Source organism: Amphiura filiformis, unplaced genomic scaffold (genome assembly GCF_039555335.1).
Source record: "Amphiura filiformis unplaced genomic scaffold, Afil_fr2py scaffold_68, whole genome shotgun sequence".
NCBI lineage: Eukaryota > Metazoa > Echinodermata > Ophiuroidea > Amphilepidida > Amphiuridae > Amphiura > Amphiura filiformis.
Genome location: NW_027305532.1, coordinates 8,279 through 152,268, shown reverse-complemented (window position 1 = coordinate 152,268; position 143,990 = coordinate 8,279). Strand labels below are relative to the sequence as shown.

At 36.7% G+C, this 143,990-nt stretch overlaps 4 protein-coding genes across 4 annotated transcripts; 2 read left to right on the top strand and 2 right to left on the bottom strand.

Moving 5' to 3' along the window:
* Positions 1-31,832: 31,832 nt before the first annotated feature.
* Positions 31,833-60,471, top strand: LOC140144628 (DNA-binding protein SMUBP-2-like). Its single transcript, XM_072166442.1, is given in 18 exon segments — positions 31,833-31,877; positions 40,293-40,395; positions 41,087-41,256; positions 43,537-43,729; positions 45,352-45,470; positions 45,783-45,946; positions 46,396-46,596; positions 47,718-47,942; positions 48,941-49,038; positions 50,631-50,813; positions 52,084-52,202; positions 52,899-52,993; positions 55,194-55,317; positions 56,212-56,388; positions 57,333-57,697; positions 58,638-58,647; positions 58,679-59,410; positions 59,413-60,471. Coding segments are annotated over 17 exon segments (3,123 nt in total). The 5' UTR covers positions 31,833-31,877; positions 40,293-40,318; the 3' UTR covers positions 59,484-60,471.
* LOC140144631 (uncharacterized) lies at positions 36,535-37,425 on the bottom strand. Its single transcript, XM_072166444.1, has one exon. The coding sequence runs from the start codon at positions 37,423-37,425 to the stop codon at positions 36,535-36,537; it is 891 nt and encodes a 296-aa protein (XP_072022545.1).
* Positions 60,472-64,018: 3,547 nt separating the features above from the next.
* Positions 64,019-87,650, bottom strand: LOC140144638 (U1 small nuclear ribonucleoprotein C-like). The gene is made up of 6 exons (XM_072166451.1): positions 87,554-87,650; positions 70,339-70,431; positions 69,160-69,202; positions 67,924-68,032; positions 66,552-66,791; positions 64,019-65,116 (listed from the first exon to the last, which is right to left on the bottom strand). The coding sequence occupies exons 2-6, from the start codon at positions 70,341-70,343 to the stop codon at positions 65,013-65,015; spliced, it is 501 nt and encodes a 166-aa protein (XP_072022552.1). The 5' UTR covers positions 70,344-70,431; positions 87,554-87,650; the 3' UTR covers positions 64,019-65,012.
* A 238-nt stretch (positions 87,651-87,888) lies between these two features.
* LOC140144630 (nuclear pore complex protein Nup160-like) lies at positions 87,889-139,698 on the top strand. Its single transcript, XM_072166443.1, has 33 exons — positions 87,889-87,986; positions 104,677-104,788; positions 105,306-105,513; positions 106,913-107,138; positions 108,011-108,089; positions 109,184-109,298; positions 109,911-110,072; positions 111,378-111,553; positions 112,352-112,445; positions 113,581-113,649; positions 114,821-115,033; positions 115,680-115,745; positions 116,022-116,130; positions 116,541-116,703; positions 117,179-117,345; positions 118,118-118,278; positions 118,941-119,074; positions 121,152-121,394; positions 121,753-121,822; positions 124,824-125,042; positions 125,681-125,776; positions 126,355-126,449; positions 126,846-126,942; positions 127,841-127,946; positions 130,088-130,254; positions 130,778-130,844; positions 131,747-131,857; positions 132,384-132,510; positions 133,227-133,322; positions 133,785-133,929; positions 135,094-135,219; positions 136,114-136,218; positions 137,151-139,698. The coding sequence occupies exons 1-33, from the start codon at positions 87,905-87,907 to the stop codon at positions 137,259-137,261; spliced, it is 4,317 nt and encodes a 1,438-aa protein (XP_072022544.1). The 5' UTR covers positions 87,889-87,904; the 3' UTR covers positions 137,262-139,698.
* The last annotated feature ends 4,292 nt before the right edge of the window (positions 139,699-143,990 follow it).

Here is a 143,990-nt window from a genome sequence, read left to right as displayed (position 1 = left end):
CGACAGCCTCGCCTCATGTTGACATAAATTAATTGACTGTAGTATCATGAACAGATTCTATACGCTATAGCAGAACAACAAGCACATACAGGCAAGTATTTTACCAGTATCAATAAAACTATAATGAGGCTATTAATGTAGCGCAACTGTAAGTACAATCTGGCAATACCGCTAAATCTTAAAGAAATGAAAAATATATGTTGCAATTTTCGGATTTGCATAAAAGTAATTCTAGTTCATCCAAGTTGTAAAACAATTATTTCTTTTATATAAAACACATTCCTTGGTAAGACAACTTTATAGCGCTGTTTGAATATCAACATGAAGTAGTAATGACAAATTTAAATGTACACTATCGCCTCTGTAGTTTCCTGATTACATAGACAGCACGATTATTTTATTTTTATTCTGCAACGCTGTGAGGAAATAAGTAAGCCAAAACCCATCGCAATAAGGACGAAAAATGCTTCGCATTTTTCGCCCAAAAAGGCGATTGACCAAGCAAAACAGGACAAAACATCCATTGTACTTGGTCAGACCTTGTTGATGACATAGGCAAAATGTGAGAAAAATAAATCAACACAATATAGTCCAGAAGCCAAAGGCGAACAAAATACCAAAAAGGGTGTTATAGGCCAAGAGCTGGGAATAAAAGTTAGACACTGAAAATGTCAAATTTGTTGTTGAGTCCATTTGGTTGAACAGTTCCCAGTTTGAAAATGAGTTTATGTGCAGCAGCAATGCGATCTTGATTGTTGCCTCTGGTGTGAATGATTGCCCGTGGAAATATGACACTGCACGTTTTCAGGACATAATTAAGAGCATTGGCTTACATCAGTATGTTATTGGGCCTACCCATAGAAGTGACCATAGATTGGATCTGATATTAGCCCGTCCTGAGGAGAAATTGATACAAAATTGTGTTGTGGGTGCCAGACTCTCGGATCATCATTTTGTGTGTTGTGATCTCCTACAGAAGAAACCGGAGTTACTCAAGGAAGATATTGTTATAAGAAACATTAGGAAAATCAATTCTCAAGAATTTCAGAAAGATTTGAAGTTACTGTTTGACAACATTGTGGATCTGGAAAATGTTGAATATCTTACAGAAAGTTTGAACAGTCAATAATTAACACCTTAGATATTCATGCTCCTCTTTGCAAAAGATCACAGAATGTCAGAGTCGGACAACCATGGTACAATTCAGATATTCATGAGGCCCGTAGAATAAGACGTAAACATGAAAAGATGTGGCGAAAGACTGGTTTAGAGGTTTACCATAACATATAAACACAGCCAAAAAAGAAAGTCTCCAGTAGTTCCATCCCCATTTAATCAGATTCTGATGAGTTTATGGCAAAATGATTTATATAATAATTTTCTATACACTCTCCTTCGAAGATTGATACCAAATTTGATATCAAAAGTTTAATCATCGTGAGCATGGGAACCGATCTTTGGAAATTCGTGCAATTTTAAAATGACATAGGGAGTTGTATCACGCGGCGGAGCTAGCGTGTGTGCCAAGAATTACGTCGCCTGAATAGGCCGGCAGGTTAATCGATAAAGCGTGACTGTTTGTGACTGCGGGAATTTCAAATGGGGTATAACATGTCGGGTTGTATGTGCAGCTGTTACACACATTTCGGCGTTGTTGTAAAGTTCTTTACCGGGAGATTTACTGAGTTCAAGTTCTAAACAGTTTGCGCAGACTTCAAAATAAGTAATGAGACAGATTTTTTCAATATGTTTTCTTGTAAGCATCATCAACATAAAATATAAAATTATCAGCATTCATACAACATTATCTGCAATGGCTTCTTTTACGACATTATAAAAAAGTATTTTACATCTACACATCTACACGCATCTGAGAGGTCTAAATTCATTGTCATTAAAGGTTTACCCATGCATGTCAAAATGCAAATCAAATACCCCGCTCTTTTTATTGTGCGCAGGCAAGCATGGCAAGTGTATAATGATTCCTGTACGGGTTGCTTCGGGCCACATAATACGCTGATACCATGCATTGACTTTTGCGTGGTCAATTCGTAATTTGTCATTTTAAAATTGCACGAATTTCCAAACAACGGTTCCTTTGCTCATGATGATTAAACTTTTGATATCAAATTTGGTATCAATCTTCGAAGGAAAGTGTATAGAAAATTATTATATAAATTATTTTGCCATAAACTCATCAGAATCTGATTAAATGGGGATGGAACTACTGGAGACTTTCTTTTTTGGCTGTGTTTATATTGAACAGAACCAAGTTGTTAATAGTAAAATAGAAGCAGCTAAAAAATGCCATGTTAAAGAAAAGCTCCAATCAACAACTGACTATTTTTAGAGTTGTTAATGGACTCTTAAATAAGTGTAGTACAGTTTTACCAGCACATGAGTGTGCTAAGAAGTTATGTAATGACTTTACTAATTACTTTCAAGAGAAGGTTGACAAAATTTATTGTGGGCTTAAAAGTGAACAATCTTGTGTTGTTAATACTGATGTGCACAAATCTGCAATATGTAGATTATCTAAATATGATCTTGTGTCTGAAGAGGATAAGTTGTGCTTTAGACCCAGTACCAACATGGATGCTGAAAAGCAATCTTCAACCTGTTGTGCCTATAATAACAAATATCATCAACAAGTCCATTTCTACTGGTGTTTTCCCTGATACTTTGAGGCATGCTGTTTTGAATCCTCTTAAAAAGCAATCTCTTAACCCAGATGAGCTAAAGAACTATCGTCCCGTGGCTAACATCAAGTTTTTATCTAAGTTGATTGAGAAGCGTGTGGTTAATAATATCAGTACTCATATGCTCAAATTTAACCTTGGTGATGAATTTCAATCAGCATATTGCGCTTCACGAAGTACGGAGACAGCACTTCTCAAAGTGAAAGATGAAATCATGAGATTTATTCACAACCAAAGAGGTGTTTTCCTTGTAATGTTAGATTTAAGTGCCGCCTCCTTTTTAACAGATTGGAGAGCGAGATTGGACTAACAGGAATAGCATTGAAGTGGTTTAAATCTTATTTCACAGGTCGAACAACGCGTGTTTTGATAAATGGAGAATATTCTGCTGTTTGTCACATGGAATATGAGCTCCCGCAAGGCTCGATTGTTGGACCTAAATCATTCACAATATACACCATTCCCATTGGCAGAATCATCAAAACTCACAATTTATCTTATCATATATATGCTGATGACATTCAAATTTGGACCAGCTTTATTCCTTCGGATTTAACATCTATTCAGTCAGCCCTGGCGGTACTTGAACAGTGTATCAGTGAAGTTAGAACTTGGATGGCCGAAAATATGTTAAAACTGAATAGTGATAAAACTGAATTTTGTGTTGCAACTTCTCCCCCATTTTAAGAAATCTATGCCTGCAGTTCATCTTCAGATTGGTAGTGATATCATTTCTCCATCCAAGACAATCCGTAACCTTGGTATCATTTTTGATGATGTGATGTCAATGTCTGAACATGTAACATCTTTGTCATGTAGTGTGAATTAGCACTTACGTAATATCACTCGTATTCGCCGGTTCATGGACTTGGAAACATCCAGCAATATTGTTCGTTCACTTGTTTTATCTAGGTTGGACTATGGAAACGCTCTTTTGTTTGGAATACACATCTCGCAGATTAACAGAATACAAAGACTTCAAAATTGTTTTTTTGTGCTAGAAAACGCGATCATGCCACACCATATTTACAAAAACTTCACTGGCTTCCAGTAAAGGACCGTATCATTTTCAAAATATTGCTCTATGATTTCAAAAGCTTGAATGGACTGGCACCAGATTATTTATCATCTTGTCTCACATTGTACAGTCAATCTCGTTCTGGACTTCGCTCATCATCAGATATCACACGTCTCGCAGAGCCCACATTTTCACACAAATCTCTCAACTCTGCCGCCGATAAATGTTTTTCGCTCGCAGTACCAGGTTTATGGAATAAATTACCCATCAGTAACCGTACTTCCAGCTCATTACACAGTTTTAAAAAAGGTCTCAAAACACATCTCTTTCAATAGTAACTTTTTCACTCAAATTGTTGTTTATTTCTTTTGCTTGTAAATATTGTGTTGTTGTTGTTGTATTTTTATGCGCTGTGGTCTAAATGAAATGGCGCAATATAAAAGCCCAGTGTATGTATGTATGTATGTACGACGTATGTATGGCGTGAATGGCACCCGTAACTCTGATGTGATATCATTGATGGTACATGCGTTGGCTGGATTGAAGTGACGGGCCACCGGAAAACCGTCCAAATTGCACCTTATTGAACGCAAATGTCCAGTGAACCGGTCGGCCAACATCCGTAAAGTCTCACCAACGTAAAGAATATTGCAGCGGGTGCAGATAATCACATAGACAACGTTCGTAGATGTACAGGTGAATTGATCCTTGATATCAAAGTGTCCCGATGGACCATTAATACGGAGATTGGCCTCGTTGGATACGTAAGGGCAAGTATTGCAAAGTTTACGAGCACAACTGTATGTTCCAGCTTTGGCATCGTTCTCCACCGGTTCAAAAGACGATCCTGAACTTGGCCATGGCCACCTTTGGCAAAACACGCTTTGCTAGCCATATAAAATTTATCAGCAAATGTCTTCATCGTCAGATAATTCCTAATAGCTCCTAATGGATTTCGCTTAAAGTTCAACGCTAATGTAACTCATGAGTCAATGTATCTACGCCGAAGCAGCATTGCTGTTAGCCAATGATCACGTAAACTCATGCATTCCGCATTATCTACTATGACTGACAAGAAAACTCACAAATGAGAAACCTTGGATCTGAGTTAACCACACAACTGTCGGACACCAAGCATGCTCGCCATCTCAACCACCTCGCCAACAGTCAATTGTTTCAGTTTGTTTCACAGCTAGATCAAAGGCGACAAGCTTAAACGCTTGGATTCCAACAGTCTTGTAAACCAACGTAAGGCTTCAAATGCACATCACAAACTTATAGTTACCATACCACCTAATCTCGCCCTCACAGAGGATGAACGCAGTGTTTTAAGCAATTAAGGTTTCAACTTTGTTCCTTTGGATTATTCTACTAAGGAATTTGACATTCGCCAGGACGTTGATGATGTGTTTTTTTATCATAGACTCCGTCTTAAATACACTTCAAGATGAATCTCCTAATGACAACAGCGATCCTGATCCGTTTGAAAACCTACAACCCAAACGTTCCACCTGGATACCTCCCTCCGGAGAAAACAAGATCATTGACAAAGTTATTAATAGATGTCGCGATGAACTAGAACCTCTACTTGAAGTCTAAGGCTACTTACAAACCCAACATGAGCCATAATGAACTATCTGCTAACAAGGCCAAGTGCCGACAAAGGTGGGGCTATAGTTGTTTGGGACAGAAATGTATATACGGAGGAAGCTACCAGGCAACTATCTGATGTTGGCACTTACAACAAACTTAATGCAGGACGGGCTAACTTTTATATCCTACCCTGTATCTTCGCACTCTTGTCCAACAGTCCAAATTGCTACTTACCTTGACTCCGTTCTCACGCCTCTTGTCCAACAGTTCCCCACATATGTGCAAGACTCTTCCCACGCTCTCTGCCTCCTGAAATACTTCAGGTTCAACCAACCCGGCGATAAATATCTCTTCACGATGGATATTTCATCCCTCTATACCTGCCTTCCTCATAAGCTGTGCATGGAAGCCCTCTCATTCTATCTGAACCAGTGTAACGACCAATTTGTGTCCACCGACACTCTACTCAAATTGTGCGAATTGGTCCTGACCACCAACGATTTTCAGTTTAACGGCGACAGACAACGCAAAGGGATAGCCATGGATTCCCGTCTTGAATCAGGCGTTGCATGCCTCAGCATGGGTTACATTGAGAGAAGCATACTTGACCTATGTAGAGAATCCACCCCATCCTTTAAGAGATATATTGACGATATTCTAGGTATTTTTGTCGGTGACCGCCAGGACCTCGAGTCATTTATGAAATATCCAGCAGCAGTATCTCTTTCCTGGACTGGCAACTTTCTATTCAAGAGGACAGTATCCACACCACGATCCAATTTAAACAGACTGACTCCCACAATTTTCTCCGCTTTGAATCCAGCCATCCACCAGCATGCATGAAATCCATTCCTTACAGCCAACTGCTCAGAGCGAAACGCACATGTAGTCAAGAAGAAGACTTCAAAGACGTTGCTGGAGAAATGATTGGATTCTTCAATGACCGCAGCTATCCAGATAATATCACCAAGTCTGCCCTGACGCGCGTCAATAAAGTCCAACGCGATGAGGCTCTTCAACCATCCAGCCGCGATAAACCCAATCGGACTCCATAATTTTGCGCTCACCTATCACCCTCACAATGTCCCATCCGGAACATCATATTCAAGAACTATAAGACTCTTCAACATGATCCATCCACTCGGTACGTTTTCACAGACCCTCCCGTTACAGCTTTTAGAAAGGATCGAAACCTCTCCAACCACCTTGTTCGCGCATCCCATCCTCATACTTTGGACCAGAACGATGCCAAAGCTAAAACATACAGTTGTGCTCGTAAACGTTGCAATACTTGCCCTTACGTATCCAACGAGGCCAATCTCCGTATTAATGGTCCATCCGGGCACTTCACCTGAACCTCTACGAACGTTGTCTATGTGATTATCTGCACCCGCTGCAATATTCTTTACGTTGGTGAGACTTTACGGAGGTTGGCCGACCGGTTCAATGAACATTTGCGTTCAATAAGGTGCAATTTGGACGGTTTTCCAGTGGCCCGTCACTTCAATCCACCCAACGCATGTACCATCAATGACATCAGAGTTACCGGTGCCATTCACACCAGAGGCAACAATCAAGATCGCATTGCTGTTGAACATAAACTCATTTTCAAACTGGGAACTGTTCAACCAAATGGACTCAACAAATTTGACATTTTCAGTGTCTAACTTTTATTCCCAGCTCTTGGACTATAACACCCTTTTGGGTATTTTGTTCGCCTTTGGCTCCTAGACTATATTGTGTTGATTTATTTTTCTCACATTTTGCCTAAGTCATCAACAAGGTCCGACCAAGTACTTTTAATTCTTTTTTCCCTGTTTTGCTTGGTCAATGGCCTTTTTTTTATCATGTTTGTAAGTGTGTAGTTCAGAACATTTTTTTTCTTATTGTTCTGAGTTACTCACCCAACCATTTTTGTTTTTTTGTATTATGTAGGCCTAATTGCCAGTTTGTTTCATTTAGATTTGTGCATTTTGCTTGGTATCATCACACTTGTTAAAGGGTTTTACCCCGGGGGTTTTACACCCGAAACGATGTGTCTCTTAAATTGTATTCAATTTTGCACTGCGCCTATAATTTTCTCAACTTCGACCATATTTTATCCAGTGCTACGCATGTATTTAATTATACAGCAGAATTTGAAATATGTATTTATCTTTTAATATGGAATTGGAGAATCATTATACCGGTATCATGATAAAACAGTAAGAATTATTTTGTATTGCTATGTAATCGATGCATTCTTTTGATTTCAAGAAGGAAATCTTGATAAACTTGATGCTATCATTGATTTACATGAACAGCTCTCTTCCTAGTAAAAGTGGCACAATTGTGATTTTACCCTTTATCTTGAGATTAAAACAAGCAACATATCTCGAGATTAAAACAAGCAAATTGAACAGATCAAACGGCATTTGAGAGCTAAGACTGCGCCCTTGACGTTGATTTAAGCATCATGTCACAACAGTATTTTCTAATTGCCAAAGACGGCGCTTTTTACTTGCACAATTTTTTGAGACAGGCTGTATATACGAAAATTGAGTATCTGCTTTTTATGGTTAGTTTGAATTATGATTTAGTGAATCACTAAAGGTGTTGTTATTGTTGTTGTGCTATCCACGTGGCCTAAAACTAAAGCTAGCTATGTTAATGTTTTGAGTTTATATTGATTCCTTCTAAAACAGACATGTCATAAGCAACAATAATTCTCCGATTCTCCTATCTGATGTAATCTATAAACATATTATATAGTATTCACACGGGATCCGTATTGATTTGCAACCCTGAGGTCCATTTCATTTAACTTTACGAAACTTCGGAAGTCTCAAAATCGTTCGTAACTTGCAAAATCCGATGAGAGTTACAACGAAGCTTAATTCGTAAACTTGAGCTAAGTGAAATGAACCCCTCCCTGATAGCAAGTGTCAGCTAGTGTCTGCGCGGCACTTGGATCCGCATCTGGGAAATGAACAACATATTCGTTTGACGAAGAGCGCATAACCGTCACGAAAGTTCTGATTAGTAGCTGCATACAGCACACTGTTAATGGAACTATTAGTGTGTGCCGAGGTATTGGCGAGAAGCCAAAATAATTTTGGCCAACTATCAGAAACGTCAAAGAAAATCGCAACTCCATAAAACGTCCACATCAGTAAAAATGTCACAAATATAGTCGCCACGGACTTCAGCAATCGCATATCACTGCGTTTAATAGGAGTTGCACATTGGTTTTGTAATCGTCTTTTACTTTCTCGAGCAAACCAGAATATGCGAAAGTAGCAGAAGCCGGTTACGCCTATAGGAAGAAACAATCCGAGTAATATTATAGATCTATTATATATAGTTCGTCGTCTGATCGTATGTGCAAAAATACGCCTTTTCGTTATATATATGCCTTCCAGGCCCCAAAATCATCGGCAGATCCATTATGAAACAACAAAGCCACATTGAAGCAAGCATAAAGGGAACTGTTTTCTTGTTATATATCTTGTGGTAGTGGATATGGTGACATATTGCCACATACCTGTTTAGTGAAAGCGCTGACAGGCTCAATATCGAACACGTACAACTCATGAAGCAAATAGCAGCTAACGTTTCACATACTTCTGGATAATTTTTGTAAAGTGATACATTAAAAACCGCCATTAGGGAGAAAGGGTTGGTTATCGCAGAAATGGATAAATCAGCTACTGCCAAATTGCCAACAAACATATTACCTAATATTCGGAGTTTCTCATGCGTAAAAAGAGCACAGACGACAAGAACATTGCCAAGAGTGCCCAAAATGGACGTAGTCACTGTCACAAATAAAAAGAATATTATCACGAAGTCAAGTTCAGATGTCATAGTTGCTTCAGTCACGGCTTCAGTAGACATGTTACTTTCCATCATGTCAAGCACTTTGAGCCTAGTTAAAGAATTGAGTTCTATGACGAAAGAGAGAATGATGTTTAGACATACCATAAGGTTTTGCGGCTATACGAATACGATGTAGTGCTAGTCGTTCAATGTGCCTCACTACTAATGTCATCATTTATATCAGAGGTCGGTTTTGGTAGGGAGATTTGATTGACGCAAAATGTTTGACAGACAATGAAACATTAATTCATTCATCCAGGTAAAATAAATATTTAATTGGAATATAATCTAATCATCAGACGGCCTGAAGATGCACCTAGAATAAGGTGTGATACCGTAGCCTCTCAAAATTAAAGTGAGGCCAGTTGATTAGATTATATTCCAATTTAATATACAATGAAACAGTTATTTCGTCATAAAATCACGGACATATGAGTGATTTTTTTGTTATTAGATGTACTTGCAACTGTAATGCTGAACAGGTAATTCAATTGATCTGCACAAATTTAATAATTATTTTTGTCCAAGTGCAATTTTATGCGTCATAGAAGGCATTATTAAATAAACAAAACCATAATAATGCACAATTGCACATCCTTTCTTGTGCAAAATGTTTTGTATTAAATGTTGATTTCTAAAGGAACAACATGAACAATGCAAGACTTCAGATCTGTAAATCGATTGACCTGAGCTCCTAAGGATATGATTTTGTAAAGTTGTAAAATAAATATTAAAGCAGTTCATCTAATTTGTTCGAACAAAAAATTTAAAGAGATAATCATAGAACCCCTTATTCAAAAAAGCAATTTATCACGCACGTTATTGTTTAACGAAATACGCATTTCCCAGCAAACACTAACCATTTTATAGAAAAATGACGGGTTATATATGAAGAGCATTAAATACCATTCAGAAAACATTTTGAAAACTTGATGTATATAAACAGATTAAAAGGTTTTCGTAGTAAAAATTCAAAACAACAACAACAAACAAAACTCACTTGTTTTTCACACAGTGTCGGCAATCCAATATGTTGCCTTTCTCAATGGTGAATGCCAATCGATCCTTTGTTGGATTGTATGGAAAACAAGCGAGGTTTTCTTGGAATATTTGATATGAAAACTTTAAATCTGACTTCTGAATTCCTGTTGAATCGCTTCAATAATTGATGTTAACAGTCTAACATGTTATTCAGCTAGAATTGACAGACCTCTTCCCTAGTAAAAGTGGCACAATTGTGAATTTACTCTTTCGTTGTTAACTAAACATATCTCGAGATTAAAACAAGCAAATTGAACAGAACAAATACGGCATTTGAGAGCTAAGACTGCGCCCTTGACGTTGATGTAAGTATTCAAAGAGGGCGCTTTTCACTTGCACAATTTTTTAGACAGGCTGTATACTGTATATATATGACCTGCTACAAGGAAATGAGTATAAAGTCGCAAGTTGATAGTTAATTCGAGACATCCTGGCTGACTGAGTTGATGTTCTTTGTTTGCCACGCACCTGTACAAGCCAGTAGTGTCTGGTTTGCCTTTTTGGTTATGGTGTTGATAGGTCAGAGCTGATGGTTACTCCCAGATATTTGGAATTGGTTGTTAAGGCTAGATGTTGGCCTTATAGTGAATAAGTGGTGTGAATTGGAGATCGCTTGTTGCTAATACGCAGAACTTCACATTCAGGATTGAATGACATACCCCACTACTTTTCCTATGTCTGGAGACAGTTTAAATATTCTTGCAACAATCTTCGAGCAGTCAATAGGTATTATTATAGCTCCTATGGAAAATGGTGCGAAAGTTTTATTTCATTTCGTAGGCATGGTAGGTTAGCCATGTAAGCCAAATTTTTAGAGCCGCGGCGGGTCAATTCAAGGCTTTTTTTCAGGCTTTCTCATTGAATCTGGTACTTTCTGACTCCAGACCTGTTCGGAAACAAAACTTAATGTGATGATCTCGAAATAACGACAGTGGATAAAACCGGTCCGTATGAATAATTGTAAATAATGTCGTTCCGGCAGTTAACAGTCGCCAAGTATAAGAAGAAAAGTTTAAGATTTTTAAACAATTAATGTTCAAAGGCGTGATTTTGCGCTTAATCTGCAAAGTTTAACGTATGTTAAAAGACTGTTAAACTCGAGCGTATAAAGGTGGTTATTTTTTGTTACGTTAAAAGGCGTTAAACTGTGTAATGTTTAGTGGAATTGTACTTTACCTGTTTAACGATACATCTCGAGCCACGGAATTTTAACCAATTATTGTTTAAAATGACAAAAGCAAATGGCGGCCACGAGTGAATGCTGGTCGTGCTGCTTATGGTATCCTGAAACTTCGTTCAAATAGGTAGGTTTGAGTCAATCAGGTTGCACCAAACTCGAGATTCGTTTGATAAGCTATGCATAGACATCATTGAGGATGGATATTGATGCGTTCATTTGCTAGATTTAACAACGTCATTGGGAATGACATTTTAGCGATACTGTAATGTACTGTTCTACGTGCACGGTTCATGTATATCACCAATGTGTGTACCGCGATGTTCAGTTTTGGGCATACGCACAATAGCTTACAATGTAGACGAGATGCATTGAAGTATCGGTATGCTGGATACCGTATCGAGTGTGTGAATTTATTAGCGTTGATGTATTGTATTTTAGCATTGTATCGTAATGCATGCGAGAGAGAAAGGCTTACTAGATTTTAATTTTTACTCGGATACATTGCCCGGATACATAGCGGGTTGAACTGATAAAAAAAAAAACTTTATGCATGAAATTGTATTTTTGAACGAATCTCACAGTTGACCAAGATCTGATGACTTCAAATCTATCATGAATTATGTTTCAGTATAAAATTTTTAAAAAAAGAAAGAAAGAAAGTCCCAATCATAATTAAATCCAATACAACCATTGATTAAGCAGTTGTATTTCTTAAACAATCCTTTGATAAAATAGAACATATAAATCATTATCTGTTTAGAGTTATTAAGCAAATATTGATTAAAAGACCTTAAACAACCTAGTTGGTTAAGCACTTAAACTTGAAGCTGGTTAAAGTGCTATATGCATTTATTTGTTAAAAGTTTTAACCAACTATTGATTTGAGCCTTAAACAACAAGAAAATTAAGGGCCCTTAACCAATATTTCGACGAGAGGACCACGTAACTAACACGAGTTTAAGATTGATTAAGATTGTTTAAGACTTTTTTAATTGGCGAAATAAGAGTGCATGCAATCCATACATGATAAATGATAAACATAATAATAATATATCCGCCAAATTATACATTTTGTTGATGTTCACTATAAGGTTGGACGTGTTAAAAGCATTCCCTTGCTCAAAGTAATAATTGGCTGACAAGTAAAAACCACATTTGTTGTCATCGTAGATGTATTTTGTCCTCTCATCAAATTTCGTTCCAGAAAGTATGCTGTAGACTGATGAAGCTAAATCCATAAAATTAAGATGTGACACGATGTTCTTTGGAACTGCCAGATGATGAATCAATTGCAGTTCTCAATGTATCTTTTGGGGCCCTATTATGCAGGCAACAACATATTCGTTTGATGAAGAGCGCATAACCGTCACGAAAGTTCTGATTGGTAGCCGCATACAGTACACTGTTAATTGAACTATTAGTGTGAGCCGAGGCAATGGCGAGAAGCCAATATAATTTTGGCCAACTTCCAGAAACGTCAAAGAGAATCGCAAGTCCATAAGACGTCCACATCAGTAAAAATGTCACAAATATAGTCGCCACGGACTTGAGCAATCGCATGTCACTGCGTTTAATAGGAGTTGCACATTGGTTTTGTAATCGTCGTTTACTTTCTCGAGCAAACCAGAATATGCGAAAATAGCAGAAGCCGGTTACACTCATAGGAATAAACAATCCGAGTGATATGATAAATCTATTATATATATAGTTCGTCGTCTGATCGAGTGAGCAAAAATACGCCTTTTCGTTATATACGTGTCTTCCCAGCCCCAAAATCATCGGCAGATCCAGTATGAAACAATAAAGCCACATTGAAGCAAGTATAAAGGGAACTGTTTTCTTGTTATATATCTTGTGGTAGTGGATATGGTGACATATTGCCACATACCTGTCCAGTGAAATCGCTGACATACTCAATATCGAGCACATACAACTCATTGTGCAAATAACAGCTAACGTTTCACATACTTCTGGATAATTTTTGTAAAGTGATACATTAAAAACCGCCATTACCGAAAAGGGGTTGGTTAGAGCAGAAATGCATAAGTCAGCTACTGCTAAATTGCCGACAAACACATTACCTAATACTCGGAGTTTCTTATGCGTAAAAAGAGCACCGATGACAAGAACATTGCCAAGTGTACCCAAAAAGGATGTAGTCACTGTCACAAATAAAAAGAATATTATCTTGAAATCAAGTTCAAATTTCATAGTTGCTTCAGTCACAGCTTCAGTAGACATGTTACTTTCCATCGTTTCATATATAGAATTGAGTTCCATGATGACTTATATGAACAACTGAGAGGATGATGTTTTTAACACCATACGGTTTTACGGCCCCAAATACGATGTAGATGTAGTCGTTCAATGTTGCATACTTATAATGTCATCATTTAAATATCAGATGCGTTTAAAACTGTACGAAAACGTTGAATATGCGAAGTGTTAATTCAATTGATCTATAAAAATTTAGTGTCTGTACGAGTATAATTGTATGCGCCATATAAAGGCATTATTAAATAAACAAAGCTATAATAATGCACATTATTGCACGTCCTTTCTTATACTAAGTGTCAGTTGTAAAGGAACAACATGGAAAATGTAAGACTACAGATCTGTGAATCAATTGATATATGTAAAAATGAGATGAGTTGTAAAAGTAATAAAATGAACATTAAAGAAGTTCATCAAATTTGTTCGAACAAAATTGAAAAAGATAATCATATAACCCCTTATTCAAAAATGCAATTTATCACGTACGTTATTATTTAAGAAAATGCACATTTCCCATCAAACACAAAACATTTAACAGAAAAATGACGGGTAAAGGGTATAAAATGTTTGAACTGTAACAGCAGTTGTTTATCAATCAACCTCAATGTACGGTTACTTCGTGCAGTCTTCTCATTTGCTACATACGGGTGCGAATCCTGGGCAATGACAAAGAATGACAGGAAGAGGATAGTTGTATTTGAGATGTTGTGGTATAGGATGCTGTTGGGAGTATCTTGGAAAGACAAGAAGACAAACATCTGGGTCCTTAATAAGATTATTGGCACATACTTAAACATCAGAAAATCCATCATTGAGAGGAATTACGCTATTTTAGCCACATTGTAAGAAGGATGATGGAGTTGAGAAGCAGATTCTTTAGGGAGCCGCGGAAGGCCATCGTGGAAGGGGGCGTCCATCAACATCTTGGACAAATTATGTGAAGAATGAATCATTGCACGGAATGTATGGTGCAACATGTTTGGCTTTTGATAGAAGTAAATGGCGTACTCTTGTGAAGACGTTTTTTAAAATACCATCCATTTTTGAAAACTTGATGTAAACGTTCTTACGTCTTTGCAAAAACTATTTTGCAATAATATTTTAATAACATTTTTGAAGTGTTTTCCTAACCTTTATACAATCCGACATTAAAAATTTGATCAAAACGTTTTGACCAAAACGCGTTTATGACGTTTTAACAACATTTTTGCTGGGTTGTGAGTATACAAATATTAACTGTCTATGAGTGTGTTGGTCGAAATATAATCACGAGGTGAAAGATGAATTGTTCCATTCCACGAGCCGGAACGGCGAGTGGAAAGGAACAATATATACATTACAATACATCTTTCACCGAGTGATTATATTTCGACCATTACACGAATTTAAGACAGTTAATATTTGTTTTATATCACTCATGCATAAATTCTATTACTAAAATACTATTTCAGGTAGGAAATACATTTTTTCATCAACATAACACCACGGCCGGCGCAGGCGCACTACGGCAGAGCACATGATGCAAAGACTATCACACGGAGAGGGTGATAGTAAAAATGATAAATGGTAATCAACCAATGAACTGTCTAGAATTTATGTATGAGTGATATAATATTGAATCTGATAGGGTTCTTTTGTGTGAGCATGGTGAGAGAGTGTAGGAACGGGTGGAGTGGGAGGATGTGGGGTGGTCGTGTATACATGGTATATGTGTGAGAAACAAGTAATGTAACAGGCTATAACGATTCTTAAAGCCATATTATAACATTTGCTGAGGAGAACGCCCTCCAAAAAAAATTAAATTCTGGTTTTTACACGATTGTCATGTACTTTAGTCAATAAAGATACTCTGCAAAAATCAAGACTTTATGTGCTCTAGTTTTGTCCAAATCCGAGATTTTGAATAAAACGATGGAACCGGCGTTTTATTATTACGATGGAAATATTAGTCGAACTCGTATGCACAGTACGTACACTTCGTTCCAGAAAGTGTGCTGACGAAGCTAAGTCCATAAAATTGTTAGCTGTCAGTTTGCCATTTCAAAGATTATATTATTCTTGATCTCTGTCAAAGTCACAGAATTAAAATTTTAATTCTGTTGACAAAGTTTAATTCTACTCACATATTTGATAATAGATTAGTTGCCATGGTTACCGTTCGTAAATAAAGGATGGTACAGAAAAAGAATGACTGTGTTTCAGTGTTGACTTCCCGGCGTACTTCGATATTTCCATCCAGGCCCACGCACTTAGCATGCTTCATGATGCAGTCATGTCTACAGTACAATTCACCACGTCCTTTGTAGGACTTAAACCCCATTAAAAGCTATTAAACCAAGATAACACTCATTGAAAACAGCTCAACTGATTAAATCAGATCTTCTCATTATGCAGTTACTGTCCGTTTTTCCTATTCAGTGCACACACAGCGCTCCAATTGAAGATTGACCTCTAGCTCACTCACTGTATTGTAGGTATATGCACTAAACTAGTTAGTGAGCTGGTGGGAAAACCCTTCACCCAATATTAGCCATAGAGGCTCACATGTGAATTATAATATTCATCCATAACATACTACAATTTGAAGTAAAAAATGTCACGGGAAAGCTGTTGTCGAGCTATTTTTCCGAAGATAGAATTTCAAAATTTCATAGCAGTCGGGCGTGTAATTTCAATGGCAAATTGTGCTCAACAGCTGACTTGTGATAGCTCCAACTTCGAAGGGCTGTAAAACTGTAAAACAAGAATTCCTGAAAACAATTGGTGTCAGTTCCAATTTACAATGTAACTATTATTTTAATGTAATGTTAAAGAGAAGTTTTGCACTGCCGGCAGCACTGACAAGAACATTTAGTGGTAGTTCATTTTATCATTAAATAGGCCTAATTATATATACACTTACATAGGCCTGCGTGTTTTGGCGCAACGTCAGCCTTCTATTCTTCAAACTTTTTCACAGGAGGGAGATGGCGAATTTCATCATTCGATATCAGCAAAGTATCAGGCCCTTACAACTCCTATACCAGCGCAATACAAAGAGATTTTTGTTTAATTAACACTGGATGTTTTTATAAAAATATTGTATGTGATGAATAAGGGGGCTGGTGGTTTATTTGTGTAAAGGTTAAAATAGGATTCGGATTGGGGATTGGGTCAGGACTCTGTTTTGTCATCTTCCTTCTGTGGGTCTTTGAACCTGCTCATTGTCTGGTGTGTTTTTTTGGGGGTGTTTTTTTTTTGGTTTTTTTTTTTTTTTTTTTTTTTTTTTTTTCAATTTTGATTTTGAAATGGGAGCCTTCATCTTTGGTTCGAGTTGTATTTTTTCCTGAATGTATTTTAATGCTTTCTCTCCCCCACCAGCTCCAAGTACTGATAAAATACAAAAAACTAAAAAAGAAAAAAAAAAAAAAAGAAAAAAAGAAAAAAAAAAAAGATGTGGACACCGTCGGTTCCCCCCGTGTATTATCCGCCGGTGCCATTATCACCAGGGTCTGATTATCACGTGACTGTAGAAAAATGCTGCTGCCACCAGATATAGGCTAAGTAAAACAGCGTATTACTATCAAGACTTATGTTTGAAAGCTGTCCTCAGATCGATGCGTCAACAAGTTTCCAGTCCATCACACTACGTGCTCTATAGATGAGGTGACATGTGTTTACATTTGATACGCCCTCTGTTGGTCTGTGATCAAAACTGTCAGGCAAAAAACACTATAGTTTACATGGAAGAAGTTGATTTTTATTCATTACACAGCCGTGACGTTAGTCACGGCTGTGTCTTTTTTCTTACAGGTTCTTTAGTCCAGCCGAGCAACGGCTGGACTCTTGCATCCCAGCGGTTTCTGCTTCTTCTTTCTTTAGTCCAGCCGAGCAACGGCTGGACTCTTGCATCCCAGCGGTTTCTGCTTCTTCTTTCTTTCTTTCTTTCTTTCTGTCAACATTTGATATAATTGGCTCTAGCTCCCTAATTATTTGACCGATTATAACCAAACTTGGGCAAAGGCTCCACTACCCCAGCCTTTACATTTGACATGACCCATTTGGGGTCAAATGTCACGCATGAGTAATTTTGGCTAAAAATGCGAATTTTACCAAAAATGCTTCTTCTTTTACAGATTACATGGTAGCGCAATGAAACTTGGTCATCGGCATCGACTATAGTTGGAGTCTATGGGGTAAACACAGATTTGGGGGCAAAAGGTCATTAAGGGGATTTTTTCTGCACATAACCAAATACTTTCAAAATGCTTCCTTTCCTACAGATTACATAGTACAGAGATGAGATTGACACATATGCACTGACATTAGCTGGTGTCTATAGGGTAAACACGGATTTTGAGTTCAAGGTCATGAAGGGGTAAAATAGGGTTGATTACTGAAAATCACCTTAAAGTTCACTTTTTCCTGCATATTAAGTGCTGTGATCATCAGAATAATGCCAAAATGACTATAGCATTGGGTGCATATAGGGTTATAATCAGATTTGGCTTGGACATGGGGAGGGTCTCTTTTGGGGTCAAAAGGGTAAAATTTTGAAATTTGCCCAATTCAATTGAAAATTAGTATATGTAATCACGGTAGGATTCAAAATATGATGGAGGTCATTTCAAGGTCACCAGAGGTCAACCAAAGGTCAAAAGGGGTAAAATTTAACATTTTATCCAATTTAAATGATTTTAAAATGAAAATTGCAATTTCGCAAACCAAACACTTTCTAACGGTGATTGTAAAACAATTTGCCTAACTTAACAGCCAATATAACAGAGTTAGGCACTAATGCAGGCTACTCTACACACCGTTAAAAATCATAAGATGTATATAAGATGTATAGTTAGGCAAAAATTTGAGAGCATACCGCACTAAACTACAGACTAGATCACAAGTTATTGATACAGTTACATAATCATCTTATAGACAGCTATTCACAGAAGATAATCTATGAATGTAGATTGTCCCGCTTTGGTACACAGATAATAGTCCTTTCTATTCAGAGGTTCTATTTACTCTTGGTCAGTCATGCATGTTAATAATACTAAAGAAATTGACTTGAGGTGTTTCATTCACATTTTTAATTCCCATATAAAGTGCTTACACGGAAGGTCATTAGTTCAAATCATCCTACAGACACGCTCCAACAGATATGCAAATGCATGGAGTACAAAATATTTACTTTGATCAATACCAGTTAAACAGGTGATTGGTATTGTACTGCGTGCATTTGTATGTCTTCTGGAGCGTGTCTGGAGGATGATTTGAACTAATGACCTTCCGTACAAAAACCCTATGGCACTTATCGATTACCATCACTTTAATAATTTTCTAAAGTCGGACGCCATATCACATTTTTTTTATTGCAACACATTGCTATATGCTATGAGCTCTCGTATAAGGTATGTACATTTTTGCTGTGTTCTTTTTATACCGTCTTTCAAGGAAAACAACAAGACGATTACGCCTTATATTAATGTTGGAGATATGTACGTTATAAAAATCACAATAATAAACTTCATATGACTAAAATTAGCGTATATGGGATCGAAGGCACCATTTTCAAACACTGTCAGATAACTGTGAAGTCACTTAAAGGTCACGGCTGGACTTCGCAGCCTTACAGGGATGCAATATATCTAGTTCTTTCTTTCTTTCTTTCTTCTTTACACAGCCGTGACGTTAGTCACGGCTGTGTCTTTTTTCTTACAGGTTCTTCTTCTTCTTCTTCTTCTGTCAACCATTACATTTGCTCTAGCACTCACATGCTTACATCGATTTTGACCTAACTTGGTCACAATGATCATTGACCATGCCCCTACATGTCACATGAAACTCGCGGGGTCAAAGGTCACGCAGGGGTCAAAAACGTGGTTTCAACTAAAATGCATCTTCTCCCACAACTTACGTAGGACAGCGACGCCACTTGCACACATGCATTGTCATTACCCAGTGTCTATGGGGTGTACACAGATTTGAGGTCAAAGGTCATTAAGGGGTCACTTCCGGTATAAAACGAAATACCTTCAAAATTTTTTATTAGCTAAGTAAAACATGGGACAGTAACTGTATGTTCACACATGATCTGCAGTCACCCAATGTATATGTGGGGTTTTTTTTATTTGGGGTCAAATCTCATTAAGGGGTCACTTCCGGTATAAAACGAAATACATTTAAAATGCATCTTCTTCCACAGATTATGTAGGACAGTGACGAAACTTGCACACATGCATTGTTATTACCCAGTGTCTATGGGGTGTACACAGATTTGGGGTCAAAGGTCATTAAGGGTCACTTCCGGTATAAAACGGAAAACCTTCAAAAAATTTTATTTGCTAAGAAAAACATAGGACAGTAACGGTATGTTCACATATGAGTTGCAGTTACCCAATGTATATGTGGTATTGTTTTATTTGGGGTCAAAGGTCATTAAGGGGTCACTTCCGGAATAAAACGAAATACCTTTAAAATGCATCTTCTCCCACAAATTACGCAGGACAGTGATGTCACTTACACACATGCATTGTTATTACCCAGTGTCTATGGGGTGTACACAGATTTGGGGTCAAAGGTCATTAAGGGGCCACTTCCGGTATAAATCGAAATATTTTCAAAAAATTGTATTAGCTAAGAAAAACATAGGAGAGTGATGGTATGATCACTATTGAATTGTGTTTAACCAATGTATATGTGGTATTTTTCATTTGGGGTCAAAGGTCATTAAGGGGTCATTTCCGGTATAAAACGAAATACCTTTAAAATGCATCTTCTCCCACAAATTACGCAGGACAGTGATGCCACTTACACACATGCATTGTTATTACCCAGTGTCTATGGGGTGTACACAGATTTGGGGTCAAAGGTCATTAAGCGGTCACTTCCGGTCTAAGACGAAAAACTTTCAAAATGCCCCATCTGCCACAAATAACATGACAAAGTAATGCCACGTGCACGCATACATTGACATTAGCCAATGTCTATGGGGTTTTCATATATTTTGGGATCAAAGGTCATTAAAGGGTCACAAAACGGCTGTGTTCGTGGTCTTAGACCACAGCTAAGTCTAGTTCTTTCTTCTGTCAACCATTACATTTGCTCTAGCACTCACACGCTTACATCGATTTTGACCTAACTTGGTCACAATGATCATTGACCGTGCCCCTACATGTCACATGAAACTTGTGGGGTCAAAGGTCACGCAGGGGTCATAGGGGTCAAAAACGTGATTTCAACTCAAAATGCATCTTCTCCTACAAATTACGTAGGACAGTGACGCCACTTGCACATATGCATTGTTATTACCCAGTGTCTATATGGTGTACACAGATTTGGGATCAAAGGTCATTAAGGGGTCACTTCCGGTATAAAACGAAAAACCTTCACAAATTTTTATTAGCTAAGTAAAACATAGCACAGTAACGGTATGTTCACATATGATCTGCAGTCATCCAATGTATATGTGGTATTTTTTTTAATTGGGGTCATAGCTCATTAAGGGGTCACTTCCGGTATAAAAAGAAATACCTTTAAAATGCATCTTCTTTCACAAATTATGTGGGACAGAGACGCCACTTGCACACATGCTTTGTTATTACCCAGTGTCTATGGGGTGTACACAGATTTGGGTTCAAAGGTCATTAAGGGGTCACTTCCGGTATAAAACGAAAAACCTTCAATTTTTTTTATTAGCTAAGTAAAACATAGCACAATAACGGTATGTTCACATATGATCTGCAGTCACCCAATGTATATGTGGTATTTTTTTTATTTGGGGTCAAAGCTCATTAAGGGGTCACTTCCGGTATAAAAAGAAATACCTTTAAAATGCATCTTCTTCCACAAATTGTGTGGGACAGAGACGCCACTTGCACACATGCATTGTTATTAGCCAGTGTCTATGGGGTGTACACAGATTTGGGGTCAAAGGTCATTAAGGGGTCACTTCCGGTATAAAACGAAATACCTTCAAAATACCCCTTCTGCCACAAAAAGCATAGCAAAGTGATGCCACGTGGACACGTGCATTGACATTAGCCAATGTCTATGGAGTTTTCATATATTTTGGGGTCAAAGGTGATTAAGGGGTCACAAAACGGCTGTGTTCGTGGTCTTAGACCACAGCTAAGTCTAGTTAACTTTGGTTTCAAAGCAAATAATACAAAAAATGGTATCAATCTTGTTTATAAATGCATCAAGCTATATACATAATATCACACAAAACTTCAAAGGTTTTTAAAAGTTGAGTTTTAAAGAGATTTATGTGGTCTGTCATAGACACTTCTGTGTTATTTTGCCTGCTTTGAAACAACAGAGGGCGGTCTGAATGTAAACATGTGACATCATAGGTCACCTCATCTATAGTTCATGCAGTTAGGACGCTGGACAACCGATTGTTATTGTTCTGCAAGGCTCACTCAGTCATTTAATAAGGCAATACAAACGATCGAATTTGGTATTCAAATGAACAAAATTTTGAGTTACACCTTTTCAGTGTAAAATTTTTTTCTCGGCCAAATGAAAAGCAATAATTTTCATTTTTTCAGTAAATGTCAGGAAAAACTATAATGCTTGATACTGTATTTTTTTTTTTTTTTTAGTGTTAAACTTAGTCGTGAAATTCAGTCATTTAGTGTAAGATTTTCGATTTTGATAGGCTTCAACTCTGCCCGCGAGCCTGTTTTTGGATCAACCTTTTAGCTTTTCAAAGTAATATAGTTCGCTAAAGAAGGATTTTTCCCAACTTTCTAACGCACATCACCGTGAGCGATATATCATAGTTTTGTCAGAATTTCCGTTTTGATTCCATAATTTTTGACTACCAGCTGAAAAAATGTCAAATCCACGCGTGAAATACTAGCATTGTGGATCGATATCTCTGGGTGCCCGGCCTGGATACAGTGTTGCCAGAACTTCAATATAGCAAAGAAATTACCTAGTGTTTCAATTGTCATGAAGGTGACTGGGTATAGTGCCTTTTGTTTGTGATTGCTGGCCACCGAAAGTCATAATGAAGCAGCCAAAACAATACAAGGTTAAACATGGAAGTTTATAACAACCTATTATAATGACCTAAAGGAAAAATCATTTATGGCAACAATGAGCCTTGCATTGTAAGTCATGGTTCAAATGTGTTGAGTACCCACCCCACCCCCATAGGCCTACATGATATTACATACCGGTACCTTATAATATTTATATAGCACGGCTATAGCTATACATTTAGAAAGTAGGTCCTATAGCGCTAAATTATGACAAATAGGCCTACACAAACCCGAACGCAAGTCTGAAGGGTGTAATGAAAATGCCACCCCGCGATGGGGGGGGGGGGGGGTCATTCAAAATTCACCTGGAGATAGGAGGGACATAAAATTAAAATCCCCTCTAATAACACGCGAATTTTTCTAGGTTTGGATTTTCCCATGGACCTCATCCTAGGTAAATAAACAAATAAACAAACAGACAAAATGGTTTTCATAATCATGGAATCCATAGCCCCTATAAATTGAAATTGCAGGCTATCACGGGAGCAAATTTCCAAAATTCACCTCATTTACCAGAATTGGGGATTTGGGCTACCAAATCGCTGGTCAGGCAATCCTGGTTTTCAATGGAAAAGGGACCTGGTTGACAACAATTGAAATATCGATTATTTCTGCTGGTTGCTCTCGAAATAGAGTACTGAGTTTGACATTTTCGGAGCATGAAGGAAAAAGGGTAAAATAAAACGGAAATTCTGACAAAACTATAATATCTAGACCCACACGATGTGCTTTACAGAGGTGGGAAATATCTTTCTTTAGCAAACTATATTAGTTTGAGACGCTAAAAAATGAATTCTGTAAAAATATCACACTAAAAGACACAATTTGATGCTTAATTTTAACACCAGGATTTTTAAAAAAAATGTTCATCCAAGCACTATGTTTTTATTTGACATTACTGAAGAAAAAAATTTGCTTTATATTTGACCGAGAAAATAAATTTCATAGCAAAAAGGTGTATCTCGGAATTGTGCTGATTTTAACATGTATCGATCGACTTTTAGCGCGACTAAGCAGAACAAAAGAACGGTTGTCCTGCGTTTAGACTGCATGTCGATATTATCAAGACAGAGATTGTGTCTGACGTCATCTGTCAAAGTCGTTGATGATGACTTGCTAAACCCGGCGGTAAATTATTTTAAGCTTATTGTTAATTTTTCACCTTCAAACATACAAACCATCTCAAAAGTTAGGTCTTTATAGTAGGAAACTTTCTTGGGCGAAGGCACCATGTCAACAATGCCTAGAAAAGTTGCTTTTTGCCTTGTAAAAGTACGTAATTTTTCGCCACTTCCTGCTATCAGCATGGAAGCAGGTTGATTCGGCCAAACCAATTCGTCCACAGTTGACTTGGCCATATGCCAATTCATGCATTTGGCCCCAAGCTAAGTCAGCCACAAACCAATTCGATATTGACCAAAAGGGATAAACGATTTAATATGTTAATGAATATATGTGACCGTTCATCACGAAACAGCTGTAAAGTCGGCTCGCGGTAAATTTTGTTTTATTCCGTGTTTAGAAAATATATCATAAGCTTTAAAATGAAAAATCATTTGACTCCAAACGATATCCAGAAGTAAACAAAAGAGGGTTAAGTGCACAACGTACAAAAAGTGACTATATCTCATTAACCGATGATCCTACAGATATGCGACCACTGACTTTTCTGTTCCCTATGACCAGAGGAAAAATTTGACATATGGCACGACTCTCTAGGATATTTGGTTAAAAAGTGACTATATCTTATTAACCAATGATCCTACAGATATGCGACCACTGACTTTTTTTTTGTTCCTTATGACCAAGGGAAAAGTTTGACATATCTCACGACTCTGTAGGAAATGATGTACATCATCATCATCATACATCATCATTTTATTTTCATTCAAATCAACATACAAAAAATATATATAAAAGACACAACGTTTGAATGAGGAGATGCTCAAAAGGCCCAAAGGCCTGAAGCGAGCACCCCCTTACACTGCCTTAAGTTACAACATACAATTACACAAAGTTAACAAATAAAAGAAAAAAGAAAGAGGAGAAGAACATGCAAAGAAAGAACCAATATAAATATTTATAAAATTTCATATAGACATTCCACAGTTCACACAAGAAATTGATAGTTGGAGTGGAGATGGGGGGGGATGGGTGAGGTCATTAAATAATGCCTAAATATTAGATGTAATTTTTATTTTTCTTTTCTTTATTTGTAACTTAAACTGGTTTACTGATTTTGCCATCTTTATATATTTATCAGTAATATTCCATTTCCTAGGACCGGCAGCTCACCGGAAGCCCGTGTTGTGAGGGCCACAAACTGCGGCTACGTACAGATACGCGAACGAACGCTGACTTGTTTTGTTCTTTATGACCAGAAAAGTTTGACATATCACACGACTCTTTAGGTTATTTGGTTCAAAAGATAGAGGGTTATTGCACAAAGTACAACGAATTGGTTTGTGACTGAATGCAAGACATCAATTCATATTATACAGATTTGGTGTAAAAACAACGGTTATGGAGAAAATCACGAAATAGTTAAATTTGGCCAACTTTTTTTGTACATCAATATACAGGGTTCGAATTGGCATGTGGGCGATTTGGTTTGGGGCTGAATTGACGAATAGTATCGATATCGATATTGATATTTTTACAGAGCACGTGATATTTCGATATGATGATTCGAATTGTCACGTGATCGTCAAACCTGTACTAGAAGGTGTCAGTTCTGCAGTCAGTTCTGCAGGAACTGACAGTTCCTGTGTCAGTTCTGCAGGAACTGACACAAAAATTTCAATTCTTTCCCTCTATGGTCATCTAAATATTATTAAAATGCGATTTTGGGAAGATTGTTGTCGAGCCCTCCCAAATATGGAGTTCTGACTGCCCGATAGGGAACTAAAAATGAAAAACTTATTTCCAAACCGTGTTAAGTCTAAAACCACATGTTTCTCATTTACTTGTATGATACATTCACAATTACTCTGACAAGTTTGACATGAGTTGTACCATCAACAAGCCTGGTTAACAATACGCAAACTATTGTTCTCATTTGGGAAACAAAGGCCGTGCACAGTATTGTTCTGTGCGTTTGCTTTGTAATGGTGCATCCAACTGAAATCATGATACCTATATTCATCACAGCCCATTGCAATATAAGACAGGTAAATCAGAAACATGTATTTGTGGCTTTAACCATGGATATGAGACACATCACTGATTTAACATAGTTGAGCTGTTTTAATGGGGTTTAAGTCCTCCAAAGGTCGTGGTGAATTCTGCTGTAGACATGACTGCATAATGTCTGGTTGTGCACATGTGTCTGTTTTACATGTGCGGTATCGCAATGAGCTGGTATTATAGTTTCAGTTGGGTAACCGATTATAAAGGAAACGCAAGGTAACAATGGTATGTGGACCTTTGTTCACGAAATGAGACAATGGTCTGCTTATTGTTAACCAGCATTCTTGAAAATGAGCAACATAATGATTGTTGACTTAACACGGTTTGGAGATAATTTTTTCATATTTTTTGGTGTTATCTGTCGTTTACATATCCTTCCTAAAACACAAAAGTGCGAATACTTCCAAACACCTAAATTAGCTAAAAATTTAGGACATGTTACAAAACTATATTTTCTAGAATTTCAGAAGAGTACTTTTAATATTGGCCGGTTATTTTTCACACAGCGACGTTAACTAGGCAATTACCCATACTTCTATCATACACTATTTGTAGAGGTTACGCGTAAATGGTAAGAGCACTGTGTATTGTGTATAGGAAAACGGACAGTAACTGCAGTATGTAAAGTACTCCATTGTTTCCCAATAATTCTTTGTCATCCATTCTGTTGCGTATGTCATTACCTTCAGGGTCAGCGTTTCTCTTTTAGCAGCATCATTGTCCAGGGCTTTTTCTCCAGAGGACACCACGCCTCAGGCTCTTTCATGCACCGCATAAGCAGGCAGGAAATGGATAAATTGTAGAACGCAACACCGCTATCACCGCACGACGTTTCTTTACAAAACGCGTTGTAATATTCAAGCGGACGATTATACACCACATTTGAGCAAAAGTGCTTCCAGACCTATTCCAACCACATTACAGTAGTTGATGTAGCTAGTTTCGTAAAAATTGCATTTCTTCTGTATCATCTATGACAACAGCAGTTACGAAATCAAGGTAATACATAAGTCGCGCCAAAGGATCGTCAGGTACTGGTGGTTTGGAGTTCCCCAAAACTTTCCTTCTGTCTTCTCCACTTGTAACGCATCCCCGGAACGCATACGTTCTACCAGTTTTTCCATGATGAAAGTTTGTAAGTGTGTAGTTTTGTTGCAAATTCGCATTAATTGAAGCGTATTGTTCGAGCAGCTCCTATGTTGCGAAAGTTTTATTTCATTTCGTAGGTTAGCCAAAGTTTTAGAGTCGTGGTTTAAAAGGCTTTTCCTCGTTGAATTCAGTCCTTTCTTACGTTGACTCATGTTCTGAAACATAGCTTGATGACATGTTGCCAGAGCGGATAAAACTGGTCACGACAGAACTAATACTACTCAATTTGCTGTTCACTGATCTGCAGGTCTGTGATAAAACTATTACAGTCTAAACGCAGGACAACCGATTGTTATTGTTCTGCAAGGCTCACTCAGTCATTTAATAAGGCAATACAAACGATCGAATTTGGTATTCAAATGAACAAAATTTTGAGTTACACCTTTTCAGTGTAAATTTTTTTTTCAGTAAATGTCAGGAAAAACTGTAATGCTTGATACTGTATTTTTTTTCAAATCTTAGTGTTAAACTTAGTCGTGAAATTCAGTCATTTAGTGTAAGATTTTCGATTTTGATAGGCTTCAACTCTGCCCGCGAGCCTGTTTTTGGATCAACCTTTTAGCTTTTCAAAGTAATATAGTTCGCTAAAGAAGGATTTTTCCCAACTTTCTAACGCACATCACCGTGAGCGATATATCATAGTTTTGTCAGAATTTCCGTTTTGATTCCATAATTTTTGACTACCAGCTGAAAAAATTTCAAATCCACGCGTGAAATACTAGCATTGTGGATCGATATCTCTGGGTGCCCGGCCTGGATACAGTTTTGCCAGAACTTCAATACAGCAAAGAAATTACCTAGTGTTTCGGTATAGTGCCTTTTGTTTGTGTTTGTTTGAAATTGCTTAAACCCACCGAAAGTCATAATGAAGCAGCCAAAACAATACAAGGTTAAACACGGAAGTTTATAACAACCTATTATAATGACCTAAAGGAAAAATCATTTATGGTAACAATGAGCCTTGCATTGTAAGTCATGGTTAAAATGTGTTGAGTACCCACCCCACCCCCATAGGCCTACATAATATTACATACCGGTACCTTATAATATTTATATAGCACGGCTATAGCTATACATTTAGAAAGTAGGTCCTATAGCGCTCAATTATGACAAATAGGCCTACACAAACCCGAACGCAAGTCTGAAGGGTGTAATGAAAATGCCAACCCGCGATGGGGGGTCATTCAAAATTCACCTGGAGATAAGAGGGACAGAAAATTAAAATCCCCTAAAATAACACGCAAATTTTTCTAGGTTTGGACAGTGGATTTTCCCATGGACCTCATCCTAGGTAAATAAATAAACAAACAAACAGACAAAATGGTTTTCATAATCATGGAATCCATAGCCCCTATAAATTGAAATTGCAGGCTATCACGGGAGCAAATTTCCAAAATCCACCTCATTTACCAGAATTGGGGATTTGGGCTACCAAATCGCTGGTCAGGCAATCCTGGTTTTCAATGGAAAAGGGACCTGGGTTGACAACAATTGAAATATCGATTATTTCTGCTGGTTGCTCTCGAGGTAAAGTACTAAGTTTGACATTTTCGGAGCATGAAGGGAAAAGGGTAAAATAAAAACGGAAATTCTGACAAAACTATAATATATAGACCCACACGATGTGCTTTACAGAGGTGGGAAATATCTTTCTTTAGCAAACTATATTAGTTTGAGACGCTAAAAATGAATTCTGTAAAAAGCTCACGGGCGAACTAAAGGCCTATAAAAATCAAAAATATCACACTAAAAGACACAATTTGATGCTTAATTTTAACAGCAGGATTTTAAAAAAAATGTTCATCCAAGCACTATGTTTTTATTTGACATTACTGAAGAAAAAAAAATGTTGCATTATATTTGACCGAGAAAATAAATTTCATAGCAAAAGGTGTATCTCGGAATTGTGTTGATTTTAACATGTATCGATCGACTTTTAGCGCGACTAAGCAGAACAGAAAGCTACAAAAGATCGGTTGTCCTGCGTTTAGACTGATTAGTGAATAACTTGAAAGATGTTGTTATTATCGAATATCTACTATCGATGTAACAATGAGCTACAATGTGTGGACTAGCTACGACTCACCGTTCAATTTTAGACAAACAGTTTTGAGTTACTTTCTACTAATACTTCTCCTTCGCCTATCCTCTATTTTTCTCTGTCCTCGATAAAAAGCTAAAACAAGTAGGGTGTCAGCAGTAGATATAATAGCTTAGATGTATTTACTCAATAGTTCTTCAACACCGATATCAGTTTAGCTGATGAAATCCACTTCATCAATGTTTATATCAGCAGTAGGCATATCATAACTTAGTATGTTCAATCAATAGTTCTTCGTCTTCAATAACAGCTTAGCTGATTTATTAAAATAAAAACTACTTCATCAACGCCGATATCAGCAGAAGATCGCTAACTTATAATCAATCAAATAGTTCTTCATCTTCAATAACAGCTTAGCTGATTTATTAAAATAAAAACTACTTCATCAAGATCCCTAACTTACAATTAATCAAATAGTTCTTTAGCTTCAATAACAGCTTAGCTGATTTATTAAAATAAAAACTACTTCATCAACGCCGATATCAGCAGAAGATCGCTAACTTATAATCAATCAAATAGTTCTTTAACACCGTTTATTAATTCAGTTTTACAAGGCGCAGTAAAAGTAAAACTCATTTTACCCATGCTGAGAAAAGGGATGATTCCATTGTTCCAGGTCGGTCATTGTTGGGCAATTGTTGTTATTGTTGGCAGGGACCATGAACCAATGGGAGTCTCCGTCTCGTGATAACGTTGGGGCGCTATCATGTTTTGATTATCATTGTTGATTAGCAATCAAACAAGCAACATCGGGAAAAATTTCCCACCCACCACTCCCTTTATATATAAGGGTATGTTGTTGGTGAAAAATATTTAATATTATATCAATAGAGTTATGGTAAACCCGTGCAAGGAAGAAAAAGTCTTGAAGGTAATAGTTAAATGAAAAGATATATGTAACTTTATGGAAAAGTTAGTAAGATTGCATACAAAAGAGTTATAGAAAGAGAAAACAAAATTAATAGAGTGATGAATTATCAATTATGTTTTATTAGCATGATATCGTTAAAATGTTCCTCAACATTTTCGAAGCATAGGAGCACATGTGAGAAGGAAATCGTTTACATTAAAAGTTATTTGCAAGATACTAGTTAAATAGGTTATCTCCAATAACAGTACCTTAGAGGGAGAAACTTCCACAGATCTACAAGCAAAATGGAAATATAGTTGGGTTTATATCTTAACTAATTAGCTTATTTAATTGTAATTTAATTATCTCAGGTGCCATAGGTATTTCAGAGAAAGCTTTCATAGATCTTCAAAGATAATGATATCTTCAAAGATAAAAGGTGTCGCAATATAATAAGGTTATAATTGTGCAAATGTATGTTGCCTTTTTTCTTTACTATCTCCATAGTTAATTGGAGACTTGGATTTTGAGATATTCTTTTCTTGAATTACAATGATATGTATGCACATTATACGAGTATTTCACAGTAATCCTTTATCCATTGTAACTTCCAGGTCACATATACGCCTGGTAGGAATCCAGGGATATTCACCCTCTGAGCTCTTGAATTGTATGCACCAGTAGTTTATATACCTTTTGTGGGTCTCAGCCAGGATATTATATGTTAGGGGTGGTGCAATAATTATGTGTTCCCCGGGGGGTGAATTATAGGGGAAAAGATTTTTGGCAGGCCAAAAGGGGGGCAAGCATTTTTGGCAGGTCGAAAGGGGGGGTCAAGCGATTTTGGCAGGTCGAAAGGGGGGCAAGCAATTTTTGGCACAGATATTTTGGGCACCGTTTCTATATTACGCCCTAAAAAGGCGTAGGAAAACGTTACGAACACGTTCAAATATGCAAAATTTCCTTAACTGGTGTTGATTCGGAAACAAATTCCAAGTGCATAATAAATGGTGACTTGTTTGATTGCCATCATGATTAGCAAAACAATCGTGTCATTGTCCTTTTTGGTTTTCTCTGTCTAAGGGTAATTGAAATTTGCTTCTTTTCAACTCCAATATCAGCAGTAGGCGCAAAACATCAGCTTATTCATATAATTTGTCAAATAGTTCTTCATCGTCGATATCAGGTCAGCTGATTTATACTACTTCATCAATACCGCTATCAGCAGCAGTGGCGCCACCAGGATTTTTTTTTCGGGGGGCATGGGGGGGCAAAGTGAATTTCAGGTGGGGAAAATCAACAAATTTTGCGTACAATTGAAAAAAAAAAGTAGAAATTAACATAAGTTTTGGGGTTTTGTCTTAAAAGTATGGGGAAAACTGGGGGAATGAAAATATTGGGGATTCCCTTGCCCCCTGTAGCGCCGCCACGGATTTGCGGTCAATACAATCACTGTTTTATCAAATATTTTTTCGTCTTCGATATATGAAATCTACTATCAACGCCAATATATCAATAGTAAGCATATACTTATAATCTTTTAAATAGTTTTTCATTATTAATTTAATTTAATTTAATTTAATTTAATTTAATTTAATTTAATTTAATTTAATTTAATTTAATTTAATTTAATTTAATTATTAACGCACCTATACCTCGGTTACAATATGTCATTATTTTTGGTGTAAGAATTATGACCCCTGTTGGTATACAAAATTCTATTACCGTACATTCATGCCCCCCAAAATGGCAGCCCTTTGATATGACAGTAGATTTTAGAGCGATTTACTAGTTTTAGTGTGATGCACCCGTAAGGCAGAACTTGGGTGACGAGCTTTCATTACCGAGATACAGCGAACGAATTGCACGGAACTGGACAAAAACTCTAATTTTCAGGTAGAAAAACAACACCATTTAGGGATTTTCTAGCTAGGTAAATGTTCTGGAAACAAACGTAAGAGTAAGCTGTAATATCCTGATTAGTTACAATTGATCTTTGTTTTCGGCAAGTGTGAGTAAAAAAAAAAAATGGAGGAATTGGTTTGGACATGTTCATGTTAATGAAGTTGGATTGATTTTTACCAAATTGGACAGGTCATGACTAGTCACGATTATCGCACTTTCAGTTTCCCACGCGTTTGAACGGGAATTGGATTGCCTACTTTTTCGATGTCTAGTGAGCAAATTTTTCAATATTTTGAGAAAATGATGTCAAATTTTCTATTCTGTATTGTTTGGTAATAATGTCTTTTGCCAATAGTATGTTTAAAGTTGTAATTTTGTGTTTTTGATCGCAAAGATCGGATATTTTCGCTTCGATTCGAATTCTGAACCCCTTCGCAAGGGTGCCGATTTCGGCAGAACTTTGACGATAATTTTGCCTTTTTGGACACTTAAATGCTTTCGATCCTTAATTTTGTTTCAACCGAGTCTTAAATTAGCAAGCACAATACGGTTGGTACCACTTTTATATACATTGATAAAATTTTAAAGATTTTTTTTTTTTTTTTTAACTGGCGCAAAGCGTTAAGTGTGTATTTCCATTGACATCCAAAATGGGAAATACGAGTCTGATGGACATAGGAACGGCGTCCATGAGACTCAGCGAGTCTAGTCATGACATGAATGTATCAAAATATTTTAACGCGAAACGACAGTTTGACTGTCCTATAAATTTTTATTCAAAATGTCTCTATATTATGTCTGGTTCCGGACAGCAAATAAGGCGAAAATAATCTAGATTGTTTCGGCAAATAGCCTGGGCTGTGCGGCGAGGGCGTGCGAGATGGCCGAGAGGTTAAGCCTAGTACGGTCATGACGGTACAGGGATCTATAGTATAGACATGTACGGTGATTTTTTTATTTGGGTGGATCACCGTATAGGCATTTTACATTGAAAATACACGTCACCCATGCACCATGCAATAATTGCAATTGTATAGTAGCCCGGTACTGTACAGGTTCGCTGTTTACCAGTTGCTCTCGTCAGCTCGTCTATTGTAATCGGCAATCGCAGAGCTTAAAAAACGTGGCGCATATTGTGTTTACTATGAACACATATCAGGATGGATTACGCAGAACACAAAGATCTAATATTCTTATTAGATAACGCTGGTTTATTTACTACTGGAGGTCGCCATCTTGTGCTACTCAGATTATGGGCGCACATCACTATATGATTATGATGATATCAATACACCTTCCCTCCTTTAAAAGATAGGAAGTTACTATATAACTTGACATCTGATATTTTAGTATCTCAAAAGTCCAATGTGACATAAATTATCCAATTCAAAAAAAAAAAAAAATGCTTATCGAGCATAACCAAGCATTTCGGTTGATTAAGTTAACATGTCACAACATGTGAAAACTTTTAAATTATTGAAAACTTTCAACTTCAATTAACTCACAAAATTTAGAAATGATACCAAATTTTGACTGAATAAAGTGATTTAGAAAAACAATCAGTTCTTGTCTTCACTTTTATGTAATTAAAGTGTGATTATATATCAGACATGTGTACCAAAACTTTGAAACAAGTTTTAAAGTTCTTCAGTTCAGAGTTCACAGACTCGTGGTACACAAAATTAATGTTCAAGAGTTCTATGTGCAATCATACACATCACTGCTGTACTTGGATTAGGCTTCCGGACTCTTGTACTTCTGCGGATCTCAGGTGGATGGTTCACATCTGGTTGCGCAGCTGGTTGGTTGTTGTTCCCTTCTGGTACTGGTTGTGCAGGTGCTTGCGGATCAACTACTGGTTGGTCGCTCTGCGTCGTACTCATTCATCTTCCTCCTCTGGTTCAGTCGTTGCCAACAGATGACGTCTGTTTCTTCTGAGGACTTCACCGGATTCAGTTCTCACCTTGTAGGAACGGTTTGGGAGAACTTCCACAACTACTCCTTTGAGTGACCATTGTGGTTTGTTCATGGTTGGTTTATCCATGTTTTGTAGTCTAACTGTAGCTCCTTTTTTCAATGTTTGAAAAGGCACAGCTTTTGCATTTTTGTCATAGTTAGTCTTTTGTCTCTTTTTCAGCTCTTTTTTCTTTTCAACCACATTAGAGCTGGGCGACTGGTTCTCAAGTAACTTTTTAGCTACTGGAAGATTTGATCTGATACGTCTGTTGAACAGTAACTCTGCTGGGGATTTACCATGTTCCAGAGGTGTACTTCTGTATACTTGAAGAGCTTGATAAATATCTTCACTAGCACTAGTTACTTTCATTATCATGTTTTTCATAATCTTCACAGCATTTTCTGCTTGTCCATTAGCGATGGAAAGTGAGGACTTGATGTAGTGTGATCAAGTCCCACTCCTTTGCAAACTCTCTAAATTCTTGACTTGAGAATTGAGGACCATTATCACTTATGACTTGAACAGGTGTTCCATGTCTGGAAAATATAGATTTCACTATATTTATTACAGCTCTGCTAGTAGTACTGGTAAGTGTGGAGATCTCAATATACTGAGAATGATAGTCTACCACTGCTAAGTAGTCTTTTTCTGTTTACAGTGAAGAGATCCATTCCAACTTTTTCCCATGGAACTTGTGGTATTTCATGTGATTTCAGTGGTTCTGCCTGTTGCTTCTTTCTGTTACTCATGCATGTTGAACATGTTTGTATCATGTCATCTATGTCAGCATTCAAACAAGGCCAAAAAATAACTTCTCTAGCACGGCGCTTACATTTTTCCATGCCCAAATGACCCTTGTGAATTTGTTGCAACAGCTCTCTTTGCAGACTTGTAGGTATTACTAATCTATTACCCTTTAAGATAAGATTTTCTACCACTGACAATTCATCTCTGTAGTTCCAGAAATCTCTGATTTCTACTGGACACTGTTGTCTCTGTACTGGCCATCCTTCCATTATGGCTTTAGTTAGCTTTTGCAGCACAGGATCTATCAAAGTTTCTTCTTTGATTTTCTTAGTTGAGCTTGTGGTTGCTGGAAGTGATGTCATGATCATATCAACATAAACATCTATGTCATCTTCCATACTTTCATCAGGATGCGATGATGCATTAATATCTACAGCTCGAGAGAGAGCGTCAGCTGTAAATAACAGTTTACCTGGTGTGTACTCTAACTCAAGATCATATCTTTGCAATCTAATGCGCATCAACTGTAATCTTAGCGGACTTTCAGAAAGTGGCTTCTTAAATATGGCTACCAACGGTTTGTGGTCTGTTTCAGCTTGCACTTTCTGACCATACAGGAACTGATGAAATCTCTCGCATGCGAATGTTAATGCTAGACATTCTTTCTCGATTTGCGCGTATCGCGTTTCAGCACTTGTCATTGCTCGAGATGCATAGGCTATTGGTGCCCATTGCTCATCATTATGTTGTTGGAGTAAGACTGCTCCAAGACCATCTTTAGATGCATCAGCAGATACTTTGCATTGTTTGTCTGGATTATAAAACTTAAGCACAGGGGCTGAAGAAAGCACTTTCTTCACTTGCTGCCAAGACTTTTTTCTTTGCATCACCCCAAATCCACTCATTCTGCTGATCAAGCAGTTCTCTCATAGGTGCTGTCATTGATGACAGTTCTGGCACAAATTTGGCTAAGTAATTTGTCATGCCCAAAAATCTTTGAAGATCAGCTTTCTGCTGAGGGCGCGGCATGTTGGTTATGGCACTAATCTTACTTGGATCTGCCATAATGCCTTGATCAGTGATAAGATCTCCCATGAAGATCAGTTTGGTTACTCCAAACTCACACTTGCTTCTATTTAGCTTCATGTTATTTTTAGAAGCGGTTTCTAGTACTTTGCGTGGTAGTATCGTGCTCTTCACGAGTAGCTCCCCATACAATAATGTCATCCATCATTGTATTTACCCCATCTATTGATTCAAACAGTCTATGAATCTTCTGGTGGTAGGCTTCAGGTGCCATATTTAACCCAAATGGTAATCTCAAATATCGGTATCTACCGAAGGGTGTGATAAAGCATGTAAGTTTACTGCTTTCTGCATCGAGCTTTATTTGCCAAAACCCTGATGAGGCATCTAATTTACTGAAATACTTTGCTCCAGCAAATTCAGCCATTATCTCCTCGCGTGATGGTAGCTTGAAATGCTCACGCTTTATAGCCTTATTCAAGTTACGAGGATCGAGACATACCCGAATATCACCATTTTTCTTTTTGACTGTTACTAGGCTACTGACCCAGTCAGTAGGTTCTTCTTGCTTGACTATAACACCAATACTCTCCATTCTTTGCAATTCAGCTTTGACTTTGTCACACAATTTGAATGGAATTTTTCTACAAGCATGTTGTACTGGTGGTACTGAGGGATCAACATGTATTGTATGTGTATCTGGTAAGCATCCAAGCCCTTTAAAGACATGGCTAAATTCTTCCATAACAGTATCTGTCAGTTCATCTTCAACTGAGTCTACCTCCACATTCCAAACTAACTTAATGAGACCCAATGACTCACACGCCTTTAACCCAAGCACTGGTCTAAATTTGACGCCTTGTCTTGTTTGGTTAGGTATGACTATGAACGATAGTTCTTGTGTTTTGCCTTTGTGTTTTATTTCTGCTTTACATCTACCAAGAACTGGAATGACTGTACCAGAATATCCCTAAGTTTCACAAAACTTTTCTGCAGTTTTGGTCTGGGTTTCAGTTTTTTATACACTGAGTGAGGTAATATGTTGACCTGAGCACCGGTATCTAGTTTCAATGATACATTGTGCTTATTTACTGGTAGCTTAACAACCCACTCATCACGTTTCCGTGTTGTGAGCTCATGAGTGATCGCATGAATGTCAACAAAGTATTCTTGATCTGAATCGCTTTCATCATTTATTTCATCTACTTTGCTTCTGTTTTGAGACTTTTTAGAAAGACAGAAGGTTGCGAAATGCCCCTTTTTGCCACATTTGAAGCATTCTATTTTTAGCGCTTTGCACTCATCTTTGTTTTTGTGGTGCTTTCCACATCTTCCACATTTTGAACTTGAACTTTCAGTTTTCTGATGTGGGTTTGACTTTTGATGTGATTGTTGTCTAGCTTGTGACTGTTGTTGTCTAGGTCTAGTACCGGTAGGTCTTTTATTTCTATTGACCGTGTCAACATGTGATGATGTACCTGATTTGACTAATTCTTTAGCCTGCTTTCGAGATTGCTCTTTTGCTCTGCACTTTTTTAATGCAGTATCCAATGTTAGCTCAGCATCTTGAAGTAAACTTTCTCTCAGCTTATTGTCTTTGACACCTATAACTATCATGTCTCTGATCAGTCCATCCTTGAGCGTATCAAACTCACAGGATTGGCTACGAGTACGGAGCTCTGTCACATACTGATCAATGTTTTCATTTGCATCTTGATGACGAGAAAAGAACAAGTACCTTTCGTACGTTATGTTTTTCTTTGGTGCACAGTACTGCTCGTACTTCAGCATTACTGGCTCAAGTTTCATTTTGTCATCCTCATTTGTGAATTCAAATGTGTTATATAGGCTGAGAGCCTCATCACTTACTCACGTGGAGAAATGTTGATGTTTGTTGTGCATCGGTACTTGCCGTTAAACCTGATGCCACCTAAACAATTCAAACCTTTGTTTGAATTTTTCCAATTCTCAGAGAGATTCCCTCTAAAACCAATGGTTCTGGTTGTGAGAGTGTTATTCGACTAGCTACTACTGCCTGATCGGCCATGGCTGTACTATTTGTGTTTTTAACTGTGTACGTATTCACCGAATTTCTAAATCGCTGTATCGAAGCGCACTTGATTTTAACCCGAAAATCAAGAAAGGCGCCGAAGCGCTCCTGAAAACTCAGGAATCTTGGTTTTGACCACCAACCAAGAAAGGCCGTTGTATGTCATGCGTGTGTATTTGACTCGCTCGAAGCGCATCCGGCTTGATCTTAAGCTGAGATCAAGAAAGCCGCGGAGCGCACATGACTAATGTGTGTAATTGAACGTGTATTTGTTCGCCTAAGGGACGCGCCACCGGCTTGATTTTTAGCTGAAATCAAGAAAGCCGCTCGAAGCGCTCCTGTCAAAATCAGTCACATGACTTGATTTTTAAATCACAGACAGGTTTACTTTTAATTACTAGTACTAGCCTGCTCAGTTTTACTTATAAGCTTACAGCTTCTTGCTACTTTTTAAGAAGCTTACAACTTCTTGCAAGGCTATTTATTAAGCTTTTCTAGCTTAAATTTGACGCTTACTATATACCCTTATTACTACTTGCATGACTTGCGATACGTTGACATGTCGTGCATGCCTTCAAAATTCTGCACCTTTCACTCGTGCGAATTTTACTGGGATTATTTCTCCCACTTACAAGCGGTTAAAACAGCTGTGACTTCTTCTCCAGTCACTTCTGATCACCATATTGTGTTTACTATGAACACATATCAGGATGGATTACGCAGAACACAAAGATCTAATATTCTTATTAGATAACGCTGGTTTATTTACTACTGGAGGTCGCCATCTTGTGCTACTCAGATTATGGGCGCACATCACTATATGATTATGATGATATCAATACAGCGCACATATCATGACATCGGGAATTTACGCAAATTCACAGAAAAAGCAGTCATATCTAGAAAGGATAAAATTCAGATTAAAAAAATATTCAAGGTATGACTTGTTGTACTAGGTTAAGCCAAAGGTGTTGCGCTGTCGGCCGGGAGATTATGATCGGCGAAGGTTCGAGCCTTTGGCTTGCCTTAGCTTTTAGGTGAGAATTCTCTTCCTCTCCCAACATGTTCCCATAAGGTCGGAAATCCTACAATTGTGTTCACAGTTCAGTTACTTTACAGAATAAAATTGTAGAATGTCCTCTCGCCCCCATACACTGCTTAGCACGTGCAGATATAGGTAAGTGTACATGATTGTATGTGCGACGTCTCGTGGTTCGGAGGTCACGTAAAGCTGTTTGTCCCGTGTACAGGAAGAGTCAACCACTGTGCATGTTAAGTGTTAGAGCTATTCGAAAAGAGAAGGACCATTCCCGGTTTTGATATCTGCAATCGATCCTAGGTTCCAGGATTGTGCATAGATAACCTGTACACATAATAAGCCCGTGCAACAAAACTCAATATTGAGGTATGCACATAGGAAGAAGAAGAATGTATTGTATGGTTGCATTTTACTATGTTCAAAACGTGACATGTGTACACCAATTACAGCCCTCAAAATGGTATACTTTTTAGTTGACCTCAACTCGAAGGATTAAGTGATAGTTAAAAATGCGATCCCCACCCTCAGGCTTTGGTTAACATACCTTTGGACGAATTTGTAGAAGTCTCCGGGTCAGAAAATGCTCAGTACAAACATAGAAATTGCAGCATTGCTTCAGTCACATTAATGAATATTTCTTACATACTCCAATGGTTCCAACATGACCCCCACACATACATGTATGCGACAACCAGAGATGGTGTTTGTATGTGAAACAACAGATACAGATACAGAAAAGATAGAAAAAAAATGGGTACCACATTTTACACATAAAAGCCGATAGGACAGCGCATCTAATTTTAACACACAAGTCACAATATATTTCATGAATGAACTCGACTAATTCCATCACTCGTCTATACTGTGCATGTACTCGTATGCTTCATAGTGACAAGATGGTTGACGAATGAGGACAGCAGTCTAGAACTAGTACATTTCTGACCAATTGTATGCCTTTTTTTGCATTTTTCTCAAAAATTATAGCGCAGTTAGGACAAGTAAGATATGTATATTATTGGGGATAAGACTACAACTACTGCACTGGAAATTTTATTTCAGCACAGAACACAGTGGAGTTACAGTCAAAAATGAGAGAAAACCAGTATTTGATCAATAAATCAATAACTACTTGGTTTGTGTTGCTGAATTTTCAGTACAGTAGTTGTAGTCCTTGCCCCTATAATATACATATCTTACTTGTCAACAATGTGCTATAATTTTTGAGAAAAATGCAAAAATAGGCACACAATTGACCAGGGGTGTTACCGGTGTAGTACCCCCTTAACCCTTTTCAAGAGTTGTTTATAAGAGTTACTTTTAACTTTTATGCTGATTTCTGTTGTGCTCTAGGTGCACCATTCAATTCTCTATCACTAGAATGAACATATGGAAATGATGGACAAATGACTCTAGGTCACATTCTGAAGTCCTGAGGCTGAAATAGTTTTCAGTTCAAATGTTTGCACTTTGCACTAGCCTGGTTTTTCAACTGTTATACCGGTACAGTAAAAAAAATGTCAGATTCAGATTGTAAACCTTTCATTTCAGATCTCCAATATTATTGTTATTATTTTTATATTTTAATAGATACAGGAGTCCAGACCAATGATCCTATGGCAGTGCAAGAATTTGTCACCAAGCAAAATGAGTTGTTAGCTTTAGAGAGAGAAGCAGAAATAGAAGAGTCAAGGTGAGATTAGTGGACCACTAATAGTGGTGTACTTTGGCCACCCAAGACATGCAGAATGCAGGCCCGTAGCCAGAATATATTTGGAGGGGGGGTTAGCTGATTTTGAAAAAGTGGACCTTTTTTCAAAATTTGGACCTTTTTGGACTGGGGGTTGCCAGGATTACCTGATTCTTCCTTTTTTTTTGTGTGTCAGCAATTTCAGTCCTAATTATTTGCTTGAATGATGTCTGTCTTTGCTAGAATCACCACCAGCAGAGACCAACTCTGAATGTTGCACCCGATGTCTGGACAGAAGCATATTGTGATTGATTACAGATCTGCATAGTATGGCATATTCACTCTGATTGACAAGACATCCTCTGCTGGCAACTACATGTATAGTGAATGTGTTTATCTAACCCGTGGGCATTACTGCTTTTCTCACAGTGCTCCTGATTGGTTAATAACATGATATAATCATCTGAGTGACCAATCAAAATAGAGCTTTTAGATCTCTTAGCATAACTGGCCATTCTTACCACATCTCTGATTGGCTCAGTGCATGATATAGCCCTCTTTGTAACCAATCAAGATAGTACTTCAATAAATGCTGATAATTTTGGCAGGTAGTGCACATGCATTTGTTTTTGTCATTTAGATCCTCTTTTCCACAAACCCTGTCAAAATTACTTTCTTTAAATCCCTTCTGCAGTACTTTACTAGAAAATGTCTCCTCCAAAGAGCTTCAGCGTCGTGGTGTTTGTCTGCTGAAGCTGCATATTAGCAACCAATCAACTGGCTTGTATGGAAGAACATTGCTGACCTTTGAACTCCCCAAAGGACATGGCGATGGGAAACTGCCAACTCACACATTCAGTTCAGGTATGTACTTTAGCTTCATACATGTACATTTTGTGTAGGGGTGTGTGTGTGCATTTATGCCTAAGTATATGCATTTCCTTAGTTGTGTGTATGTTTTTGAGGGAGTTGGTGTAAGTGTTCCCACAAGTTTTCAGTGAGTGTATACATTTAATCTGTGATTTACTGATAATGGATAGGCTCCCCATGCTCTAAAGTACCACAAGTAAGATACTATACCAGTAGCACTGTAGTAAACAAAAGTCAGTAATGTGTTAGCAGGACTGTACTTTGAATTTGGCACTAGCCAGCTGGGCCACTAATCCGTATCAACGTTGGAACCCATAATACCAAAATTATCACATTTTTATATAAAATCGACATAAATGGAGCTGTATTGGAGCAGCAGTGGAGCTTCGTTTATTCAATTACATGAGGCTGTACGACTGTACGTGTCCATGTGGCAATATTAACTAACATTAGGTATATCACCTCAAAAATAAGCGCAGCAGAAAAACATTACTTAATGTTTCTACATGAATGAGCTTTATTAAAGCATCAAAAATCAAAAAACGGAATTGAAATCGGTCAATGCATTGTGATGTAGTGTCAATTTTAAGATGCTCGTAAATGGAATTAAAACCTGCCACAAATTGCTATAATGACAAAATTGGCACATTTCGAGATTTTGAAGGTTTATTTGGACGCTTGCTTGACCACAGGTTAAATGCCTATCTTTCCTAACTTCGTTAAAGAAAACAAAATTAAAAAATCTATCATTGAATAATTATAATAAATTAACCAAATATACTATTTTAGCAAATTCAGCCAATCTGCAGATAAATTAAACGTGAAAAAATGACTAAGTTCAGCTAATTAATATGCAAAATTGATGCCAATAGAAAACCGTACATGATATCAGGGTGCGGTTTTTTTGCATACATATGTATACAAAGTTATTTCAATTGATAACAAAAAAATACACAAAAAGTAATTAATTATGCAAATTAGCTAATTACAGGTAATTATGTATTCATGGTATTTTTATGTAAATTAGGCATGAGTAATTTTGGGTTTTTTCAATATTTAATGAAAGTCTATTCATTCACCATAAATATGTCAAGTATGAACATGTTATGATGTTGAATAAAGAAACTGCAGTTAATTACTTAAATATAATACAAAACATACAAAGTTTGACATTTTGACGATGTCAGGAATAGAATTTTCATTTTTTTCTGTAAACATGGTATGTGTCACCATTGCTCATGCAAATCCGAAAAGTAAAAATCATAATTCATTTGCAATGAGACTTTAAATGAACATTTTGTTGTCTGGATTAACATGGGATGACAAATGGTAAACGGAAAAGCCATTCCAACTGTACCGCGTATACAAAAATAGTATGGCCTTGGACACACACAATGGCTTAGAGCTATTGAGGTTTGGAAAATTACTCCCTAGAAATATCTTTGATATAATGTTTTGTTTCCACTAGTTTTCTTGAAGTGTTTCATTCGTTGTCGACGGAAATAATTTACATGCTAAGACAGATTAGTATTTCAGCTAAATGGTGGTAGGTCCCTTTATTTCAATAGGCCTATATTTACTGATTTATGAGCGATCTTCAAAAATCCATAAAAACAGGCAGTAGTTCTTAAACAAAACAATTTTTAATTTTGGGGGACCCGATGGTAGCCTCGGAAGGCTTCACACACCATATATTAAAAATTCAAACAATTTGGATAAATGAAGCATATGAAGAAATTCATTTATCGACATGGATGTTTTCTAAAATTGGCCAACTTTGAAGCGCGCGCTTTTCAATTCACTGTTATGCTTGCATGCACCGTGTAGCAGAATTATTGTGCAGCCACTGTGACATACCTACTAACATGTCAAATTTACTCTTTTATAGGCAAAAAAAGTTCCTGCACACATAGGTTTTAAATTTGCATTTCTTTTTGTTTTTCATGTTTTTGAGGCAAAAAAACTTAGCACTTAGGGTTTTTGCCAAAGGAAGTTAAGACAAACTTTTTTTTGCCTGATGATGGTTCCCATCACTTACATGGTATGCTAACAATTTTGTAAGGATTTTTAGATTTTTTGGGACTCACAAACTGATGTCTCAACTCACATCTGGGATTTCATGAACAAGACTTGAGTCCATTGAATCATTTTATCTTTTCTTCACATCTTTATACTTTTGACTTAAATTAATTTATTGTAGGTGATATAATTGAACTTGGTCTTGTACAAATCTTACATTTGATCACATACTTTATTCCCCATGTATTATTGTAGGTGATATCATTGGTGTTGGTCCTGTACATGGAGGTCCGTCATCTCATGTGGCTTCTGGCATAGTGTCCAGGGTTGGGACTTCATTTATAACAGTAGCCTTTGATGAGCAAACAGATGAACTCACAGTTGACAATGGACAGCTTTATCAACTCACAAAATTGGCTAATGATGTCACTTACAAAAGAATAAAAAGGTAAAAATAGATATGATTGTGTTGTGTAATAATTTGTAAATGATGGGAGATTTGACTTCAACATGGACTCTTCCATTTAAAATTCACACTACCTCTGTGGAAGATTTTGGAAATATCTTCCACAGGGAGAGTATGAATTTCAAATGGAATTAACACATTCAACTCTATTTGAATTTCATACACCCTCTGAGAAAGATTAAACCCAAATCTTCCACAGAGGGAGGCTGAGCTTCAAAAAGAGTTGGTTAATGTGCTAATTCTATTTGAAATTCATACTCCCCATGTGGAAGATATGTCCGATGTCTTCCACAGGGGTAGTGTGAATTTTAAACGGAATGGCCCAATGGTTGTGTGGTGTGATTTGACTTTAGGAATGGCTTATTTTATGAGTTTGATGATAGGAGAGGTAACCCATCATGTGTGATCTAACGCAAAGTTATTCAGGGATTCAATCATGTTTCACCGTTGTTCATCACCGATTAACAACGATGTGTCCGCGTCGTCTGCGTGGTTTACTCCGCGAGGGCCGCTTCAGCCCCCCGAGCGAAAGTAAACCACATAGACGCGCCGGACACGAGTTGTTAATCGGTGATGAACAACGGTGAAACATGATTGAATCCCTTTCAACAACGAAAAGAAGCTAAAAGATCGTATAATTCACAATTATTTTACGAGGAATGTCAGTTAATCATTGCCACTCAGCCTTACAAAAACTTCGATGATTTCTCTGTTGATATCAGCAATAAAACTATAGAATAAAACGGCAATGTTAAGCCGCTACCTGAAAAATACTTAATTCAACATGTAAGCTTGCATACGCACAAAGGTTCCGGGCATGACGAATTTTACGCGCTCTTGCGTAATGCGTAGTCTCGCTCGCGTTCACGTATACGCTACAGTAAAAGTGTGGATTCATCACGGATTAACAACGGTTGGCTCCTGTACAAAGGTATAGGAAGAGTTGTTGAATGCTTGATCACAGACTAATTTGTCTGAATTTAATGGTAAGACAACAGTTTGTGATCATGAAGAGAGTGATTAGCAAGACACCTAAAGCCAAAATATATATCAAAATTCATGAAATAGATGCATTTGAAAGATTGTAGATCAAAATTGAAAATCTATTCGATTGTATTAAAATTGTCTTCATTGTAGAACACCTGTCTTGTGGCGTAATGTGTCTGATGTGAGACTCAAATAGGAAAGTTTATTTGCCCAACATACTGCAGTGTTATGGAGTATCCTATATAACATGCTACCAGCTAGTCAAAACTAGTTCCAACTGTTCCTAACAGCAAAATATAATAGTCTCAACTGTCGGGCTGATGTGTACAGCAGTTGTATTTTCATTCCTGTAGCTGAAAATGTGCATTCTGCTGTTGGTGACTCAGTCAACATGTATTCATTGATGTCTTTGATACTATTGCTAGAGCATTTAGGAGTTAGAGTCATATTGTACCACATGTGAGATCCAGTCAATCACTATTGATTGTACATTGTACTACTTGGTATATTTGATATGTATTTTCAGAGCATTAGAGGAGTTAAGTCATACCATGAGATTCAGTCAATTACCTGCAAATATTGATGGCCATTGTACTATTTTCTATTTTTATTTCCAGAGCATTAGAGGAGTTAGAGTCATACCATGCAGGTCCAGCCAGTCATCTTATTGATGTCCTATTTGGTGATGCAGAAGTCAGTCCACCAACTATCGCTCAGCCACTGGATGATCCACTAGGTAACATAGTTTGTGTGTTTGTTATTGTTATTGTTTATTTATGTAAATGTTTATTTGTTTGAGTGTGTTGGTTTTTTCCTACTTTTGTATTTGTTTGGGATAATTTACATTTTGTTGATATCTTCAATGTCTGTATTATGTCTGTTTAAATAATGGATTCTTTAAGAGAATTGAAGGCATAGTTATTCTTGATTATGCCCAAAGGAAAACTTGAGGATGTAAAATCAATCATGCCTACACTTTCTATGTAGGACACAGGGGTATTATTTCTCTATAAATTGACTCCCCATGTCATTATTTTCACCTGTGCAGCACCAATCCATTTCTACAATGAGAGACTAGATGATTCCCAGAAAGAAGCTGTTCAATTTGCCTTAGCTCAGAGAGATGTAGCCATCATTCACGGGCCTCCAGGCACTGGCAAAACTACTACGGTGGTGGAAATTATCCTACAGGCTGTCCGTAATAAGCTCAAGGTATGTGAAGAGTATTAACATGCTTATCAGTTTGAGGCTACATGACCAGATCAGAAGTGTTGATACTATGATTTATTCCGTTTTGTGTTGATGAGCCATACAAATAAACTATGAATGGCAATGTATTCTGTCATGGCCCAAGTTCCAAACAGTAATCTATGCAGAGAGAGGAATTGAATTAATTTTGGATATTGCTGAACATATTTAGAGACCAGTTACACACAGGTTTTTCCCACAGGGCTTTAGGTGAACAATTGTGACTTGGGCAATGAACCATTTGTAACTCGCATCAATTTGTACACTGAGAAAAGCAATGAACTTTGTCTTTTTTGTCTAAAACATGAAAATATATTTCTACTTTTATATTATTTACTATTATCTGGTAATACATATCATGGCTCATAATATGAAAGAAAGGTTCATTCATATTCTTTGTTTTGCTATTGCAGGTTCTTGCCTGTGCTCCCTCCAATGTTGCAGTAGACAATCTAGTGGAACGGTTAGTCGCAGGCAAGGCTAAGGTTGTGCGATTAGGACATCCAGCTAGACTCTTACACAGCATACAGAAGTACTCACTAGATGCCTTATTAGATTCAAGCGATGGGGCAAAGATTGTGCAGGATGTACGCAGAGATATGGATCAGACTAAGGTAAACTTTGCCAAAGTTAATTGAAAAATTTACAATAATGTATTAATTTCAGTTCAGAAAAAGCTAGCTACATTTCTCAAACATGTTCAACTGTTACCTTCCTAACTTATCATTTGGGCAAGCGCTATGGCTGGATACATGGCATTTATATATATAAGATATTGGTTGTTGGAATCAGTGCCATCATAGAGCTGGACAGCTCATGAATGGAACTGTACTGGACTTGCATTGCAGAGTTTGCCAGTTCAAATTTGTTTTGGCCAACATTGTCTCCACTGTTTTGTTTTACAGAGTTATACCTTAACCTTTTTGCCACTCGCCTGCAGGGCCAATAAATCTAAAAAGAAAACAAACCAAAAGTTTGATGACATACTATAAATGAAAGTCTGTTTGTTAGGAAGCTGACCACTCCCACCCTCCCCAAACATAATTGTGAAATATGGAAAATTCCAACCCAAAAGGTCACCTTTGACTGATGTGTTGACTAGTTTCTGCAAATGTTTATCTTACAAATGTACTTGTAAACAGACTTTTTTGACCCCCTCCCTCCTAACGAAAGTATGTTTGTTTATTGGACGTTATCAAACCTTTGCTTTGTTCCCTTGCTGTTTCTACAACAAAATATGTAGCCCAGATAATTTGATAATTCACAGTGACTCAAAAACTGTAGTTTCCAGATGTGTGGATACTTCATAAACTGTAACCACTTAGTCACAGCCATGCAGGCACAGCTGCAGTCTTGCCTACACTATTCAAATCATGAACACAAAATAGTACAACATATCATACCATTGCAATTGAGCTTACTTGTTTCTTCTTAAGTACGGTATAAGTGGATTTTTTGTGAGTATTTTGTTCTTGCAAATTTCACAAATCCAGCCAAAACCTTGAAATTAAAGATGCATGAAATGATAAATACTGCATTGGAAATAATTGGACAGGGTTTAGCAACTGCGAAAATAATTTTTTTTTGCTTCAAATTGTGAAAATATATTTACGTGAAAATATTGGCTTCCACAGAAGCTGTCAATGATCCAGTGTGAGGTATATAAATAACATAGATAGATATTTTTCTGTGTTTTCAAGATTCTTATAACTTGTTATTTGATCAATTCTTGTAGGCAAAGATTCAGAAAACCAGAGACAAGAATGAGAGGCATAAACTGCGCAATGAAGCCAAGTTCCTACGGAAGGAGTTGCGTGAAAGAGAAAATCATGTGATCAGAGATGTGTTGACACATGTAGATGTGGTGTTGGCAACTAACACAGGAGCTACTTCAAGTGGACCGCTGAAACAGTTGCCTAATGATCACTTTGATCTTGTGGTTATAGATGAATGTGCACAGGTAAGATGTGTTGTTTCTTTTGTTGTTTTTGTGTGGAAAATTTGACAGTAAGTCTAAGTGAACTCAAAAATAAATTAATGTCATTGAAGAGTGATATAGAACTTCAACTGTGTTAAAAGGTTAAACCCCTCCACACTACTGGTCATCTAACAGCATTTCTGATTGGTTGATAACTTGAAATGCTCATTTCAATTACCAATTATCACTGGGCTTTAAACTTTTTATGGTCGGTCAAACTTGCATTTCCAGATTATCTTATTAATACCCTCCTTGATTGGTTCAAAATTGGACACAATGTTCATTTTGGCCAATCGGCAGGTAGTTCTCATGGGGTTAAGGTTCATGCCTGTGTGTGTGTACACAGGTTGGAATGCCCATCTCTCTTTCAAAAACAACTTTGGGGCCAGACACTCTATGGGTAATGTTGCTGTGGGGGTACACCACCAGGGTCTTAGCTAGAAATTGAGACTTGTCGGTCATTTGAATCAAACTGCCCATCCTAATTTGAGCTTTCAAACATTTACCAGACTTCTACAGCACATTGGGGTTCAAAGAGTTAACATATGTGTCGATATGGCCTTGTTTTGAAAATCTGGTCTACTAAAAAAGTCAACAGCCTTTCTCAACACCTACATTTATAATGTAGCATCTATCAAAGGCATTAATTTGGCCCGTCCCAGAAGCAAACTCCCCGTCTAACATGACAGGCAGACGGGTGACTGGCTAGCTAAGATGCTGTGCACCACTCCTCATACACAACGAGTCTTTTTACCATCCCAGCATAAACTGGTACCCAATTACACCTGGGTGAAGTGCAGCAAATAGGATTAAATGCCTTGTTCAATGACACAACATGTTGACCCCCGATGTGACTCGAACCTGTGACCCTATGACTATGGTTCCTGAATAGTAGACTAGTAGTATAAATCCCAGAATTAAACAATAAGTTTGGGACTAAATCTGACTGAAACATATTCCAATATTGTTTAATAATGCAGGCATTAGAAGCCAGTTGCTGGATATCTCTGTTGAAAGGGCCTCGCTGTGTGCTAGCTGGTGATCACCAACAGCTTCCACCAACGATCATTTCAAAGAGGTAAGTAACTTATAAGTTCCCCCTAATGCTTTTTGAAATAAATCGAAAATTATTTAACAAAATGTAAAATTGTAAAAAGTTTTGAGTAACCTTATTTGTTTTACAAATCTGGGCCAATTTGTAGTGTCACACATCATTGCGTTTGGTCACAATGGTTCATTATGTAAAAAAGAGGAAGTTGCACCTGAGTCCATGTGTTTGTAATGGATATAAAACTTAAAGTCTTTGTGTTTAGTAGTGAATGTGTCATCCTGCACTGTTGACAAGTGCATTTCAACGTCGTCGCATGCTGTTTATTAAATTCCGGACCTGTTGCTGGTCCATGTTGTTTCATACATGTGGATTGCTCGGGTTAGCTCTTGCAGTGTTGAGTTTTCATTGATAAGGTGGTCATCCTCATTTTTAACACATCCCTTCCATCTCAGCCATTTATCATTAAAAAGAAACGAATTAAACACTTGCTTTGCTTTTGAAAAAGAATAAGAAGAATACCAAAGATTATGTTTTCTTTTACAAACACATGAATATCAATGACCTACTGTATTGTTTGAGAATTAAGTCCTATGTAACTTTTAACACTGTTTAAAACGGTCTCCTTTTTTACATAATGAACCATTGTGACTGAACGCAATGACGTGTGACTTTGAAATTTGGTCCACATGTGTAAAACAAATACGGCTACCCATATCTTTTTACAGGTTTACATTTCGTCAATTATTTTTCGATTTATTTTAAAAAGTATTTAGGGGGGAACTTATAAGTTGTGGACCCTATATGTAGTCAGAATCCTAAGTGTCAATACAAAAACATTGGTCTGAAACTAGGGGTTCCCCAACACAATACTACGAGGACTTTTTATAATTCAAAAGAACCACTATAATTAGTAAACCACTTAATTACAAACCTGTATTATTGAAAAACATGTGCAAATAAATTAGTTTTTAATCGGTTTGATGCTAAAGACACTCTTGATTTTTTAATAATTTTTGTGCAGCATGTTGGTAGAGTATTGCACTTTAAAATTAAAATTGAAGTCAGTACCCCAGCAAATTTTCCACCACTGGGAACCGACCCTGCGACATCATTCATTAGAAGTGTGAATTCTAATAACCACTGAGCCACGCTCTCCTTGAGTAGTTCTGCAGAGTGATAGAAGAAACAACATGTTCAGGGAGAAGTTCCAAGCAATAGCTGTTGAGTAAAGACACTGCTAAGAATTGGACTTGGGAATGCCAGGATTAATGGAGTGCAAAGTAATTAAAGCTACAATCCTGGAAAATAAACACTTGTGCTAAACATTTGGAATGCATGCCCTATCAAAATTGGAGAGGGGAGTGAAATATGCATGCATTATCATGTGAAGCACAGACTCCCCCTTTGTCTTGCCCTTCCCCCCACTCCCAATCCTTGATGTTGGAGGATCTCACAAACCTGCCAACATCATGGCTTTGTGCAACTTTGAATGGGGGGGCAGAGGTATACCAAAAGACAGCCAAAGTGTGCCAATGCACACTAATTGGTGTTTATCATGTTTCACATTTGAATTTCTCAATTTTACATTTGCTGATCTGTAATATTTTTTATCTTTACAGAGCTGCAAAAGATGGGCTTGCCTTGTCACTTATGGAACGCCTCATTGGTAACCATGGTGATAAGATTGTGAGGATGTTGACAACTCAGTATCGTATGCATAGTGATATCATGGATTGGCCATCAGAGCAACTCTATAGCAATAAGCTTACAGCTCATGAGTCAGTATCTGGACATCTTCTGAAGTAAGTAATAGCAAAGAGAAAGAAATTTATTAAAGTAGCAGTTGGTTAAGCTATGTAAGCTGCCATATTACCATGATTTCGCATATCTTGAAACACAATAGGGTGCATTGCGCATGATAGCTACCTCTGGCCATATTGGCCTTTCAGCCATCTCATCTATGATTCTTTTGATGGTATCTTGATGTATTGATATTGTAGTGTATATTTTATTATTTTTTATGTGAATAATTTGGGAATAACATAATTGAATGAATGAATGAATGAATGAAGGAAGGAAGGAACAAACAAGAATGTTAAATTTCTGATCCAATGCACCATGTTGTGTAGACTCTGTAGCATGCAAATATAACGGCATGGAAATAAAACTATAACCCACCAATTTTTACAGAGCTCTGTTAAAAGATTCTGATAGAGCAGGAGAATGTGATGATCCAAAGGTTTTGCTTCCAGTGAATTTGTCTCAGGCTGTCTGTCACTTATTTTCCAATGTCTTTCATTAACACTGTCATGTTTATATGCTGGTTAATACATGTAAGATGAATAGCAGCTGAAGTGTTCAATGGTATACAAATATTAACTGTTTATGAGTGTGATGGTCGAAATATAATCACGAGGTGATCAACATAACACCATGTTTTGCTGTGATATACTTCACATTTTGGGGTCTACCCCATAACTAAATCGGCGAGTCAAGAGTCAGCGCACGACTTGGCGCAGGCGCCTCTGCAGAGCACATGATGGTAAAGACTATCACACGGAGAGGGTGATAGTAAAAATGATAAATGGTAATCAACCAATGAACTGTCTAGAATTTATGTATGAGTGATATAATACATGATGTGAGCTGGACTGGCCTTCTGCAATATATCATGATTAAATTGAGGGGCTGAAGGTGCCTACCGCACGGAAAGGGTTTAGGCACAGCAAGATAATCTTGTCCATTATAGCCTTCAACGATAATATTGCAATATTACTGTATATACATCATGATGGCATTATTTTACTGTCAACAATATAGCGCCTTCATATTTCTCAGCCCATACTGTCATGTGCGCCACCCGGGAAATGAATTCATTTGTCAGGGTCGCCAATCCAAAAAAGCAACTCGGGGTTAGGGGTAAGGGTAACATATTTTCCTTCATAGTTTTGTAATTGAATACTAAAATTTAATAAAATGTATGTATTCTCCCTTGCTCCTTTCCATTCAGCAGACGAGCAGGTATTAACAAATATTCAGATATGTCTTTGTTTACATTGTGATTTATTACAGAGATTTATCCAATGTGACAGAGAGTGAGAACACTAGCATTCCTATGTTATTGATTGACACAGCTGGCTGTGATTTTCATGAATTAGATCTACAGGAGGAGCTGTCCAAAGGAAATGAAGGCAAGTGGCTCAGTATTGTCAAATATCACTTAGACATACTTTGTTCAACTACTAATAGGCAGAAATGCTTGGTGCTGTTACTGCGCGCAACAATAAAGTCTCAGTTTACACGCATATAAATTCATAAAAGCATGCGCCAGTCACAGTGCCTAAATATCTGTACCAAAGGGTGCTTGCCCCCCCCCCCCCCCTCCTCATTTTGCCTGCCAAAAAGTCTTTACCCTCTCTCTTTTGGCAGTTTGCCTTCATATAACTTACCATCTGGGGTACACATGGTTATTGCACCATCCTAAACAGGGTTTTGGAAATGCATCTAATGCAGGAACTTACTTTTTGCAACTTTGCTGTGTGCGTCTGGAGCTGCCGGGCTTTGTCAGGCAACTGACCCACAGGTCAGTTGCCTGATAGAGTCTAGTGGTTCCGGATGTGGCATGGCAGGGTTGCTAGGGGTGGTTTCCAGTATTAGATTTGTTTTGAAAGCTCTGATTGTGTATTTTGTATTGTAACTTTTGTAAATGTAAATGGGTGCAACAATTGCCATGCATTTCTTTGATTTTAGCTGCACTTCCCCCATCGGTGTTTTGTTGTTGCTGTGTTTATTTGTTATTTTATTGTGTTTTTATGATGGAAAATAAACAAATTTGAATATGAATTGTCCACAGTTGGCTTTATTTTTTCACATTGCTCTTTTTACAGGTGAAGCTGACCTTGTGACATTACATGTCAAGAGCTTGATTGAAAGTGGTGTTGATCAGAGTGACATAGCTGTTATAGCACCATACAACCTACAGGTTAGTTAGTAGAGTTGGGCGACTATCACTTTTTTCCTAGTAGACAGCAAATAGTCGCGACTACGACTATTGTCGCGACTTTCTGTGGTTAAAATTGGACTGAAAAATCGGGTGAAAGATTGGTGGCAATTTAGTATTTATAATGCATGATTACAGGACCCGTGATTGCCGGCATCGCATCACAGTTTGCTACACAAACCAGCACTGTTGCGATACAAATTGCTACACTGTATCGCACGTTTGCGATGCAAATATTTGACTGTAAAATGCTGTAATATAGGCCTAACTTTTCTGTTCAATTAAATTCACTTGCCACTTTCCAGCAACAGCACAAGAAGCTTCATATAATTTCTCAAACCTTCAATATTCCAATAGCGATCTTCGTTCGTTTCCATGTTTTGCTGTGTAGTGCATGAAAATATGTAAACATGCCGGTACGGCCGGGCAGTGCATATTTTCCATGGTATGCTCATGAACGTGTTGCATCGTGCATGTACGATTAACTTTCACCTCTGACCTACGTCACCTGACCTCATCTAGACTACTGCATTTGTCGCTACAGGGGTGGCATTGCAACATTACGACTGTTTGTCAGCTAATTTGTTTATTTTCCTGTTGCTTTCTAAATATTCTGTTACCACAATAAGCATAGCTTTTTGAAATTACGTGAAAAGTACTTCTAATCTAATAATATTTTCCTAAATTTTCCCTTTTGGAAAACACTTCTCGGAAGTTCTCGCTGTTTCTTTCCAAAGTTGAAATAATCTCATACCTTCAGTAGTTGGTACAAACACCCAACCTGGGTCTGTACATGCACGCCATGACCCTGCTACACCTGTTATCGCTGCATAAATTATAATCATAATGAGATGTTCGACAGTTCTAAGTAATTTGAGTTTTTTAACGGCTTTTATCTTGTGGGAAAGTAGTTCGACAACAAGTCAATAACACCAATTTAATGATGATTTATGGACATAATTATGATTACTTGTTGGTTAGTGTTACTATTGGTAAGACAATGACTAACATTTTTCTCATTTTTCGTAGTTTATATGTTAGTATTTGGTTGGTTTTGGTGCGAATAACTGGCACTTTTAAAGTAATTTTTAACACAAAAATATACTTGCATTAGTCGACTTTTGGTTTTCAATAGTCGTAGTCGCGACTATCAGTAATAGTCGCGACTAACGACTATTGGCGACTTAGTCGCCCAACTCTATTAGTTAGAATCACAGAGATGCACAGGTTTGGTTAAGTGCAAAGGAGGTGGTCAGGGCCGGATTTACCTTTTTGGGGGCCCTTGGCCAGGCAAAAATTTGGGAGGCCCCAAATATATTGTGAGGAAGGCATGTGCACTCAATGGCCAAGTTTTGGTCCAGGTATAAGATCGACAGTGGCGGTGGGAGCATTACAATTAAGAGGGAGACGAGCATAGATTTAACAAGAATTTGCAAAAAATTTCAATTTCAGGCTGTTTTAACCCCAAATGAAGGTGAATTTTGCTATATAACAGCCCAGTGCATGCGAATCGTGCAAAATGTTGCAATTTTGCTCTATACATGGTGTTTTGGGGGGCTAAAAAAAGATGCATGTAGTTGCTATAGCACCATACAACCTGCAGGATAGTTAGAATCACAACGAAGGTTGGGAAAAGAATGAAGGATTGCAAGGGATATACTAGTACTGTATGGGATTGGGTTTAGGGATAAGAGAGTTGATCAAAGTGACATAGCACCATATCATCTGCAGGTTAGTCAGAATCACAAGGAGTGAGAAAAGAATGAATGATTTCAAGGGGTGATCATTGGGATAATATAAGGGAGTTGATTATACAAACTGCAGAATTAGTAATTGCTGTGATGAGTGGAAATAACAATGAAGCATTGCACATGGTATATGGGATTAGATAAGGGATCCATCCATTGCTTTGTGTCATCAGTTGTAGATTGCAAGGTATGTATGAGATTGGGTTTAAAGAGAAGTGAGCTGACCAGTATGGCTAACTATAGCACCATAAAATGTGCAACTAGTGGAGTGGGAATAAGACTGAAGGATTTCAAGGGATAAAAGGGAGCTGTCCAGTGTTGTTAGCTTCTTTTTTAATTGGCGAAGCCATTTTCCGGTATATTCTTTCATTTCAATTGCCATTGGTTCAAGATTTGGACCAAACCATTTAATATTTTGTTATTATTTTTTCCAGGTTGATCTGTTAAGGTTACGGCTATCCAATCAATACCCCAAGCTAGAAATCAAATCTGTAGATGGTTTCCAAGGAAGGGAAAAGGAGGCTGTGGTTATTTCTCTTGTAAGATCTAATCAAAAAGGTAGGTGTATGTGTTAGTAGGGGGTGTGTCAGGTGTGCACTGGTGGCACCCGTTTTCTGTATACAACCAGGGACATGAATGAGTCCTATTTACCTGTAGGGCACACAGTCAAACAGGGATATTCCTGGTTCCATGTAGTGCTTTTAAAGCTATGCAACTGGTGTGTGTGTGTTTAAAAAACACTCAGAAAGGGCATAGGGGATAATATCCACAGTTAATAACAATAATAAGTAATACAAGACATTTATAAAGCGCTAGTGTGCAAAAAAAGTCTCTTAGCGCTATTATACAGAGGATAAAAAACCAGTTTAAAATCACATGATTGGAGTACCCAAAGTATATAAACTACATTACAAACTTAAAACTACTATTCCCCAAACAGTTACCCTGAAACTGTTTCATTTGTGTGTGGACTTTGTGAACTATTGCCACGTTTGTCGATAAAAACATATAGGGGTGTGTGTGTGTAATTGATTTTACTTTACATGATCCAAGTAATGGACTTAAACTAGGGTATATGTCTAAGTATTGTACACCCCATACATTCAGAATGCAAGCATTCCACATATATATGTTTGATAACACATCCAGGGACATTCGCTTCAGGTTAAGTGTCCTTGGAAAGGCAGTGATACAAAGGTGTGTGATTGTTGGGGGGAGGGGTTTAGGAACATGGGTACCTGAAGTCACACCCTTAGTGGGGTATGTGTGTAGGTACAGGTGTCAGACACATAATTATAATCTATGGACCAAATGAATGGCGATTCATTTACTGTCTTTGTGCTACAAATTACCCTTCCTGTAAAAAAGGTTTTAAGTGTTGCATGCTATTTACAGCAAATCTTGAATGCCTAGACGTACTTACTTTAATCTGCAACCGTTTTAATTATACAGGAGAAGTTGGATTTCTCTCTGAAGATAGGCGCATAAATGTTGCCATCACAAGAGCAAGGCGCCACCTAGCAGTTATTTGTGATTCAGAAACGGTTAGCCATCATGAGTTCCTCAAGAGTCTGATTGAATATCTTATGGCTAAAGGAGAAGTGAGGACTGCCTTTGAATACCAACAAGGTACAGTGGACATATCATACTTACTATACTGCTTTTATCTAGTGCAGCCAGTGTCTTGGTAATTCTTACTGAGAGGCACTTGTCTAGTGTAACATGAGATCTTTAAAAGACAGAAGCGACTCCCACTGTCTAAAATTTACCCAGGGACTTGGTAGCAATGTGAGAACTGGTCATCTGCTCCCCACGACAAGGATTGAATTTCAAGGTAGAGTTAGAAACTCTCAAAGATTGTTGCAATTGCCAGCTAAAACCAAGCACTTCAAAAATAGTCCATTTCTTATTTTGTATCCATTCTTAATAAATGTGTAATTCCCCTCTCTACCATTTGTATGCAGTTTAGGGTGGGTGTGGTCAGCTTTTCATTCAGTTATGTGCTTTGTGATTTTGATATGTGCAAATGTACAATATAATATTTTTGATTTTCACACCTGCATGCAGGCCAATATATATTTTTTATTGTATTTTTGATCTTTATTAATTTTTATGTCCCTAGATTTCCATGAAATTACTTTGAAATGTCTGTGTGTAAGGCAATAGAAACAAATTAGTTTGATCTTTCGATCAACCATCGATGCTTGATCGATCCTTATTATTTATGAAATCAATTAATTTACCATTATTAATTCTTTGCCTGTATTGATATTGAAAAGTATAAATTTAGAAATAATTCTGATTAATTTATAGTCGTTAGTACATTAACAACAAGCATCGAAGCAGCATTGACGGTCGATCCAAAGATCAAACAAATTTGTTTCTGGTGCCTAAATGCACTTTTTTTTTGACTTCCTTATTATCATTTTGATTAGGCCCCCCAGTGACTGACTTAAATGCCCAAGCAGTAGTTAGGTCAAATAAGACAGTTTTACTAGTTTTAATACTAGTTCAGATTTGACACTGCCAATTACCTATTAATAAGAATAACATTTAACTTATTTCTTCATCAGATATGAACTCAGCCTTACTAGATGTGTCCCGTCCTGACTATCTTGTGTTCAAAAAACAGCATACGACTTCAACAGAGAAAAGTAACAAAGGTGCAAGACCTAAGCAACCTAAGACCAGGAAGCAAGACCATGGTCACAAGACCACACAGCATCATGACAGAAAGAAACCAGATGACAAGAGGAAATTAGAAGGCAGTATCAGTGGCAAGAAGGTTACATCAGAGGATGTCCAGGAGTCTATAGAAGATATTCCTGGCTATGTGGAACTCAAGAAACAGATTGATGAGTTTGTTGCTGATAAGGAAAGGTCACGGATGGAGTTCTCCTCTGGACTCACTTCAAGAGAAAGATATATTGTACATGAGGTATGACAAGTCAAGATTGGTCTTTTTTAAAGAATCTTAAAATATCTTGCTTTTTAAGTTAACCCTAACCCCACCAAACCTCAAAAAACTTAAATCACAGCAATGCCGCCATGGCCCGAGACACCCTCTCTGCTGCTGACTGGAGCCCAGCCAGACCCTAGTGGGGAGTTCAAGATTGGTCTTTTTAAAGAATCTTAAAATATCTTGCTTTTAAGTTAACCCTAACCCCACCAAACCTCAAAAACTTAAATCACAGCAATGCCGCCATGGCCCGAGACACCCTCTCTGCTGCTGACTGGAGCCCAGCCAGACCCTAGTGGGAATTGAGAGTTATCGTGCGCCCACAAAGACCCAAAGCCGAGGCAATGACGCGACTCGCGAGAGCAAACAAGGGGGGTGGGTCTGGGCCAAATTTTTACAAGCCATATCTCCAAAACCGCTTGAAGTTGAGCATTACTATTTTTCCATGTGTTCATTATGCCCATAGAGGTATTCTAGAAATGGAATGACCCGGTTAATAAATGTGTATCACTTGTGGAGAGAGAAATTGGACTCTATAATGTACTCGCACTAAGAATAAGATGTTGATGTGTCCAATGCACAAACCCTGCAGGGGAAGTGCATCAGATACATCAACATTCAGCACAAGTGTATATTGTGTTCAGCTCTTGAGCAACAAGTGATATGCATTTATTAACCTATTTCATACACGACAAAGAATTTTGGCAGCAACGTCTGCTATTCTTTATAACTAACTAAAATACTAAAAATGCCTTAAAATTTGACCAATACCAATGCACCCACCTTCAAGAAAAATGGATCAACCATGCAAGACGCGAACACACGTGTAGTATGCAAAACTGCACATCAATTTTTGTTTTATCCTTTAGTATTTCATAATCACTAAGATAATTGTGTCATTTTTCTTTCCATGTTCCAGCTTGCTGAGCAGACCGTGTAGCCCATCAGAGCACAGGGAAGGTTCAGAAAGGCACATCACAGTAAGCAAGATGATCACCCATGCAAGTCACAAGCAGGCAAAAACTGGCAATAAGGTTGATGAAAATAACAAGGAACACAGCAAGGTGACTGTTAAGGAGTTGAAGCGCGCAATCAAAGAAATTGAAACGGAAAACAAAATGAGTGTTCTTGCCGAGTTGCCCACGATGGAAAATGAACCAAGCAATGAGCATAGTACTGAAATAGTTGATAACAAACAAGTTTCTGGTAATCACAACAATGCTAATGCTACAAGGACGTTATACAAAGATGACGGCACATTGCCGTGTAAATACTGTGGTGTAGGACTCCTCCCAGGTAATCATCTACTTCATGAAATACACTGTGAGAAAATATACGAAGAGAAACTTCAGAAAGCTAAAAGACAACAAGCCAAACGGAAGATCGATAAAAGCAAGCAAAAACAGGCATTAGAAAACACTAAAGAAGAGGACTTTGATAAACTGATCGCAATGGCTAAGAAAGCGGATAATGTATGCAATTATCGGAAATGCAAAGAAAAGATCACAGCTTTGGGGCAATTGTGTGAATTTTGCAATAAAAGGTATTGTTTTAGTCATCATATCCCAGAAGTACATGGATGTGGGGATATGGCCAGGGCTAAAGCAAGGCAGATCACCAGGCAGCAGAAAGTGGTCACCCCAGGGAGTGGCAAGAAGGAGAAGAAAGTCGATCCAGCTCATAAGGCTCATTTGAGAGAAAATTAGATGCAAAATTGAGCGAAATGGGACAAAAAAGAGGTAGAAAATCAGGAAAAAAGAAATGATTGATATGTAGGCAATATTTTGATTTGTTGTGTTCATTGGAGGGGTCAAATTGTTTATCCCTGGAATCAAACTGGGGTGTATTTCACAAACATTTACAATGCATTCATAAATGGTATTCGTGAGGCAGTGAACCACCAGCAGCTGACCTTTGAAGTATGTTTCATGCATTGATTGTTGTCAATGCACCAATGCAAATTCACATATGTGACACGATTAAGGGAAATGAGTCGGATGTCGCTAATATTGATTTTGAGATATTGGCAAAGAAGGTGTCAAAATTCTTTTGTTTTCTACTGTTTTCAGCGATTGATAAATGGACTTAACTAAGCAAAGAAAATTCATATCAACAAGGGTTTTTCAGTTTCTGAAAGCTCTAAATGTCCTCTTTAGAATCATATTTAAAACTCATTTTCGACCAGGGTCGACATGTGACTCATTCCCCTTGATCATGTCACATATTACTACTTGACGCACATACATCTATGTAGCTTGGTCAATTCAATTATGGGTGCCCAAAACTAGGCTACAAGTGATTGACTTTTATGTTACTTTTGATTTTGGTAATTTGTATATACCTTTATAACAAAATACCTTCATAACAACGATGGTTTTATGTTTATGAATGAGTATAATGACTAATATGATCCTGTTGATGTGCAAATGACAAAAATCATTGCACTTGCCCTTTATTTTTTCCCATCACAATGCACTCACTCTTCGGGGTCAAATTTAAAGGGCATATGCATTTATTTTTGTCATGTGCACTATACTCTGATCATCTCGTAAGAGACAGGACTCATAACATCGTGGATTGATATAGAATGGCGTACACACATCTGGGCGCTGGGTGCAGCACCTGCAAAATTTTATCATACCGACCACCACCTGTAGAAATCCTAAGGACTTTTCCAACTTGCATGTGTTTTTAGTACTCTCCACATGTACTTTTTGCATGAAATTTAGTCAGAATTAAACAAATTAAAGCACTGACACAAAATGATTTGTGCATCAAGATTCAATGGCTGCAACATTTATGGGTAGCTTCAGAACTCAACCACCAGCACCCTGGCAGATGTTGCGGTTGGGCCTGGTTTATATTGTTTGGACAAATTAAAACATGTGACACTGCTGGTTCTGCAGGTAGTCTGGTTTTGAACCCTTCGCTTGTATTCCTCCTTTGAATTGTACTATTTTGCATTGAAAATGTAGTTTCACTTTCATAAAAGCGCCTTAAAATGATTTACCTCACCAAGGCGGTAATTAAGTTTGGTATGCCAAAATTGTGGAAAATTATAATGCTAGATATTTTCTTTGTTTGTTATAATTGACCTGTTTAATATTTTTATATTAAATGCCAAAAGTGTGGAAAATGATAATGCTAATGATAATATTTTCTTTGTTTGTTATAATTGGCCTGTTTAATATTTTTATATTAAATTATTTTACATTGGAAAAAAATGTGTAGCTGTGTACTTCTTTCGATTCATAGACATTGGTTACCCTATGTTGCCATAGATAGGGGAGGATATTTTATATTGCTCCTGGCAAATTGAAACCCAATAGTGTTGTAGCCTGAAAAATAGTGTGACAACTCTTGAACACGGAATAAAACAAGACATTGTCCTTAACGCAGCATCATCCTAGTGGCACAATTCATATCCCATTGAATGCATTGTCACATGATTTTGCATTCCTCAATTTCGCCAATCGCACGGTCATCTCAAAATGAGTTTCTACCCGCAAAGTGTGTGCTGTGTGTGGGTATGCCTGTCAGGCGTGTTTTATTACCACATACGCTTTGCAAAAGCCTTCTTTTGGTGTGTTGCTTCGAAAGTGAGAGAAACAAAAATTCATGTGTTGCGCATGTATTTGCAGGGAGAACCTCATTTTGGTAGCAAAGGGTGAATAGAGTGAAAATGAAAATTCATGGCGAACAATACCCTTACCTGTAAACAGTCTTTGATCACCATACTCACGTTAGCTACTCCCCATTCAGAAAAATACAGCACTAATTTTGGGGATTAACAAAATATTAAACCAGTTCTCCAAAAATGAAATAGTTCACTATTTTACTATCAGACTTGGAACAAGTCTTAAGCATTCAAAATATTGAGTATATGCCAAAATTTTGGCTCTAATTCTCACTTTTTGTGTTACTATATTTAAATGATTGGTAATAAAAATGAAACATGTCTTCCAGAATTTAGAATGCATAACCTGAAATTAGTCATAGTAATTTAGCACAAGTCTTTGGGCTTGATTGTCACAGCAAAAGAAAAACACAGTAAAATGAATGTTTTTGGACCGTATTTACAAAAATTAGCAGAATATTAAAATTTTACTTTTATTGCCAGTTGCAACTAACTAAAGGCTTAGGATTTAACTATGTTTCATATGGCAAAACAATCTTTTTTATCCCCCAAAATAGTTCTGTATTTTTCTGGAATGTTAAGTAGGCCCAAGGGACTTCCAACCAGTGGCATAACCAAGGGAAGCATCTTTTTTGTAAGCCTTTTTTTTGGGCAAATCTTAATCAGCTTCAAATGCATTTTTGATCGAGGTATATTTTGAGTATGGAACACAATGTACCGCTTGACTCGCACAAGGTGTGTTGGTCAATATTTTGTATTGATGTATAATTGGGCAATGGGGGTCTGTGCTTTCACATTATTTTATTGTGGTGTTATGTATAATACATGGTGACTTCATTCCATCAGTTATACTGTGTTTTTCTGTGGGGATGGGGGACTTGCAAACGTATCTGCAATTCACCAATGGATTGCAGAGTTTTAGGAAAGGTTCAAGGCTCTGTTACCCCAAATTGGGGGACAGCAAAACTGTATTAGGATAAACAATTTCTTCCTTACACCACGTAATGTGGTAGCATGGACCTGAGCCCTACACTGGTTAACTACTTCCATATTCAACATTATTAGCACTCCACAAGACTTTTCCAACTTGCAATTGTTTAGGAACACCCCTCTCTCAGTGTACTTTTCAGCATGATATTGAGTCAAAACTTTTTAAATCCTGTGTTGACCCTTGATTGACCCCTATGCACCCAAGGCCACTTCAGTTTTGGGAATATCTTGAATTTGTTTTGGGGATTTTGGACCATCTAGGGAACCTAAAAAAGTTCGTTTGGTTTAGTCCCAGAGGGATGCAAAGCCAGTGCCGCTAGCTCCCAATCAAATATTTTGCATGGCAAATGTCCCGTTTCACTTTCATATTACAATAAATAATCAGTGCCCTCTTAAAACCACTTGCAGTCAAACCTCTTATCCTGCCATGGTGGGACCAAGCATTGGCCAGGTAAAAATCTGTATTAGTGAATTATTTGGAATTCCGCATTGAATTTCAAAACTTGGGTCAACAGAAGAGTCCTTCATATGGAGTAATAAAAGGTGAGAAAGATGGTAAATGTATTTGAGTAGAACATGTGATTGACAACAATGCTTCAAAGCATGAAAATAACAAGAACCATATTTTAATAGGTCTGGATAAGGGAGGTTTTCGACTACATTTTATCGCCGGGGGTTCCAAGTTAGTCGAATACGGTACCTCAATATGTTTTTAATACAGCTAGCAGGCTAGGGGACAAAATCAAAACTCGGCCGGCAGTTGACCGCCGGTTCCGCCCGGTTGCTATTGTTCTAAATAATGGTAACCAGGCAGAACCGGCGGTCGAGTTTTGATTTCATCCCCAGGTCATTAATCATTCCACTATCAAGTGAAATCCAAACCAACCCTACGAAGAAGGAATTGAAAAGACTAGTTTGTGTCTGACGTCAGGGCAAAGGCAGGTGCGAATGGCTGCTGACCTGCCCATCCAGTACAGCATATTTGGTCTGATTGACAGGGCGTCATATGCAAACTAGTCTTTCTAATTCCGTTTTCAATTGAATACCTGAGTGGAAGAAGGGCCCAACTCCATCAAAACTGTTTTTGAGATATTAAGAAAAAACTTAATATTTGGAAAAGTTTTATAGACAGAATGTTTTCATCTTCAGGGGACCTTCAATACATGAACATACAATATTACATACATTCGAAATTATATATGATGTTTCCATGGCAACGGTACAGGTCTTAATACGAGTTGGAGTTGGGCCCTTCTTCCACTAATATACAAGGTACAAGATACAGTTCTGTAAGCAGATGTGTTATAAATAGCTACAGAAATTTGATAATTATACATGAATATGCTAGCAAGAAAGTTTATTGTAGTGAAAAGCAGATTTCCATGGATGAACAAAATTCCTCTTTCACCCAATATTTGTGGAAGAAGGGCCCAACTCCATGGAGTTGAGCCTTTCTTCCTTGAAAACCATGATTAAGTGTACGTGGAAGACTATTTGGAGAGTGGATTTTGGCTCATCTTTCGCTTTTACATGGAAGAACAGTCTGCTGGCAATATAATGCTGAGTCTAACTCATTTTTGTAAAAAATTGGAGTTGGGCCCTTCTTCCACTCAGGTATTCAATTATAAAATAAACTTCTTTCACATGTGACAATAATACTAATGCAATGACAATTATTGAAATTTTACTTCTTTATTGGGGATTTCTGTTAGGAAAAAACAAAACAAAAACAAAACCGTGAAGCTCTAGAAACATAATTACTAATTTCATTACAAAGTTATCCACCACTCCCTCCCTCTGATACAAACGAGACACATTTTACCATTTATATTTTCAGGAGTATACAAGACATGTAACATTTTAAACCCTGCCCTACCTTACGAAACTAGTTTTTTTCGCAGGCTCCATCAATTTTATGATTTGTTACCTTGTGTGATGATATGAACAATTGACATAATATTTATAGCAGGGGTGGCCTGCCTGCAGCCCGAAATGACATCTAATGTGGTCCGCAGAGCCTTTTTTACAAGACTATTATCATGAATACACAATAAAAAAGAAGTTTTTTAGTAACACTATGCAACTGTCTAAAATGGTTGGCCGCCCCTGAAGGGGTATTAATTTTTAATTATTAACAATTTGCAACACAATACCAGACCAATGAAATAGCTTAATGCTCTGTGCCTCTCATTTTTAACTTTTCTACAAAATGCTTTAAAAATTTAATTCTTGTCAATTTATTTGTAGCTGTACCCTAACTTTTCCAAGTTTACACCAATGATAACATTAACTCATTAAAATGAGCTAACAGGTTCCTTAGATGGTCCTTGTAGAGCATGGTTTGAGAACCCAATTTTCAAGAGACAACACAAGTAAAAAATATTTATACACATGAAAACTTTGCATTTTGTTCCTTCCAAGTAAGGTGTCTTCTTAAACAGCCAAATTCAGGCCTATGCTTGATTTCCAAAGCTGGCTCACAATATTTAAACTCAAGGAAATTCCGCATTCCACTTCTGTAGACCTGCACTTCATTACTGATGTTCTACATCATGCAGAGCATGGCCAAATGTTTGCTTGTTTTTAAAAGCTGGCAATTAAAAAAGTTTATACAACAAAGTTTGCTAAAAATCTTGTCCATCATGATTGTCATTGTTCTCCAACTCCTCATTTCTTTGCAGGTCCATTTTGTACTGTTGGAGGTCTTTGTAATAACGGTCCACCAGGTCCCATAGGAGGCATCATCATAGGAGGGCCCATTGGTCTCAGCACTACACAAATAAACACAAAGAGATTGGTATTAACACTTTGATTGATTGATATTTGAGGAATTAAAACTAATAGGTCCTCACATAATTCCCCCACAGGACTTGTTTAAATAAATCAAAAAGTTTTGTACAAGATTAAAAAAACACACATCAATGCGTTCACAATGGCACATTACATACTAAGTGATGCAGTTTTGAAACTTGCATTTTTATCCATTCCACTCGCACAATGTATGCAGAATGTAACCTACAGTAGTTCAAGCCTACTGAGAGTTGAAAGGATCAAAGTGCATCTTTTAAAACTGCACATTTTCTTACATACTGAGCCACTGTGACAGAACACAAGGATGTGTGACATTATAAATTTGGACCAATGGTGTCAAACATAATGTGCTACAAATTACCTTTTTAATTTTTTTATTTTAAACAAAACCTGCTGTTGATTTATTCTAAAAAGTCTTAGGGAGAAATTGTGGACCCTTTATATTCAAACTTCCACTTTACTTCTCAATGAAATAACTCCTTTACCTCATCAATATGATATCCCTCTAACATGCCTATGCACACACGAATGATACCCATTTGTAATACCACATATTTAAATGAAAGAATATAAATTCTGTATGTTCCGTAAATTGAACCGCTTTCATTATTATGCATATCAACAACTTAACAAGACACGTATACAGTACTTCCAGGTTGTTTGGACACTCTACAGCATAAGTCAAAATTAAATTTTAGTTTAGAAAATTGCTCTATTCTGTCGGTCAGACAACCAAGCTAACAGGCTTTTGCTCGGGTTGACACAAGTGAAAACATTTTCTCAACCAGAAATTTAGAAAATATCAAACTGAACAATATGTCAAATGTTGGAATTTTTATGAAAAGATGTGGCTGCTGTTTCAAATTCTGTTAACATTCCCCACACCAGCAATCATTCACTCCAGTGTCAGAGGGAGGTTGGGGAACATGCCTGGAATAGCCAAGTTATGACAACACTCAGACCGACAAAATATGCCCAGTACAACATGAACTTACAGTTTAGGCAAATGCCAAAAATTAGGGTTATCAAACGTACAGGTGACATTTTTGGAGGTGGGGGCATATTTTGACATTAAATACTATACTAGTTTTACAGAGTACCAAATTTCAAGCACCTGATTTGAACCACAAAATTGAATGACTGATTGTGTCTGGAGAACGTATAAAATGCAGAAGAGTGCAAGAAGTCATACATGGCTAGATTCTCATCATTATGAGAAAAAAACCCTGTTCTACGGCCGATGGCTGTTTTTAATTGCATACAGCTCAAATTTGTTAAAGTCGCAAAATCTGGATATGTCAGGACCGTAGAACAAGGTTTTTTTTTTAGTCGCATCACTGTTTTGTTTCATTGCTGTTGGTGTTTTTTTAATGAGGTAAATAAATCAGAACTTACTAGGCCCTCTTGGCCCTGGTGGCCCCATCATCATTCCTGGTGGTGGTGGGCCCATTAGAGGTGGTGGTAAACCTGGGCCTCCAGGTCCCATTGGCCTTGGTGGACCACCAGCAGGACCGTAATTTGCTGGTGGTGGTACCATGGTTCGCTGTGGGGGCCCAACTCCTGGTGGTCCCTCTTGACCTGGCTTTGCACCTGGGAATGGATTGTGTGGAATTTTGCCCTGTTGATATGCCTCAGCTGCAATGAAAAATAAAATGCAAACATAATAATAGGCGTAGGAGAAACCATGTGGTGGCGATGTCACACATCCAGTTTCTTAGGAATACAGTTGTTCACAAATTCCCCACTTTTTCGAGGTCAGTAGGGAGGAGGCTCAAATGTAACATCAAGTGAATGCTGTTTAGACTAGACAAGATTTCAATAAATCAAACTTCAAAAGGCATTTGTTAGTAAAAGTTGGTATCCTAGCTACTTTACCTAATTTGGACCTGTTGAATCCAAAATTGTGGATACCACACATCACTTGATTGTAAATGACCCCTGAAATAAACCCATGGCGTTATACAGGGGTCAAAAATAAACATGCTCTGATTTCACTCAGAAGCATTATCAAATTATTCGCCTTGCCATCAGTGGCGTAGCTGCCCGGGGCAAAAATTGCCTATTTGGGCCCCCGCCCCCTAGTGCAAGGAAAAAAGAGGAAAAAGAGAGGAGAGAGAGGGGGAGAGAGGGAGAGGTGGGGCAGAGAGATGGGGAATCCATACGATATGCAATACCATACGATTATTATCAATAAGCCTGGCAAAAATTGTCTATTTGGGCCCCTGCCCCCCCCAAGTGGAAATTTGGTGGATTTGGGCCCCCGCCCCATACAGTCTTGCCCCTCCTGGAAAAAATCCCAGCTACGCCGCTGCTTGTCATATGGATTACAAATATATATTTAGTGTGTGAACGACCTGTGGTTGCCGAGTTATGCACCAAAGTGTTAATAAACCAATTTTTAAGTTGTACAGGAGTCCAATTTTTGTAATTATTATGTTTTGATGAATCAAAGTGTATGAAAATATTGGATCCAAAAAATAATAATGATAAAATTGGATGCTTTACGCCCACTATTTATTGGTCTCGGTATGAGTTTTAAAATATTGGACTCGACTACGTCTCGCCCAATATTTTAAAACTCATAGCTCGATTTCAATAAATATGGGCTCAATCGATCAATTTTATATCAAACTTTTATATCAATTTTTGAATTAACAAACATCCAAAAACCGGGTTGATTTTTTTTACATCACAAAGCACCATGCCAAACCATTTATAATGCAATGATAGGAATAATTGTGTAGTGCACTACACAAACAAGACTTACTTGTTTTATCAATGAGACTCTGTGCCTGCTCCTCCATCCATTTCTGATAGTATATTCTCACATTCTCTTTGTGTTTTCTACCGTTACAATGTGTTTTCCTCACAGAGGGCTGCAAAAGAACAAGCCACATTAGATTATAAGCATTTATTTACAAACAACTGTGTCAGATTGAAAACCCCAGGGGTAAATGCCCTACTCTTTTTAAAACTGACTACAAATTTACAGGTACAGCTCTTTGAAGGTCTCTTTAATATTATTCACTAGCATATAGTGCACCTTAAAAAAAAAGGCACAGCGATTTATAGTGCGCTACGCACAGGCACAACGCCTAGACGTTGATCCACAAGCCTCAGCACACTTTACAGGTTGTCGCTGACCACTACAGCCCCACATCATTCTATAAACCATTTAACAACAATTCAGGGACTTTGCTGCTACAAGACCGCACACCCTAGACATTCCACAAATAACCTTCGCAACCAGAATCAGCTCCCAGAGTTTCGTACAGGTTACGACGAGACAATTAGCAGTAAGTTCCTTGTCCAAGGGAATTTCAAGCCAACTCAATTTTTCCACAAGATCGTACTTGACACCGCCAGGGTTCGAACCCCCAACCTCTCGCACCATAGTCGAAAGCCTTATCGATTAAGCTAAGGGCTCTTTTTGAAACTCCCTTACACAGGAAGGTGTGCGCCATCCTGCAGCTTTCCTGTGCTAGCCTTCTTTTGTTAAAATCCTGTGTGATTATAACACTGCAATTAGCCACTTAAATTAGGAGCGCGCTTTCCTGACCGAGCTTTCCTAAGGCGAGCGCTTAGCGAGGGGAATCCTGCCTTCTTTCTGTGTGAAAACGTGGTAGGGTATTTCGATGAGCCCTAACTTGACTGCTTGCTAGGTCAACTGGCACACACTGTCTTTGTTATAACCACTGAAATGATTACAACCCAATGCCTATTGCATATCATAATTCGGAATAGGTGTATGAGCCTAGGCTTGAACCAGTAACCAATAGATACTAATGTGCACTACATAAAGTAGTAAAATGTTGAAAATTACAACCCGAAAGGTAAAATTTGACCGATATTTTGACTAGCTTTTTACAAACGTAATCAGACTTTTTGTTTTTGACCCCATCGCTAATGAAGGGACTTTCATTTATGGGCCATCATCAAACTTTTGTTTGTTCCCTTAACACTCTTGCAGTAACTTTTTTCATGAAAGTTGTCTTGTACTTACGGAATCATGTGTTAGGTATGTGTCACAGTAGTCACAGTAGTACCTGAAAAACAAGTAGCAAAACATTATTCAAGACAATGTGTATTTGATATCGTAACTGTTTTTATGTGTTTGCGTGCTGTCATAAAGAATACCCTAAAATTCTCCTCATTCGTGTACAAAAAGTGTGAGTGTAGCATATCCTGGAGTCTGAATTTTTGTATTATGATCCGATTAGTAAACATATGGCGTTGCAATTGTAATCTGATCAAACCTTGTAGGAATGTGTAGCACAGGCAAGAGAATAATAAATAAAAATGCATAAATTTGGACAACAAAATCGCCTGAATTCATGCAAAAGCCTGAAAATTCTCATGCCTGGTAGCAGAGGCATGTTATTGGGGTCAAATTGTTGCAGAAGTTCCTCTTTGTAAGGATGCCTTAATTTAATAGTTTGTTGTCTCAAAGCCCAGGTTCCAAAGTTAAAAATGTAATGCGGAATGCAGTTTTTGTTTATTTTTTGTTTTTAAAACTGTAGGGTGATCTTTTTGACAAGAAAATACCACCTTCTATCTCTCAAGAAGGCATTAATTACTGTGGTCAAGATGAAGAATTTTATTGAGATTTATGACTCAGGCTATGAGATTTTTGTGTGATGCATTTGAGATAAAAACAGCTGAAAGAAAAATGAAATTTACTCAATCCAGGAATACCACGCAAAAAACGGGCAATGTGCACATGGGCTTTGAGAATGTTCTAAATGCCTGACTCTAAATCATTGTAGCAAAAGCAAATTTGTTCACAACTGCATGGAAAAAAGAAAACAATCATGGACATTGAAATACAACACTGTCCATCCAGCATAACTTGTCAAAATAAACCTTTCCCATTCCCAGAAAAACCAGTAATAAATTGTAAAAAATGTAAATTTGGGTATCGTCATCTGAAATTTTCATGAAATACACACAAAATGGCACCCTGATAATAAATAATTAGAAAATGACCATGATGCATTTCCAGAAAGGCCAAGTTTATATACAAACATATCAGGTCTGGCCAATAGCATCTGAGCACACATCATCATTGTCATAATGAGCGGTGCTGTTCATTTATAAATAAATAATATACATCAGGATGGTTCTATGTCACTCTTATGCTGTTACACATACAAGCTATACCTACAAACATTTACAAACTCACTTCATTTTAGTGTAGAGACAGTGGTGATGTGTAGTTTTGAGACAGTGGTGGTGTGGAAGAACGTCTGGTTGAGACTTTGGGCTCTAGTAGCTTCTGGGCAATTCCACGCAAACATGGACATGAAAAAACAAATTGAAAAATGCTTATGAACTTTCACACTATAAAAATAGTACAAGTGCTACCATGGCAAGATGAAAGAGGTCAACATAAAATTTATGCTCTTTCAATTGCGCCATATTGTACACATAAGGCCGTGTGTCTTAAGTTGGGAACCTTTTGCGTGACACCGACAAAATTCAAGAAATTTACGCCTTTTTTTTTTCAAACGTTTGCTTCACAAGAACTAAACATCTCACCCTATTAAAAGTATACATATTTTTGAAGCTTTTGCTCCAAGGAATTCAAAAATGACATTATTTTCTTGATAGGGGTAAGGGTTAAGAAGTTTCAAGTACAAATATCTGTGATTTTTCCATAAAAAAGTGTATGACTCAAAAAATTTGGTCCACTGATGAGATACATCCTAGAGTAAAATCTATGCCAGAAATGGATTATTCAAGGTAAGAGCATTCTAAATATGTATAGTTTTACAGGTATCCCTATAAAGGTAATCATGATACATGGGGATGAAAATTACCTTCATAAAATTTGTTGAAAAAATCGTCACATTGTTATTTCAGCATAACGTGTGTAGGAAAATCATGTCCAGAGTGCTTTCTGGTTATATACACATGCTCTCTAAACATCAAAAATACAAGGCATAACTATGAGCCTGTCTAACATGCTTTAATCCTCAGTTTTTACCCATCTTGTTTATCCTAGCTCATGAATCAAAGCGCAGTCACGATAATGAACACAAAATGTCTTCATGGTCTGCATTTTGAAGAACACAATAATTTGCTTTTTTCTTGCTCTGTGAAAGGTCAATACCAACATAATATTGTACAATATTTTGCTTTGGTACAATGGCTGGTCTTTCATCTACTTTCAAACACCCTTCTCTTGTAGTCACTTGATAATTATGAGTGAAATTCCATAGCCGTGGAGTTGCTGCTTCCTGGCTTGATCGTAATGATCGGTAATCAACATTTTTAATGTATGATTTTTAATATAGTCAGAATGAACAAAAGCTACTTCATTGACTGTAACAATGCCTTCTGATGCAACTTTTAAACAAGTGGTAATCATATGAATCACTTGATGGTTCAATGGCAATTACTGATCCTTGGCAATAATGTTTGCCATTTCTTCAGTTTCAATGACACTTTTTTGTTGGTGCTTTAGATGTAGAAGACTTTTGATCTTTGCTGGTGTCTGATTCTGCAACCTTACAAGCATAAACATGCCATACAATAACATGACAGCTCTCTGACATTCAGTTATGATCACATAACAATTAACAAATGCTACAGAGCGGAGCTTCCGAGTGCTTGGAACTGTGTCAACTCTGTTCCTGGATTATGATAATTAAATTATCAGTTACATTAAACAATGTTGCATTTTATTTTTAATATTATTAATTGCTTAACAATAACAGCATAAATGAGAGGGAGTATAATGTTTGACCTGTAGGACAATGTAGTTTTTCAAAGTAGTTCATACAATTTCTAATGATCAGACTCGTTTTTGATGGCAAAATTATTTTAGCCTTTACTAATTAACAACTCGTTAAGTGTCATTAATCTAATAATTTAGAACATTACAGGCCAACAATTTGTTTAATTCTTTATTAATTACTTGCTTCTAAAATGAGGGGTGGATATTTGACTTCTATCACAGTGGTTCAAACTCCCAACACAATTTCTGAATGTCAGTGCTTTTGTCGCATCATCGTTTTACTCTTAATTAGCAGCTCGTTAAGTGTCATTAATCTGTATAATTAAAGTAAAATTCATAAAATATTACAGGAGAACTATTAATAAGTCCATTCAAATACATCTATTAACCACACAATATTAAATTACTAAAAATTTCAAGTGGATCATAGTTGGTACCTATAAAAATTCATTTTTCCCATAGAGATTACATTGTACCGTGTCCGAAGATCCGTGTCCGTGATCCTCCCACTTTGCACTTTGTTAACTTATTGGTCCGTAAAATTAATTAGCAATGTCGTATTACTTATCTTTTGGTATCATGTTCAAGCAGAATAAATTAGCTTTCAAATGAATGTAAACTTGAAGGATTATGATGCTGTCTTCATAGTTTAATTAAAGAGAAAAGTTGAAATTTTCAGTCAAAGTGTCACACCTCCCACTTTTCCAGGGTCCCAAGTCAAGACACACGGCCATATGTATGTTATACCGGTACCATGAATACATATTTGAAGTATATACATGTATACTTCAAAAAAAACAACATTCTCAGTAAGTTTTTTTTTAATTGCTGAACTTGAAGAGTGAAATTTTTACATGCAAATGAATTTTTATTATGTATTTGATTATCTCTTCATCAAGTTTAGGGTGTCATGACTGTCATCATCATGTAGTTACTGAATACAATTTGTTTTGATATCAGTTTGCCTTTTTAACTCATCATTTTAAGTGACTGCAGTGGGGCAATTTTGACAAACTATATGAATTAAAATTGATTCTCTCAAATTCATCTTGCAAGAATTTAACATGGAATAGACATACACTATAGTATGCATGTTTTAGGATAATCAAGTTTGATACTTAAACTACATTTACCGTACAGGAGATTTGATGCGAGAATCTATTATTGCCTAATTTGCACCCCAGGACTGGATGTGATGGTCTAGTTTATTAAATCATGAATCCCACATAAAAATGCCTTTATGAAACAAAACGTGCCCACACAATCACACAGTTCATATCAGTTTTAAGTAGTGATGTGGTCGACATGCCTTATGTCGACATAATGTCGACGTCGGCACGTATGCCGACATGTCGACATCAAAAAAATCATGTCGACAAATAAAAAATTTTTTTTTTTTTTTTTTTTTTAGTTTTCAAAAAATATTTTTGGCCAGAAAAGCAAGTTATAGGCCCAAACTGACTTGTTATTCAAGGTTAGAAACCAGAGAAATACTGCTACTAAAAATAAAAAAATGCCAATTTTTTTTTACAAAGTTGGATGAACTTGTACATTTTGATTACCTTTGCTTCTATTGAACAGTCAGGGACACATTGAATTAGTATGCATTGATAGCTGTTCAATAGAAACAAAAGTAATTAAAATGTACAACTTTTTCCAACTTTGTAAAAAAAAATTGGCATTTTTTTTTTTTTTTGAGTAGCAGTATTTCTCTGGACATTTTACGCCTTTTTTGATTCAAACGTTTGCTTCACAAGAACTAAACATCTCACCCTATTAAAAGTATACATATTTTTGAAGCTTTTGCTCCAAGGAATTCAAAATGACATTATTTTCTTGATAGGGGTAAGGGTTAAGAAGTTTCAAGTACAAATATCTGTGATTTTTCCATAAAAAAGTGTGTGACTCAAAAAATTCGGTGCACTGATGAGATACATCCTAGAGTAAAATCTATGCCAGAATTGGATTATTCAAGGTAAGAGCATTCTAAATATGTATAGTTTTACAGGTATCCCTATAAAGGTAATCATGATACATGGGGATGAAAATTACCTTCATAAAATTTGTTGAAAAAATCGTCACATTGTTATTTCAGCATAACGTGTGTAGGAAAATCATGTCCAGAGTGCTTTCTGGTTATATACACATGCTCTCTAAACATCAAAAATACAAGGCATAACTATGAGCCTGTCTAACATGCTTTAATCCTCAGTTTTTACCCATCTTGTTTATCCTAGCTCATGAATCAAAGCGCAGTCACGATAATGAACACAAAATGTCTTCATGGTCTGCATTTTGAAGAACACAATAATTTGCTTTTTTCTTGCTCTGTGAAAGGTCAATACCAACATAATATTGTACAATATTTTGCTTTGGTACAATGGCTGGTCTTTCATCTACTTTCAAACACCCTTCTCTTGTAGTCACTTGATAATTATGAGTGAAATTCCATAGCCGTGGAGTTGCTGCTTCCTGGCTTGATCGTAATGATCGGTAATCAACATTTTTAATGTATGATTTTTAATATAGTCAGAATGAACAAAAGCTACTTCATTGACTGTAACAATGCCTTCTGATGCAACTTTTAAACAAGTGGTAATCATATGAATCACTTGATGGTTCAATGGCAATTACTGATCCTTGGCAATAATGTTTGCCATTTCTTCAGTTTCAATGACACTTTTTTGTTGGTGCTTTAGATGTAGAAGACTTTTGATCTTTGCTGGTGTCTGATTCTGCAACCTTACAAGCATAAACATGCCATACAATAACATGACAGCTCTCTGACATTCAGTTATGATCACATAACAATTAACAAATGCTACAGAGCGGATCTTCCGAGTGCTTGGAACTGTGTCAACTCTGTTCCTGGATTATGATAATTAAATTATCAGTTACATTAAACAATGTTGCATTTTATTTTTAATATTATTAATTGCTTAACAATAACAGCATAAATGAGAGGGAGTATAATGTTTGACCTGTAGGACAATGTAGTTTTTCAAAGTAGTTCATACAATTTCTAATGATCAGACTCGTTTTTGATGGCAAAATTATTTTAGCCTTTACTAATTAACAACTCGTTAAGTGTCATTAATCTAATAATTTAGAACATTACAGGCCAACAATTTGTTTAATTCTTTATTAATTACTTGCTTCTAAAATGAGGGGTGGATATTTGACTTCTATCACAGTGGTTCAAACTCCCAACACAATTTCTGAATGTCAGTGCTTTTGTCGCATCATGGTGTTACTATTACTTAGCAGCTCGTTAAGTGTCATTAATCTGTATAATTAAAGTAAAATTCATAAAATATTACAGGAGAACTATTAATAAGTCCATTCAAATACATCTATTAACCACACAATATTAAATTACTAAAAATTTCAAGTGGATCATAGTTGGTACCTATAAAAATTCATTTTTCCCATAGAGATTACATTGTACCGTGTCCGAAGATCCGTGTCCGTGATCCTCCCACTTTGCACTTTGTTAACTTATTGGTCCGTAAAATTAATTAGCAATGTCAGTATTACTTATCTTTTGGTATCATGTTCAAGCAGAATAAATTAGCTTTCAAATGAATGTAAACTTGAAGGATTATGATGCTGTCTTCATAGTTTAATTAAAGAGAAAAGTTGAAATTTTCAGTCAAAGTGTCACACCTCCCACTTTTCCAGGGTCCCAAGTCAAGACACACGGCCATATGTATGTTATACCGGTACCATGAATACATATTTGAAGTATATACATGTATACTTCAAAAAAAAACAACATTCTCAGTAAGTTTTTTTTTAATTGCTGAACTTGAAGAGTGAAATTTTTACATGCAAATGAATTTTTATTATGTATTTGATTATCTCTTCATCAAGTTTAGGGTGTCATGACTGTCATCATCATGTAGTTACTGAATACAATTTGTTTTGATATCAGTTTGCCTTTTTAACTCATCATTTTAAGTGACTGCAGTGGGGCAATTTTGACAAACTATATGAATTAAAATTGATTCTCTCAAATTCATCTTGCAAGAATTTAACATGGAATAGACATACACTATAGTATGCATGTTTTAGGATAATCAAGTTTGATACTTAAACTACATTTACCGTACAGGAGATTTGATGCGAGAATCTATTATTGCCTAATTTGCACCCCAGGACTGGATGTGATGGTCTAGTTTATTAAATCATGAATCCCACATAAAAATGCCTTTATGAAACAAAACGTGCCCACACAATCACACAGTTCATATCAGTTTTAAGTAGTGATGTGGTCGACATGCCTTATGTCGACATAATGTCGACGTCGGCACGTATGCCGACATGTCGACATCAAAAAATCATGTCGACAAATAAAAAATTTTTTTTTTTTTTTTTAGTTTTCAAAAAATATTTTTGGCCAGAAAAGCAAGTTATAGGCCCAAACTGACTTGTTATTCAAGGTTTGAAACCAGAGAAATACTGCTACTAAAAAATAAAAAAAATGCCAATTTTTTTTTACAAAGTTGGATGAACTTGTACATTTTGATTACCTTTGCTTCTATTGAACAGTCAGGGACACATTGAATTAGTATGCATTGATAGCTGTTCAATAGAAACAAAAGTAATTAAAATGTACAACTTTTTCAACTTTGTAAAAAAAATTGGCATTTTTTTTTTTTTTGAGTAGCAGTATTTCTCTGGACATTTTACGCCTTTTTTGATTCAAACGTTTGCTTCACAAGAACTAAACATCTCACCCTATTAAAAGTATACATATTTTTGAAGCTTTTGCTCCAAGGAATTCAAAAATGACATTATTTTCTTGATAGGGGTAAGGGTTAAGAAGTTTCAAGTACAAATATCTGTGATTTTTTTATAAAAAGTGTATGACTCAAAAAATTTGGTCCACTGATGAGATACATCCTAGAGTAAAATCTATGCCAGAAATGGATTATTCAAGGTAAGAGCATTCTAAATATGTATAGTTTTACAGGTATCCCTATAAAGGTAATCATGATACATGGGGATGAAAATTACCTTCATAAAATTTGTTGAAAAAATCGTCACATTGTTATTTCAGCATAACGTGTGTAGGAAAATCATGTCCAGAGTGCTTTCTGGTTATATACACATGCTCTCTAAAAAAAAAAATACAAGGCATAACTATGAGCCTGTCTAACATGCTTTAATCCTCAGTTTTTACCCATCTTGTTTATCCTAGCTCATGAATCAAAGCGCAGTCACGATAATGAACACAAAATGTCTTCATGGTCTGCATTTTGAAGAACACAATAATTTGCTTTTTTCTTGCTCTGTGAAAGGTCAATACCAACATAATATTGTACAATATTTTGCTTTGGTACAATGGCTGGTCTTTCATCTACTTTCAAACACCCTTCTCTTGTAGTCACTTGATAATTATGAGTGAAATTCCATAGCCGTGGAGTTGCTGCTTCCTGGCTTGATCGTAATGATCGGTAATCAACATTTTTAATGTATGATTTTTAATATAGTCAGAATGAACAAAAGCTACTTCATTGACTGTAACAATGCCTTCTGATGCAACTTTTAAACAAGTGGTAATCATATGAATCACTTGATGGTTCAATGGCAATTACTGATCCTTGGCAATAATGTTTGCCATTTCTTCAGTTTCAATGACACTTTTTTGTTGGTGCTTTAGATGTAGAAGACTTTTGATCTTTGCTGGTGTCTGATTCTGCAACCTTACAAGCATAAACATGCCATACAATAACATGACAGCTCTCTGACATTCAGTTATGATCACATAACAATTAACAAATGCTACAGAGCGGAGCTTCCGAGTGCTTGGAACTGTGTCAACTCTGTTCCTGGATTATGATAATTAAATTATCAGTTACATTAAACAATGTTGCATTTTATTTTTAATATTATTAATTGCTTAACAATAACAGCATAAATGAGAGGGAGTATAATGTTTGACCTGTAGGACAATGTAGTTTTTCAAAGTAGTTCATACAATTTCTAATGATCAGACTCGTTTTTGATGGCAAAATTATTTTAGCCTTTACTAATTAACAACTCGTTAAGTGTCATTAATCTAATAATTTAGAACATTACAGGCCAACAATTTGTTTAATTCTTTATTAATTACTTGCTTCTAAAATGAGGGGTGGATATTTGACTTCTATCACAGTGGTTCAAACTCCCAACACAATTTCTGAATGTCAGTGCTTTTGTCGCATCATCGTTTTACTCTTAATTAGCAGCTCGTTAAGTGTCATTAATCTGTATAATTAAAGTAAAATTCATAAAATATTACAGGAGAACTATTAATAAGTCCATTCAAATACATCTATTAACCACACAATATTAAATTACTAAAAATTTCAAGTGGATCATAGTTGGTACCTATAAAAATTCATTTTTCCCATAGAGATTACATTGTACCGTGTCCAAGATCCGTGTCCGTGATCCTCCCACTTTGCACTTTGTTAACTTATTGGTCCGTAAAATTAATTAGCAATGTCAGTATTACTTATCTTTTGGTATCATGTTCAAGCAGAATAAATTAGCTTTCAAATGAATGTAAACTTGAAGGATTATGATGCTGTCTTCATAGTTTAATTAAAGAGAAAAGTTGAAATTTTCAGTCAAAGTGTCACACCTCCCACTTTTCCAGGGTCCCAAGTCAAGACACACGGCCATATGTATGTTATACGGTACCATGAATACATATTTGAAGTATATACATGTATACTTCAAAAAAAAAAAAAACATTCTCAGTAAGTTTTTTTTTAATTGCTGAACTTGAAGAGTGAAATTTTTACATGCAAATGAATTTTTATTATGTATTTGATTATCTCTTCATCAAGTTTAGGGTGTCATGACTGTCATCATCATGTAGTTACTGAATACAATTTGTTTTGATATCAGTTTGCCTTTTTAACTCATCATTTTAAGTGACTGCAGTGGGGCAATTTTGACAAACTATATGAATTAAAATTGATTCTCTCAAATTCATCTTGCAAGAATTTAACATGGAATAGACATACACTATAGTATGCATGTTTTAGGATAATCAAGTTTGATACTTAAACTACATTTACCGTACAGGAGATTTGATGCGAGAATCTATTATTGCCTAATTTGCACCCCAGGACTGGATGTGATGGTCTAGTTTATTAAATCATGAATCCCACATAAAAATGCCTTTATGAAACAAAACGTGCCCACACAATCACACAGTTCATATCAGTTTTAAGTAGTGATGTGGTCGACATGCCTTATGTCGACATAATGTCGACGTCGGCACGTATGCCGACATGTCGACATCAAAAAATCATGTCGACAAATAAAAAAATTTTTATTTTTTTTAGTTTTCAAAAATTTTTTGGCCAGAAAAGCAAGTTATAGGCCCAAACTGACTTGTTATTCAAGGTTGAAACCAGAGAAATACTGCTACTAAAAATAAAAAAAAATGCCAATTTTTTTTTACAAAGTTGGATGAACTTGTACATTTTGATTACCTTTGCTTCTATTGAACAGTCAGGGACACATTGAATTAGTATGCATTGATAGCTGTTCAATAGAAACAAAAGTAATTAAAATGTACAACTTTTTCCAACTTTGTAAAAAAAAATTGGCATTTTTTTTTTTTTTTTTGAGTAGCAGTATTTCTCTGGTTTCCAACCTTGAATAACAAGTCAGTTTGGGCCTATAACTTGATTTTCTGGCGAAAAATATTTTTTGAAATTTGTTTTTTGTTTTTTTTTTTTAGAATTTTTTTTATGTCGACACACTGTCGACGTCGGTATACGAATTATATCGACATGTCGACAATAAAAAACGGTGCCGACCACATCACTAGTTTTAAGGTACAAATTCATGCCTTTTTACCACTCTAATTAATATTTATATTTCATTTTTAGGCATTTTTTAAAAAAAATCGATTAGAAAGTAATGAAACCGCAATTTTAGGCTATTCTCAATAATTTGCAATTTAAATATTACAACCGCACAAAAGTTACTGCTTGTAAATTGTCACCCTGTTAGATCGTGGAATTGCCCATAAGGCTGCACGGTAAAATAATTGTTTGCTTAGGACTGTGTGCCAATCAAAAGTAGGGTCAGTTGCAATGTGATTTATTTTGAGTGATAAACAATGCAAACTTCACACGGAATTGGTGACAGAGATGAATAAACAAACAATTGTATTTCCACAACCTAAATCTAGATTTTGGTATTTCATTTTTCAAAAAAATAATAGAAAGCAAAATTATACTTCGCTACTCAAATTTGGTATACTCACTGAAGCGTGCTCACCGGGTCAACCAGCATCTTCAGCAGATGTTATTGCTCTGAAGATTTGTTGTTGCTAGTGTCGTAGTGATGTTGTTGAGAAACTTCCGATGACGTAAAACAAGAAGATGTAGTGGCACCCCCGGGGGGTCAGGAGGTTGTCCCAAACAGGGTCGGTGTCTAGCGCTTTGTCACGGTTTAGTCTGGGTTTTTAGTTCTGATATGGATTACGTACAAGTCCTAAGACTCCCTCTCTAACACTTTACGTTCTCCCAGTCAATCTGGTGCCCTCTGCTCCTGTCAATATGTTCCTTGATCGCTGACTTTGAACTGGCTGCTTTGGATTTATGTTCTGTTAGCCCCCTTTTGAGCTTGCATCCAGGTTCACCAATGTATGTAGATGAAGGGGAGCCACAACATCTTCTTGTTTGACGTCGGAAGTGTCTCAACAATGCCACTAGTCAACAAGAAATCTTCAGAACAATAACATCTGCTGAAGACACCAATTGACCCTGTGAAAACGCTCTGGACTCCGGTTGGTGGTGAGTGTACCAAATTTGAGTATAATTTTGCTTTATTTAAAAATTTGTCAGTTCTGTGCACATGATGTCATGCAGTCAGTGCATGGGGCAGTGCTAGGAAATTTGCATAATTTAGACTTGGTTAGGCATGTCCACATTGCTTATTGTGTCGTAGTAATAGATCCAAAATTTATTATTATTATTTATTATTATAGAGGGCGACGTTCAACTCAATAAGTTGCGTCCACAGTAAATGGCTTAACTGTGTAATCCCCATAGGAAAATAGAAAATTTTCACCAGAAACTTGGAGAAGTAGTCTAAAAAGTGCTGGTACTTTATCCTTGATACAGCTAAGTCATCATGCAGATAGTTAGATTTCATCAAATAAAATCGCCTTTGTGTAAAACAGATCGGCGTGGTGAAAAATGATGCAGAAAAATGATGGCCGCAGAAAAATGCAGTTCTTTAAAAACAGACATTTGCCCATGAACTTTGCTATTTTTGACCTACAAACATGGTTGACCACTCATTTTTAAGTTAAGGGGGTACTACACCCCTGTGGTAAATTTGTGACTATTTTTGCATTTTTCTCAAAAAAATAATAAACACTGGTAATAAAATTTATGTATATTATAGGGGCAAGGAATCCAATTACTACACTGAAATTTCAGTGACTCAAGACATGCGGTTCAGTATATATGATAGTAAATGAGGTACATTCTAACGGTACCTTATTTCTTATCATAAATAACGAAGGGCTTGTCTTGGGTCACTAAAATTCCAGTGTAGTAATTGGATTCCTTGCCCCTATAATATACATAACTTTTGTTACCACTGTGTTATTAGTTTTTGAGAAAATGCAAATATAGACACAAATTTATCAAGGGTGTAGTACCGGGTAGTACCCCTTAAATAATCACCTTTTTATTACAAAACAATTTCCATGTGAAATATCCTACTTGAAAATTTTGTGATCATGCCTAACTAGTAACTTGGTAGAAGTTTGATTGTGCATCACATGATCAATGACATCATATAGTGCCGTACGATTACACTGACTTTCCTATTTGGCGAGGATGACAATTTTGACCTCCTCATCTGTTTACAAACAGAAATGTAGACAAAATACCGTTCTGCTTGTAACACTCAAGTATCAGAAGGATGGTCCACAATAGGGTGTTTAACGTAACATGAATAGGGATTAAAAGCTGTCAAGTAGAACCATGACCCCATGTGCTTCTTTTGTCCAATTTCCCATCAAGATTTCAAACAGAAACTGTTTATGGACTTTCAATTTCCCATGTGTTTGAATGGGAATTATTTTGCCTACTCGCCACAAGTTTGGGGAGCACATTTCTTCAATATTTTGACAAGTTGACTGACATCAAATGTTCTATTCTATATTGTTTGCCAATAATGTCTGTAGCCAACAGTACGTCCAAAGTTGTAATTTTTGATCCCAAAAAGATCGGATATTTTTATTCCCGATCCGATTCCAATTCCGCACCCTTCGCAGGGGTGCAGAATTCGGAAGATCTTTGACGATAATTTTGCCTTTTTGGACACTAAAATGCATTTGATCCTTAATTTTGTTTCAGTCTTAAATTAGCAAGCACAATAAGGCGAGTACCAATTTTATATACCGTACTGTTGATTAAATTTTGAAGAAATTTCTTGAATATCTGACCTGCGCAAACCGTCAAGTCAAGTGTGTATTTCCCAGACAAACAAAATGACGCGAGCCAGTTCGTAGGTACAGCGTATCGTAGGACTGGTGAGCGAGTCTAGTACAGACCTAGAATCACGATCATGTCACTTTATTGTCAGAAATTAATATTTTGTTCTGGGACTGATTGAGTGATTCTGTTTCTGATTTTGTTCTGGGACTGGGACTATAGCTAAAATAATAGTTCCTCGATCATGAGTGCTCAATTGGCACGCAATGACAATTGCGTCAAGCGTACAACGCCTACCACACACGCTTTGGATGGCGCTGCATTTCCTGTGCATGCACAATCGATCGCGCTATCGTGTTCTTCCACTAAACTTGCGACATTATGCAGTGCAAGCAGAGAACATTCATACTCTAGGTATGCTAGGTGAATTCAAATTTGCCATCAAACTGCATCATTTTATATATCAAATTAAAGCCCTTGAGTAAATAAAGCCAAAACTGAAAACCATTTTTTCATAGCACTTTCCGTAGCAAAGTTACATCTTGTCAAAGATTGACTTTCATCAAAAAGTTTCAGCTAGCAAAATTCCCCAAAACGGCATTTTGGGGGTGTTTCTAGATCTTAGTCTCATTATGATAGCAGCTTTTTTTAATGGAACTGCTATCAAAATCCCTCTAAAATTCCATGTGCGGGTGACTTATCACCATAAAAAAACATATATTTGGGTCAAGTGAAGTATAGAAAACATATTTATGTAGGTTTCTTTCTTCGGGCAGTTGTTTTAAATTTCTATGTAAAAATGCATTGACATTATCGGCGAATTTGGCTGACTAGCAAATGTGTTAACTAAGGTTTGCCTGGGTTACCTACATACTCTCATGATCGAGAAATTAATAATATTATTTTACTTGATAGACATCACGAGCGCCATTGAGCGCCGCACTGTTTAATGTTTATATTACAACTTGCCTCATTTGGGTAACGATCTACCATATTTGGATACGACAGATAATTTATGTTCGTTGAAATTCCCTACACAGTTTTGTATGTGCATGCATCCGTCAATGGGCATTTTGCATGCATGCATGGTTCATGGGTTTGCATGGTTTGCATTAGTCCGAGGTGCTCTGACGATAACACTCCGATCGCCAGGCAATCTACGTTATTAACGTCAGAGAAGGACTACGTCCAGATTAGTAGGGATAATTGACTGCAAACAAATTGCCCCATTTTCTTTTACTTACTTGCTATGGCTTATTCCACGGTCTCATGTAGTCTCCTCCATCATATGAATATTTAGAGCTACATTTTAAACTGTCATTGTGTCTAAATCCGCAGTATTTTAACGATAATCACAGGCACTAAATCGCTCAAATTCATCGATAAATTTTTACATGAGTGCTATTACGCATGCGCAGAAGATTGGATTTCGCTAATGGCGTAATTGGATATCCCTAGGCGATATCATATTATTTCGTTTCATTCCCACTCAGGCATGCACAGTCACGCATAGCCACTCAAGTTCTTCCTTTTAATCGTATAAATTTAAAAGTGCTTAGAATTGCTTAGAATTTTAATATTAAGACATTACCTTTTGTAATTATTATAATTATATTCTTTATAGTTGTTTATTACTGGTAGAATGTTCTATTCTTATTAATTAATTAATTATCTGGTAGAATGATTTATTCATATTAATTAATTAATTAATTAATTAATTAATTAATTAATTAATTAATTAATTAATTAATTAATTAATTAATTAATTTTTAATTAATTAATTAATTAATTTGTTCTTTTTTTTATATATAGGTTACTTAGCTACTGGTATTAGTATTTGTGACTGTGATATTTTTGTTTCTGTTTTTTATTGCTTCGAATTTTCTTAAGATATTCCTTTTGTAATTTTTCATTGGCTTATTTAAATGTTTGGTTTTTTTAACAGAAATTACGGGTTTTTTTATTGTCTTGTTTATTTGTGCATGAAGAGCCAGAAATATGCCCCTCCCCAACTCAACACAAAAGCTAGCAACCAACCATGAGAGTTACAAAATAGCGCGAAAAGGAATTATTGCACCACCCCTTAACTGATTAATAAAATATTCAATCGCGATATAGGCCTATGCACAAGTATTATTTATGAAAACAGCGTGCAGCACGACTCTTAATATTAAGTATGCCTACAACTAGTGAAACCACTGAACTATTTTGTGTAAAAAATAAAAAAAAAAAAAAACCATCCGCACAAATAGTAGCATATAAACCCACCAAAAGCGGTATAACGCTCATTAAATCGGTGTTGTTGTCGAACTAATCCTCCTAAAGCTCGTATTAAAAAGACAAGTAATAAAAAGTTAACTAAATGCTAAAAATGATGTAGGCCTAGGCCGAAAAATTGTGTATTATTTTTTTGTCCTAGACACTCAACGATAAACCACTATCAAGTATGAATAAAAGACTGTTAATTGTCCAAATAAATCAATTTATAAACGTTGAGGAAGTTGTTCATTTTGTCATTTTGTAAAACAAAAATTAAAATAACTAACCTGACAGATTTCAGGATCATATTCCAAGATTTATTTTCTCATGCAGCGCTGCCCAGGCCTGCATGTTATGCCGTCAAGAAAATCAACCCTTGGCCTACATTTTTCAACATGCAATATAATTCCAATGTCATAAATAGTGAACGTTGCATTGAAGATGAGGATGCTTGGACGATACAGATATTAAGCACATGTTAAATGGGGGTGGGGTATGGGGATGTCCCAGTTTGTTTAACAAGGGCAATTATTATTTGGCCAAACAATTTTGGTCACCTGAGGTCAAATTAGTAAAAATTATCATATGCATGGGCATCAAGTGTAGAGTCAACATTTAGAGCCAAAATTTTGAGAGGTCATTTTCGGGTCACCAAAGGTCATCCGAGGTCAAATGAGTAAAAACTGTCATATGGGCATGAGACTTGGTTAATACAGTCAACATTTAGAGCCAAATTTTTTGAAGGTCATTTCGGGGTCACCAGAGGTCATTGGAGGTCAAATTATTAAAAACTGTCATATGGGCATGAAACATGGTGGGTACAGTCAACATTTAGAGCCAAATTTTTGAAGGTCATATCGGGTCACCAGAGGTCATTGGAGGTCAAATTATTAAAAACTGTCACATGGGCATGAAACTTGGTGGATACAGTCACCATTTAGAATCATATTTTGGTAAGGTCATTTGGGGGTTACCAGGGGTCATCTGAGGTCAAATTTTTAAAATGTTGTATTGGCATAAATTCTCTGTCGAGATTTGATCAGCAACTTCAAAAATTGGTTTGATTTACACTTATGGATTTCACGTTCAAGTCATTAACTGTTTTGACCGTGATATCATCAAAATAGGGGGTATAATTTGCACTGTCCGCAAAATTTGGATAAAAGGGTACTTGGGAAAAAGCGCGATAAGTTTATGTAAATATTAAGTGTCATTGAAAAGGGGTGTTTGAAATTCTTGTCATTGAAAACCACAAAAAAGTGGTTGTTTTTGGCCAAATTTTGTCCTCGACAGTGCATGAAAAGTTGGGGTAAATTTGATGAAAAATCAATTTTTGCCAGGCTTATTGATAATAATCGTATGGTACTGCATATCATATGGATTCCCACATCTCTTTCCTCCTCTCCTCCCCCCCTCTCTCTCTCTCTCCCTCTCCTCTCTTTTTCCTCTCTCTCCTTTTTTTCTCTTTTTCCTTGCATACTAGGGGAGGGGTACCAAATAGGCAATTTTTTGCCAAGGGTTCCGGCGACCTGCCCCCCAGAACTTGAAGAGCGTCGTGTAGGTTGGAGATAGCACATTACCCATAATTTGTTTAATGTCATCTATGGTAGGCCTACATGTACTCTGTACAAAATCGCCCCCACCCCCGCCTTGGGAAAAAAATCCACTTTTTCAAAATCAGCACCCCCCCCCATGAAATCCTGCGTACGGGCCTGATGATATGAGGGAATCTAACTCTCAAAATAACAAAATAAGGGGCTGTGCAACAATTATGAGCCCTGGGGAGGTCTGAAAATTGTGGGAAAAAAAACAGTTGGGGAAGACAGTACGGAAACGCTTTAATATGCAAAGTTTCCTGCACGCTACACTCGCAACATACCTAATTCTAGACCATTTAAGGTTTGCAAATTGGTATCCCAAACATTTGGCATGTTCAAAGGGTGGGGGGAGCAAAGATTTTTTGGCGGCCCGAGGGGGGGGGGCAAGCGATTTTGGCAGGCCGAGATGGGGGATTTTTTGGCGGGCCGTTTGGAAATTTAACCGGGGGCTCATAATTATTTGTTTTTTATTTTACTTGGTCTAATTTATTTAATCCAAAATAAATTAACACATTAACATAAATCAATAACAGTTTATAAATCATAGTAATAAAAACACTGCTTCCTCATAAATAGATTTATAAAATGGGAAAACAAAATTAAGAAGAAAAGAAAATGCACAAATATTCACATAATTAAAAGTAAATACTTTAATAGTAAGCGTAAATAAAGATATGATGATGATAATAATAATAATAATAATAATAATAATAATAATAATAAAAAGAAAACAGTAAATATTTATACATGATTAAATGTGAATACCTATCCCAAGAAATAATTCATTTACATTACTACATTTGTATAACACTGCTATTTCAATTTAACCTGAAAAAACCCGAAAAAAACCCCCATAAAAACAAAAATGTACGATCTTTTTGCGATATCGCCCAACCCTAAACTCAAAACCAGGAAGTAATTTGACAAAATTGAATGTACGTGACAGTGCAAGATATAACCGAGCTAATATAACTTAATTTCTGCTTCTAAGAGGAATTACTTTCTTTAGTTTAAAGGCCATGGATGACTTATAAAAAATATATGAAATAACTACTGGAGCAAGGCAGGAGGTGAGCATGAGGTTTCGAATAAATCGGTTGCGCACGTAAAGACCCACGGCGCTGCCCCGGTTTGGGCCTATACTATATTACGTAGCGGTAAGTAGGCCAGTGGGACAACGAAACCGCTACGTGAACGAGCTAGGTTTGCATTTGGCTTGCTTTTGGTTGGGATGGATCGCTCATTTCAAAAGTCATTTGGAACATAAAAGAAGGGAGATATTCAATGCAACAATAATAACAACATAATAATAATCTTCTATACATGTATAACACTCACTTTGGCATTATAGAAAGCTTTACAGATGACAATACAGGTAAAAATCTTTCACAAATTTACCACCGCACGACGCGACGTTGTCCTTATTTTCTTCAATCAATGTTTCTAGTTTCAAGATAAATAACCACTAGTTCAAAAATATTAAAAAGCTTTTGTTTATTAAAAAAACACAGTCACAATATATTTTAATTAGTTAAAAGTAACAAAAATCATTAAAAATATACAAAGTTGTGTATATTTATATTTATATCAGATTTATAGATTAGTTTTTAATGGTTAGTATAATATAAAACGCTTAATTACTCATCTAGCGCCCTCTAACGGTTTGATCGTTGTTTTGTTTTGAACAAAATGGCGGATTACAGTAGTTATCACGAGGCTTCACTGGTTACTGCAGAAAATTACCGATGGAAGGAGCTGACAATCACTACAGGTTGGTATTAAAGCTTGTAATATGAAGTAACATATTTTCAATTATATTCCATATCGACGTGTCAAGTTTGGCTACCTGATATGCCTGAGAGAAGCCCCGGGAGAGAAGCCTAATTTTTATATTTTTATTTTTTAAAGCTTTCATCATACTACAACTACTAGTACAAGGCGGTAGACGAAAGAAAGAAAGCCAAGAAAAAACCCAAATAAATAAATAAACAAACAGACTTTTAAAATCCCTCTTATTTAGTCAGCGAGAACAGTGGGAGAGTGTGCTTCGTCTACCGCCTTGTTTTCATCATCATTTTATGATTTTGTATAAATGATGTATCGCTCATTCTACAAAATCCGGTGCCAATCCACTAAAAAAATTGAAAAAATAAAAGTTGTTCAAAAAAACCTGCTTTTTGTGTTTTTTAAAAGTAAATGTATCACTACTTTCAGATGTAAAAAATTGCCAACACCACTTGCATATTTTTCTTTCAGGATGTCATGATGTTTTTAACATTAAAACTCAATGTAATGTTAGCTACGTTACCGACTATAAAATGGGCTGTTTTTACTCAATCCAAGGTCATAAAAAGCAAATTAAAGATCACTTGAGTGAAATGTAAAACAGATTTCACCATTTCATAGAAGTTTTGAAGATGCATAAATGAGTGTGTAACGTAGCTCACAGTAACGTAGTTCACTGGTTTTTAATGTTTTTAATGTGATTTGCTAACGTTAGAACGTTATGTCGGTTAATTCTAATATAAAATGGGGTTCGACCACTGGTAGCTTTCACATATTATTAGGAAGTACGTGTAATACAAGTGCATACTATAGAATTCTGGTAACGTAGCTCACCAATCTTAACATGGTCGGTCGAAATTTCAATGTTTACAACATTTCTATGCCAAAATGCTACAGCATCACGATTTTTACTGTGATTTTTAAAACCTATGAGTGTTTCCTTTCAAAAACCGCAAATTACATTGATACCTCTGTTTTACTTCTTTCCAATAACGTGTGTTAAAAAGGGTAACGTAGCTCACAGCGTTTTGGTGGAAAGTGCAATTTATTTTAGAATTACACAAAGACATTTTAATCACTAAAAAATAATGTTGATAAACAATATGATGGTGCGTTATCTAATTAAAAAACAACAAACATGTAAAGAAATCGCATTTATTCAAAGAAAATATTTAGGGTTAGATGTGACACTTGAGCTGTGGAAACGCATTTTTAGCGATTTTTGAGCCTTTGCAAGGGTTAATCAGGCTGAAGAAAGCATTTAAAGTATGGAAAACTATATATGTCCGAGTAGATCTCGTTGAGTTCTACCAGAAAAACAACATATTTGATGCCCTAAATGCTCGACAAAGTTTTTGTGGACCAAAGAATGGAAAAAAGGCTATTGGCACCGGATTTTGTAGAATGAGCGGTATGCATGACAACTTTAGGCATAGCCTAGCACCGGAGTTTCGCGCGATCGCGCAAAAAGCGCAAAAGATCACGATTTTGGGGGTCCATCGCGATTTTGGTGGTCCATCGTGAATTTTGAGAATTTTGCCAAACACACTACTTTTCAATGTAAATTCACCAATAATAACCTTTTTACAACATAACAGGCTTCCCGTTAGTGTGCGTCACTGCTAGCATTATTCATATCGCTAATTATAGAGGGCGCTATTTTGGTGATCATTATTTACGTTACGTCTTGTGACCTCGCGCGTGCTTCACCGGCGGCCATTTTTAAATGGAAAATTCACAGGAATCGCCATAGGGGTACTACATCGTGTTTTTAATGAGGATGCATGTGCTGGAGACTAATAGATAGGCTGAATCATTGAAGATGAAATATTTACGGACCTGAATAAAGTTACCCGACTCTCGTGGGGCGATCGATGCAGAAATTACGGCTGGCTGAAGTTGAAGGACTGCGAAGGTGAGTGAATTTTTGCATACTTTCCTAACTTTAGGCCGTTTTGCGATCCAGGGGTTACATTTGCGATCCACGAGGATTTGATTTTTGAATTCTCTGATATGTTTCTAGCTAGAACGTGCCCCCGCCGTAACGTTTTAGGTTAGCCGATTTTTTTAATAAAATTTTTAAATAAAAATGCCATATCACTCGCGCCGCCATTTTGGGTCATTTTAGCCAGATACTGCGGAATTACCCGGTTGTTGGCGTGGCTTTGTACGTTCGGGAGGCTTTTACTGCCTTAATTTCAAGCATAATGGGTTACTGTAGAGCATGAATATTGGTATTTTTATATGAGTAATTGAAATATTTACTTGAAATTATAAAAAAAAATCAGGAAATGTGATATTCTTATCTTGATATTTGAGGAAGCTTATGCTCTCTGTCAGTGTGTGTATCTGTATGCACGTGTGAATTCCCCCATTGAAATGCATGTAGGCCCTGGCCCATTGAAATACACGTACATGAATTGATTGGGAATGGTCATAGAACTGAATTGAAATTAAATGGGGTGGGGTGATGGGGTGGGGTGATGGGGGGGTGAGGGGGTAGGTGAGCGGTGGGGGAGGGGGTCATTAGATTCGACGGAGCCTACTGCACTTTTTTGCGGAGCCGGCAATGATTTTGTTGCAATTTTCAACCAGATTCCAAAAAAAAAAATTTTTTGGGGGGGCTACCACAATGGGGGGAGGGGTGGTGATGGGGAGGGGGTGATGGGGGAGGTCAGTGGTGGGGAGGGGGTCATGCAATGTAGTGCGTGTCATTAGATTCGGAGCCAACTGAACTTGTTTGGCGAGCCGGCAATGATTTTGTTGCAATTTTCAACCAGTCCAGATAAATAATTTAAATAAAATGATGGGGGGACGCAATGATCATCATGCTACCCCAATGGGGGGAGTTGTCATATTGTTTACCGGTATGGCTGGTTGGCCAAGCCAGATGGAGATGTAGTGGGAACAGAGGTACGATGACCCGGTGATGGAGGATTTGGTGTGTTTATTTGGGCTCTTGAAACATTTTTTATCGAATTTTTCCATCATTATGGCTTTTGGGTGGTGTGTTATTATGGAATTGGAGTTGAATGGTTAGGGTGATAGGGTTGTTTGGGTGTTCAATTGGGGTGGCCCCTGGAAGACAGTTCTTGAGTGGGTAATCACTAATCAGGTAGCCGTTAGTGGTGTAGCATGGGTCATCATATGGGGGCACCGACCATGATTGGGGAGGGGTACAAGGCATTTTTTGGCAATTTCCCTAAATATTGGATTTTTACAAATTCTGCAATCGATTGGGGGCACCCCCCCTGCCCCTATGATGCTACGCCTCTGGTAGACGTGACTAGTGGGTACGTGGGTCCAGATTCGGAGGGGGTGGTCGAGCCATAAATTAGGTAAATCAGCACAGACAACATTAATTGACAAGACGACAGCCAAATAATCATAATATTAATTCATTTATTGTTTCTCATTGTGTTTACAACAGCATGATTGAATAGCAGCAGCAGCCTTGTTATTAACAACAGCAAACTTTGGTCAGTTCTGAACTTCTGATGAGATTTTCCCTCTTTTACAGCATAAGACTTTGCAGATTTCATTAATTTACAATTGCAATAATATAATTCGAAATCGGTTACATTTTGTATACTTTGAAATCAATATGATTTGATTTGATTGGGTACAAATAAGGCCCTTCGCACTTGATTATTATTAGTTTCCTGTTTTCTGACTGGGTCCAAAATGGAAATTAATTATTTTATTTTTATTTCTAATTTTCTCCTTGAAAATAACTTGCAACTACTTCTACTTGCCATTTTCTGACTTTAATAATAATCAACGATAATGATGAATGAACAAAGATTACAACTCCACCTTCACTTTAAAATCAAATATTGTTGTGAAATAATAAATGCTTGCTCTTGTCAAAACGAGTCAATAGTTGCTTGTAATAGTTCAAACTAAATAAAGAAAATAACAGATAATTAATATTATTAATAATTAAAGTCACCTTGTCCCTTTTAAACTGAAGTGCGAAGGGCCTAATAATATTTTGATCTTTTCTCTATTTTTTAAAATCTGTTTACAGCATTTGCACAGCAGCAACAGCAAAATTCTCTTGGAAGAACTTGGAAGAATGCAACATTTCCTAACTTGACTTACTTTTTCAAGAGCTAAAAAGAATTGAAAAGAGAGTGCAAGATAATGATTTTAAAAAACTAGAAATTTACCATTGAATAGAAAGTACAGGTACAAATAGTGTTATGAATTTTATAATAAACATAAAATAATATTCCTGTTGTGATTGCAGTTTTATTGATAGAACATATATTTTACAAATGCCAAATCTAGGCTGCTTTGTAGCCTTAGTTCAGCCTGTTAGTACAGGTCTACCAATAAAAAGCACCCAAATTAGAACCCAGATTGGTTGTTTTTCCTTAATTCCCACACTATTTGATCCTAAGCATGCAAAATAAGTAGCTGGACGAAGCTAGTTCTTAGAATAACACCCAAATTGATACGTTTGGGTGCTTTTGTTCAATTATACCAGTAAAAAGCACCCAAAGAGGCTATTTTGGGTGCTTTTTATAACTAAATAATGGCAACTGAAGTTGGAGGAGCAGATGAATGATGTACTGTTTGTTGTCTTGCAGTACTACTACTAGTAAAATCACCCAAAATCCCACATTTGGGTGCATTGGTAATGCAGAAAATCCATAAAAAACACCCAAATTACTCAATTTGGGTGCTTTTTCATGTAATTTGGGTGTTTTTCGCATGATTTGGGTGCTTTTTGGGGTGCGGTAAAATGGGCGTGGTTGGGTTAACATCGGTCTCGGCAACTTTCTGACTTCCGACCAGTTTAGAAGCTGTCCTATAAAGGCTATAAAAACAATATAACAGGGAAAAACATTATTAATGTAAACATAAATTACACACATTACACTAGTATACTTAATACATGTAATACAGTGGTATATGGTCACAAAAAGTAGATACAGAAAGAGGAACGAAACAGGTGGATTTTGGACGACCCTTTTTTCCCCATAACTTTGGTATTCCTGGTCCTACAGAGGTGGTTGACCACTCATTTTAAAGCTATTTCAATTATCTATAGTAATAATGTAAAAAGAAAAGGTTTTAATCAACTTCAAAATTTCATGAAAAATGCTATCATTGCGTCCAGATAATAAAAGCCCCAAAATTTTGACCCACCTGCTGAGAATTGAAGTAAATTCTGCAATATTTGTAAATGCAACGTCAGGAAATCGTGCACTTTTTGCATGCTTTCCGAACGATCGCTGAGCTGATGGTGGGGAAGTCCCGATTGATTTGTTTACAACCAGTCCAAGCACGTGCCGCTAACGTGCGGTTAAAGGCCCATTCAGTGATTTGCTCATCCGGACGATCGTAAAAATCATCAAAATTCAGATTTTGGTACCTTTGTAATTGGCATAGATGTGCTAACATAGCCTGCTAGTGGTTCGGTCGAAAGCCGTGTATTTTAGACAAAATAACGCATTTGCATGATTCTGGACTTTTGATACTGACAGTACAAAAAGTCCGACTCGAGATCGAAAGAAGCTTACTCTCCGCCGTACCAACACGCGTTGCGTATTGTTTCTACTACTTATTACATCAGTAGCTACTATTTTAAACAAAATACACAATTTTAACTGTTTTTCATATTTGAATTGACCGTTAGTTTGCCTCGGTGACCTTTAATTGCTTATTTTGTTTTCTACTACAAAATTAAGCGTCTGTTTTAAATCAATTTAGACTCTACTTCCCCGTGTTAGAAACACTGGACTAGGAAGTTTTTCCAGTCGATTGGTGGCGCACTGTACGAAAATCTCGATTTTCTCGAGTCGATCTGAGTTGAAGTAGAAAACCTTTCTAAAACTTCTGTTTTTTGACTAATTTGTCGATGTATCAGGGGAAAAGTGGTTTAATGAAATTCTGTAGACTTATTCTTTATTTCTAAGCAACTCTGACAAATTTCCATTTTTTTTAATGTTCCTGTGAAATCACTGAAAGGGCCTTTAATGTTATTTATCACAACCTGACAATGGCGATCCTGACTTTTAGACCACCCGCGCTATATAAGGTACAAATTGCAAATTTATCATATTAAACTTTCGCAACAAGGTTAAACATGTTTTAACTGTACAAACATACCTTTTATTCGGCGATCCTGACTTTTAGACCACCCGAACTATATAAGGTACAAATTGCAAATTTATCATATTAAACTTTCGCAACAAGGTTAAACATGTTTTCAACTGTGCAAACATACCTTTTATTCCATCGAACAAGCTTTATTTTGTTCCAAAATTCACGTTTTTTATAGCTATTTTTGACGTAAAAGAGCTGGTAACAAAACCGGTGATGCCAGCTCCGAAGTTTTCGCGTAGCACAAGCGCTTGATGTACGCTCGTTTTGACGGTAATTTACGCTAGCGTATCATTCATTTTCAAGCGTGTTGCGCGTTTGACATCGTTTTACTGCGTGACGCATTTCTGCATTTATTCAAGATGGCGAATTTCTCAAAAACGTGATGTATTTTACCTCGTAATTTCCCTCATTACTTAAACTCAAAGCCCTGCCCTCTTTTACAATATTTTAGCTTCTTGGATATCATCGGAAACATAGATTAGTAATATTAGGTAGGTCACTGTATTTCTTAAGAATTTTTAGATGATTTTTACGATGAAAAAATTGATGTTTTAAGCTTCTTTTCAAAAATTGGTTTTAGCTTGTTAAAAAACGGGTAAAAAATCGTTTTTAGCTTGTTGGATATTTTTGCTTAATAGTTTAAAGCTTGATTCCTTAGATGAAACTTTTAGTTTAAGCTTGTTAGAATATTAAACCTTGATGAAATAGTAATATTTGAGCCCTATATAGCGAGGGTGGTCTAAAAGTCAGGATCGCCGTCAATTTTTAATATTTTAAGTTTATTTTCTCATAAATAATCTCACTCACTCACTCACTCATCAGGCTGTTTCACCCACTGCTGTGTGAAGCCCTCCTCCAGCATTTTCCATCTCCTTCTGTTCCTAGCCGCTGAATGGCGCTGATGCCCAAGCTGTTGTACTCATGAAGGTGGTGATGTCATCTCTCCATCGTCTTTTTTGCCTTCCTCTTCTCCTCTTTCCAGTCCTTGGCTGCCATTCTGTAAGTCTCTTCGTCCACCTGTTATCGTCAGTTCTTGATAAGTGACCTGCCCATCTCCATTTAGTTTCTTTAATCTTTTGCAAGATGTCTTTGACTTGGGTTACTTTTCTGATGTCTGTATGTCTGACTCTATCACGCATGAGAGGTGGAGCATTTTCCTTTCCATAGCTCTCTGTGCTGTTACCAATTTCTGTTCCATTTCTTTTGTTGTGGACCAAGTCTCTGCACCATAGGTCATAGTTGTTAGCACACACTGGTCATAAACTCTTCGCCTCAGTGACAGTAGTATGTTTTTATCTGTCAACAGTTCTTTATGCATACCAAAGCATCTCCAACCTGCCTTTACACGGATTAGGATCTCTTCAGCTGTGTTGGTATCCATTCTCAAGGTCTGCCCTAGGTACTTATAGTTGTCAACTTTCTTGATCTGGTGATTTGCTATTGTGATTGTTTCTTTTGTCTCAAAGTTTGTCATAAACTGTGTTTTTCCTTTGTGCATTTGTAGTCCCACATGTATACTTTCTTTGCACAAGCTGTTCAGTTGGTCTTCCATATCCTTCACCGATGTTGTTGTTAGTGCAACGTCATCTGCAAATCTAAGATCTGTTAACATCTCCCCGTCGATGTTGATTCCTTTTCTCTCTAGGTTAGACTTTTTGAAAACCTCTTCCAGTGCTGCTGTGAAAATCTTTGGTGATAATGTATCTCCCTGTCTCACTCCTCTCTCTATTCTCACCTCCTTGGAAACATCATTTTCTATGTGTATTTTGGCGATGGCATCTGTGTATATATCTTCTAGGATGCAGATGTAGTTTTCGTTTATTCCGCTCTTCCTCAGTGCATCAAACATATCCGTATGCTCTATGGAGTCAAATGCTTTCTGGTAATCTATAAAACCAAGACATAAATCAAGCTGGTATTCATTTGATTTTTCAATCAGTTGATTTATCGCCTGTAGGTGATCTGTGGTTGAGAATCTTCCCTAAAACCGGCTTGCTCTCTGGGTTGATTTTGGTCTAATGTAGCTTTTAATCTGCTTTGGATGATTTTTGTGAATATCTTGTATACATGAGAAAGAAGGCTGATTGGGCGGTAGTTTTTGATATCTGCTTTTTAGTTTTTTTATATCATAAATAATCTAGGTTTCCTTTATTAGTATTATTGTTACGATGAATAAAAGCAATTTTAAAGACAAAATCCAAATGATAACCCCTTTTTCGTATTATTTGTGGTAGCACGTGTTTTAGTTTTTGTAGCATCAACAACACGTTAATTTTAAAAAAGAAATGCGGAAGTGAATTTACGAACGAAAATTGCTCATGTTTTTGCACCTGTTTTTGACCACGTTTCGGACCAAAACTGACACAGAAATGAGAAAAATTATCATAGCGAACGGAGATGGAATATCACGGCGAAAATGCACTTTTATTTTTTTTAACAATCAACATTTGATGAGGTGTAGACCCGGGGTACGTGTGTATCGTCATAATCGTGAATTTAAATACTGGAAAATGCATTTTCACGCTTTTTGACTTGAATTTTCGCATTTTGCCGTTTTAAATCGAGCGAAACTCCGGTGCCTAGCATAGCCTAGTCCGAATAATCTAGACTCGCTTGCCATTCCTATATACGCCGTACCTATGCCATTTTGGATGTCAATGGGAAATACACACTTAACGATTTGCGCCGGTTAGAAACTTGAAAAAAAATCTTTAAAATTTCATCAATGTATATAAAAGTGGTACCAACCTTATTGTGCTTGCTAATTTAAGACTCGGTTGAAACAAAATTAAGGATCGAATGCATTTTAGTGTCCAAAAAGGCAAAATTATCGTCAAAGTTCATGAAATCGGCACCCTTGCGAAGGGTTCAGAATTGAATCGAACGAAAATATCCGATCTTTGCGATCAAAAACACAAAATTACAACTTTAAACATACTATTGGCAAAAGACATTATTACCAAACAAGAATAGAAAATTTGACATCATTTTCTCAAAATATTGAAGAAATTTGCTCACTAGACATCGAAAAAGCACGCAATCCAATTCCCGCTCAAACGCTGTGGGAAACTGAAAGTGCATAATCCCCACTAGAATAATCAGTCCCAGAACAAAATATTAATTTCTGACATGATCGTATTCTGGGTCTGAACTGTTTCCATATGAAATCTTGATGGCAAATTTAATTGGACAAAAGAAGCACATGGTTCTACTTGACAGCTTTTTAATTAAGCGTCGGAAATACAACCAATACAAGATACAACAGAACAGGCTTTTCCATACAGTGAACAAAAACAAGAAATGGAATCCAATGTTAACATATATCTGCACAAGCGACTGATAGCCTATCTTTAGTATTGATGCTTTCAGGCTTTAAATGATAGCAAGAAATGGAAATCGCCCAAAGGAAAGATTTTAATCGTGAAATTGATTGCCACATCTTATGGATTCACATTATCCTCCGGCGGAAATGTCAAACTGTCAATTACAACGTCTACTAGTGGACTGGTTTTGAAATCCACTCTCATCAAAATAATCAAAACTGTAAACTACAATTTTATCGAAAAAATTAAAAGAAGAAATTTCAATGATGCTTACCGATCGAGTCGCCTTGATGGTGTATTTCCGATCATTTTGCAACGTGGTTGAAAAATATTTCCAAGACACGAGTATCGCCATTAGGAATGGCCCGGTAACCTGGATAAAATTTAACGCAATCGTCCAATCATAGTTCACCTGAGTGATCACATGGTTTGCCGAATGAAACCGAATGAAGCCGAATGAACGGTATCGGTGTCGGAACAAGGATTGTTACTTGTAAACAAATCGTTTCGCCGGCACGTTTCAAGAAATTAAATTTTTTGATAATTAGTTAGAGATCGTTTTATTTTAACCTCTGGCATGAGAGATTGAGAATGTGGGTTTAAAAAGATAAGCCACTCTGTGTTCTCATTTTGCAACCAAAATAGGCTTCTCATAAAGCTTAAATTTGCGGGCATACTTTTTAATTTAATCCTCATAAAGTTATTTTTTTATTACTTCCGTGGTCCGAGCTGTGCGCCAAGCGTCCACTACTCCCACAAGCGTACACACAGAAATGACTATTCGGCGCGTATTATAAGGCCATGGGAATTAAAGTAGTAGATTTGCGTCGACCGCCCGCATGCTCCAAAACCTACTGCATATTTTTTCATTATTTGCAAAAAATTTCCATTATTTACCAGAAACAAGAAAAAATGGCTTGCAAACATAAAATCAGCAAGTTTGAAGTTGGTAAAACAGTCGTAAACCCCGTGAAAATGATTCTGCAATGATGTTGTTCACCCGTGTTGGCTGTTCACCGCGAGTCCTGGGCGTGTAGTTCAGTACAACAAGCATGACAGGCCAGGCAACGCCGATAGCCAGCAGCCATCTTGAAAAACAAAACCACATGAATATGCTAATGCCTGACCCCTGTTCCTGGGCCCCTGTTAAGGTCATAATTTCATTCATAAAAACATGCCTGGTCAATCCCAACCAATCCGAGCTACCGATTAAGACCATGTGAATGTGACGTGATTGGGTTCATGAATATTTAATGAGCAGCGCGATACTGCCTCAAACGGTAAAAAAGATGACGGGGATCACTAAAATTCCGATGCTATGCACTTTGCATGCTTTGTGGTGCCTGGCGTGCTAACCGGGTCCTTTACTTCTAACTTTGTACAGCGTGAATGGGGTAGTTCGTTTGTGCCTAAATAGAATAGAAATAATGAATTTAATGAATAATGAAAAAATGCCCGTGGGATTTCATAAAGTTCTGGACGCAAATCTACTACTTCAATTCCCATGGCCTAAGCAAGTTCGATAATTCAGAACAGAGTGCAAATCAGTGCATTGTGGGTAAAAGTTTGTAGGGATATATCACAGCCAGGCCTCACACAGTAATTCAATGGTGACGAACTTTGCACTTTTTAAAAAAACCTTTTAAAAAATTTTTTGCCAGATGTTGGATCTGATTGTCCCATAGAACTTTTATATAACAAACAAAGATAGTTAGAACCTACCTTGGAAGTACCAAAGTTGTAAATGACAATGAAATCACAGGAATTTCCGATCAGTCAAAGTCCATTCCCACAGCCGTCTATGGGAGGATTGTGTTATTATATCCTCAAGAATATTACCCACAATGCACTCTGTTCTGAATTATCGAATTAGCTTATTAGGCGACCTTGTCACTTTTACGCGATCGCAATTCACCAGCGCGTACATGGACCACGGAAGTAATAAAAATTAAATTTAGTTACCGTACGTGAATCACGCTATGTGGACCATCCTTCTGTAGGTATGCCAGGCAAACCTTAATTAACACATTTGCTAGTCAGCCAAATTTGCCTAGAACACAATACATATTTACATAGAAATTTAAAAGAACAGGTAGGTCAAGGATGCCTACATAAATATGTTGTCTATGGCCATGCGTTTTAACCTCGCCGACTTTTTGTCACACACTGAGTTTTGAAATTCGCGACACTCTTTCACCTTCAAATGCCCATATTTTTCAAACCATACCCCCAGCATGTTAAAAGTATACATTTTCTGAAAGGAAATTGAACAAGGAATCCAACAAGAGACTCAGAAACACTGTCAGATGTAAGGTTCAAATGCTACATTTATGTGAATGAGACAAAACATCAACTGACAGTGGTACAGGGGTATAATGTCACTAACATTTCTGTTTTACCCCTGCATCTTATTTTATGTCATTTTCTAATAGATCAGAGTAAGGGCTTTCCTGCAATATATAAATGTATGGGGGTTATCACTTTGGTAAAATGATACAACCCTTCAAAAAGTGACCAAAATAGAATTGATTTTTCTTATTGTCTTGGATCATGGAGGACATTGGCCTATCATATACCATAAAGCAGCTAACTATTTTAACTTTGTACAAAATAAAAGTGTGGATAATAATGTCAGCTTTCTTTTGATACCAAATTTATTGATAAACACTCATTTTTAAGGAAAATAGCAACATATTTGCACACCGACTACGAGGCTCCCAAAATGAAAACTTGGCTTACAGTTTTGTGCAGAGTGCCCGCTACCTCCACCACCCCTGCCTTGGCCAATTGGATTGAGTCCCATTCTATAGATGTTCAAGATATTTTACTGACACCTTTCCACAATTAATAATGGTGTTTTAGCTGTCATTTGATACCAAATTTACTATCAAATCTATTATTATTCCAATGATACATTAAAAAACTAATGACCACAGTGAAAAATGTGATGCCACTCACCCATTTTAGATGTCAAGTTCAAAGCACATGCCCCTATCATTAGCTCAAGGCAGTTTATTGTTTCAACTATTTTACAGAATAAAAGTTCAGATAACAATGTCAGCTTTCTTTTGATACCAAATTTATTGATATACACTAGTTTTTAAAAAAATTTCAACATTTTTGCACTGCGAGGCACCCAAAATGAAATTTCCCCATTGAGTTTGTACATAGTGAGCCGCTGCCTCATGAGCCGCTGCCTCCACCACCCCTGACTTGGGTCATTGGATTGAATGACATTCTGCTTCTGTTCAAGATACCTTCATGTAACTTTCCATAGTTCATCATTAATATGTTAGCTTTCATTTGGTACCAAATTTATTGCCATAGCTTCTTTACTTTCAAAGATATGCTCAAAAAACAAAATGATCATGGCGAAAAGTGTGACACCACCACCCTTTTTGGGTGTTCAGTTCAAAACGCATGGCCCTATACTATACTTCACTTAACCCAAATATATGATTTTTTATGGTGATGAGACACTCGCACATGGAATTTTAGAGGGATTTTGATAGCAGTTCCACATAGAAAAGCTGCTATCATCATGAGACTAAGATCTAGAAACACCACCGAAATGCGAAAATTGTTAGCTGAATCTTTTTGATGAAAGTTAATCTTTGACAAGAACTTTGCTACGGAAAGTGCTATGACAAAAAGGTTTTCAGTTTTGGCTTTCTTTACTCAAGGGCTTTAATTTGATATATAAAATGATGCAGTTTGATAGCAAATTTGAATTCAGCTGGCATACCTACCTTCTGATACTTGAGTGTTTGGACAAACGGAACGGTCTTTTGTCTACCTCTCTGTTTGTAAACAGACGAGGAGGTCCCTTGCCGAATAGGAAAGACAGCGTAGGACTAGACCTGCTGTACGGTCTTAGCCTTATACCGTACCTTGGACAGATAGTAGGCATAATCGGTATTGTAAAAACCGATAAACCGTCTGTGTAAAACCGATATAATATATATATTTTTCGGTTTTTAAATTTTTTTTCATAAGTTTATTAATGTTTTTCCTACCCATAAACAAACTCTAACCCTCCCCCAAACCTTACTACATAATATACAAACCCACCCAATCCTAACTAGCCTAACACTGTTGCCCCAAACCCCAAAATGGAATAGGGGTGAAATTGATTTCACCACAAAATCGGACCTATATTTAGCATGTTTAGTAAATGCATGAATATATATTAATAAAGTTTCCATTATTTTATTTAGCATCATCTCATCAAAATGGCCATTTTTTATGGCTAATTATAGGAAGGAGAAACCTTTCACATAATTTTTGAAATTTCAAAAAAATCTAAAATTCTGAAAATACAAAGAAAATACATTAGAGTGCACAAGTTGTTTTCTTCTAGGTAAGAATTTTTATCTTACATGCACCAGTTTCTTTCTTGCAGGTTAGAAATTTGATAAATAGGCCAATGCATGAATTTTGTATATGATGACCTATTTATCAAATTTCTAACCTGCAAGAAAGAAACTGGTGCATGTAAGATAAAAATTCATACCCAGAAGAAAACAACTTGTGCACTCGAATGTATTTTTTTTGTATTTTCAGAATTTTAGAATTTTTTTTGAAATTTCAAAAATTCTTTTAAAGGTTTCTCTTTTATAATTTAGCGATAAAAATAGCAAATCGATGAAAAGAGGCAAAATAAAGTACCGGGTAATTAAAACGTTATTACCACATTCATGCATTTAAAACGTACAAATTTAAATACCTGTCCCGATTTTCAAGGTGAAATCAATTTCTCCCCTAATAAGGGGGAAAGGGTTTTGGGTTAGGTTAAAGGTTAGTTGGGCTTGGGTGGGTTTGTATAGTTATAGTAAGGTTTGGTAGAAGGGGTAGTCGTAAGGTTGGGGTGGGTTAGAGGGTTACAAGGTTAGGAAAAACATTTAAACAAAATAAAATTTGATAAAAAATATATATAGGTCCGATTTTTAGATGAAATAAATTTCATCCCTAATTCCCGATTCGGGCAAGGGTTAGGTTAGTTGGGCTTGGGTGGGTTTGTATAGTTATAGTAAGGTTTGGCAGAAGGGGTAGTCGTAAGGTTGGGGTGGGTTAGAGGGTTATAAGGTTAGGAAAAACATTTAAACAAAATAAAATTTGAAAAAAAATATATATAGGTCCGATTTTTAGGTGAAATAAATTTCATCCCTAATTCCCGATTCGGGCAAGGGTGTTAGGTTAGTTGTGCTTGGATGGGTTTGTATAGTTATAGTAAGGTTTGGCAGAAGGGGTAGTCGTAAGGTTGGGGTGGGTTAGAGGGTTATAAGGTCAGGAAAAACATTATAAAAAATTAAAAAAAAAAAAAAATCGTTTTTTTTTTTTTTTTTTTTCGTTTTTGAAAAAACGGTCGGTATCGGTTTCGGTATTGATTTCAAACCGATATAAACCGCGAAATTCGGTTTACCGAATATGCCTAACAGATAGTATCAATTTGTGAATGAGGACAATGTATAAGTTCCTTGTATGTACTGGGAGGGGGGGGGGGGCTAGCGTGCACACTAATTCTATGTGTCTCTGCCTTCTTATTCTGGTGGAATCAAGCTGTCAGGGTAGTAGTGTGCATGCAGATGAAATTTAGTTATGCTGGTTGGTTGCTTTGCCTAAACCATGTTTGGGTATGGTAATTTGATTCTCTAACTGCTGCTTTGAATTGTTTGGGTTCTGTTATTGAAACCACTGTTTCAGGCAATGTGTTCCAATCTTTAACTGTTTGAGGTATGAAAGACTGTTTATAGCAGTCTTTTGATGCAAATATTGGTGTGAAAGCTTTGGAATTGGAGTGCCATGAGGATCGCAGTGCTGAAGGAGGTTTCCAACTGGTAATTAAGGATAGGTGACCGTGATTACTGCATTTTTCTGCGGCCATCATTTTTCTGCAAATAGCGAGATGCCTTGTTTGTCTTCTTGTTGCAAGTGGCTACCAGCCAAGTTTCTCCAGCATTTCAGTGACACATCCTTTTGACTTGGTCCCCGACTTGGTCTCATAGTAATTCAGTCAAAACCGAGCTCCTCTCCTTTGGACCCCTTCCAGTTCCAGCTTGTTAAGGGTGGTCTTAACCCTGGAATTATGGAAACTTTCGGGCTTCATAACTGCTAAATTATTAGTCTAAAGAATATAAAAGTATACATTTTTAGACTGGAAATGACTTGTTGAATTCATCTGTGAGGTCCAATTTGGGCCAAAATGCTCATTTTTGGAGAAAATCCCCAAAAAACGGGTTTTTTGGCCCAAATTTTTTCGTGCAACGTAACAAAAAAATTGTTTGGCCAAAAATTTTTTTTATTAATTTTTAAGAACTAGATAAAAATATCTAGGGACCGTTTTTTAATTTTTTTTAATTTTGACCAACTTTGAGAAATTTGCACCAAAAATTGTCAAAAAATGCAAAATTTTCAAAAAAATCACAAAAAAACCTGATTTTTGCCCAAATTTCAAATATTTTTGGTGAAGTTGGTCAAAATTCAAAAAAAAAAATGAAAAAACGGTCCCTAGATATTTTTATCTAGTTTTTAAAAATTAATAAAAATTTTTTTTTGGCCAAACAATTTTTTTGTTACGTTGCACTAAAATTTGGGCCAAAAACCCGCTTTTTGGGATTTTCTCCAAAATGAGCATTTTGGCCCAAATTGACCTCACAGATGAATTCATCAAGTCATTTCCATTCTAAAATGTATACTTTTATATTCTTTAGACTAATAATTTAGCAGTTATGAGGCCCGAAAGTTTTCATAATTCCAGGGTTCAGACCAACCTTAATGAGAACTTGTGTGTAGGGATCCCATACACTTGATGAATACTCGGTGAGTGGCCATATGAGGGTTTTAAATGTTGATTCTTTGATGTGTTGTGCACATTGAGTACAAATTTCTTGAGATGATGTCCTATTGCTGTTGCAGTGATTTTATCAACATGTTTATTCCAAGTGAGGTTGTTGGTTATTTTAAACACTCCAAGGTGTGGGTGACTGTCAGTCTGCTCCTCTAGAGATTGATTCCCTAAGTTTGTATTGAAAATGCTTTACAGTTCTTGCATATATATGTGAGTCTCATCACAAAGCATTTTTTGGGATTGAAGTGCATTTGCCACTCATCTTGGACTGACTTGGAATCAAATTCGTTTGGGATTTCTCTGTATAATACGCAATCGAGTCTTTTAAATTTTCTGTCTCTGATTTAATATATCATTCATGGATGAGTTGTTTCTTCCTATCTCAATAGGTGCCACACAAGGTACATTGCAAGATGTCAATCTACCAGACAGTGCAGGTGGCTTCAGTTACAGAGATAGTGCTAAAGTTAATGCTGTCACTCGCAACAGATTCATCTATTGGTAAGTTGTAGTACTGTACAAACAGATTATATGGGATCCAAGGGCAAGGGGGACACAATCATATAATTCCAATTACTGTACAATATGTGTTCATCCCAGATGCTGCAGGAAGTTACAGGAATAAAGTAAAGTAGCACTGTCACTTGTTAGGGAACAAACCAAAAGATTGATGACGTCCTATAAACGTAACTAGTTTCGTTTCTCAGCTGACCCCCTCCCTCCCTGCCAGAAACGTAATAATGAAATGTTGAACATTTGACATAATAATAATAATGACACATTCTTCAGACCGATGTTTTTGTACAAACGTAATCGAGTATTTTTACCCCCTCCCGCTAAATGAAACTTGTTTCTTTTATAGGACGTCATCGATCTTTTGGTTTGTTCCCTTAAAGATTCATATGTTGATAAGGTGTATACAAGGTTTTATGTGATCTAAGTTCAGTACAGATGTCATTCCACGTCAAATGTCTATGATATTATGTAGTAATGATAAATATTGTTTTTGTACTTGCAGGCGATCATCACAAGACACTGTTGAGTTAGTGGAGTTATCACTGGACTACAACTTGTCTGGCAACGCAGTACGACTCAGGTTTCCGGATGCTCCCATCCTGCCCAGGGTGTCCATACACGAGACACATTCCCATGTCGTTGTGCTGGTGGCTACCATTCACAGCGTTCACAGATTGGTGGTACCCCATCCGAATAAACTGCACAGAATGGTAAGATATTCAAGTGTACAAAGTGCAGGACTTAATAAGCCATCCAGATATCTAGAATTATGCTCTCAGACATGTATACACTCTGATTTGAAAACTTGCCAATAATTTGAGCACTTACAATGCTATGGTGGTATTTATAAATTCTGACCCTACCCATCTTAATACTATTTACAGAGTGTCCGTCCGTCCGTCCGTCCGCGCGGTTCGCGTTCTCGCGGTGCCCGCGATACGCTATCGCGGAGTATCAACAGGAGTGTGCGCGGAGTACAGTGTAACTAACAGGTGCATCTCATCGGACCAATAGGCCTATTTTCAACGCATATTTCAATACCGAACACGTACGTGCATATAGGCCTATTTCAGCAGAACACAACTATTTCCGGGGTCCTCCAGAATGGTTAACATAAAAAATAATCAGTTATGGTAAGGCCTATAACCGCGTTTGCTTGCACGTTTCTCCCGATTGATTTCATTACTTTAGTAACGGCCTATATCCACGTCAAGATACCAATGTCCTCCAAAGTGGTAGCAGGACAGGGCTTGGAAGAGGCGAATGATGGGTTTCAGATTATGGGTAGGCCTACAGCGGACCGATCGAACTACCGACTGAAGAAAGCATCACAGATACAAAACAAACAGAGTTGATTAAGTTGTGTCCAGTTGGGTCATTAAGAGACGCATTTCATAGTAGTTTAAAAGGTCAGGGCAGGTAGGCTTATATGGGTAAGGGGGGGGGGTAATTAGAAATAGGCCTATCACGAGAACCGCCCGACCCGAGAACCGCGAAATCTAGTGTATTATATTTAGCAACTGTCTTAAAATATAGGTTATATTTCCTCTCTCCTCTCTCAAATCAATAATCATTTTAAAATATGATAGAGTACTCAGTAGTAAAAAAACTTTTTTCCTGTATTACTTGACTACTTCCCATCCCAAATCTGATTACGATGGCTTCTGAATGTGCCATTAAAATTAACACTAGCTCTTCTAGCTGAAGCTACTTAAAGAGAAAAAGGGACAGAGAATACCTCTCTTTTCAGACAATATGGAACTCATTTGGTAAATCAAAATAATTGCACTAAATTGGGTGTAATAATGTTGAGAAAACATCTTTGATCAGTTCATTTTAGTTGAAACAGCTTAGCAAGTTCTCCATTCAAGTGCTTACCATCATTAAAAAAAATTTGAAAAAAAAGAAGAAGAAAATGTTTCACGGATCTGGAGAAATTTTTAAAAGATTTTTTCAAAAATGTCAAAAAACGCATTTGTAGCCAAAATATGCAAATTGCGCCACAAATAATGCAATTGCGTATTCTTAGCAGCCCTAAGTAATACCAAGAAGTGTCAGTGTCTGTGATTGCTTTATTTTTAATGTAACTACTCCTTGATTGGCTTACAGGAGCCATATGGTGGTGAGTCATCTGTACCTTCAGTATTTGCAGACGTCTCGTTGGCACAGTTCCGGGAATCTACCAACTGCTACGTGATCAGCCATAGCGCATCACAGTCGTATGAGTTTCACACCAGCGCATCATGGCTAACCAATGAGGGCGAGGCACTGTTTGCTATGGCAACCAATGTGGGAAGTGTGGTTCTTATCAAGCTTGCTCCTATGGGAATTCAAGGTGAGTAAAACTGAATATATAAATATGCTACACACATTTTGTATAAAGTAGTAAGTGAGCTTCAACCTTCACACTTGGATGTTGATAGATATTGATCTTCAATTGGCAGACTGGGCAATTTGTATGACATCATAAAGAGCTCTGGAAAGTCATCAGAATCTTTGAATAGATTCATCAGGTTTATTCAGTAAATAAACATTTTAAATTTTTGTTTGCCAAAATCAAGTGAATTTGTACTACAATATATTGTCCTACACATCTAAACAGAGAGGAGGAGACACATACCTCTCAAGTCATGTTTACGATCCACTATTGAAGTCTCCAAAAGAGACTAAAGAACATCAGAAACAACTCAAACTTGTTTGCCAGGAAAGTGGTTCAGATGACCATATCAACCATACCTGATGAAGTGAATACCTGATATTGTAGTGAGTAAAAATTCACTTGGTTTTATCAAACAAAAATCCCAAATGTTCATCAGAATCTGCTGAGTACACATTCAAATTCAATCAAAATTCAAAACTGGGAGAAAACAATTCCAAATGGATCACATCATATTTCTTGATTGAGCTGTGTCTATCAAAATATGCTGGGAATTGTTCAAATCCTATGTAAGCCACTTAATAGTTTATGAACACACATAAATCAGGTGTAATTTATATTTTATGACATTCTTGTTTTATTTCACATCATTCACCTCCATGTTGTCAGGTCTCAAGCCTGGATTGCCAGCTTGATATCACATACAGGTCTTTACTAAAATTCTCAAAAGTTCCAATACTGAAATCCCATATCGTAACAGGAATGAAAGTATGTAAGGTTATTAAGGGGGATGTTGGCTCATCTCTGTGCAAACATCATTGTTATTGCAGGTATTGTAACCCAGCATGAATTGCGGCAGGCTACAGTGATGCAGAGACTATGGACAGGATTGGTACCTGCTGTCATGAGGTATGGTAGAAGAGATCGGTAGTACTAGTAATACAATATGAAATGCCGGCAATCATGTTACACAATTGGGGTAAAGATATGGCATCCTGAATTAACAAATGCTTTGCTCCTTGGTGATTAAAATAGGACAATGCACATTGTTAACTTACGGATGATGTATTTTAAATTAATATATTTGTTTTATTTAACAAATTCTTACCTTTTGTAATTAGTAGGGCTGTTGTCGACAATATTTTCGACAAAGCAAGTTTCCGGATGGTCAGCAAGCATGGAATAATTGTCAACAAAAAAACTAGTCACTAAAATGTTTTAAAAAACTTACAATATACTTAGCTTCACCATTATTTCCATGCAACAACTGCATCAGTCGTCTATTTCATTTGTAAGTGGTGCAGATTATCTTTCCATTACAATCCAAATATTCTGATGATACATATATGTGGTATATGGTAATAGTTTGGTGTAAATAAACGACGCACAATGTCTGAACTTAATATTTTGACTTTATTGTTATATTGCTTTGTCGATAACTTGCTGACGTCAGATCTTGAGATTTGATGATTGTCGACAATGTAAATTTTACTCGACATAAACCCTTATATTTATCTTTAGGCTGCAGGGATTGGTAGAAAATATTTTAATTACTTGAATGCAAAAACAAAATTAAAAATTGCGAGTGTTAACTGTTTTGATCAAGTGGACCAATGTTAAAGTTTGTTTGACTCATATAAGATGGAAAAAATAAGACTCATAACACTGTGTATTGATATAGAATGGCATGCACTCAGTTGGGGGCAATGCTTACACTAGGTGTGCGTTGCATAATGCGTGACTAGCGCATTCTTATGTGAATTTACATGAGCGTGAGATGGGACTTTGTTGACACACGCAGTAACAAAATCCGAATAATTTCCGCCTTATGTAAGCTGAACAAAGTTAACAAACTGTAATTGAACAATTCATGGAATATTTGCCCAATATGGTTTGTACCGATAATATTTAACATAGTGGAATAAATCTAAGGGATGTAAATTAGGATGATAAAGAAATGCTCTATTGACCTCCGTAAAATGCACTTTGATTTGGTACCACAGGAGAGGTCAAGAGACCATTGATACAACGTTGAGCCTGGTGATGAATCCAGTAGGACAAGATTTCTTTGTATTCTGTGTTTGCAGAGATCATAAACTGCGCATGTGGTCATGTAAGGTAGGATTGTGTTAAATGTTATGTCTATGCTGGAGTTACAATGTGTGTTGGGGTCGGGGTGTGTGTGTTTATGCATTGCGCATGATCACAACACGCTGACACCTTTTTGCATGATGAGGACCTGTTGATGTGTATGTCATCAAAAATGTTGTAAACTGGGTCCTATATCCTACTACCTCCTGTATAGCTACCATCCTTTATGCATTGGCCTTGTGAGTTTTGGTTACCAATTCTGTGAGGCATGACAGCACACAAGGCCTAAAGATGCTTTTTCTTTTATTTCAAGGGCTACTTTCAGGGTTTTAGGGGCTAAATATCCATAAACCCCATATATATTGAGTCACAAGCTTCAAAATAGTGTCCGCTCAGGGCTACCTTCTATTAAATATCGACCCCCAGTAATTAATTTTGTTAATGTTTGCCCTCATCTATATTGAGCCTTGCAACACACCGACAGAGGACTTTTGGACTTCAGGTGTTTGGAAATATTGCATAATGCAGGGATGGTGGGTGGGTGTTTGTGTGTGTAGGGGCGGGGATGTTTGTGTGTGACTGTCTACATGTTTGTCACTATTTCAGCAATACAGCATATAATTTTTTTTAAATTTTCAGAACCAGACCTGCCTAGCGAGTATTGAATTATTAGAATTCTTACCCGATGGAGCCGAGTTATCCGAGGCCCCAGCTGTAGGCCATAAAATCCGGCAAGCTGTGGGTAGCGATCCAAGGAACCTAATCATTGGTGTATATCTTGGATTCCCTGATAGAAATCAGGTAAGACATGTGAGAAATTGAAATTCATCCTTAGCCAAGTTATCTTTGATGTCCGCTATAAATGCCATGAAGGTAAGGTTTTGGTAAGGGCAGACCTGTCACTGAAACTTGCTGTTTATTGTTTGCACCGCAATATATGGAGTCTGAAAGGAAAATACAAAAAATTTGTATGCTCATGCAGCTGCCATCTGCTGGGGCCGAGTGATACTGGATATGTACAGGGTGCACCAGTAAATAGCCCCCATTGACTTTGTGTACAAATACGGTCCGGGAAAACATCATTTTCTTGACTCCAGAGCGACTCAGTTCTTCAAAACTTACCCTTTCTGCAAGTCGAAGTGCAGATGAAGACATCTATTGTAGAAATTATAAACGGAGTCCAGAATTTTTTCCCAGAAAAATGCAGACTAGATCACCCTATAGCCCATACAGCGTACGCCACCTCACGAATAGGTTGGTGTTTCTGAAATGTAACACATTTTGAAAGTTTAGCCAAATTGTCATAAAAAGTCAGATCCTGCTCATTTGTCACAGACAATCTATTTCCCAGGCCTAAATGAGGATTAAATATGAATCAGGGCTAATAGTTGGGTTTAAAGCATTTTCCCAAGCCTAAATGAGGATTAACAGCCGTAAATGTGTGTAATGTTCAAAATAACTGCTGTGATCAAGCCAAATCAGTCTGAAGTCAGACTTATAGGAATATAAACAGCATTTGCAAAGCTACATTTTGCAGAAAACCATTGAATATCGACGACCAGTTCTAAAGATATGAGCGGTTAAAAGAATTTCCAAAGCAATAGGAAACAAAAGAAAATACTTCCTTTGTTTGGCTATATCTTAAAATCAATGTTTCCGACTTACGACTGATTTTGCTTGATCATATCACATATAATCACTTGGTGACAGATGAATTGTTCATTCCACTTGCCATTCCGGCTTGTGGAGTGGAAAAATGTTTGACCATCATACTCATAAACAGTTAATATTTGTATACTAGTGTTGGATAACAGCTAATATGATACCCTAAAGATTTGATTAATGGCGCACTTGGGCTCTTTTGCTTTGAGGTACATTTCATGTACAAAAAGAGAGCTTCCTCTGAAATCCCAACAAGAATTAAGGGTACGTGCCCTTATTTGCTGGTGGAAGTTTTATGGGAGGGTACTTTTAGGTTTTGCCTAAAATTCCACTTATGTCTAGTGACCCATAGCACCATTAGGCAAATCTTTACGATATGGGAATACAGGTTTTAGATGTTGATGTATGATAATAATGTTACCTATTTGTCTCTCTTGTCATTAGTTCCTTGTGCTGCAGCCAACATTGGAAGATGGTCAGTGGCGACTATTACACATAGCCTCAATAGAGGGCGGTAAAGAGAGTACACTGATTGACTTTGGGCTCACCATGACACACCTTTGGGCTGCTTGGAGCACCTCATCTGGGGAGACAGTTGCCAAATTCAAAGCCTATGAAGGGTAAGTGTTATATGAAAATTCAATTGAGCTTTACTATGAGGCATCTTTGATTTTAATAGGAAGACCTCATCTAGGGAGACAATTGCCAAATTTAAGGTGCCGTATTCGTTCCAATAAGCGCCCATACCCAAATAAGCGCCCACCCAGGGTATTTTCAATTTGCTAAATGGTACCGTTAATGTTGAAGTGATGGATAGACATCGATAAAGTGAAATTGCTGGGGGATTAGAAGTCCTGTGTAAACTAACAATACATTTTCTGCATCAGAAAAGCTACTAGAACATCTCAGGACCCTTTTATAACTTACATAGATTCGTCTCTAATAAACGCCTGTCAGGAAAAAATTGTAAAACCATGTAAAAATAAGCGCCCACCCAAAATGACTTTGTTAAGCGCCCTGGGCGCTTATTGGAATGAATACGGTAGTTGAATTGAAGTGTAAATGTAGCATTTCAAAGAATGTTTGGGTTACATTGCCATGTTTGTTGTAGTCATTAATTTGAGAGAAAACCTGGGAAGGTGCTAATATGCTGCCTACAGAATAGTCCTATTCAGCACTATTCCTAAAGAATAGTCCAAATCTTCAAATTTTGATATCTGAGTCAATGTCACATTGCTAGTTTAAAAATGATTTTGGTTCTTTCTGATTCGGTAGCTAGAAATTACTTAACAAAATTCATGTATCATCTGCTATAGTTTTGACATGTGTGCGGTGGATTATGTTTCTGAAAAGTGAAGCCAGTTAATGGTCATTATTTGAGGTCATCCACTAATAACTTGTCCTTTTTTTCTATACAGTGGTGGCCCTGGTAGTGAAGGCTGGAGTCCTGTGTTTCTTTCAAGTTCTCACTCAAGTGATGATCTTCTTGTTCCACCATTCCTGGAACCTCGGGTGAGTCAGTAAATACAAGACCTCTCCATTTGTGAATTGGCATCAATTTGTGAATGGGTTATTTGAAATCCCACCCAACCATGTGGGCGATTACACTTACTGCCATGAGCAGCTGCACAAAATATTCAATCCTGAAAATAAATGCTCTTTTTGTGTTTAATTCCAGCTGAATTCCTGTAAAAGAGCCTGAAATGTGATCAATTTTCCCTGCATATAGGGTTCACATTTTGCACTGTTTGTGGATCAAAAGGGTTGAATCTGGAATAGTTCAAAATGTTGCCTTTTGTTGGAATTCAAAAAAAGCTTCTGCAAGAGCTGTGAATTTTTACTCTGAAGAGATGTGAATCTCAGACACTGAAATCTAAAAGCAGTACATGTTGTGACAATCATCCTGTGATCATTCCATATCCTGTGTAGGAATATTCAGAAAATTTTCAACTATAAAACTGCATTCACAAAGCATAAAATGTAGGATTGAATGACTTCAGCTAGTTGTGGACTAGTCTGCACCAACTGATAGCGACAACTCAACTAATTAAGACTATTTGGAGGTAAAAATTTCAGTAAAAACTCAAGGCAACTTTCATGCCCAAAATGCACAAATCTGCAGCATCTTGATGGTTTGAGGGATTAATCTAACTGTGACAATGCAACCAAAGATCACAAGACAAGACAAATACATCAAGTCTACCTACGAATAAACTTACACATAAAATCAAATTCCAGCAAGAGTTGTATGGATGTCAAACTATCAGTTTCCAAACTTTCTGTGTTACAGTTGTCTTACTTACTAATGTATCTCGAAGGCACAATAGAAAGTTATCAAATCATAGTTGAAAGTAGAGAATACTGTCAATAGTCATGACTAAGACTATTACTGACTAGTCATGCAACCCTAATAAAAAGTGTTGATATCATCCGATATGGTATTTTGGTCTGCTACTTTTCTTGTTGGATTTATACTCGTATTAAATTTTAACTTAAAATCAGGTGAATTTATTATTTCAGTGATATCATGCTTCAATTCTGTTAAGCTCAGTCAACAAAAGTTTGCAAGTGTGTTATTTTTTACTGATGACTATTATAGTGCTAAATATTTTAATCTATGAGTTGTGTCATGTCTTGTTTCCATCAGGAAGCATACATGGATCATATTTTCCAACCTGGCAAATTTTCTTTGCATTCCATTGGACGAGCCTTGAATGTAAGTGATGCAGTTGTATTTGATTCTACTTTGCTGTGTGTTATTGTCAAGTTTTATGTTTTGTCACTTTTACTTGTGTGACTGTTGGTCTGTGTGCATAGTTACTTGTTTTCATAAACATTCTTTAAGAGTTTTGTTTTGTTTTTCCTATTATTCTGAAGAATTAGGGACTATAATTTGATCAGCTCGTAATCGGCGGGAATTGTTAGGCTTTTATCATTACGCCGAAAAGTAGACCCACGTTAAGAGTGATATAGTTGACCTATCTGGTCTATATTGTGCGTGTTAAAGAAAATAGACAGTGTATAGGACTTGAATGAATAATTTGTGATGCTTCTGGTGAAATGTCACAAGACAATTCTCGAAATAAAATATTTAGATATTAATCCGCGATGTTATAAGGCTCGCCGATTAAGAGCTGATCAAAGTATATACTACAAATTGTGTTGCAATATGCTAAAGAGATTAGATGCAAAGAGTGCCAACTCAGAATAGCCCCATCATAAGTGAGGCTTTGGGAAATCTGGCATATTGCTTTGTCACTTATGGAGGGCAAAATAGTGTATGTCCAGCATTTATTGGCTGAAGCCCAAAATTGAATAATAATTTGCATCTTTAAGCTTCAGTGTTACAAAGGTTTTGCACATGTACATGTAGTGCCTAGCATGGGTTATTAAAGTTTGTTTGACTTATATAAGGCGGAAATTATTCGGCACACATCAATAAAGTCCCAACTCATGCTGGCGTAAATTCACATAAGCGTGCGCCAGTCACGCACTAGGCAATGCACAACTAGCATAATCATTGTGCCATTCTATATCAATACAAGGTGTTTTTTCCACCTTATATAAACCGAACAAACTTTAGTACAATGCTTCACACGCAGAACACAAATATCCACACATTTTTAATCATAGTTTGTCAAGTGCAGGGCAAAATAATCTGGAGGAATGGTGTTTTGCCCTCCATGTGCAACACTCTAAGTCATGACTCTTTGGGTCTAATCTCTTTAACTACATCCGATATAAAGGTAACTTCCTGTGATTTGTTGTGGCAAATTTTTTACCAGTCTCTTTCCGTTAGATTTATAAGTGATAAGACTAAGCCTTTTGTAATAAATTATATCTTAACACACATCACTTGTACTATGAACATATGTGTCCTATTACAGTTGTACCATGGGCAGTCAGGTGGGGAAGGAATTGGCTCTCTATCAGATATGAGTCAGATTAGTATGGATGCACTGAAGGAAGAGACCATGGCCATCATAGGTAATGATATCCAGCAGAAAGTTGGAGGAAGCGAGATGACTCAGGAAGAGTACCATAACTTACTGCAACAGAGCTGGTCTAAGTTCTATGCATGCTGTGTGCAGTATCATGAGGTAAGCATGACAGCTTGATAAGGTCTTTGCCTGTGGTGCAAAAAGTCACAGGGTCTAAATCTCTGCTGAACCAAAAAAATCAAATCTAAATTACTCTACTCATGGCTCATCTGGAATCAGGGTAACACCCAATTGTTTGTTACACTTGCCTGTCCTGTAATGCCTCACCAGCTATGATGACACCCCTTCACCAGGTGTTAGCCTGAGTGAAATTTTGTTATCTGCCTGATTTCAGCTGATATGCCTAGATATGCTTGACATTAAAAAAAGCACTTTAATTTTCCATGTTGCTGAGGTTTCATGTAGAGTATAACTGTTTAGAAATATTGTCTACTCTAAAATGTCCATGTAAAGCCTGAAATGTCAGGGTTTTTATTACTTCAATATCATCAATTTGAAGTGTCAGATATTTCTATCCAGTTGCAGTGAAATTTTACATGGAATTTCCCTCATTTGCACACTCTTAAAACACTATATCGAACATGCAGACCATACAGTGTTTGTGTTGGACAGTGGGTCAGGGAGGTACAGAAAATGCGAGTCCCTTGTGGGATTGGCACATTTTTGAAGTCATTGAATTAATCAGAATAAAAGCTACTCTTCATTACTTTGTATTCAAGTAGTACACTTTTATTTTATTTGCCAGGTTGCAAATAAAGCTGTTGGAGTAATGCTGGACCAGGCGACAGGGATGGTGGTTATTGTTAAGAAGGTGAGTTCAACCTATTATAAGCAGAACAAACTTTGGACAATTCTTATAATTGGGATTTCTGCCGTTGACGGATCAAACTTCAATATCACATTGATATCACATATGATATAAAATCATGTGATACCCTTCTTTGTAAGAATGGTCTATATGTTGTGTAATTTGCACTTAAAGCAGGGGGCCACATTATGTAGTCTGTTAGTTTTTCTATCATTACAGATTGTATATATCTTGACATCAGATTAAAAGTATTAAAATGTTAAAATATTTCTCACACAGAGTTTGTTGAGTGTGCTGCGGCCTTGTGATGCAGTAGAGCACCTGTATTTGTCACCCATCGGCAGCTGTGTAGCGGAAGATTTTGCCAATGTGCCATTTGTAACAGATGGTAAGTATTGTGTCATATATACCCACGGAATCGCTGGCCAGGCCAGCGAAACCCCTGTGGCTACCAGGCTGTGATCTTCTGCTTGGCATGAGAGGGGACTAAGTCTAATGTTCAAATCCCGGGGATACCAACTGACTTCTTTGTTCATCTTCTCTCCTTTTTCATTTCTTCTTTCCTTTCCTATAGCAAAAATCCATTGTTTCTGTCAGGGTTAACACATGATTAAAATAATTGCTAATTTGTTGGCTCTTTTGAAAACTTAAAAGTTTTCAAGGTTGTTTCTTACACACAAGTTTGGTGCACTATGGAGGTGATACATGTTGATAATCATGATAGTATGTGTAATATGAAAAATATCACTTGAAATAATAGTGATTCTAACACTATTTATTGCCCATTGACCATTTCAGAAACATCTCTGTGCAATGATCTGATAGCCCTGTCAGATTGCATCAAGATAGTGAGAGGTAAACTGAGTCCCATCATACAATTATCCTTTGAGAATGACTTATTCCAGCTGGTCAGACCAGAAGAAGTCGCTCATCAAATTGCAAGTGATCTATTGGGACTAGGGTAAGTAGAGATACATATTTTCACAAATTTTTCCCGATTTCAAAAGGACTCTTAAAAGGACTCTTAAAGATGTTTGTTTCCTGTTGGTTGTCTGAAAATTCAAATGTGAAATGTATTTTTTAATATAATTTTGTTTTGCTTCAGTTATGATTTATACATAACATATGCTACCTCAAATCACAAATATTTATTGTCAAATCAGTGCAGAGTAGGTTTGATATGAAAATCATAAGTTTTATGAAATTATAGATTGATTTTCATAGTATTTATTGCGTTCATATTGCTTGTAAACAGAAAATTTGTTTCGTCCAGGGTCGTTCCAGGCAGCACTATCGGGTCTAAAACGCAACTCTCCCTTAGATCTTGGATTCTTATATTTCTTGTTGGTAAAAGTAAAGGGCTGACAGTCATTACTCATCAGAACGTAAAAAAGACATTTAAACAGTTAATTCTATTGCTTTTCTTTCTTACCTAGAGCGGATACAGACACTCCTAGCAGAGAGGCGCAGGGTACAGTCTTCACAGCCAAATTATCTAGGCGATTACAAGCCATACAAGACATGGACAAGACCATCCAGACGATGCTAGCTGCAATAGATCTTGCAGAAGGGAACCCAGAATCATTGATGCTGGATGAAGATGGTAAGTAGCTTATACTATGATCAGCTTTTGTAATAGGTGAGAAATGTTCAGTTTTTGTTACTGCACAATGCACATGTTAAGTTACCTTTGCGTAAATTCACAAAAGCAGAAGTCATACCATTCTATATCAATACACAATGTTATGAGTCCCGCCTCTTATGAGCTGATCAGAGTATATATTTGTTTTTTAGGTGATGAAACCACCCTGTAACTCCAGCCATAGCCCTGAGCCCCCATAAAAGTTCAGTGTCGCACGAAAGCACTCAGCCACCTGGCCAAGGGGCAGATTAAATTTGAGAAAATGGGTCTGAAAGTCCTAAAGTGATGGATACCTGCAAGCCTGATGTTAACCCAATACATTTTTCATTTGAAGAATTGTTTTATTATTGTTTAGAAAAATAAGTATATTTGAGGTGACATGTGAGGTCATATCAAACAGTTGCTCAGCAGTTGTCATAATTCTTGGCCTGTCAGTATGCATGCATGTCATGTCTTATTAAGGAAAAACATACTCTTTAACAAAAATGTTTTGCCAAATTGCTTTACAAATTAAGCATACTGGGTCCTACGCACATTGCTTGACGATGGATGTCACACAAGGACTGGGGCTTGCAAAGGACTTGGGAAAATATTCTGTTGATGTAAGGGTTCCTACACCAGGCCATCTGGCCTTGTATTCCTTTCTTCACCAATCATCGCAGGCTCTTCCCAAGTGCTGATTTTGTTGTAAAGGTTTATGTTGAAATTACTTATGATTGTTTTTATTCAACAGAACCAGATGCACAACAGCATCTCAATGCAAGTGGACTTTTTACCAGTTCATCTGCTGTAGATCTGTTAGCTACCAGCTTTACACAGATGTCACATACAAGACTAAATCTACTCAGGGATCTACTCATCTTGCAGTGTGCTATGCTCAGACTTGGACAACAGGTACTATATAATGGAAAATCTTTTGTTTTGCTTTAATTTTTGTGCTTTTCAGGGTTAAATAGGCAACCCCATTAAACCCTGTGAAAATATTTTAAATCCATATGCCTATATGCTTCAGTGTGTAGCTGTATTATACAGTGAATAAAAGAAACCACAAAACTGTTCAGAATTGTTAAAATCATGAACAATAAACCCCACAAAAGTAACCTGATATACAGTAAATCAAATTCCAACAGTGTTTTTACTCTTCCGTCCACATAATGTTTTTGACTTGCCAAATTAGGACTATAGGGATTTATTGTGAACATTGGATCAGTCAAAAGTGTAAAATTAAGGCTGTAGCAGCATAAATCAGAACCCATTTGGGTGGGGAAACTTAACATGAGATACATTCCTCAGATATGACAAAAAGGATGAGTGAATTATAGAAGAAATTGTTTTTAAGAGTTGACATAAAACGATGCATGCATGCAGAGATATTGATGTGTTTCATGAATGAGCCCCACAGGGGTAGTACAGACTTCTGCACTTAGTGCAAGGACATTGATTTGTCTTGATAGACATAGTTTTTCAATTAAAAACTTGTGATAAGAACTTAATAAAGAGGAAACTACTGCAACTATTTTTGTTGTAATGTTATTGTTTTTAAATTTATTTACCAGGCATCAATCTCCCAAGACATTTCCATCAAGATCCAGTCAGAGCTGATCCCAGATACTGCCAACTTGCTGCTAGCCTACTATATGCTGTATTACATGAGTGGATGTGTAACAACATCTGTGCATACAAACTCTATGTAAGTCTCATCATAAGGTTCTCATCCTGTTCATCCAAACCCCAAATACGGTCTATCTTGATCTCAAAATTTATAGTCAAAAGTGTTTCTATTAAATAAAATAGTAACTTGGGTTTGAACAGGGTCACAAGTGGATGGACTTTCAACAATACAGATAGGAACCCCTGTCTCATTTGTACTGCACAGTTGGTCATGGGCAATGGCAAGCTAACTTGACAAGAAAGTAAAATTTTTATAGAATTGAGACACAAAGAGGCTTTCTAATTTTTATTTATTGAGCATGACACACAGTTTATAAGATGGTCCTCTAATAGAAAAAATAAATAAATAAAATTATGGACAATTGTTGGTTTTACTAATCATCTCCACAATCAAAGGTCATGGATGTCTATATAATTTTCCTGGGTCATATTAGATCCACATGTCATGTTCTGTTCTGTGTGTCAAAAAGTGGGTCCTGATGGGAATGACTCAAGTACATTGCTCAAGGAAGAGAATTGAGATCTTCTTCCGATAAGACCCTGCTTAGTCAGCCTAGGGCACATAGAGGATCTGGTTTAAATACCTTCTCTGTCTCTGGCCCGAGGGAATGGAACAAACTCCCTAAAGCCATCAGGGAGTCTCCATCAATTCCAGTTTTCAGGAAGAAACTGAAAACTCACCTTTTCAGTTAGCTTCTTTCTTGTTCCACTGTGTTTCTTTTTTCCCCATCCTTTCTCTCCTTGTTCAGCGCCTTGATAAATTTTAAAGGCGCTATATAAATACCTTTATGTATGTATGTATGTATGTATGTAAGGAAGGCATAAAACCCTATTAGGCCCTTCGCACTTGATTATTAGTTTCCTGTTAAAGATTTTGAAAAAGGGACGAGGTGACTTTTAATTATTAATTATCTTTTATTTTCTTTATTTAGTTTGAACTATTACGAGCAACTATTGACTTGTTTTGACTAGAGCGGGCATTTAATTATTTCACAACAATATTTGATTTTATAAATAAGTGAAGGTGGAGTTGTACTCTTTGTTCATTCATCATTATTGTTGATATTATTAAAGTCAGAAAATGGCAAGTAGAAGTTGTTGAAAGTTATTTTAAAGGAGAAAATTAGAAATAAAAATAAAATACTTAATTATTTTGAGATTTTCAATTTTGGACGCGGGCGGTAAACAGGAAACTAATAATCAAGTGCAAAGGGCCTTATAAGCATGCTGGTCAATGTTGAATGAAAGTACATAATGCACAGAACTGAAGTTTTAAACATCAAGAGGGTAAAGGGCCACTTTCCAACACATCAAGTGAGGAAGTTTAGACCCAGTCTTTGGATCATGAGGAAGGAAAATCACAATTCAGCAACTGTCAAAAATACATACAGTGGGCTATTCCAGTTGAAATCCATACACCCCCTATGGAAGGTGTGATTTCAATCTCCTACACAGGAAGTATGAATTTCAAATGGGAGTCAATCATTCAGGAAACCCCATTTAAAATTAACACTCCCTGTATGGGAGATAAAGGGCATGTCTTCCATCCGTAGGGGGTGTATGGATTTCAGCAGGACACGGTTGTTTGATGGGATCATTTATTAATTTTTCAAACAAAACATCATGTACAACCAAATTTTAGGCCTAAACAGCTAAAAGTGATATCATGCTAATGTATTCAGATGCGTTTGAATCATTCTCAACTTTAATTTCCCTCTTTTACAAAATTATTCACTTTTATAGTATTTTTAAAGCTTTTTTGGATATAAAATGTATCTATTAATGACAAAATTGGTGGCCCTATTTAATTACTGGAAATTACCCTTTCAAGCGTTTAATACAAATAATTCCTTTTATTGTTTGATAAAATATGTTTATAAAATGTCCTTGTTGCTTGTTTCACCTATTCCAACTGTTTTATTGGCATATTAATCACCAAACCCTTGCAAATAAAGAAATATAATTTATGATAAATAGCGCCATCTATAGTTTGTATTTAGTTAATAATGAAGCCAATTATATATACATCAAACAACCGTGAGGAATAGCCTAATTTAAAAGAACATCATTATTCTGATTCACCACCTATCTTGCAGGGAGTCCAACATGCGTCAGCTTGCAGCTCTTGAAATCACAGATGCCTCATCAGGTCTGGGACAAAGTCTTGCTGCCAGCCAGATGGGAGGAATGTCACCGACTGTGATCCATATGTTCCTCAGGGGTGTCGGTGGTACACAGGTGCGGTCTCAGATTTCAAGGGGTGGCTATTTATCACAGGACATGTGTGAAATGTGGACAGGTGTATTGCTGCCGGCTGTGTCTAAGCTGGCTCAGCTTATGTATCCTTACTGTGATGTAATATGGACAGATGAATCTTATATAATCTTAACTTTGAATAGGCTATGTTCCATTACCCAAGTTGAGATATATTTTAGGAATGAGAGTGGAAGACAAATTCTGAGTAATAGATGATCATATAATAAAATTGTTTAATATGCTACATGAGCAAAAAGCTGCTATAGTGTTGTCAAAGGAAATTTTGTTGAATTTTTCAAATCATCAGTAACAGTACACAGAGTACCAACATTTATCTTAGCTCATGAGTTCAATTATTTAACATAGCATTAAAATGTATTGTGTATTGGGTATAATTATGAAGTGTTTACACATTTATAGACCTTAACCATGTGACTTCAGTTGGCCAATCAGTGCTAACTTTCTCTTCTCAGAGTTCCTCATGTGCAGATGTCAGTACACACAGCTACAGGTAGGTCAAAGTGCCTAAAATATGAGAAAGGAAATTCTGACAGTGTTTTGAACAAGAACGTAGCAGCTTATGAATACCATTATTATGACGAAGATCACATGATCCAGGGCTGTACGTCATCTTTCTTTAGAATGAATCGCCAGTTGATCCAGTAGTAGGAAACTAGATGATAGTGAATGAAACCATTGTCAATATTTTCTTTCACTTTCCAGTGAGTGCATATGGTGAAGTGAATGTGTCAAGTAACAGAATCACCACCTAAAATAGTTTGCCCCTCAAACTCAATCTCAGTACATCATTATTGATTCTGGGGTGTGTGTAATAGTGCTGCATTTTGAATAATAGACATAAAATTAGAGGAAATGGATTTTTACGAGTAAGTTGAATCTGATTACGGATGGAAGAAATGAATTATAAAAATTGAATCTGACTTGGCTTTAGTTATAATTGGGACATTTGGTTAAGGGGTGGGGTATAAACGTTTGGACAGTATTTTTTGTGGGACATGAGAGCACATCCATATCAAATTGCATTCTGAATCTGAAGAATGTCCTTCTGATATCAAATAATTTTGATTTTTGAAATTAGCAATGTAATACACATTTTATGGCAAATGATTAAAAATTGATATTTTTGATATTTAACAGTACTCGAAGTTAACTTTATAAATCTGATGAATTATACTTAAAGTGTATGTAAGTGGGATGAAAAGCCAACGATCAATTGAAAATTTGACCTTTCGTATTGAAGATATGGATTTTTTCCCCAAAACACCAAAAATAATTAAGTCTTTTTGGGAAAAAAATCCATATCTTCAATATGAAAGGTCAAAATTTTCATTGATCATCTGCTTTTCCTCCCAGCTACATACACTTTAAGAATATATCATTAGATGTATAAAATTTACTTCGAGGACTGTTATATATCAAAAATGTGAAAAATATCAAATTTTAATAATTTGTCATAAAATTTGCATTACATCGTGAATTTCAAAAATGAAACTTTTTTGATATCAGAAGACATTCTTCGTATTCAGAATGCAATTCGATATGTCTGGTGTGCTCTCATGTCCCACAAAAAATGCTGTCGAAACGCTCAAAACGCTCATTCCAGATCCCTTAAAGGAAATCTGTACCATAAACTAATCAATGGCTATATAGTTGCAGTAATAATAAAAACAACAAACAGTAAAAGTCCCAAGCTTATATCGTCCAAATAAAGGAGAAATTCTTAATTCCTTACGACGATCAGCGGTCAGTTTGCAATCCATGGTGGCTGCCATATTGATACCCGATGTATTTTTATTACGCTGTAACGGTACCCGATTTTGAAACCAGCGAAATCCGTGCCACAAGCATCGTCTCTCGTGAACTTTGGTGACACAAAGCGAATACTACCAAAGTTCAGATTCAAGATTCGTTCAAAAGAAAACGCGACAATTTTTGTCTCGCCTGATAAGGCAGGAGACTATATAATCACTTTTCCGTGCGTGGGGGGGGTGTGTAGGGGTGTGTATGTGACAAATTTGGTTAAAGTTTTGGTTAAAGTTTGCTTTCCGCCTATTTTCTCGGAGCCTATGAGTCGCACGTTCCTCAAACTTGGTGGGTGGGTGCATCTTGACCCGAGACAGAACGGTTTGTATTGGTTAGTGGGTCAAGGTCACTGAGGTCATCTAGGGTCATCTGAGGTCAAATTAGTAAAAACTGTCGTATGGCCATGAAACTTGGTGGGTCCAGTCAACATTTAAAGCCAAATTTTTGGAAGGTCATTTCGAGGTCACCAGAGGTCATCTGAGGTCAAATTAGTAACAACTGTCGGATGGGCATGAAACTTGGTGGGTACAGTCAACATTTCAAGCCAAATTTTTGCCAAGGTCATTTCGAGGTCACCAGGGGTCATTTGAGGTCAAATTAGTAAAAACAGTCGTATGGGCATGAAACGTGGGTACCGTCAACATTTGAAGCTAAATTTTTGGAAGGTCGTTTCGGGGTCACCAGGGGTCATCTTGAGGTCAAATTAGTAAAAACTGTCGTATGGGCATGAAACTTGGTGGGTACAGTCAACATTTAGAGCCAAATTTTTGGAAGGTCATTTCAGGGTCACCAGGGGTCATCTGAGGTCAAATTAGTAAAAACTTGCATGGGCATGACTCTTGGTGGGTACAGTCACCATCAGCCAGATAATCCTGCCCAGCCGATAACCGCCAAATTCATTTACCTCTACCAAAAGTAATTGCAAATGCAGGCGGTCGCAAAAGCAGGCGAGACTCGTGGTTCGAGAACCGCCTTGTTACCAATAAAACTACAGAAGAACATAAAAAAATATATTTTAAGTAATATTTATGATCAACAATGTCTTTTGAGAACGAAAAGTTTAAAAACAGCACTAAAAACCAAATTCGCTGTGGGGTCGCGAATGCCACACAGCAACACACGATTGATTTGCCCGTCAACGAACCCCAGTGGGTCTGTGTAAAAGGTTAGACTACCGCTTGTGGCAGAAAGGATTCGCCAGCAGCTATCATGGCAGCTTCCTTGAATCGCAGAAACGAAGGATTAAAAGTGCTCTTTCTTTGTTAGGAATATTCAAATTCATATAGACCGTCTGGTATGTTTAATTTAGGGTATATAACTATATTAGCCATTGATTAGTTTATGGTACTGATTTCCTTTTAGGAACATAACAGACATTTTGCCAGCATACTTGATTTCAGTTGTGACATCTTTAAATGAAAATCAAAGCTGTTTACACAAACCATGTCACAAGTTCAATTTTAGGACAAAGGTGAATAATATTCAAAAAAATATTTCACAACGTGATAAATAGCATGCATGGTTATTATTCAAGGTGCTCTATACTACTTGAAGAATATTTGAAGAAAACAGTTTTGAGTCAAATTCAGTAGGAGGGTCAGGTCGTTTAATCACAAGTTTCATTTTCTGTCAAAATATTGATAAGTTGATCTAACAATTTTAACAAGAATCTGTACCTGTTTCTGTAGGAATGCATTAGACTGTTGAATCCATGGTGTGAATGGAATGCAGGCTCTCGTCAGTTTCTTCTTGGACATAGTCTTCTCAACTCTGGTGAGCCTCACAAAGCATTGTCATGTTTCCTCAAGGTTGCTAACAGGCTTGCAAGAGAGGACTTCCTTCTCAATAAGCTGCTACAGACGGAAGAACTTGAAGGAAAGAAACTGGACATCCTGTATTATCTCAAGGTAAGAGCTTGGTGAGAATTGTTTCAGGACCTCCCACTCCCTAGTCAGGTGCTCTAGACTGCCAGTAGACCTTTTTCTCCATGTTCCATAATGCCTTGTTCTAGTGTATTGCACATATAAGATTGATTGCGGCCTGGCCCATTCATAGAACTGAAAACTTAAAATTAACTTTAAGGAGTGTTTCGTGATCCTAGCATCCTCTTTTTATGAATTTTTCAGTAGATATCCACGAAAAAAGCTTATTCCGAAAATTTCAGTTGATTCCGATTTTGCGTTTGCAAGTTATGCATGATTATGTGTATTACACTGCTCCATAGACAATGTGTTGTAATTTCGTTCTGGTATACCAGAACGAAATTCAAATTTCACGATATCTTTGCTAAACGAATTAATCTGAAAGAAATATTTTGTACATAAACATTATGTTGCCAGAGGTTTCCAGTGATATAAAAATCTCAACTTTTTTTGAGAAAAGTGGGGGGATGATGTTGTGGATCACGAAATGCCCTTTTAAGCTAAGGAAACTAAATATTTGCCATTATAGGCACGAAAATAAATCCTGTACAAAGTGTACACACATCCCATTACCAATAATTTATGTAATCTTACGACCATTCACTTCTTGTTATTCTTTATAGGTGATCAGGTTATTGGAGCAGTTTTCAGTACCAGATCTTGTCATCTCACTAGCCAACACAGCACTCAGTGTAGCAGACGATGATGACCCTAACATTGTGAGTTATTAGAATACTTGGCCAATGTCATTTTGACACTTTTCTATTTGAATTACTGTAGCCATACAGGTATAAAGGTCCGTTCATACTACCACCGGCCACCGCATTTGCGATGCGTTGCGTTGCCGCACTGCATCATACTTCAAACTACTGCATTGCGATATCGCAATGAAGTTAAATACATTTCAACTTGGAAATGCGACGAGTTGCGTTGAGTTGCGGCATAAAGTAATCAATAAATATATCGGCATCGTTAAGCAACGCATCGCGAATGCGGTGGTAGTATGAACGGACCTTAAGCCCATCCCTAAATTAGCAATTTTATCACAGATGGGCTTATACCAGAAAGGAGTGCTAATTCAAGTTCCTTCAATGGCAGAGGTAATTTTTCTTTATCTGATATGAACTCATTGAGTTGGCTGTTACAAATGGCTGGACATATCAGAACTCTTTAAAACAATAACAAGAGCAATTACTTTGACCCACACATTATTATAGCAGTTTTTATCACCTTTCTCTCTGTCAGTCTTTTTGTGTCTTTATTCACTAATTACTTTTGACCTTATTTATCATTGCAGTCTACTCTATGGTGCAAAGTGTTCAAGTATCATCTGGAGCTGGGCCACATAGATGAAGCTTACAGAGCTATGACTGCCAATAGGGACCATGAAAGGTAATTGTATTGTTCAATTGAGGTTGTTGTGCAAGAAGCAGTTTTAGTAACTTCCCTCTGTTTAATGTTTTTAACTTCTATGCTATGAAAATTTTGACAAAATAATTATATTACCTAAAATTTAAAGAGCCTACTTTAAATGTTGAAACCCTCATATGTGTACCACACATGATTATTACAATATGATACCAACTGACCAGCAGGGGCACTTTGGATGAATTTAAATATATTCAAAAAGTGTACACCACTAATTAAGGAAAATAAAGGATAAAAAAAATGTCTATTTTTTAATCCACATCTTGGATGTTGTTGTTACAGTAAATTTTCTTGTTTTCTTTTATTTAAGCCATCAAAAAAGTGATTTACTCACTGTTTTTGTTTATTTTTAATTTTCAGACGTCATGATTGTCTGCGTCAGTTTGTCGTTGTATTGTGTGAGCGCGCTCAAATCAAGCAACTCTGCCAGTTCCCTTATGTAGACCTGCATGATGAAGTAAGTAGACCAGGAATTAAGCGATATTCACACAAAAAACATGGAACTAAAAAGATGAATATTTAAAAAAAACGGAGCAAATGCTCCAAGTTTGATAAAATTCTTACAAAATGTTAACATTGGAATAAGGAAATTGGTCATTTTCAAAGGGGATCCTAAATTGTTATGCACCAAAAATATGGTGGGAAAAAAATTATCAACGGCTTGTGACTTTTGAATTGCCATTTAAATATTGGCCAAAATTGTTGTTACAATCAAAACATTGTGCTATGTGTTCATTCATTCCAATTAAACTGTGCGAACAATTGTATAACACATTTCTTGTTTGTGGTCTGTGTGTGCAGAAGGAAGGGGTCATGCAAATTTTCAATCCAAGATGGGGGGGGCATAAAAAATTTCAGACATGGAGGTTATAAACAATGAATCTGCTTACTGACATATTCATGACATCCCCCTTCCAAAAAAATGACCATCCGCTGAGCAAACTATGATTCATTATAGTCAAATGGTGCAATCACTCAAGAAGGAGAAGGAAACTTTTGAGACACTTGCTATGTCTAGACCTGGGTGGGGTTTGGTGTTGGCAACTGGAAAAACAGAATGGACAAAATCAATCAAAATTTGCAGGGTGCATCTCGACTAGTCCTGGTAGAGACCAAATTTCAACTCATTCTAAAATTGAAACAAGACTGTGTGCACTACCTCACATTTGCCCAAGTATAGTCATTATGGGAGCAGGTCAGTGGGCCATTTCTACAGTTTGCCTGGTACACCAGTATATGAATGCAAACCATTATTATAGCTACCTGAAAGAAAACTGTTCTACATGTGATTAGTAAAGACAAGGGAAACTACTTCAGCAATGGATAGTTTAATTACTTATGTTTGTTTATTTCAGGTTGTAAGCATCATTGAATCAAGAGCACGGACAGTTGACCTGACCACACACAACTATTATGACTTGCTCTATGCATTCCATATCTATAGGGGCAACTATAGAAAAGGTAATGACCAAACTTCCATTTATCAATTAGCATTATAGTTGTCAATGTAAGCATTCACCAGCTCCCTTTTACTTTAGTCCCTTGTTCCCCCGCCCGCCAATGACATTACTATGGGCTAGTGCATATCAGATAAGGCCTATAGATGTAGATGTAGAATCGATGTTTTCAATTGGAATTTATTTGCCTCATCCCTCCCCGCATCTGATGTGAGATTATATACATCACACTAAGCCACCTGAACATTTGCTGTGATTGAATAGAATGCATTGGTATAAGGTTGGTGTGCCTTGTCAAAAACACATGCAATTTGATTGGTTTCACCCAAATAGTATGACACAATAGTGGATAGTGGTACAAACAATAGCGGCATGCTTTGTTGATCCTCAATGATCGTGCGATAATGTGTTCACATAATACATGTGTGCGAACTAAGAACACAGTTCAGTGCCTTAGATATTCATAATGGTTTTGTTCATTTGAAACAACGGGTTTGTCCTCACAAAAGGAGCTTTATTATTTCTGCCAAAAAAGCAGTTTTACTTATACAAATTATACTTAAAACTTAATAAGAATGAGAATAAAAGATTTTGTCTTTTACCTATCCAATATTGTGTCATAATGGATGGGCTGGTCAATATTTTTATTGTAGTGGATGCCAGCATATTCTCTTAATAAAGTGCATCAATTGCCTCTTTTACACCTTGGGGAGCTCTGTTGCACCTCTACATGTTAATCAATACACAGGAGTAGTAGCAAGTAGAGCTATGGTGTAGTGACAACATTTAGTCAGCATTTGTATTAATTTTGATCAACTTGTGCCTTCACATTCATGGTCGGCCACTAGCTGTAAAGTACAAAGGCATATAGTTGTGAGTTTTTCAGAATGCTGAATAACATTTTACTACAGTGAGTCCATATCTAATATTAAAATTTGCTGAGCACAAGAAGCGATCAAGAGAATTTGCTATGTCGCCATCTGTTGACACAATCAGGCATCCAGATAAGCGGGCGCTCGGGCGCTTTTTACCCCATGGTTCTGATGTTATAGCGCCTGGTTGAGCTATAAAACAAACCCCCAGGCGCTGAAGAAATTCAGTATTGAGCGCCTGGTGTGACTGTGAGTGGAAAACGCCACAAACATTCCTACATGTTCATGATGTTGTTTTCTAAATCAGGCTCAAAACGTGCATTATACACATCATTTTCAAACCATCTGAACCCCTGAATTACCAAGTTATGGCTTAATTCACTTCAATAATTAATATAGTGCACAGTAATATTGCTTTCAGAGTGATATTTTTAACAGCAAAACAGCCGTGATATCGAGAAAATTCGGCGAGATCTCTGCCATTTTGTTTATATGGTTGGCAACTTCCATACAAAAGAGGGCAGTATTTAAAATTATTATTGGCCAGCAGGGGTGGGCCGTAAATATTAGGTAATTATACTAATTTGATTGAAAAAAAAAAATTAAATAAAAAAGAAAAGAAAAGAAAGTAGGACAAGAAAGAAAAAAGAAAAGAAAGAAAAAAGAATGGAAACACACTGAGTGATTACCATAAATGATATCAGTATCATTGTATCAAGTTTGTACTTTTGTAGTCTAGTACTGAAGTAGCAGTAGGCCTAAGTGACTCTGGGTGGGATTTAGAGGGGGTTGTAGTAGTACTTAGGCCTACATGTAACATATTACAGTGTAGTTAACACTTAACAAGTAATAAAACTGTTTAATATTGGATTTCAAGAGTAGCTCCTGGTTGTGTCAAAGTAGCTCCTGGTTCCTTGGTAAAATTGAATGACCAGGAGCTACTTTTTTTTAAAAGTAGCTCCTGGTTTGCGCCCGCTTATCTGGAAGCCTGGACACAATAATGTAATGCAGACCGTTAATACTTGAATTCCCTTCAGCAATATGTGGTGACCACAATAATTACATATGCATTATAAATATGCATATGTTGACCACTGGGTGTAGTGCATAACAAAACAAGAATTGAATCATACTATTGCAAACCAAACTATATAGTTTTGCCTAAGAAGCTTATCTCAATTTTTCAATTCAAATGCTGATTCTGAAAAGATTTACAAAGAAACAAAAATCCTATGTGGCAGCTATTTTCATTTTAACAATGATTTTTTTCCAGCTGGAGGTGTGATGTACGAACAAGCTATGCGTCTAGCTCTAGAAGTACCAACTCTGAGTGGATTACAACAGCAAGCTAAATGCTATCTAGCAGCTATTAATGCATTGAGATTGGTGCATCCTAATTATGCATGGATCGTGAAGCCAGTGCCAACAGATACTCAACCTGTAAGTCGGGTTTTAATTCTTCACAATTTGTCACTTCAACAAGTCATTGAAGTTTGTGTTAAACATGTGTAAGTAAGATTTACAGGATTACATCGTGAGCTGGAGAGCCTGTAGGAATGTACAGACAATAAGAGGTTTTTTTTTCCACATGACACCACATCATAGAATAAAAATCAAAAGCTTAAACATTTTTTATTCCCTACAATATCAACCATTTGTTTTAACACTATCGCTAGTCAAAAAACATCACTCATTGGAAATGTTATGTATCATAATGACATGTATGGTAAAAAAAGGAAAATAAGTTGTTATGTTCAACAATAAATTTGATCAAAGAAGAATTTAATAAAACAATTTAGTCCATGGTCTTTGCACTGGTTGCCAAATGTGAGGTTAGTTGAGTTGCAAGTTGTAACATTAAACCAATGTTTTGTTTTAGTTCAACCAGAAAATGTCAAGTCAAGCAGCAATATAAAATGTCAGAATTTGTACATATTGAACTAATGCATATTGTTGGTTACAGAGTCGTGAGGATATGATGGGAGCTTCACCCAAGAGGACTTACGATGGGGATGAATTAGAACAACATGGTAAGTTGAAACATAGAATGAGCTACAAAAAAGGAATCTCTTTTTCACAATGACAGCCACTCATGGAAGAGAAGATATTCTAGATTGTGTTGTCATAGTTATTGAGCGTGCATGATTGTGTTATGAGTGAAACTGAATTTTGCCGATAGTTAGGGACCAACTTATAATGATCATTCTCCAACCATCATTAGATTTTAGGTTGCGTGCAAAAAATTGGGTACAATTACGGAATACCCGCCACACTGAGAACCATAAGAGTGTGATGCCTCGTTGAAACTAAGATATAAATTACACCCACAGGGTACGCTGTGTAGGGTATACCGTAATTATTCTAAAAATGATGTTGCAGGTGCAATGTATTTGTCCTCATACATGGCAGTCTATGGAATTATAACACATTAAGTTAAATTCTTTGGTTACAATTTGTTAGTTTTAGTTGTCAACAATGAGCCAATCATGTACATTTTCAGTAACTACATGTAATTCAAGAAGCATATGAAGCTGAGAGTATATGAGAAACAGCATTCCAACTTCTGATTAAAAACATGGTCATATATTGATATTAATTGTGTTCAGATTTGGACTATCCAACTTATAGTATCAAAAATATTTCTGAACCAAAGTGATCAATGAAATATCAACAATCTGCAAACTGTTCAGAACTATCTCCAAAAATTAACGCCACTAAATATCCCTATAGTATAACAGTAACAGGGCAAAAGCTTGATTGACAAGTATGACCTGACCAACCCAATAAGACACATAGAAATCCTACAGTTTTTCAAGTCTTCATAATGTATGCATTTGAGGAACATCTCTGCAGGGAAGCAACTGAATCAAATTTAGTGCATGAATCACATGGTTTCATTATGGTGTTTTGTTTCAATGTTTCATTTCTACAGTAAAACGACAAGTTACAGTTTTGGAACTGAAGGAGATAGAGAAAGAATATCTGCTTGTATCAGCCAGATTAAAACTAGCCAATCATGAACAAGATTCAAGTCATGTGACAGGTAAGATGAAAACCAAATCTTGAGTATCCTTGTAGAATATTAAACAGGAAAAATCAATTCTTTGTTGAAAATGTTGTGAGGCTTGTATTAATAAACAACAGTAAATTCTTGTTTTAATTCCCTGTTTTTGTATGAGATGTAAGTTTTGTTGGGCCGAACAAATGTATTTGTGACACGATCTGGTCCATGGGGCTAAAGGAGGTTGAGTTACTATAATTCTTACATTAGGCTATCATTTACTGAAAACACCAAAGGCCTAGTATACTTAGTTCTAAAGTTATGAAGTTTTTTGATGTCTATTTTCTTATGTATTTTATTGTTTTTTACTCCATATTTTTACCTTTATCTCAGTTTCAGATTTGCCGCTTTTGGTCCCCATGGACCAGATCGTGTCACATTTGATACAGCTGCCAGCGTGTTGTAGATAATGGCTGTATTACTTATTCAGATTATTACATCAGTCTGTTGTGGAGACCTTCAACTTGCCATATGTCTTAATGTCATTATTCAATTTTTTTCCCCTCAGGTATTTCACTGTCTGCTGATGAGACTTTGGCATTGCTAGTACAAGCAGGTCTGTTTGACACAGCAGTCACTGTGTGCAAAACTTTCAAACTGCCTTTGAATTCAGTGTTTGAAGGACTGGCTACAAAGTAAGTTTATTCTGTAAATTTAGAATAAGATCAAAGAATGGTGCACTGGGGTCAGGTCCCACTAGACAGTTTTTTTGCCTTTGTGTGAGATCTTATATTTTTCAAATGTTGAAGATTGTGGGGTCCGCAGAGAGTCATACTTTGAAAGAGAACTTGGTAAATATGTGAGAATTTGTCACTACAGATCCAAAACAATTTGGAGATTGGATCCCATTTACGTAAAATTCTGTAGATTAATGAAGTCCATGTGGACTCCATACTTGGAAAACTAGCAGGAAGCCTTGCAGCCGGTGTTACATTTTTCTCTTTTACATTCCTTTTGTTGGGTTTCTTCACTAATTGTCTAAATAAAATGTCTCAAAGATTGCGCACACATCTGTTAAATCATGCGATTTGAAAAAAAAGAGATGCAATTTTTTTTAATTTTTTCTGGAAAAATTGGGCGAAAATCAGATTTTTTTTCTCAAAAAACCATAAAAATACCAAGTCGGAAATTTAAAAAAAATCACATTTCGCATTTGTTTTTAAAACACTTGTAAGCTTTGAGACAAACTTTTTTTTCTTCAAAAATTGTAATGAATAATGGCGAGTGGCATATTTTTTTTTTAACTACTCAGTTGTACAATTTACTGCCACATATGAAAGTAACTTGTGCTCTTTAAACAAAGTTGCTGCCTAATCTTTTCTGTTAACAATTTTCTACTTTTTTATTTCAGATGTGTGAAGTTGTCATCCAATGGGCCAGATGACCTGACCTGGAAGTGGTTGTCAGCCAATGAACTAGGACAATTGAATCCTTCAAGAGATGTTGGGTAAGAATATTAATTCAAAAGCATAACACATTGGATTAGAGTTTATTAAGAATGAGCACCACATCAATGAAAACTATGTGAAATTATGTGGGTGAATTACTATTTGTAGAAAGGGTGTTTTACATGTAGTGAATCTATTAACACTTTGAATGTTGATAAACCCAAGTGTTTTGATCTTATGATATTTTATAGTTTAATTAGTGAAGAAAGTGATCAAATTAATGGAAGTTGTTTTGTTGTGATAATAAACCTCAACATTACAGTGATTTCAGAAGAAGTAGCATTAATGATGCACACCAAGTTGTAAGCCCATCTCACCTACCCCAATTAAGAAGTCATGCATACCTACTCATTCTAGTGATATTTTCAGTCTTAATCATATTTGAGTCATGCATTGGTCATGATAATACATACATAAACACAAGTGACATGTTCATCATTATATTCTCATACTTAATGTAGGCCTGCTGATATAGCATGGAGATTACTGAGAGCATATCTGATCAAGTATGACCAGGAAGGTGATCATACTTACTACAAGTGTGTTGTCAACAGGCTGTTATCAGTAGGATTTCATCTACCCAAGTGGCTAGTTAATACTTACAAGGTAGGTATCTATTGGGCTGTTACATTTCGTCGGTAGAGTGCAACACTATCGTAAGTGCAGTAGAATGTAATAATTACCAAAATTGTAAAATACCTATTGGTTGCAGCAAAATCCCCTCATCATGCTCATTGTAAAGTGTTGATGTTCTGTATACTTTCCTGATAACCCAAGATATAACCTTTACATGTAGTTGGGTGTTTTTTCTAGTGTTATTGGTTAAAAGTAAGTACATTTATTGAAATGTTGCAAATGGCAGCTATTGCATTCTACTGCACTTACGATAGTGTTGCACTCTGCCAACGATTTGAAATCTGTCATACCCCTGTGGAAGATTTAAGAAAAGTCTGTCAAAGAGGGAGTATGTTTTTCAGATGGAATTGGCTAGGGTTATTATTTACTCCCCTATTTATAGCTTTACCAATAATCTTCCACAACTTGAGTATTTCAAATGGAATTTACCCAATTGTCTATTCTATTTGAAGACCCATACTCCCTCTGTGGAAGACTACAACTAAATCTTCTACAGTGGGGGTATGAATTTCAAATGGAATAGCCCATTTGGGTTGTTTGACTGTGCACACATCCCATGATGCATATAGCTATTAGCACACACATAACTTCATCATGTCACCAAAAGCAATGTCACTCATGTGATGGATTATGCACAATTATCTTTTTAAAAAATCATATTATATTAATGCAGTATTGAGAGTATTTCATTCAGGCTGTAGAAAATGGAATAGTATACTTTAGGTATGTCTTTGATCTTGGTACATTAAATTCTTAAATTGTGTTATGGATGATGTCGTGTGTAATGAAAGACTTGGAATAGTGCACCCTTACTATCATTTAGAATACATGAGAAACTGTTGATTCTTTCACTTTGTGCAGAAAAGTGTTGATTCGTAGAAAATACTCTACAGTTTATTGAACAGACAGAAGTATTAGCAATGGTTTAAACATGGAACCCTTACTAAACGTATTGTACACACAAGTTATAATTCGACCCATCACTAAATAGAATGAGTAACATATAAGTTCATGAATATGGTCCTCGGAACTGGCGTTTGGATAAAATTTGCTCACTCTATCTTTGTTCATTGTTTTAATTAAACAGATTAATAATATTTTTTTACCTTTCATAACATTTTTTTTACCTTACAGAAATTGCATGCAGCAGAGCTGTTGACATTGTACATCAACTATGACATGTTGGAAGAAGCCACCTATCTTGCATTAGAGTATATAGATGCAGTTATGGGCAAGGGCACAGAATACTTTGGTCTTACAGTAAGTCTGAATAATTCCAGTTGAAAAATGTTCTAAATACTTATTTCAGTTGCTTACATTTCTTATCAAATAATGAAATATTTTGCCTAATTGAGAGTGTCAGTCACACAATTCTAAAAACATTTGGTACTGATATTTTGTAAAAATAAAAAAGGGAAAAAAATTGAATTGTCCGATTTCTTGGAGACAAATGCACACCGCGAAACAATGTGTGCAGTAGCTTTGAGACAATTATTTTTGGCCTATGAGAAAAAGACAAGCATAACCTTGAAATTAGCAGAATACATTTCATTCATAGGTAAGGTTACACACAAAATATAAATGTAGTGCATTAATTTTCCAACTACTGAATCCTTTTTGGCTGTAGTGGTAAGAGCATGCACTGGTTTAGATATTGGGTCAGAAGGTCCTTGATTCAAATTCCAGTGAAGAGAAAGTTAACTTTTCTAGAAGGAAAGAAATTAATGTGATCATTACTTATTTGAAATGGTGATTTTGATATTGAAATCTTATGGTGGAAAGATCCCGCACTTCACAAAAATAAAATGAAATTAGTATTAACAAAGAGGTTCATTTTGTAATTTTTATCATCCAAAACCAAATTTTTGACACCGACCTGACAGTTTTGTATGACATAGTCAACATACTTCTTCAGTTTTGTCTGTGACCCTCCCCTCAAGAACATGCCACCACAAAATAGAGCTGTGTCATCACAGCAGAGAGCATGTTGGGAATTCCATCACTCTGAAGACAATGTCGAAAATTTGGTTTTGGAAAATGAACATTCCACAATATATTATCTACAATCTGTTATGATACTTGTCATTATACTTTCTGATTTTTTTATTGCTTTTTGTGCTTCCTATAAAGTGTATACTTTTGTACTTTTTTCAGACTCCACTCAGGGCTACAGCACCCAGTGTGTGGCTACCATACAATGCTATTGATCATTTATCAAGGGCTCTTAGAGATGCTACCAATGAACCTCTCCTGCAAAAGGTACATGTCTGAGTTGTGTTTGTAACACTGGCAAACAAGGACACATAGTCTTTTTACAACAGTGGACTCACAGGAACTTTGGATGTCCATGATTCATATGTGATGCGATCAAGCAAAATTAGTCGAAAATCGGAAATGTTAAATTTTTAGTTTCTTATAGGATAGTAAGAGGCATTTACAAAGCTGCAGTTTGCAAAGATATGAACAATTAAAGAGTTTCCAAAACAACAGGAAATCAAAGGAAATATATGCTTTGTTTGGCTATATCTCAAAATCAATATTTCCGAGTTGCAACTGATTTTGCTTGATCGCATCACATATGGTGTTTCTAGGTTTTAAATGCCATAAGAAAGCATTGAAGTTAACCGCAGTTGGTGGTGTAGTGTGAGTCAGCACTTGGAAAGTAAAATCTTTATCACAGCCATTCCAAGGTGACAAAATTCAAATGTGTGTGTCCTCAGTTACTGGTGTTAACACATAGGGGTGGGCTTTGTCTTTCTCTGATTCTCTCACCTGTCTGATTTTCTGTCATGTCTCCCTCCTTCCTCCATGTCTGTCTGTCTCTCTATTAACAAGTTACTGACTAAAATTGAGATTTTTCTCATCCCACTTAAACTTATCGCCTGAGATATTTTTCATTTAAATAGTGTGAAAACAATATAAAATAAAAGAATTTGAACACTGTTTTCGCCAATATCTCAAAAACAATATTAGCGACAACTGACTCATTCCTCTTGATCATGTCACATTTTTACTTTGCATATGGAGCTCAAAATATAGAAACACATTGTTTTAGTAGTAGGCTTCAATCTAAGATGCAAAACAGAACATGAAAAATCAGACCACGCCTCTCTAATATCAACACAATAGCTGAAATGTATTTTATAAAAACTGTATTTCTTACTTTGTGATATTTCTATGATTTCTTACAGCTCCATCTTAGTTTGCAGAACAAATTACGGAGCTATCACAATCAGGCTCAGCAGGTATCAGAACAAATGACCAACTTGGCATTGCAGAGATACCAGCAAGGGACTAGCTGATGGGAATCACCAGGAGACTTGAACATTGGACAATGTCCATCAATTGGCATTGTCATCAATCCAAATTATATATGACTAACTTGGCATTACAGGTACCAACAAGGGACAAGTTGAAAGGATTCACCAAGAGATTTGAACACTGGACATTCGCAGGGTTGTAGCCACGGTGGTCGGCAGCAACCAGTACTCAGCCTGAGTGACTGGCACTCAAGGGAATTATAGGTCTTGCCGACCAGCACTAAAATGACAAATTGGACATTCATTGTTAAGACAATGCCCATCAATTGGCATTTACATCACTCCAAATTACATATGACTAACTTGGCATTATAGAGATCCCAGCAAGGATAAACAAGCTGATGGAATTCACCAAGAGACATGAACATAAGACAATGTATTTGATAAAAACTGTATAAACAAGCTGATGGAATTCGCCAAGAGACATGAACATGACAATGTCCATCAATTGGCATTTACATCACTCCAAATTACAAATGACCAACTTGGCATTACAGAGTTGGAACCAGCAAGGAACAAGCTGGCCGGAATTCATTTGAACATTGGACTTAAGTGGTTAAGACAATGTCCATCAATTGTCATCATTCCAAATCAGATAACAATTGTATATCAGGGACCCATGCTTTAAATAAGCCACCATCTTTCATGGCCATTTGAAATTTGGGCTAAAAAAAAGCTACGAGCCATCAATGAATACAACTATTCCATTTTCAAAAAGAATGAACCCCACATTACCTGTGACACCTTAAGTCTATACTAATTTTCACTTGGGCAAGTCAGTGATGTCAGTGCATACTTTGTTGAGCGCAGCTCACAAGCACTGTCGTACATATGAACATGTTTAAAGGTGCCACATACATGCAGATGTGAAACAGCTGCCTCATTATGTTGTCGTTACTGACTCGGCAAAATGAAAAATAGTATGGAAACCCACTGTGGGGAATGTTTTGCTGACCTGAATGTGTGCCAAATCTGGCAGTATGAAAGGTTTTGGCAAATAAGTGCCAAGTTAAAATTTTGATGAGGCTTGTAGACAGTTGCAAGTTTCAAGATGCTATAATATACTTAAAATAAGGTGGAGCATGACCCCATCCTGATTAGCCTTTGATATCTCACACACCCTGTCAGAAGCTATGACCAGTCATTCTTTAAATGATATCTAAATAAAATATGTTCTCATTAAGTTGGTAATGTGACCTTTTTGCCCCATTTGTATTTATAAGATCCATGCATTTAGGACAGAAGAACTTGTTTCACACTTGCACAGGGCATTTACTTGTCTTGCCACACTCCACCTAGATGTAATGGGGCACCGTAAGGCTATATTTTTCACACTCCTGTTGGTGAGATGAATCGTATTGCTATTGCGCACTCTGTGGATGTAAAGTGATTGGGCTGTGGAATGGCTTGTTGGTGAAGTGTGCTGGTAAATCTAATGCTCTTCAAATTATTCCATTCCCCATCTGCATCTTGGTGGTAATAGTTTGATTTTATATGCAAATATGTGACACGATCAACGGAAATGAGTCGGATGTCGCTAATATTGATTTTGAGATATTGGCAAAGAAAGTGTTAAAATTCTTTTGTTCTATATTGTTTTCAGTGATTGATAAATTAACGTAACTTTGCAAAGAGTCGTATCAACATGGGGTTTTCAGTTTCTAAAAGCTCTCAATGTTCTCTTTAGAAACATAAGTAAAACTCATTTTCGACCAAGGTCGACATGCGACTCATTCACCTTGATCGTGTCACATATTTGCATGAACTGACTCCTCATGTACACTCAATCCGAGGCCTATATGTCAGTGAATGGGTTAATTCAAAGTAGAATACATTTTGGCTTGTAGCAAACACAAAACATTTTCGTAACATTTTCAAATGGGCGCAGACATTGTCAGGTCCAAATGTTGGGTTATAGAAGGTTACATAAAAAGTTTCATTAAAATGTTCCAAATATATTTATTTGTTGTGCCAAATATTTGCAGTTAATGTTATCTAAATGTTGACAAAACATTTTGTTTTGCTAAAAATGTTTTGATAATATTTTGGTAGTATTTTTGATACAAAAACATTTTATGCCCTTCTTATAAACCCAACATTTAAATGTTATAAAAACGTTTTGAATTTAATTTTGTATGCTGGAAAATAACATTATTTTCAGTCCTAGCATTGATTAGTAAGAAATATGTTTATGGCGAGTAACTATAATATAAACATGTTGAAGGATGCAAAAACATTCAAAGGAGTGGGGGACACACCTTGAGGCTCTTCAAAACAATGTATGAAACAGTAATGTTATAGCGTATCATGTGACTTAAACATCATGATTAGTATAACCCTACACACAGTGTAGACATGTTTTGTAAATATGAAAATATTTGATACTAATAAAAAAGCATCTTGAAAAGACACAAAATAAGTTTGATCTGAAGCCCTTGTTTACATCTTATTTAATGTGTTGTCAGCCTGTCATCTGATCCCATCCAGTCCTATATGTCCTAAATTTTGTAGTCAAATGCTTCTAATAGAAAGTTGTAAATATGGAGAGTACCGTGGCCATGGATCTAGCATTCTAGCATGTCGTTATCTTACAGTTACATGATACTTGTACAACAAGTAGCATAGTTGGGATATTTGCCAAGGGGAAATCCAAGTTGGGGGAGGGGCAGGTGCCATTTGGTTCCCAAAACCAACAAGCACATTTACACAATTTAGGCTAGCTTTTTCATTGTACTATTACACCATTTAGGGGTACAAAATTGGTTGTGTAAGATACACCAGTTGAGGTGCATTTCAGAGGCCAGATGTGGGTGGGTAGCACTTGTGTCTTGTGTGTGAGAGTGACCCCCAGGGTGTGTACATGTAGCCATATTAATATTTAACGGGCAACAATTTTATCTCTACACTTTGTTTCACCTCTAGTGACATCATTTACTTCACATGTTTGGGCCTCAAGAATGCCAACAATGCCCTTGCATGCATGTGTAAACTAAATGCTTTGTGGAATTGAATTGACATGCATGATTCAATACTGCATCCAGAGAAATTCAATTCAATTTCAATTCAATTTTATTCAATGCTCTCCTATGTCACTAACTAACAAGGTGTAGAAGATTAAATTCGACCACAATTGAATGAAAAGCTAACTTTGGATGACCTATTCTTAAAGGGCTCAGTAGATGAACAGACATGTTTGATGACGTCCTACAAATAAAAGCCTATTCTTTAGTAGGGTCAGGAAGACCTTGGATTTCATGCAATGAAGCATTTAACTCAATGTAGAATTGCACATAATTTAATTTATTAAGGGGTACTACACCCTCGATAAATTTGTGTCTATTTTTGCATTTTTCTCAAAACTAATAACACAGTGGTAACAAAAGTTATGCATATTATAGGGCAAGGAATCAATTACTACACTGGAATTTCAGTGACCCAAGACAAGCGGTTTGTTATTTATGATCAGAAATAAGGTACCGCTAGGATGTACCTCGTTTCCTATCATATATACTGAACCGCTTGTCTTGAGTCATTGAAATTTCAGTGTAATAATTCGATTCCTTGCCCCAATAATATACATAACTTTTGTTACCAGTGTGTGTAATTATTTTTTGAGAAAAATGCAAAAATAGTCACAAAGTTACCACATGGGTGTAGTACCCCCTTAATGTGGTCAATGCTTTGTCCCATCATGGCCGGATAGATAAGTGAGGTTAGACTGCAAAAACATGGGTCAAGTTGATTTTTTTCAGGATTTTAATATGTATGTCAAATTTAAGGATTTTCTGAAGTTCAATGTTGATGCTCCACAGTGGTTGCTTCAAAAAAATTTCCAATCGAATTGCAGGGTACAACTCTTATCAATATCCTAGAAATATGGGTTGAAACTTCTGACACTTGCGTTTCAGGGCAGAGGAGGGGGACAGCTTCCCAATTAACAGGCGTTTGTTTATAGGATGCCATCAAGGTTTGTTCTTTAATAACTTGAGATAGAGTCAGAAACAGTGACATAAGAAGAAAACAGGAGTAAAGGACATCATGGAAAGGATTGGTGATGCAAAATGGAGATGGGCAGGACACATTGCAAGAAAAATGACAAAAGGTGGACAAAAGGAGTCACAGAATAGCAACCAAGAATGGGAAAGCGTAGTAGAGGAAGGCAAAGACAAAGATGGCTTACAGCATACAGAGGCAAAGGATACACAAGACGTTAGATTTCCCTCACTAATAATGAGCACTATTAATTAGTCAAACATCCATCTCAAATCTGTTCATATTTCTGCAAATGCCTCGACAAAACAGAAAAATCATTTATTATATACATGTACTTCCAGTAACTATTAATACAAGGTAGTTAAACATCGTGAGGTTGTGTTGTTTTGTACAAATCAAATGAGCCATATCATGGTGATACAATATCTTCAGGAATTAAAAGCAATATGTGACCGTCCACGGCGAATGAGCCGTAAATTCCTCCCCGGTCAATTTTGTTTTATTTCGTGTTTAAAAAATAAACATCATAAACTTAAAAATGGTATATCATTTGACTTCAAACGATATCCAGAAGCGGAGTTATGGTTAGTTAAACTTTGCTCCTTCAACAAAAATTATAGCTTTTTGGTTTCTATGTGTGTCTCTTTTTCCACATTGCTGGCAATAAATATCAAACAGTCATAATTGGCGGTCATTTCAAATAATCCCCAAGTCAACGAGGTTATGCATACCTATACAAATAACCCACCACTTGAAAAGGATTTAGCAAAAGCAAACAAAGACCAGAGCTATTAAAAGTTCTATAGCCATCTAAGGTACAAGCTTATTATCCACTTCAATAATAGGATTATTGATTGGTGTTGTGACTATCCAAACAAGACAGATGTCGCGCCAGCTTACGTGACCGATGAATACGACCTTCGTACACATTTTACACCATAACTCAGAATACAATTTAGGGAATTTACGGCTCGTTTGTGCTGCCGGGTCACATATTGTAACATTTGCTGAGGAGGGTGCCCTCAATAATTTTCAAAATTTTTACCCAACTGCAATGTATTCTAGTAATTAATATACCCTGCAAAATTTCTGGCTTTAAGGGCTATCTATATCTATTTATAGTGAGTGTGAATTTGGCCGACTGAGTTATGCATGGCATATGCTATTGATACTCCTATGTTAGATCTTTGAATGCCTACACCTCAACATGAGTAGAAAACTATGAATATATTCTGTAATTTTCTATAAAAAAACCTATTATAAGGTTTGCACTTGAATATGTGTGTGGAAAGAATATGGTAAGCTTCAGTCGGCGCATTGCAATTCCAGCCTGTGCATTGAACAAAATTCTAGTTCTGTTAATGTGAAAGATGCGTAATTATATGCGCAGAACATAAAAAATGAGTCCTTCAAGCCAATGAGTGGTGTGTGGCACATGCGAAGTGGGAAAGAAATGTACCAATCTATCGTATATTTGCTAGTTGCCACAAAGCCAGAGTCCCTCAGTCCCTCTCTCGAAACTATTAAACATGGTGGAACAAAAGGGCCATGCATGGCTGTTGAAGAACTAGTGGAATCAATCGGCCTGCTATCATGGGGATTTCTGCCATGTAGATATCGGAGTGATGACACTCAAAGGGAGGGTCATAACACATCAAAAGGACCAACCTCTGTAACAATAAACAGAATGACACATATTGGCCACATATGCGCTGGAATTATTATGTCTTTTTTTCCTTTTTTGCCTCATCTATTTTGGTTAAAATTAACAGGGGACATATCTGACAGTGAAAACTTACATTTTTTGGTAAAGAAATACTATTTCTAATGGAAATGTTACAATATTGCTTTTTAAAGAGTGCCGGCAATGTACAATTTTGACATCTCAATATATAACATATAATAGTAATACATTGCAAACGCTGCACTTTGATGAAAAATGATATCGTTGTGATTTTACCAAATGCAGAATAACAATATTAACCAGCCCTATCAAGCGCAAGTTGATATTTTTCAGTGTAAAACAATAGGTAACATCTCCCTTTGTTTACAGAAAACAATACAATACAGTTTGGATCCCATCCCGCAACCTGTTGTGATCACACCAATATGACTGTACTGTCCCTTAAGGTTGGTCTGAACCCTGGAATTATGAAAACTTTCAGGCCTCATAACTGCTAAATTATTAGTCTAAAGAATATAAAAGTATACATTTTAGAATGGAAATGACTTGATGAATTCATCTGTGAGGTCCAATTTGGGCCAAAATGCTCATTTTGGAGAAAATCCCAAAAACGGGTTTTTGGCCCAATTTTTTGTGCAACACAACAATTAAAAATTAATAAAAAATATTTCTTGGCCAAATAATTTTTTTGTTACGTTGCACGAAAATATTTGGGCCAAAAACCCGCTTTTTGGGATTTTCTCCAAAATGAGCATTTTGGCCCAAATTGGACCTCACAGATGAATTCAGCAAGTCATTTCCATTCTAAAAATGTATACTTTTATATTCTTTAGACTAATAATTTAGCAGTTATGAAGCCCGAAAGTTTCCATAAATCCAGGGTTAAGACCACCCTTAAACATAGAAAACACAACTTGCATGTGAGATTTAAAATCATTCTAGGTGTTCTACTCATTTTGCTTTGAACTAATTAGTATTCTTTATATGCTTCTGCTAGTTCTTCCATGTTCCAAAATCTTGAAATACAAAGAAAT

What these genes read in the sequence shown, in the direction of transcription:
- LOC140144631 (XM_072166444.1), bottom strand. Translation starts at nt 37,425, where the DNA reads ATGAAACTTGAGCCAGTAATGCTGAAGTACGAGCAGTACTGTGCACCA.
- LOC140144630 (XM_072166443.1), top strand. Translation starts at nt 87,905, where the DNA reads ATGGCGGATTACAGTAGTTATCACGAGGCTTCACTGGTTACTGCAGAA. An exon ending in CCATTGGACGAGCCTTGAAT is followed by an intron (nt 113,650 to 114,820) that starts GTAAGTGATGCA and finishes GTCCTATTACAG; the next exon opens with TTGTACCATGGGCAGTCAGG. An exon ending in TGCTCAGACTTGGACAACAG is followed by an intron (nt 118,279 to 118,940) that starts GTACTATATAAT and finishes TTTATTTACCAG; the next exon opens with GCATCAATCTCCCAAGACAT.
- LOC140144638 (XM_072166451.1), bottom strand. An exon ending in CATACCTAACACATGATTCC is followed by an intron (nt 68,033 to 69,159) that starts GTAAGTACAAGA and finishes GTTCTTTTGCAG; the next exon opens with CCCTCTGTGAGGAAAACACA. An exon ending in ACCAGGGCCAAGAGGGCCTA is followed by an intron (nt 65,117 to 66,551) that starts GTAAGTTCTGAT and finishes TTATTTGTGTAG; the next exon opens with TGCTGAGACCAATGGGCCCT.